General features: G+C 41.5%; 6 protein-coding genes across 14 annotated transcripts in view; 5 read left to right on the forward strand and 1 right to left on the reverse strand.

Annotated features, from left to right (window-relative positions):
* The first annotated feature begins 20,556 nt into the window (after window positions 1-20,556).
* Window positions 20,557-32,622, forward strand: LOC115204381 (uncharacterized). Of its 2 annotated transcripts, none has more exons than XM_029769907.1 (15): window positions 20,557-20,709; window positions 21,371-21,501; window positions 21,929-22,063; window positions 22,191-22,227; window positions 28,033-28,089; window positions 28,199-28,274; window positions 28,560-28,649; window positions 30,152-30,205; window positions 30,308-30,400; window positions 30,528-30,656; window positions 30,839-30,910; window positions 31,395-31,460; window positions 31,561-31,689; window positions 31,972-32,137; window positions 32,254-32,622. In XM_029769907.1, the coding sequence occupies exons 1-15, from the start codon at window positions 20,658-20,660 to the stop codon at window positions 32,293-32,295; spliced, it is 1,329 nt and encodes a 442-aa protein (XP_029625767.1). In that variant the 5' UTR covers window positions 20,557-20,657; the 3' UTR covers window positions 32,296-32,622. The 2 variants fall into 2 exon arrangements, with proteins under 2 accessions (XP_029625767.1, XP_029625776.1); XM_029769916.1 differs by having other exon boundaries at window positions 31,564-31,689.
* Window positions 32,623-38,810: 6,188 nt separating this feature from the next.
* On the forward strand, window positions 38,811-45,776 carry LOC115196376 (uncharacterized). The gene is made up of 16 exons (XM_029757192.1): window positions 38,811-39,533; window positions 39,825-39,937; window positions 40,430-40,567; window positions 40,700-40,772; window positions 40,902-40,955; window positions 41,166-41,222; window positions 41,450-41,468; window positions 41,756-41,845; window positions 43,073-43,126; window positions 43,229-43,321; window positions 43,449-43,577; window positions 43,759-43,830; window positions 44,327-44,392; window positions 44,493-44,621; window positions 44,892-45,057; window positions 45,174-45,776. Exons 1-16 carry the CDS (start codon window positions 39,407-39,409, stop codon window positions 45,213-45,215), a joined length of 1,422 nt encoding a protein of 473 aa, XP_029613052.1. The 5' UTR covers window positions 38,811-39,406; the 3' UTR covers window positions 45,216-45,776.
* Window positions 45,777-51,801: 6,025 nt separating this feature from the next.
* LOC115204400 (uncharacterized) lies at window positions 51,802-67,810 on the forward strand. The gene is made up of 13 exons (XM_029769939.1): window positions 51,802-51,881; window positions 52,009-52,045; window positions 63,510-63,566; window positions 63,676-63,751; window positions 64,037-64,126; window positions 65,324-65,377; window positions 65,480-65,572; window positions 65,700-65,828; window positions 66,010-66,081; window positions 66,589-66,654; window positions 66,755-66,883; window positions 67,160-67,325; window positions 67,442-67,810. The coding sequence occupies exons 5-13, from the start codon at window positions 64,101-64,103 to the stop codon at window positions 67,481-67,483; spliced, it is 777 nt and encodes a 258-aa protein (XP_029625799.1). The 5' UTR covers window positions 51,802-51,881; window positions 52,009-52,045; window positions 63,510-63,566; window positions 63,676-63,751; window positions 64,037-64,100; the 3' UTR covers window positions 67,484-67,810.
* A 6,276-nt stretch (window positions 67,811-74,086) lies between these two features.
* On the forward strand, window positions 74,087-82,056 carry LOC115204319 (uncharacterized). 5 transcript variants are annotated; one of them, XM_029769811.1, is made up of 16 exons: window positions 74,087-74,777; window positions 75,069-75,181; window positions 75,674-75,811; window positions 75,945-76,017; window positions 76,147-76,200; window positions 76,411-76,467; window positions 76,638-76,713; window positions 77,001-77,090; window positions 78,318-78,371; window positions 78,474-78,566; window positions 78,694-78,822; window positions 79,004-79,075; window positions 79,572-79,637; window positions 79,741-79,866; window positions 80,137-80,302; window positions 80,419-82,056. In XM_029769811.1, exons 1-16 carry the CDS (start codon window positions 74,651-74,653, stop codon window positions 80,458-80,460), a joined length of 1,476 nt encoding a protein of 491 aa, XP_029625671.1. In that variant the 5' UTR covers window positions 74,087-74,650; the 3' UTR covers window positions 80,461-82,056. The 5 variants fall into 5 exon arrangements, with proteins under 5 accessions (XP_029625671.1, XP_029625653.1, XP_029625680.1 ...); XM_029769793.1 differs by having other exon boundaries at window positions 74,091-74,777; window positions 79,738-79,866; XM_029769820.1 differs by having other exon boundaries at window positions 74,091-74,777; window positions 78,327-78,371; window positions 79,738-79,866.
* Window positions 82,057-103,045: 20,989 nt separating this feature from the next.
* LOC115204424 (uncharacterized) lies at window positions 103,046-113,709 on the forward strand. 2 transcript variants are annotated; one of them, XM_029769977.1, is made up of 13 exons: window positions 103,046-103,158; window positions 103,456-103,577; window positions 103,912-104,046; window positions 104,138-104,177; window positions 104,411-104,482; window positions 104,592-104,633; window positions 110,972-111,062; window positions 111,209-111,274; window positions 111,424-111,495; window positions 111,592-111,687; window positions 111,890-112,018; window positions 112,527-112,613; window positions 112,757-113,709. In XM_029769977.1, the coding sequence occupies exons 1-13, from the start codon at window positions 103,080-103,082 to the stop codon at window positions 112,839-112,841; spliced, it is 1,116 nt and encodes a 371-aa protein (XP_029625837.1). In that variant the 5' UTR covers window positions 103,046-103,079; the 3' UTR covers window positions 112,842-113,709. The 2 variants fall into 2 exon arrangements, with proteins under 2 accessions (XP_029625837.1, XP_029625846.1); XM_029769986.1 differs by having other exon boundaries at window positions 111,893-112,018.
* A 7,054-nt stretch (window positions 113,710-120,763) lies between these two features.
* Window positions 120,764-144,179, reverse strand: part of LOC115204433 (adhesion G protein-coupled receptor L1-like) — a 184,057-nt gene continuing 160,641 nt past the window's right edge. For all 3 annotated transcript variants that reach the window (XM_029770010.1, XM_029770018.1, XM_029769999.1), the window contains 11 exons: window positions 142,866-143,039; window positions 137,636-137,845; window positions 136,937-137,157; window positions 136,502-136,568; window positions 136,191-136,282; window positions 134,029-134,197; window positions 132,223-132,378; window positions 131,487-131,583; window positions 127,452-127,574; window positions 123,438-123,455; window positions 120,764-123,291 (listed from right to left, as the gene is read on the reverse strand). In XM_029770010.1, the coding sequence (XP_029625870.1) occupies window positions 122,366-123,291; window positions 123,438-123,455; window positions 127,452-127,574; window positions 131,487-131,583; window positions 132,223-132,378; window positions 134,029-134,197; window positions 136,191-136,282; window positions 136,502-136,568; window positions 136,937-137,157; window positions 137,636-137,845; window positions 142,866-143,039 (2,253 nt within the window). In that variant the 3' untranslated portion in view covers window positions 120,764-122,365. The remainder of the gene's footprint in view (window positions 123,292-123,437; window positions 123,456-127,451; window positions 127,575-131,486; window positions 131,584-132,222; window positions 132,379-134,028; window positions 134,198-136,190; window positions 136,283-136,501; window positions 136,569-136,936; window positions 137,158-137,635; window positions 137,846-142,865; window positions 143,040-144,179) is intronic.

The following is a 144,179-nucleotide window of genomic DNA, read 5'->3' on the forward strand; positions in this document are numbered from 1 at the left end:
GCATTTCATATCCAAATCATCCTAAAGCAGGGATCCTCAACTAGATTCAGCCGCAGGCCGTTTTTTTTCTTTTTTTCTTTGAGTGGATGGTCAGGGTGCTCGGAACCTAATTACAAATCATTTGTAGACTGCAAATTAACTGCAAGAAGCCCAAAAATATAATATTTTCACCAAAACATGATAATTTCAAACCCTGCTTACATTTGTTTATGATCACATAATCTATCTATTATGCGTGGGATTTCTTTCCAAAACTAAATCATTTGGAAGCCGATTTGCTGGTGTTTTATTTTATTTTTTAAATCTCCCCTCCAACCTGGACTCAGGGGTAGTAACATTGTAAAATACATCCGGGACTCTCCAGTTAGTATGATACTGTATTAATTAGTGGATGTCCATCCATTTCGGATGATATGTTACGAAATTGCAATTTTTTTATATGTTACGAATTTGCAAAATGTATGATATGTTACAAATTCAATTTCTTGTGGTTAACGTTAGCTAAGTGGCTAGGTGGCTAACTCTAGCTAGGTGGCTAGCGTTAGATAGGCTAGGGCTTAGGGTTACGGTTACATTTAAGGTTAGGTTAGGTTGAAGGATTAAGGTTAGGGGAAGGGTCGCTAACATGCAAAGTAGCCTAAAAAGTAGTAAGTAATTGCAAAGTTGCTAATTAGCGAAAATGCTAAAGTATCTCGTGATGATATTCAAACACGCAACCTTTGGGTTGTTAGACGTTCGCATTATAAGTCCCACCCATCCAAAACCAAAGCATGGATTGCTGTCTGAGCTTGTCCATAGACTGCTTACAGCTTAAAGAAAGCAAATTATATTTTGTAATTTGGGTGAAACTATCCCTTTAACAGGAGTGCGAACTCCTACGTGAAGTTGTTACAGTATAGGCCTCTGACACAATTTCCTAAAGAGCATTTCATGTAGGTCTTACACTTAGCTTCATAACCCATTGAGGCACACACTGGTTGAAGTAAACATTGTTTCCACATAATTTCAATGAAATTACATAAACCCAATGTGGAGTAGACATTGAATTGACGTCTGTGCCCAGTCGGAAGGCATTATGCTGCCAACTTATAATTCCATTTATTAGCAGCCATTAGAGCCTATGTCGTGCATTATATGCATATTGCGCAATAAGGTGTTATAAATGCACTTATAACACATTATGAAGAGGTTATTCATTGGAAGTGTTACCTGCAGTTCTTGCGGAAGGAACTGTACCCAAGTCCCCAGCTACTAGTGACATTGTGAAAAATATCACACCTTTTAGACAGGAATTTGTGTAGCTATGTTAACATTTGTGTTCACCGTTTCATTACAATGTTTTAGCACTTGAGAGTATCTGTCAGGTCAAATGACTTAGGCGAATGACATACCCACCTACTTTGAGACCTTATAACCTTAGTGTCAGAAAAGGTTCATTTTCTTCCTCTTTTGATTATGTAATTTGACTTACTTGTAATGTGTTGATGTCATGTTTGTGGGTTGGTCCCATACTTTCATGAATGGTTTTCACCTGATGCTTTTTGGTTAGTTACCTTACACATGTATTTTGTTTTATTTCCTTATTACATTTTATGACCAATTTACACTGAGTGTACAAAAACATTAAGAACATGACAGGACTGACCCGGTGAATCCAGGTGAAAGCTATTATCTCTAATTGATGTCCACTTGTTCAATCACTTCAATCAGTGCAGATGAAGGAAGGAGACAGGTTAAAGACGTTTTTTTTAAGCCTTGAGACATGGATTGTGTGTGGTGTGCCATTCAGAGGTGAATGGGCAAGACAAAAGCTTTAAGTGCCTTTGAACGGGCTGTGGTAGATGTGCCAGGCTCACTGGTTTGAGTGTGTCAAGAACTGCAACGCTGCTGGACTTTTTCACTGACAAACAGTTTCCCGTGTGTATCAAGAATGGTCCACCACCCAAAGGACATCCAGCCAACTTGACACAATTCTGGAAAAGCATAGTCGACATGGGCCAGCATCCCTGTGGAAAGCATTCGACACCTTGTAGAGTCCATCCCTTGATGATTGAGGCTGTTCTGAGGGCAAAAAAGGGGCGTGTAACTCAAATATTAGGAAGGTGGTGTTCCTAATGTTTGTACACTCAGTGTATAGCACTATGCATTTTGACTGTTGGATTGATATGATCTACTCGTACATTGCCAATACAAGTGAGTTAAGACTATTGTTGAATGAACGACTCAGGTCTGATGGATACAATTGTCCCTCATTACTCTCATGTATTCTTTGTAATAAACTTTTTGCATGTATTTGTATGAACAACCCCTCAGATTATTGTCATATCTACTTTTAGGAAGGCTATTCTGTAGAGTTTGTGTATGGTCACAACTGTTTTCATTTAATACGTTAACATTTAGTAATTTAGCAGATGCTTCTTATGCAGAGGACTTACAGGAGCAATTCAAGTTTAGTGCCTTGCTCAAAGGTACCTCGACAGACCTAGTCGGACTCGGAGATTCAAACCAGGGACTTTTCAGACTTTTCAGAGTTGCTTTCCTTTAAACATTAAAACATTCCTTTCCAGCTTGTGGTCGTGTTTTCTTCAATTAGACACTGGTGGAGAGGGAAAGATCAAATTCTGATTTTATTTAGTCTTGTGTCACTCGTTTCAGTTTTTCAAGTTTATGCAGACACACACACATACACCATGCAGGCACACACACACACACACACGTGCCACGCTAATGCTCTTGGTTTCTACAGTAGCTGCTCATGTGATCATGTACACAGACTGTATGTCTGTCTTTGTGGGATGTCTGATGTGTTCACCAGTAACATACAGGAGCCAATGATGGTATGGTACGGTATGTATGGTACAGTATGGTATGGATGATGAGTTTCTGATGTTTTCCTATTTCCTCCCACTCTGAAATGTACCACGTGATTGTAATAATGATATTCCCTTCACACCCTCCACTCACTGAGGGTCAGATGTCAGAGTCAACCTAGAGTGTTCATCCATCTTTATAAACATGTTAAAATACGCTAACTACTAGTGATCACTTCACCCGCTGAATCATTTGAAACAGTTATCTACCATGAGGTAAAGTGATCTAACATGCGTAAAGTGATCTAACATGAGGTAAAGTTATCTATCATTGGTAAAGTTATCTACCATGAGGTAAAGTTATCTAACATGAGGTAAATGGGACAGCAGGTAGCCTAGTGGAGCGTTGGGCCAGTAACCGAAGGGTTGCTGGATCAAATCCCTGAGCTGACAAGGTAAAAATCTGTCGTTCTGCCCCTGTGCAAGGCAGTTAACCCACTGTTCCCCGGGCGCGGAAGATGTGGATGTCGATTAAGGCAGCCCCCCCCGCAACTGTCTGATTCAGAGGGGTTGGGTTAAATGCGGAATACACATTTCAGTTGAAGGCATCAGTTGTTCAACTGACGAGGTATCCCCCTTTTCCCTTCAGTTCAACAAAACCATGTTCTTCACTCCTACAGTACAACAACAGCCCCTTCTAGTGGTCAGAAGTGTTGTGTGCAGGACCCTGAGTTTTTACTGATCTTGTGACCTTCTAGACAGGTCATGTGGGCAGGAGACAGGTAATATGGACCTAGTAATTAGTTCTGCACTTCAGACACATTGCAGTGCACCACCTACAGTGCAATAAAGCATAACACTATTATCAGACTGCCCCACCAGTAGGAATCAGGTCAAGTTGTCATCCTACTGGAGGCTTTACATGGCGGAAAGGAACACTTATTGAAAATATTATAACTTTTTAATATCAATGCATTAAGTTGTATACAAAATAATCTAGTTTAATTGTCACAAAACGTTAATATATTTATCCAAAAACCAGATGTGTTTATTGTTGCTCCTCCTTATGATGTAACTTCCGCTCAACAAGAGAAAGTGTCTCTTTCCCGCCTCGATTTGCTTTGCACCGACAGACTGGAACTCAACACGCAGCACACAGTTGTTTGTAATAAGGGCTCACCATGTCTATTTCTTATCTGTTTGGTTCATTATTGACAATCCTGTTAATTCAAGGTAAGAAGATTGTGTTTTAAATTTGTATTTTTTCTGGGTGAAGCTGACATTTCATGTCTTAGTCTCCCCAATTCCTGACACATATTTACAGTAGTGTAGTTGGTTTAGCTTTTTCGATGTCTTGAGTGTTTGCTTATCTCTCAGCTATTTGCCGTTCTCTTGAAAAAGTTACAATTCTCAGGAAAGAGAGATTGCAAAATATAAATTCTCCCTCAACTAGTTTTTCTCCAAAATGGCGTTGGCAGTAAAGCATGTTTTGGGCGTTGGCTACAGTACCAGCACTGTTACAATATTTCTTTGGTTGTGAGATGTCTCTCCTGCACTCCTATAAACTATATCACTACATGTTAATGTTATCAGGGTCTGTACATTTAAACTGTTTTTATCTATTCAAAACACATCTGGTTTGTGTCATACGTTTCAGATCTATTCCTAGCCCCCCCCCCCCCCCCATACACAGCAGGTGATACCTACAACCAGAGTCATATCTTAATATATGGCTACAAATAGTGATGCAAACATGATCATATGCTATTGTCTTTATAAAGCAGGCTGCTTCTTCTGGACATCACTTCAACAGCAGTAAGATATGTGCTGTAGAAGGCTGTGGTAATTGTTTTTCAACATACATTACCTCTTCCTCCTTTTTTCTGCAGGCTGTTGGGGTGGAGAAGAAACCAAGAATGTTAGTTGTGCAAGCCTCCGAACTGGAAATGCTTACAAATACTGTGTAAAGGACAAGGAAAATCCTAAATGTGTGGAGTGGCAATCAGTGGATTCCAATAAGGTAAGATATCTGTTTATTGTATCTCACAAACTCTTGTACTACAACTACAGATGATGTACAACTTTCAAACTGGGGATTCAATATGATTCACAGGCTTCACTATCAGACTACTGTAGAATCAGAAATATGACTGTCTTTCACACTTCAGGGGAGGCAGGTAGCCTAGTGGTTAGAGCGTTTTGCCAGTAACCTAAAGGTTGCTGGATTGAATCCCCAAGCTGACAAGATAAATATCTGTTGTTCTGCCCCTGAACAAGGCAGTTAACCACTGTTCCCCAGTAGGCTGTCATTGTAAAAAAGAATTTGTTCTTAACTGACTTGCATTGTTAAATAAATAAAAAATATAGACAGTAGATATAGTTTAATGACAAATGTATTCAAACATGTAGCATATTGTTTTTGAGTGGTAGATGTCTAACTTTTTGTATTTTGTATTTTTTCTTCCACAGACGTCTATGTGGCTTGCTGAACTTTGCCAACACAAAAACACTACACATGCACCCAATGTGATTGATGTCAGCTACTCCTGCATCACCCTCCTGGAGTGTGTCAACGTAGACCACACTGCCATAAGCAATGTGACTGTGAGTATGGCTGCAGTTATCACTGCAGTTTAGGCAATGTACAGTTAGTTACCTTGTAAACTACAATACCAGACCAAACATTCCAGTTGCATGTTAATAATTTGATATTGATGTTATCATATTTCAGGAGCATTTGACCCATTTCGTTGTGTTTGGTGCATCAGGTGAGATGTGTATATTGCTTTTCAAGTTTGAGGAGCCTCCTTGTTTAATAGTTTTTTTCTAGTATGTTTGGGGTCACTTAGAAATGTCCTTGTTTTTGAAAGAAAAGCAATTTTTTTTCCTCCATTAAAAAAACATCAAATTGATCAGAAATACAGTATAGACATTGTTAATGTTGTAAATTACTGTTGTAGCTGGAAACAGCTGGCCTTCTAGGCAGAGTTGCAAAGAAAAAGCCATATCTCAGACTGGCCAATAAAAGAAAAGATCAAGATGGGCAAAAGAACACAGATACTGGACAGAGGAAGCCTGCCTAGAAGGCCAGCATCCCGGAGTCGCCTCTTCGCTGTTGACGTTGGGACTGGTGTTTTGCGGGGTACTTTTGAAGCTGCCAGTTGAGGACTTGTGAGGCATCTGTTTCTCAAACTAGACACTAATGTACTTGTCCTCTTGCTCAGCACCGGGGCCTCCCACTCCTCTTTCTATTCTGGTTAGAGCCAGTTTGCGCTGTTCTGTGAAGGGAGTAGTACACAGCGTTGTACGAGATCTTCAGTTTCTTGGCAATTTCTCACATGGAATAGCCTTCATTTCTCAGATCAAGAATAGACTGACAAGTTTCAGAAGAAAGTTATTTGTTTCTGGCCATTTTGAGCCTGTAATCGTGCTGATGCTCCAGATACTCAACTAGACTAAAGAAGGCCAGTTTATTACTACCGTAATTTCCGGACTATTGAGCGCACCTGAATATAAGCCGCACCCACTGAATTAAAATATATATATTTTGAACATAAATAAGCCGCACATGTCTATAAGCCGCAGGTGCCTACCGGTACATTGAAACAAATGAACTTTACACAGGCTTTAACGAAACACGGCTTGTAACAAAAATAAATAGGCTTTAACGAAACACGGCTTGTAACAAATAAATAGGCTTTAACGAAACACAGCTTGTAACAAAATAAATAGGCTTTAACGAAACACGGCTTCTAACAAAAAATAAAACATTTGCAGTAAGCTTTAGTTGTCTTTTTGCACTGAGTCAATTCCTCACGCTGCTGTTTCCAACGTCTTATCATCGACTCATTAAGACCAAACTCCCGTGCAGCAGCTCTATTTCCTTTTCCAACAGCCAGATCAGTCGCCTTCAACTTGAAAGCTGCATCATATGCATTTCTCTGTGTCTTTGCCATGATGAGGGTGACAAAATGACTACCGTAATCAGAATGATGGGAAGTTTGAGCTCTCGATTTAATCTAAACAGTAAACAAAAAAGTTGTTTGACCTTAACCCGTTCGGCAATTTCATTGGTCTAATGAAAGCTTCATGCCGGCAAATAACTGAGCACGTCACAGAATGTGTTTTTTTGGGAAAAAAATGTGAAAGCGGGAAAAATCCATATATTAGCCGCGTCATTGTTTAAGCCGCGATGTTCAAAGCGTGGGAAAAAAGTTGTGGCTTATTGTCCGGAAATTACGGTACTTAATCAGCACAACACAACAGTTTTCAGCTGTGCTAAAAAATTGCAAAAGGTTTATCTAATGATCAATTAGCTTTTCAAAATGATAAACTTGGATTAGCTAACACAACGTGCCATTGGAACACAGGAGTGATGGTTGCTGATAATGGGCCTCTGTATGCCTATGTAGATATTCCATAAAAATGTGTCACTTCCAGCTACAATAGTCATTTACAACATTAGCAATGTCTACACTGTATTTCTGATCAATTTGATGTTATTTTAAATGGACAAAAATGTGCTTTTCTTTCAAAAACAAGGACATTTCTAAGTGACCCCAACAGTTTGAAAGAATACAACTGCAGGAGAGTGTTCCTCTGTAACAACAGAGCAGAGCATATTGAAGTAGAGCTGTTGTTTCCACTGGCACTCTGTTGGGTTGTCATCAAATGATTCTCTGTTATAAATGTCATTAACTAGGTCTTTCATTTTATTTTCTCTTTCCTCTTCCAGGTGAGTGAGTCCACGTGATCATTGTGTGGTACAGTACACCTCTTATTAAACTTAAAAACATGAAACAATATCATAGTCATTGTCAATGGGCAAAACTGTGTTCAAACCATTTAAAATATTATTGCATCTCTGACAAGTGATTGTTGCAGTCAAATTCCACTTGACTGTAGATTCACGGTAACTGACTTCTCCAAAACTGCCCTCTGATGCCACTGATGGTCATTAGTAGCCTACCAAACTTGCTAACGGACAGTTGCTAATGGTGTGTTCCCTCTAATCACTCTGACAGAACCCTGGCATTCAGAGTTTGAGTGGAATAGGATCACCCATTGCGCAGTGAGAGCCAGCTCCTCATACTGGTTGATGCAGCATCAACTCATAACTGGTTGATACATGGAATAAAACATGTGTTCCTATAAGCCCATGTTGCACAACATTTTTCTATAGGCTATGCTATGTATTTGCGTGAGAAAACAGTTTTGATGGCCTATATTAAAAAGAGGAGGATCCCATCAGCTTTCTACAGGCTAGGCCTACTATATTTATTTCTCAACTTTGGCTCATATTAAGTACATTGCTTCGCTTTACAACCGGAGTAACCTACCTGGCTGGGCTGAAATGAACCGCTGGAAAGGTGTCCTCCATTTGCTATTCAAGTGCATAGTCTTTTTTTCCCCTGCCCCTGTTCCGACAGAAGCATGATAATGGCCTATTCTAAATGAAAACTAATTTAACACATATATTATTTAGAGATATGTAAAGACAAGATTCAATTGAGAATAGTCTGATGGGTGAGAACATTATCCCTTGTGAATGATGCTCAGCGTGTGCAGTCTATAAGGCAAGAAACAGCGCATGCGTTGTTTTGTGACTTTTTAACATAGTAGTCACATGCATCATTAGCCTATAGCCCATAGGCCTGTTGTTTTGCTAAGATTTTATTTTCTGGATTTCTTTTATTTTCTGGATTTATGGGCTGTATGGTCCGGAAAGATATATCCATTTGTTTTGTTATGTTTTGACAACTCTTTTTGTCTAGCATTCAGCCCAAATAAAAATATAAAACTTCTTGAGAACACAGAATCCGGCAAATACAGTATATATACAAAAGTATGTGGACACCCCTTCAAATTACTGGATTGGGGCTATTTCAGTCCACACCCGTTTCTGACAGGTGTGTAAAATCGAGCACACAGCCATCCAATCTCCATAGACAAACATTGTCAGTACAATGGCCTTACTGAAGAGCTCAGTGAATTTCAATGCAGCACAGTCATAGGATGCCACCTTTCCAACAAGTCTGTCATCACATTCTGCCCTGCTAGAGCTGCCTCGGTCAACTGTGTCAGGAACCGGCTCAAAGCCCGTAACAAAAGAGAAACAACATGGAGATAAGGAATAACAAAAATAGATTTATTAACTGAGGTAACCTATATACAATTAACAATGGTGTATGTGTAGTCAGTAGTGTAAGTGAGTGGTTTGCGTGTATAGATGTGTTGAAAGATGCCAAAGCAAACAAACTGGCCACAAAAATGGCACAACCAAACTCAAAACAGTGTGTCTGCATGGAGAGAGTCTCCTCAATGAATGGGGAAAGGGTGTATTTATCCCGGGACACACCCGGGTCCAGGTGTGCCCCCATTTCACTGACGACCCTCCCGGCTCCGCCCACCGACATCCTAATTAGGAAAAAGAATTTGGCAGACAGAGTGGGAGGGTCGTCACAACTGTAAGTGCTGTTATTGTGAAGTGGAACATCTAGGAGAAACAACGGCTCAGCCGCGAAGTGGTAGGCCGCACAAGCTCACAGAACGGGACGCTGAAGCGCAAAGCGCCTAAAAATCGTCTGTCCTCGGTTGCGACACTCACTATTGAGCAGTGTAAAGCACTTAAGTAAAGATACTTTAACGTTTTTGGGGAATATGTACTTTACTTCACTATTTATATTTTTGCCAACTTTTACTTCCCTACATTCCTAAAGAAATTAATGTACTTTTTACTCCATACATTTTCCCTGACACCCAAAAGTACTTGTTACATTTTGACAGGAAAATGGTCCAATTCACACACTTATCAAGAGAACATCCCTGGTCATCCCTACTTGCCTCTGATCTGGCGGACTCACTAAACACAAATACTTCATTTGTGAATTATGTCTGAGTGTTGGAGTGTGCCCATGGCTATCCGTACATTTTTTTTAAATAATAATTGTACCATCTGGTTTGCTTAATATAAGGAATTTGAAATGGTTTATACTTGTACTTATACTTTTGTTACTTAAGGACGTTTCAAGCAATTCCATTTACTTTTGATACTTTTTAAAACCAAATATATCTATTTAAAACCAAATACTTTTAGACTTTTACTCAAGTAGTATTTTACTGGGTGACTTTCACTTTTACTTGAGTCATTTTCTAGTAAGGTATCTTTTACTTTTACTCAAGTATGACAATTGAGTACTTTTTCCACCACTGCTACTGAGTTCCAAACTTCCTCTGGAAGCAACGTCAGCACAAGAACTCTTCGTCGGAGCTTCATGACATTGGTTTCCAATGGCCGAGCCAAAGATCACCATGCACAATGTCAAGCGTTGGCTGGAATGGTGTAAAGTTCGCCGCCATTGGACTCTGAGGCAGTGGAAACGTGCTCTCTGGAGTGAAGAATCATGCTTCACCATCTTGCAGTCTGACGGACAAACTGGGTTTGGCGAATGCCAGGAGGAACGCCAGGAGAACGTCAGGAGAATGCCCCTGTAATAGGGTCAGATGCAGAGAATCCCAGTGTAGAGAGGGGAACTGGCCAGGCAGAGACAGCAATCGGAACCAAATAAAACAAAACGGAGGATAATAAGGGTCCCTGAAGACAGTGCAACTCTCTGGGGAATACAAAAGAACGGCAGCCAAACATCAATGTTGGCCTTCATTAAAACAATCCGGAACCAACAAACACCCAAGTGGCCCAGAGTACCAAGCTCCTCATCAGACTGGAGGTAGGACACCTGCAGAAAAGAAGGCTGATATGGAGGATGTAATTCAGGGAGAAGTGGAGAAAAGTCCCCCTAATGAGCCATCCAGGCAAAAATCATTGATGAAAGGTGAACATGAATGAATGAAATCATCTAGGTGTGAGTAGTTTATATTACCGGTTTCAGAGAAGGACATTCTGTGTATGTGAGTATAACCTCTGTCACTGACATGGCTTTTCAAGAGAATGGTGCAATCTGCAGATAATCTCACCTTAGTTCAAACTCTTGATACATGTCACAAACAAAACACGCCTTCAAGACAGAAACTCAGTTTCCCTTAACCCAGTGATTAGAAAACATCGTACCGTGAACCTTTGTCGAACCGTTAATCAATGTTTTGGGACCCTCGTGCCAAGCCTACAGAAAGACAGTATTAAGTCATCTGAATATTCCTAGCATTATTTCTAAGAGGAATAGATGGAACATTATTGACTGACTCTAATCTTGATTTAATATTTTTCTCTGAGACATGGCTAAAGAAATGTTCTCCTATTTCTGCCTTTAATCTCCCTGGATACCCCATGGTCAGGAGATACAGGGGAGAGGGCAGACGGGGTGCTTATTTACATGAAGATAACATAATAATGCAATCGTATTGAATGGAAACATGCCAATGACAAGCGCCTTGAGAGACCAATGTCAATCCCTTGAGAATTAGTTTTTAATGTTTATTTTCTGAACGCCTGCCTGGAAATTAAACTAAGGAAAAGACTGCATAACACATTATTCTGTGTTGCAGCAGTATTTCGATTGATTATGTCATGGAAATGACTTTATTCTCTCTAATCATCCATTATAGATGGAGACAATCCTGATTCAAACCGTGGTGACACTGATTTGAGCTGGAAAATCATTGGTGAGTGTTTAAGCAAATCTATCACCACAGCTTCCTCTATATGAGAAAATAACAAGTAAATCTGACCTCAAAATGATGCATCAATCTGATGACTACATTCTGTTTTTCAGTTGGTATTGTTGTTGCTGTCGTGCTGGTCATGCTGTTCTGTTCTGTGGTGTTTAAACCTTGGAGAGACAAACAGTGGTGGGTATCCTATATAACTGTTTTTTGTGTTTGTGAAGGGAGCTCTTTAAGTCAATTAGAATTGTTTCAGAGGGTATATGTTAGTTATGAGACTAGTTCTCTCTGTCTTACTACTATGGTTTAAAGTCAGACCAATGGGGTCCTAGCAGGTCACAAACAGGATGAGAACAGCCTGGAACTTGCAGGCCACTTACAACTATAGACTTGTCGGCCATTTTGTCAAGTTACTGTTGTTTATCAAACATTATCCTTAATTTCTTATTAATGTAATAATCTCATCTTTAGCCACCAAGGCCACAGAGATGTGGAAGAGGGTCAGGGCAATCCAGAACCAAACTCCAATCCTCTGATGCAGAATGATGCAACGTGATTCCAGGTAAACTTTTCCACATCACTTTATTGATCTGTAATCAACCACTGAATGATAGTCTCTCTTATCTTCAGCTGTTGCTATGGGTCATATTAGTTTCTGTCTCTATATAACAGGGCTCTCCAACCCTGTTCCTGGAGAACTACTGTCCTGTAGGATTTCAGTCCAACCTTAATCTAGCACACCTGATTCTAATAATTAGCTCAGGGATGGGCAACTGGCGGTCCACAGACCCCTTTTTACTGGTGCGATCTAGAATAGTGGAATACACAAGGTGCATTTTGAAATTTGGTTGTATATTAGCAGTTTTCCTCTTGTCATGTTAGTCCACTTACAATCACTCAATTAGCCTATGTCAGCTAACCATTTTTGAGATTGGTAAATTTAATTTAAACAGCTACCTAAACTTGTAGTAATCATCGTCAATTGCTGACTGGGGAAGGGGGGGGTCACTCTCGCTTAGATATCATACTGACACGCAAACATTTGTCTCCACCCCATGGCAAAATCAGTAGAATGCAGCTAACTTGCTTTAAAATCTGCAAAATGTTCTCTATTCCCCATGGCAAATGTTGCTTAGAGGCCGGCTCTGACTGCACGTGTGAGTGTAAATGTGGGTACGCAGACCGGCGAGCCACTGCAGACCCTGATAATGAGTTCATATTTTTGTGGCCCCCATCAAAGTTGCCCATCCCGGAAAGCTGAATCATGTTAGTTACAACTGGGATTAGAGACAGAACCTACAGGTGGGTAGCTCTCCAGGAACAGGGTTGGAGACAGAACCTACAGGAGGGAGCTCTCCAGGAACAGGGTTGGAGACAGAACCTACAGGGAGGGTAGCTCTCCATGAACAGGGTTGGAGACAGAACCTACAGGGGGTAGCTCTCCAGGAACAGGGTTGGAGACAGAACCTACAGGAGGGTAGCTCTCCAGGAACAGGGTTGGAAAGCCCTGCTATAGAAGGCGAAGGAAGAATTACTCAATAGATCCCATGGCATTTCTAAATACCAGTAATGTATATTGGCAAGCAACAACTTTCAGCAAAGACCCTGCCTTTTGAGCCCTGCCCAGGCAAGACATAACATATTCAAGCCAGAAGCGCAACTGGTGTATTTTTGGACTGTGGTGTAATGTACCGTAGATGATTCCAGGTGTACCTGTGGGTATCTGACTGAACCTTTGGTACATGTTTTATCACAGAGACATCAGAAAGCCTGATGACGGTGAGACTGTTGAGGCTGTGGTTGTTTCCAGGTTAGTTAAAATACCTCTATTACATCTTATACTCTACTTCTGTCCTGGATCAGTTTGCCTTGCTTATCCTTTCAGTCATGGTCATCATGATCTCACTTTTAGTGACCAAGGAGGTGAGCCAGGAGAGGAGAACAGGCAGCCCATGGACAATGAAGAGACAGGCGCTGACACCCCTCTGCTGAATGGAGATGCCAGGTAAACTGTACCACATGACTAATCACCTGGCAGTCCTCTGTAATGTAGGCTATGGATATGGAGAACATTTGTATCCTTCCCAATCGAGATCCTTAAATCCTAATCAATGTAATAATCTCCCCTTTAGCGACCAAGGAGAGGAAGGCGTTCTAGGAATGGAGGATGGAAAACCGTCAGACAATGACAGAGCAGACCACTGAAACCTGTCAGAAGACACATGCTGATTCCCCTCCACTGAATGTACCCAAGGTTGTCAGGTAAATTCTCCACATGAGGACTCCTTTGGTAAATCTTCATTATCTGTTGAATGAATTCTCATTTCTCCCTTCAAAATTGATCCCATGGACCATGTTAGTCTCTGCCTCTATGGAGGACAGTGTTGTTTGTGCTGGATCAAGAGTTTTAATCCTGATGATAGCCCTGTTATTGCTCCCACAGGGTTAACAGCCAGACTGATGACCCACAGCTTCTGGGTCAACCTCAGCGCATTGGACGCGTGTCATATAGAAGGTGAGAATGTGTATTTGTGTCACGGCTGTCAAAGGAGCAGACCAAAGTGCAGCGTGGTTGTTGTTCCACATTTTCTTAAATCCGTGAAACTTTGCAAAACATAAATAAATGAAATTTACAAAACAACAAACCGTGACGCAGAGAGAAACAAACACTACTCAAAATATAATAGCCCACAAAAACCAGGAAGAAAAACCCCTACTTAAATATGATCTCCAATCAGAGGTAATGAGGACCAGCTGCCTCCAATTGGAGATCAACCCAAACAACCCCAACATAGAAATAGAAAAACTGGAACTTAACATACAAATAGAAAACATAGAAAAACACAAAACACCCCCTGTCACGCCCTGACCTACTCTACTATCAAAAATGACATCTTACTTGGGTCAGGACATGACAATTTGTCTGTGTGTAGGAGGTTAAGTAACTGGTGGTAGTGGTAGAGGAGGTTAAGTAACTGGTTGAGGTCATGTTTCCTGATCCAGTCTGTATCTTACTCCACAGGGAATCACACCTGACTGATGGGGCTCCAGGTCAGGGTGCTGGTGAGACTTCACCCCTCCTCTGCAGGTGACTCACTCCTCTGTCATTTAGGTCATGAACATGTAGACCATGTGTACCCCTCTCCAACAGATCCTTCAATTCTTACCCATGTAATAATCACCCTTAGAAGCCCAGGAGAGGAAGGCGTGCTAGAAGGGCAGGACAGGAAGTCAGCAGACAGTGGGGGAACAGACCCTGAATCCTGTCAGAAGACACATGCTGAACCCCCTCTAGTGAATGGACACCCTGATGTCAGGTAAACTTGATTACATATTGATACATCCACAACTCATTGGGTATAATGTCACCAACCCCATTTTCCCAGGGTTCATGTTAGCCCAGTGTTTCCCAAACTCGGTCCTGGGGGCCCCAAGTTTTGTTTTTTACCCTAGCACTACACAGCTGATTCAAATAATTAAAGCTTAATTATGAGTTGATTATTTCAATCAGCTGTTGATTATTTCAATCTCTATAGGTGGCAGTATTATGGTGAATCATGAATGTTGATGTCTTATTTCTCCCACAGGGTTAACAATGAGACTAAGGAAGTGACTCCTAGTGCACAGAGTCCAGGACCTCCTCAGATGAATGGAGGACCTCCCATGTCTAACAGAGCTGCAGAGGAGACCACTGCTCTATTGGACAACAGGCCTTGGACAAGGACCAAGTCACCAAACCTCCTGAGTTAATAGTAAGTACTGTTTATGTCCTCTGACAACTGGTGAACTGTTTGGCTTGGTATCTAAAATGATGGGACTGGTTGACTTTTAGCTCCAACATATTTGTAACTCTTGTGTTTTTCCCAAGGACAAAGGACCTAATGACATGGAGTCAAGAGGAGAACTGTAACAAGCGGTGGACGTTTGTATAACAAAGAGAACCTAACACCATATGATAAGATACAGTAATACTGTATATAATATACATATTATAAGATACACATTTGTGACTTGCTTCATCATAATCAGTCATGTCAACCCCAAAACACATTCTGAAAAGTCTTTCAATGATTTTCTAAAATCTAAGCAGTTTATTAAGTTAATTCTCTATGCAACATCTGTAACTTGGATAAGTTAGGAAATGTGTTCTAGTGATATCAGTTGAAATTACAAAACAGCCCAAAACCTTTAGATAACTTATCTAAATTATTATTATCTAGATGTTTAATTACTATTATCTGAAAATGAGTGTGCGACATGACTGATTATGATACAACACGTCACATATTAGCTATACAACATTATATATCAAATTATATGAAAGTATGATAAGATCATACACTAGTATTGTATAGTATACATACAAGCAATTATATATATATAACATACACGTGAAAAGATGCTTAAAACATGAACCTCTCGAGTATAGACATATCCAAGATCATGAGGTTTCAATGTCTTGTGGACATGTTAAATAGCTAAACAGTGACTAGGCGTTATTTAGAGTAGGCATCATTATCACAGGGCCCAGTCTAAGAAGCTCTATTTTACTGAAGCAATTATTCATTATTTCTGAATTGAGAGTTAGCATGTCAGTTAAAATAACTTGCATAATTTGTCCCATTTAACACACACCTGTGATCTTACTTTCAGTAAAGAAAGTTAATGTTCCATTTTAGGCTCTAGATGATATTACATCAGACTTTATTTAAACCACTGTTTTCATAGGAAATCATGATTGGTCAGTTTAAACAGGTAACACTTCATATGGATGTTGTCTTTATAATGCATTATAGGAGCGTTAATAGCACCTTCTATGCATAATGCATCAGGATGCACAACATAGGTGCTAATAACTGCTCATGGACATCTATAACTGCATGAAGCATTATCACCAGGATGTGTAATGCCTTATGAAGCAAAGTATTACTATGCCAGATGCCATATTTGACAAGCACATTAGGATCGTTATATTATACATTATGTGCTCATTAAGTGATTGGCCATATTGTAATTTCACTGCACACCCTCTTACACCTATGTAACTCCACCCAAATTGCAAAATGACACAGTTGTTCTTACCCTGTAAGCAGTCTATGGACAAGATAAGAAAGCAATCCATGCTTTGGTTTTGTTTACTGTACTTGGTCACAGAAATGCTAATGTTTTAGCATTTGTGGCACATATCCAAGTCAATAACCCTGATATAAGCATTTTTGCATTTCATATCCAAATCATCCTAAAGCAGGGATCCTCAACTAGATTCAGCCGCAGGCCGTTTTTTTCTTTTTTTCTTTGAGTGGATGGTCAGGGTGCCGGAACCTAATTACAAATCATTTGTAGACTGCAAATTAACTGCAAGAAGCCCAAAAATATATAATATTTCACCAAAACATGATAATTTCAAACCCTGCTTACATTTGTTTATGATCACATATATCTATCTATTATGCGTGGGATTTCTTTCCAAAACTAAAATCATTTGGAGCCGATTTGCTGGTGTTTTATTTTTATTTTTTTAAATCTCCCCTCCAACCTGGACTCAGGGGTAGTAACATTGTAAAAATACATCCGGGACTCTCCAGTTAGTATGATACTGTATTAATTAGTGGATGTCCATCCATTTCGGATGATATGTTACGAATTGCAATTTTTTTATATGTTACGAATTTGCAAAATGTATGATATGTTACAAATTCAAATTTCTTGTGGTTAACGTTAGCTAAGTGGCTAGGTGGCTAACTCTAGCTAGGTGGCTAGCGTTAGATAGGCTAGGGCTTAGGGTTACGGTTACATTTAAGGTTAGGTTAGGTTGAAGGATTAAGGTTAGGGGAAGGGTTCGCTAACATGCAAAGTAGCTAAAAAGTAGTAAGTAATTGCAAAGTTGCTAATTAGCGAAAATGCTAAAGTATCTCGTGATGATATTCAAACACGCAACCTTTGGGTTGTTAGACGTTCGCATTATAAGTCCACCCATCCAAAACCAAAGCATGGATTGCTGTCTGAGCTTGTCCATAGACTGCTTACAGCTTAAAGAAAGCAAATTATATTTTGTAATTTGGGTGAACTATCCCTTTAACAGGAGTGCGGAACTCCTACGTGAAGTTGTTACAGTATAGGCCTCTGACACAATTTCCTAAAGAGCATTTCATGTAGGTCTTACCACTTAGCTTCATAACCCATTGAGGCACACACTGGTTGAAGTAACATTGTTTCCACATAATTTCAATGAAATTACATAACCAATGTGGAGTAGACATTGAATTGACGTCTGTGCCCAGTCGGAAGGCATTATGCTGCCAACTTATAATTCCATTTATTAGCAGCCATTAGAGCCTATGTCGTGCATTATAATGCATATTGCGCAGATAAGGTGTTATAAATGCACTTATAACACATTATGAAGAGGTTATTCATTGGAAGTGTTACCTGCAGTTCTTGCGGAAGGAACTGTACCCAAGTCCCCAGCTACTAGTGACATTGTGAAAAATATCACACCTTTAGACAGGAATTGTGTAGCTATGTTAACATTTGTGTTCACCGTTTCATTAAAATGTTTAGCACATTGAGAGTATCTGTCAGGTCAAATGACTTAGGCGAATGACATACCCACCTACTTTGAGACCTTATAACCTTAGTGTCAGAAAAGGTTCATTTTCTTCCTCTTTTGATTATGTTAATTTGACTTACTTGTAATGTGTTTGATGTCATGTTTGTGGGTTGGTCCCATACTTTCATGAATGGTTTTCACCTGATGCTTTTATGGTTAGTTACCTTACACATGTATTTTGTTTTATTTCCTTATTACATTTTTATGACCAATTTACACTGAGTGTACAAAACATTAAGAACATGACAGACTGACCAGGTGAATCCAGGTGAAAGCTATTATCTCTAATTGATGTCACTTGTTCAATCCACTTCAATCAGTGCAGATGAAGGGAAGGAGACAGGTTAAAGAAGTTTTTTAAGCCTTGAGACATGGATTGTGTGTGGGTGCCATTCAGAGGGTGAATGGGCAAGACAAAAGCTTTAAGTGCCTTTGAACGGGCTGTGGTAGTATGTGCCAGGCTCACTGGTTTGAGTGTGTCAAGAACTGCAACGCTGCTGGACTTTTCACTGACAAACAGTTTCCCGTGTGTATCAAGAATGGTCCACCACCCAAAGGACATCCAGCCAACTTGACACAACTCTGGAAAGCATAGTCGACATGGGCCAGCATCCCTGTGGAAAGCATTCGACACCTTGTAGAGTCCATCCCTTGATGAATTGAGGCTGTTCTGAGGGCAAAAAGCGGGTGTAACTCAATATTAGGAAGGTGTTCCTAATGTTTGTACACTCAGTGTATAGCACTATGCATTTTGACTGTTGGATTGATATGATCTACTCGTACATTGCCAATACAAGTGAGTTAAGACTATTGTTTAATGAACGACTCAGGTCTGATGGATACAATTGTCCCTCATACTCTCATGTATTATTTGTAATAAACTTTTTGCATGTATTTGTATGAACAAACCTCCAGATTATTGTCATATCTACTTTTTAGGAAGGCTATTCTGTAGAGTTTTGTGTATGGTCACAACTTGTTTCATTTAATACGTTAACATTTTAGTAATTTAGCAGATGCTCTTATGCAGAGTGACTTACAGGAGCAATTCAAGTTTAGTGCCTTGCTCAAAGGTACCTCGACAGACCTAGTCGGCTCGGAGATTCAAACCAGGGACTTTTCAGACTTTTCAGAGTTGCTTTCCTTTTAACATTAAAACATTCCTTTCCAGCTTGTGGTCGTGTTTTCTTCAAATTAGACACTGGTGGAGAGGGAAAGATCAAATTCTGATTTATTTAGTCTTGTGTCACTCGTTTTCAGTTTTTCAAGTTTATGCAGACACACACACACATACACATGCAGGCACACACACACACACACACGTGCCACGCTAATGCTCTTGGTTTCTACAGTAGCTGCTCATGTGATCATGTACACAGACTGTATGTCTGTCTTTGTGGGATGTCTGATGTGTTCACCAGTAACATACAGGAGCCAATGATGGTATGGTACGGTATGTATGGTACAGTATGGTATGGATGATGAGTTTCTGATGTTTTCCTATTTCCTCCCACTCTGAAATGAACCACGTGATTGTAATAATGATATTCCCTTCACACCCTCCACTCACTGAGGGTCAGATGTCACAGTCAACCAAGAGTGTTCATCATCTTTATAAACATGTTAAATACGCTAACTACTAGTGATCACTTCACCCGCTGAATCATTTGAACAGTTATCTACCATGAGGTAAAGTGATCTAACATGCGGTAAAGTGATCTAACATGAGGTAAAGTTATCTATCATTTGGTAAAGTTATCTACCATGAGGTAAAGTTATCTACCATGAGGTAAAGTTATCTAACATGAGGTAAATGGGGCAGCAGGTAGCCTAGTGGAGCGTTGGGCCAGTAACCGAAGGGTTGCTGGATCAAATCCCTGAGCTGACAAGGTAAAAATCTGTCGTTCTGCCCCTGTGCAAGGCAGTTAACCCACTGTTCCCCGGGCGCGGAAGATGTGGATGTCGATTAAGGCAGCCCCCCCCCCGCAACTGTATTATTCAGAGGGGTTGGGTTAAATGCGGAATACACATTTCAGTTGAAGGCATCAGTTGTTCAACTGACGAGGTATCCCCCTTTTCCCTTCAGTTCAACAAAACCATGTTCTTCACTCCTACAGTACAACAACAGCCCCTTCTAGTGGTCAGAAGTGTTGTGTGCAGGACCCTGAGTTTTTACTGATCTTGTGACCTTCTAGACAGGTCATGTGGGCAGGAGACAGGTAATATGGACCTAGTAATTAGTTCTGCACTTCAGACACATTGCAGTTCACCACCTACAGTGCAATAAAACATAACACTATTATCAGACTGCCCCACCAGTAGGAATCAGGTCAAGTTGTCATCCTACTGGAGGCTTTACATGGCGGAAAGGAACACTTATTGAAAATATTATAACTTTTTAATATCAATGCATTAAGTTGTATACAAAATAATCTAGTTTAATTGTCACAAAACGTTAATATATTTATCCAAAAACCAGATGTGTTTATTGTTGCTCCTCCTTATGATGTAACTTCCGCTCAACAAGAGAAAGTGTCTCTTTCCCGCCTCGATTTGCTTTGCACCGACAGACTGGAACTCAACACGCAGCACACAGTTGTTTGTAATAAGGGCTCACCATGTCTATTTCTTATCTGTTTGGTTCATTATTGACAATCCTGTTAATTCAAGGTAAGAAGATTGTGTTTTAAATTTGTATTTTTTCTGGGTGAAGCTGACATTTCATGTCTTAGTCTCCCCAATTCCTGACACATATTTACAGTAGTGTAGTTGGTTTAGCTTTTTCGATGTCTTGAGTGTTTGCTTATCTCTCAGCTATTTGCCGTTCTCTTGAAAAAGTTACAATTCTCAGGAAAGAGAGATTGCAAAATATAAATTCTCCCTCAACTAGTTTTTCTCCAAAATGGCGTTGGCAGTAAAGCATGTTTTGGGCGTTGGCTACAGTACCAGCACTGTTACAATATTTCTTTGGTTGTGAGATGTCTCTCCTGCACTCCTATAAACTATATCACTACATGTTAATGTTATCAGGGTCTGTACATTTAAACTGTTTTTATCTATTCAAAACACATCTGGTTTGTGTCATACGTTTCAGATCTATTCCTAGCCCCCCCCCCCCCCCCCCCCCATACACAGCAGGTGATACCTACAACCAGAGTCATATCTTAATATATGGCTACAAATAGTGATGCAAACATGATCATATGCTATTGTCTTTATAAAGCAGGCTGCTTCTTCTGGACATCACTTCAACAGCAGTAAGATATGTGCTGTAGAAGGCTGTGGTAATTGTTTTTCAACATACATTACCTCTTCCTCCTTTTTTCTGCAGGCTGTTGGGGTGGAGAAGAAACCAAGAATGTTAGTTGTGCAAGCCTCCGAACTGGAAATGCTTACAAATACTGTGTAAAGGACAAGGAAAATCCTAAATGTGTGGAGTGGCAATCAGTGGATTCCAATAAGGTAATAGGTCTTGTGACTACAACTACAGATGATGTACAACTTTCAAACTGGGGATTCAATATGATTCACAGGCTTCACTATCAGACTACTGTAGAATCAGAAATATGACTGTCTTTCACACTTCAGGGGAGGCAGGTAGCCTAGTGGTTAGTGCGTTTTGCCAGTAACCTAAAGGTTGCTGGATTGAATCCCCAAGCTGACAAGATAAATATCTGTTGTTCTGCCCCTGAACAAGGCAGTTAACCACTGTTCCCCAGTAGGCTGTCATTGTAAAAAAGAATTTGTTCTTAACTGACTTGCATTGTTAAATAAATAAAAAATATAGACAGTAGATATAGTTTAATGACAAATGTATTCAAACATGTAGCATATTGTTTTTGAGTGGTAGATGTCTAACTTTTTGTATTTTGTATTTTTTCTTCCACAGACGTCTATGTGGCTTGCTGAACTTTGCCAACACAAAAACACTACACATGCACCCAATGTGATTGATGTCAGCTACTCCTGCATCACCCTCCTGGAGTGTGTCAACGTAGACCACACTGCCATAAGCAATGTGACTGTGAGTATGGCTGCAGTTATCACTGCAGTTTAGGCAATGTACAGTTAGTTACCTTGTAAACTACAATACCAAACCAAACATTCCAGTTGCATGTTAATAATTTGATATTGATGTTATCATATTTCAGGAGCATTTGACCCATTTCGTTGTGTTTGGTGCATCAGGTGAGATGTGTATATTGCTTTTCAAGTTTGAGGAGCCTCCTTGTTTAATAGTTTTTTTCTAGTATGTTTGGGGTCACTTAGAAAGGTCCTTGTTTTTGAAAGAAAAGCAATTTTTTTTCTCCATTAAAAAAACATCAAATTGATCAGAAATACAGTATAGACATTGTTAATGTTGTAAATTACTGTTGTAGCTGGAAACAGCTGGCCTTCTAGGCAGAGTTGCAAAGAAAAAGCCATATCTCAGACTGGCCAATCAAAAGAAAAGATCAAGATGGGCAAAAGAACACAGATACTGGACAGAGGAAGCCTGCCTAGAAGGCCAGCATCCCGGAGTCGCCTCTTTGCTGTTGACGTTGGGACTGGTGTTTTGCGGGTACTATTTAATGAAGCTGCCAGTTGAGGACTTGTGAGGCATCTGTTTCTCAAACTAGACACTAATGTACTTGTCCTCTTGCTCAGCACCGGGGCCTCCCACTCCTCTTTCTATTCTGGTTAGAGCCAGTTTGCGCTGTTCTGTGAAGGGAGTAGTGCACAGCGTTGTACGAGATCTTCAGTTTCTTGGCAATTTCTCACATGGAATAGCCTTCATTTCTCAGATCAAGAATAGACTGACAAGTTTCAGAAGAAAGTTATTTGTTTCTGGCCATTTTGAGCCTGTAATCGTGCTGATGCTCCAGATACTCAACTAGACTAAAGAAGGCCAGTTTTATTACTACCGTAATTTCCGGACTATTGAGCGCACCTGAATATAAGCCGCACCCACTGAATTAAAATATATATATATTTTGAACATAAATAAGCCGCACATGTCTATAAGCCGCAGGTGCCTACCGGTACATTGAAACAAATGAACTTTACACAGGCTTTAACGAAACACGGCTTGTAACAAAAATAAATAGGCTTTAACGAAACACGGCTTGTAACAAAAATAAATAGGCTTTAACGAAACACAGCTTGTAACAAAAATAAATAGGCTTTAACGAAACACGGCTTCTAACAAAAAATAAAACATTTGCAGTAAGCTTTAGTTGTCTTTTTGCACTGAGTCAATTCCTCACGCTGCTGTTTCCAACGTCTTATCATCGACTCATTAAGACCAAACTCCAGTGCAGCAGCTCTATTTCCTTTTCCAACAGCCAGATCAGTCGCCTTCAACTTGAAAGCTGCATCATATGCATTTCTCTGTGTTTTTGCCATGATGAGGGTGACAAAATGACTACCGTAATCAGAATGATGGGAAGTTTGAGCTCTCGATTTAATCTAAACAGTAAACAAAAAAGTTGTTTGACCTTAACCCGTTCGGCAATTTCATTGGTCTAATGAAAGCTTCATGCCGGCAAATAACTGAGCACGTCACAGAATGTGTTTTTTTGGGAAAAAAAATGTGAAAGTGGGAAAAATCCATATATTAGCCGCGTCATTGTTTAAGCCGCGATGTTCAAAGCGTGGGAAAAAAGTTGCGGCTTATAGTCCGGAAATTACGGTACTTTAATCAGCACAACAGTTTTCAGCTGTGCTAAAAAAATTGCAAAAGGTTTATCTAATGATCAATTAGCTTTTCAAAATGATAAACTTGGATTAGCTAACACAACGTGCCATTGGAACACAGGTGTGATGGTTGCTGATAATGGGCCTCTGTATGCCTATGTAGATATTCCATAAAAATGTGTCACTTCCAGCTACAATAGTCATTTACAACATTAGCAATGTCTACACTGTATTTCTGATCAATTTGATGTTATTTTAAATGGACAAAAAATGTGCTTTTCTTTCAAAAACAAGGACATTTCTAAGTGACCCCAACATTTTGAAAGAATACAACTGCAGGAGATTGTTCCTCTGTAACAACAGAGCAGAGCATATTGAAGTAGAGCTGTTGTTTCCACTGGCACTCTGTTGGGTTGTCATCAAATGATTCTCTGTTATAAATGTCATTAACTAGGTCTTTCATTTTATTTTCTCTTTCTCTTCCCAGGTGAGTGAGTCCACGTGATCATTGTGTGGTACAGTAACACTCTCTTATTAAACTTAAAAACATGAAACAATATCATAGTCATTGTCAATGGGCAAAACTGTGTTCAACCATTTAAAATATTATTGCATCTCTGACAAGTGATTGTTGCAGTCAAATTCCACTTGACTGTAGATTCACGGTAACTGGACTTCTCCAAAACTGCCCTCTGATGCCGCTGATGGTCATTAGTAGCCTACCAAACTTGCTAACGGACAGTTGCTAATGGTGTGTTCCCTCTAATCACTCTGACAGAACCCTGGCATTCAGAGTTTGAGTGGAATAGGATCACCCATTGCGCAGTGAGAGCCAGCTCCTCATACTGGTTGATGCAGCATCAACTCATAACTGGTTGATACATGGAATAAAACATGTGTTCCTATAAGCCCATGTTGCACAACATTTTTCTATAGGCTATGCTATGTATTTGCGTGAGAAAACAGTTTTGATGGCCTATATTAAAAAGAGGAGGATCCCATCAGCTTTCTACAGGCTAGGCCTACTATATTTATTTCTCAACTTTGCTCATATTAAGCACATTGCTTCGCTTTACAACCGGAGTAACCTACCTGGCTGGGCTGAAAATGAACCGCTGGAAAGGTGTCCTCCATTTGCTATTCAAGTGCATAGTCTTTTTTTCCCCTGCCCCTGTTCCGACAGAAGCATGATAATTGCCTATTCTAAATGAAAACTAATTTAACACATATATTATTTAGTATATGTAAAGACAAGATTCAATTGAGAATAGTCTGATGGGTGAGAACATTATCCCTTGTGAATGATGCTCAGCGTGTGCAGTCTATAAGGCAAGAAACAGCGCATGCGTTGTTTTGTGACTTTTTAACATAGTAGTCACATGCATCATTTAGCCTATAGCCCATAGGCCTGTATGTTTTGCTAAGATTTTATTTTCTGGATTTCTTTTATTTTCTGGATTTATGGGCCTGTATGGTCCGGAAAGATATATCCATTTGTTTTGTTATGTTTTGACAACTATTTTTGTCTAGCATTCAGCCCAAATAAAAATATAAAACTTCTTGAGAACACAGAATCCGGCAAATACAGTATATATACAAAAGTATGTGGACACCCCTTCAAATTACTGGATTGGGCTATTTCAGTCACACCCATTTCTGACAGGTGTGTAAAATCGAGCACACAGCCATCCAATCTCCATAGACAAACATTGTCAGTACAATGGCCTTACTGAAGAGCTCAGTGAATTTCAATGCAGCACAGTCATAGGATGCCACCTTTCCAACAAGTCAGTTCATCACATTTCTGCCCTGCTAGAGCTGCCTCGGTCAACTGTGTCAGGAACCGGCTCAAAGCCCGTAACAAAAAGAGAAACAACATGGAGATAAGGAATAACAAAAATAGATTTATTAACTGAGGTAACCTATATACAATTAACAATGGTATATGTGTAGTCAGTAGTGTAAGTGAGTGGTTGCGTGTATAGATGTGTTGAAAGATGCCAAAGCAAACAAACTGGCCACAAAAATGGCACAACCAAACTCAAACAGTGTGTCTGCATGGAGAGAGTCTCCTCAATGAATGGGGAAAGGGTGTATTTATCCCGGGACACACCCGGGTCCAGGTGTGCCCCATTTCACTGACGACCCTCCCGGCTCCACCCACCGACATCCTAATTAGGAAAAAGAATTTGGCAGACAGAGTGGGAGGGTCGTCACAACTGTAAGTGCTGTTATTGTGAAGTGGAACATCTAGGAGAAACAACGGCTCAGCAGCGAAGTGGTAGGCCACACAAGCTCACAGAACGGGACGCTGAAGCGCAAAGCGCCTAAAAATTGTCTGTCCTCGGTTGCGACACTCACTATTGAGCAGTGTAAAGCACTTAAGTAAAGATACTTTAACGTTTTTGGGGAATATGTACTTTACTTCACTATTTATATTTTTGCCAACTTTTACTTCCCTACATTCCTAAAGAAATTAATGTACTTTTTACTCCATACATTTTCCCTGACACCCAAAAGTACTTGTTACATTTTGACAGGAAAATGGTCCAATTCACACACTTATCAAGAGAACATCCCTGGTCATCCCTACTGCCTCTGATCTGGCGGACTCACTAAACACAAATACTTCATTTGTGAATTATGTCTGAGTGTTGGAGTGTGCCCATGGCTATCCGTACATTTTTTTTAAATAATAATTGTACCATCTGGTTTGCTTAATATAAGGAATTTGAAATGGTTTATACTTGTACTTATACTTTTGTTACTTAAGGACGTTTCAGCAATTCCATTTACTTTTGATACTTTTTAAACCAAATATATCTATTTAAAACCAAATACTTTTAGACTTTTACTCAAGTAGTATTTTACTGGGTGACTTTCACTTTTACTTGAGTCATTTTCTAGTAAGGTATCTTTTACTTTTACTCAAGTATGACAATTGAGTACTTTTTCCACCACTGCTACTGAGTTCCAAACTTCCTCTGGAAGCAACGTCAGCACAAGAACTCTTCGTCGGGAGCTTCATGACATTGGTTTCCAATGGCCGAGCCAAAGATCACCATGCACAATGTCAAGCGTTGGCTGGAATGGTGTAAAGTTCGCCGCCATTGGACTCTGAGGCAGTGGAAACGTGCTCTCTGGAGTGAAGAATCATGCTTCACCATCTTGCAGTCTGACGGACAAAACTGGGTTTGGCGAATGCCAGGAGAACGCCAGGAGAACGTCAGGAGAATGCCCCTGTAATAGGGTCAGATGCAGAGAATCCCAGTGTAGAGAGGGGAACTGGCCAGGCAGAGACAGCAATCGGAACCAAATAAAACAAAACGGAGGATAATAAGGGTCCCTGAAGACAGTGCAACTCTCTGGGGAATACAAAAGAAGGCAGCCAAACATCAATGTTGGCCTTCATTAAAACAATCCGGAACCAACAAACACCCAAGTGGCCCAGAGTACCAAGCTCCTCATCAGACTGGAGGTAGGACACCTGCAGAAAAGAAGGCTGATATGGAGGATGTAATTCAGGGAGAAGTGGAGAAAAGTCCCCCTAATGAGCCATCCAGGCAAAAATCATTGATGAAAGGTGAAACATGAATGAATGAAATCATCTAGGTGGAGTAGTTTATATTACCGGTTTCAGAGAAGGACATTCATTCTGTGTATGTGAGTATAACCTCTGTCACTGACATGGCTTTTCAAGAGAATGTGCAATCTGCAGATAATCTCACCTTAGTTCAAACTCTTGATACATGTCACAAACAAAACACGCCTTCAAGACAGAAACTCAGTTCCCTTAACCCAGTGATTAGAAAACATCGTACCGTGAACCTTTGTCGAACCGTTAATCAATGTTTTGGGACCCTCGTGCCAAGCCTACAGAAAGACAGTATTAAGTCATCTGAATATTCCTAGCATTATTTCTAAGAGGGAATAGATGGAACATTTATTGACTGACTCTAATCTTGATTTAATATTTTTCTCTGAGACATGGCTAAAGAAATGTTCTCCTATTTCTGCCTTTAATCTCCCTGGATACCCCATGGTCAGGAGATACAGGGGAGAGGGCAGACGGGGTGCTTATTTACATGAAAGATAACATATAATGCAATCGTATTGAATGGAAACATGCCAATGACAAGCGCCTTGAGAGACCAATGTCAATCCCTTGAGAATTAGTTTTTAATGTTTTATTTTCTGAACGCCTGCCTGGAAATTAAACTAAGGATAAGACTGCATAACACATTATTCTGTGTTGCACAGTATTTCGATTGATTATGTCATGGAAATGACTTTATTCTCTCTAATCATCCATTACAGATGGAGACAATACTGATTCAAACCGTGGTGACACTGATTTGATCTGGAAAATCATTGGTGAGTGTTTAAGCAAATCTATCACCACAGCTTCCTCTATATGAGAAAATAACAAGTAAATCTGACCTCAAAATGATGCATCATCTGATGACTACATTCTGTTTTTCAGTTGGTATTGTTGTTGCTGTCGTGCTGGTCATTGCTGTTCTGTTCTGTGTGTTTAAACCTTGGAGAGACAAACAGTGGTGAGTATCCTATATAACTGTTTTTGTGTTTGTGAAGGGAGCTCTTTAAGTCAATTAGAATTGTTTCAGAGGGTATATGTTAGTTATGAGACTAGTTCTCTCTGTCTTACTACTAGGGTTTAAAGTCAGACCAATACGGTCCTAGCAGGTCACAAACAGGATGAGAACAGCCTGGAACTTGCAGGCCACTTACAAACTATAGACTTGTCGGCCATTTTGTCAAGTTACTGTTGTTTATCAAACAATATCCTTAATTTCTTATTAATGTAATAATCTCATCTTTAGCCACCAAGGCCACAGAGATGTGGAAGAGGGTCAGGGCAATCCAGAACCAAACTCCATTCCTCTGATGCAGAATGAGCAACGTGATTCCAGGTAAACTTTTCCACATTACTTTATTGATCTGTAATCAACCACTGAATGATAGTCTCTCTTGTCTTCAGCTGTTGCTATGGGTCATATTAGTTTCTGTCTCTATACAACAGTAGCTCTCCAACCCTGTTCCTGGAGAGCTACTGTCCTATAGGATTTCCCTTCAACATGAATCTACTGTAGCACATCTGATTCTAATAATTAGCTCAGGGATGGGCAACTGGCGGTCCACAGACCCTTTTTTACTGGTGAGATCTAGAACAGTGGAATACACAAGGTGCAATTTTGAAATTTGGTTGTATATTAGCAGTTTTCCTCTTGTCATGTTAGTCACTTACAATCACTCAATTAGCCTATGTCAGCTAACCATTTTTGAGATTGGTAAATTTATTTAACCAGCTACCTAAACTTGTAGTAATCATCGTCAAATTGCTGAATGGGGAAGGGGGGGGTCACTCTCGCTTAGATATCATACTGACACGCAAACATTTGTCTCCACCCCATGGCAAAATCAGTAGAATTGCAGCTAACTTGCTTTAAATCTGCAAAATGTTCTCTATTCCCCATGGCAAAATGTTGCTTAGGGCCGGCTCTGACTGCATGTGTGAGTGTAAATGTGGGTGCGCAGACCCACGAGCCACTGCAGTCCCTGATAATGAGTTCATATTTTTGTGGCCCCCATCAGAGTTGCCCATCCCTGAAAGCTGCATCAGGTTAGTTACAACTGGGATTGGAGACAGAACCTACAGGAGGGTAGCTCTCCAGGAACAGGGTTGGAGACAGAACCTACAGGAGGGTAGGTCTCCAGGAACAGGGTTGGAGACAGAACCTACAGGAGGGTAGCTCTCCAGGAACAGGGTTGGAGACAGAACCTACAGGAGGGTAGCTCTCCAGGAACAGGGTTGGAGACAGAACCTACAGGAGGGTAGCTCTCCAGGAACAGGGTTGGAGACAGAACCTACAGGAGGGTAGCTCTCCAGGAACAGGGTTGGAGACAGAACCTACAGGAGGGTAGCTCTCCAGGAACAGGGTTGGAGTAGGAACCTACAGGAGGGTAGCTCTCCAGGAACAGGGTTGGAGACAGAACCTACAGGAGGGTAGCTATCCAGGAACAGGGTTGGAGACAGAACCTACAGGAGGGTAGCTCTCCATGAACAGGGTTGGAGACAGAACCTACAGGAGGGTAGCTCTCCAGGAACAGGGTTGGAGACAGAACCTACAGGAGGGTAGCTCTCCAGGAACAGGGTTGGAAAGCCCTGCTATAGAAGGCGAAGGAAGAATTACTCAATAGATCCGCATGGCATTTCTAAATACCAGTAATGTCTATTGGCAAGCAACAACTTTCAGCAAAGACCCTGCCTTTTGAGCCCTGCCCAGGCAAGACATAACATATTCAAGCCAGAAGGGCAACTGGTGTATTTTTGACTGTGGTGTAATGTACCGTAGATGATTCCAGTTGTACCTGTGGGTATCTGACTGAACCTTTGGTACATGTTTTATCACAGAGACATCAGAAAGCCTGATGACGGTGAGACTGTTGAGGCTGTGGTTGTTCCCAGGTTAGTTAAAATACCTCTATTACATCTTTATACTCTACTCTGTCCTGGATCAGTTTGCCTTGCTTATCCTTTCAGTCATGGTCATCATGATCTCACTTTTAGTGACCAAGGAGGTGAGCCAGGAGAGGAGAACAGGCAGCCCATGGACAATGAAGAGACAGGCGCTGACACCCCTCTGCTGAATGGAGATGCCAGGTAAACTGTACCACATGACTAATCACCTGGCAGTCCTCTGTAATGTAGGCTATGGATATGGAGAACATTTGTATCCTTCCCAATCGAGATCCTTAAATCCTTATCAATGTAATAATCTCCCCTTTAGCGACCAAGGAGAGGAAGGCGTTCTAGGAATGGAGGATGGAAAGCCGTCAGACAATGACAGAGCAGACACTGAAACCTGTCAGAAGACACATGCTGATTCCCCTCCACTGAATATACCCAAGGTTGTCAGGTAAATTCTCCACATGAGGACTCCTTTAGTAAATCTTCATTTTCTGTTGAATGACAATGTCATTTCTCCCTTCAGAATTGATCCCATGTATCATGTTAGTCTCTGCCTCTATGGAGGACAGTGTTGTTTGTGCTGGATCAAGAGTTTTAATCCTGATGATAGCCCTGTTATTGCTCCCACAGGGTTAACAGCCAGACTGATGACCCACAGCTTCTGGGTCAACCTCAGAGCAATGGACGCGTGTTATATAGAAGGTGAGAATGTGTATTTGTGTCACGGCTGTCAAAGGAGCAGACCAAAGTGCAGCTTGGTTGTAGTTCCACATTTTATTAAATCCGTGAAACTTTGCAAAACGTAAATAACTGAATTTACAAAACAACAAACTGTGACGCAGAGAGAAACAAACACTACTCAAAATATAATAACCCACAAAAACCCAGGAAGAAAAACCCCTACTTAAATATGATCTCCAATCAGAGGTAACGAGGACCAGCTGCCTCCAATTGGAGATCAACCCAAACAACCCCAACATAGAAATAGAAAAACTAGAACTTAAACGTAGAAATAGGAAAACATAGAAAAATACAAAACACCCCCTGACCTACTCCACTATAGAAAATGACATCTTACTAGGGTCAGGATGTGAGAATTTGTCTGTGTGTAAAGTTGTATGGGATGGTAGAGGAGGTTAAATAACTGGTTGATGTTTCCTGATCCAGTCTGTATCTTACTCCACAGGGAATCACAGCTGACTGATGGGGCTCCAGGTCAGGGTGCTGGTGAGACTTCACCCCTCCTCTGCAGGTGACTCACTCCTCTGTCATTTAGGTCATGAACATGTAGACCATGTGTACCCCTCTCCAACAGATCCTTCAATTCTTACCCATGTAATAATCACCCTTAGAAGCCCAGGAGAGGAAGGCGTGCTAGAAGGGCAGGACAGGAAGTCAGCAGACAGTGGGGGAACAGACCCTGAATCCGGTCAGAAGACACATGCTGAACCCCCTCTAGTGAATGGACACCCTGATGTCAGGTAAACTTGATTACATATTGATACATCCACAACTCATTGGGTAATAATGTCACCCACCCCATTTTCCCAGGGTTCATGTTAGTCAAGTGTTTCCCAAACTCGGTCCTGGGGGCCCCAAATTGTGTTTTTTGCCCTAGCACTACACTGCTGATTCAAATAACCAAAGCTTAATTATGAGTTGATTATTTCAATCAGCTGTGTAGTGCTAGGGAAACCCTGTTATCTCTATAGGTGGCAGTATTATGGTGAATCATGAATGTTGATGTCTTATTTCTCCCACAGGGTTAACAATGAGACTAAGGAAGTGACTCCTGGTGCACAGAGTCCAGGACCTCCTCAGATGAATGGAGGACCTCCCATGTCTAACAGAGCTGCAGAGGAGACCACTGCTCTATTGGACAAACAGGCCTTGGACAAGGACCAAGTCACCAAACCTCCTGAGTTAATAGTAAGTACTGTTTATGTCCTCTGACAACTGGTGAACTGTTTGGCTTGGTATCTAAAATGATGGGACTGGTTGACTTTTAGCTCCAACATATTTGTAACTCTTGTGTTTTTCCCAAGGACAAAGGACCTAATGACATGGAGTCAAGAGGAGAACTGTAACAAGCGGTGGACGTTTGTATAACAAAAGAGAACCTAACACCATATAATAAGATACAGTAATATATGATATACAGTACTTATTATAAGATACACATATGAGACTAGCTTCATCATAATCAGTCATGTCAACACCAAGACACATTCTGAGCAGTGTGTTTTACTGCACAATGATTTTCAGAAAGCTCAACAGTTTATTAAGTTCATTCTCTATGTGACGGGTGTAATCTGGATAGGTTAGGAAACGTGTTTAAGTGAAATCAGTTGAAATTCCAAAACAGCCCATTACTTGTAGATAACTAAAATTACAATCTTATTGTTATCTGAAAATGGGTGTGACTGATGACTAATTATGATACAGCATGTCACATATTAGCTATACAACATTATAATGATATGAAAGGATGGCAAGATCATACTTACGCTAGTATTGTATACTATACATACAAGTAAATATAAATTACATACACATGAGAAGATGCATAAAACATAAACGTCTTTAGTATAGACATTTCCAAGATCATGAGGTCTCAATGTCTTGTGGACATGTCAAATAGCTAAACTAGGCGTTATTTACACTATGTATACACAAAAGTATGTGGACACCCCTTCAAATGAATGGTTTCGGCTATTTCAGCCACACCCGCTGCTGACAGGTGTATAAAAAAGAGTACACCTCCATGCAATCTCAATAGACAAACATTGGCAGTACAATGGCCTTACTGAAGAGCTTAGTGACTTTCAATGTGGTACCGTCATAGGATGCTACCTTTCCAACAAGTCAGTTCATAAAATTTCTGCCCTGCTAGAGCTGCCCCGGTCAACTGTAAGTGCTGTTATTGTGAAGCAACAATGGCTCAGCCGCGATGTGGTAGGCCACACAAGCTCACAGAACAGGGCCGCCCATGCGCTGAAAATTGTCTGTCCTCTAGGTTTGGCGGATGCCAGAAAAATGGTACCTGCCCCAATGCATAGTGCCAATTGTAAAGTTTTTTGGAGAAGCAATAATGGTATGGGGCTGTTTTTCATGGTTATGGCTAGGCCCCTTAGTTCCAGTGAAGGGAAATCTTAACGCTACAGCATGCAATGATATTCTAGATTATTCTGTGCTTCCAACTTTGTGGCAACAGTTTGGGGAGGCCCTTTCCTGTTTCAGCATGACAATGCCCCTGTGCACAAAGCGAGGTCCATACAGAAATGATTTGTCGAGATCGGTGTTGAAGAACTTGACTGGCCTGCACAGAGCCCTGACCTCAACCCCATCAAATACCTTTGGAACCCTGACTGCGAGCCTGGCCTAATCACCCAACATCAGTGCCCGACCTCTCTGATGCTCTTGTGGCTGAATGGAAGCAAGTCCCCGCAGCAATGTTCCAACATTTAGTGGAAAGCCTTCCCAGAAGAGTGGAGGCTGTTATAGCAGCAAAGGGGGGACCAACTCCATAATAATGCCCATGATTTTGGATTGAGACGTTCAACGAGCAGGTGTCCACATACTTTTGGTCATGTATTGTAGAAGAGACATCATTATCACAGGGCCCGGTCTAAAAAGCTCTATTTTACTGAAGAAATGATTCATTATTTCTGAATTGAGAGTTACAGCATGTTAGTGTTAAAATAACTTGCATAATTTGTCCCAACTTCAGCAAAAATGTTCACAGACATTTAACATAAACCGACACCTGTAATCCTACTTTCAGTAAAGAAAGTTCATGATCCATTTTCCTTTAGAGACTAGAGCCCTCAAACTCAACTCTGGACCTCAAAACAAGTACCACTGCATTTTGTCATTCTTCCCCTCTAATCAGGGACTGATTTAGAACTGTGACACCAGGTGTGTGCAATTAATTATGAGGTATTACAGAAAACCAGCAGGCTCCGGACCTTGTAGGGTAAGAGTTGAGTACCCCTGCTCTAGAAGATACTACATCAGACTTTATTTAAACCACCGTTTTCATGGGAAAGCATGATTGGTCAGTTTAAACAGGTAACACTTCATATGGATGTTCTCTTTATAATGCGTTATAGGAGCATTAATAACACCTTCTATTCATAATGCATCAGGATGCACAACATAGGTGCTAATAACTGCTCATGGACATCTATAACTGCATAAAGCATTATCACCAGATGCCATATTTGAAAAGCACATTAGGATCGTTATATTATACATTATGTGCTCATTAAATGATTGGCCATATTCTAATTTCACTGCACACCCTCTTACACCTATGTAACTCTGTCTTGCGGGCATAAAGGGATAGTTCACCCAAATTACAAAACTATATGTTGTTGTTGTTACCCTGTAAGCAATCTATGGACAAGATAAGAAAGCAATCCATGCTTTGGTTTTGTTTACCGTACTTGGTTAGGGAAATGCATTTTAGCATTTGTGGCACATATCCAACTCAATAACCCTGTTAAAAGCATTTTTCACAAATCATCCTAAAGTGTCAACATTTGATTGTGTACCACAACTCAGTTATTTTAAGAGATTTGGACATGAAGCATGAAAACAATGCAAGAAAGGGGATATTGGCTTAACATTACCTGACATTGGATTTGATCTAAAAAGTTAGCATTTGAAGACAGTGGTCAGGTAAACAAAACCAAAGCATGAATTGCTGTCTGAGCTTGTCCATAGACTGCTTACAGGGTAAAGAAACCAAATGTAATTTAGTAATTTGGGTGAACTATCCCTTTAACAGGAGTGCGGAACTCCTACGTGAAGTCGTTACAGTATAGCCCTCTGACTCAATTTTCTAAAGAGTATTTCATGTAGGTCATACCACTTAGCTTCATAATCAAAGGCATTATGCTGCCTGCTTAAAATGCTGTAGGAATATATAGACATGTATTAGCAGCCATTAGTGCCTATGTCATGCAATATGATGTATAATGAATAGATTAGAAGGTGTTCTGAAGGCACTTATAACACATTATGAAGAGGTTATTCATAGGAAGTGTTACCTGCAGTTCTTGCGGAAGGAACTTTACCCCACATTCCCCCCTACTAGTGATATTGTGAAAATACCACACCTTTAGACAGTAATTGTGTAGCTGTGTTGACATTTGTGTTCACCGTTTCATTAGAACGTTTAACACATTGAGAGTATCTTTCAGGTCAAATGACTTAGGCGAATGACATACCCACATACATTGAGACCTTATAACCTTAGTGTCAGAAAAGGTTTATTGTTTTCATATTTTGATGTTGGTAATATGACTTAGAATAATGTATTTGATATGTCATGTCTGTGGGTTGGTCCCATACATGTATGAATGGCTTTTGCTTGATGCTTTTTATAGTTAGTTACCTTACACATATATTTAGTTTGATTTCCTTATTTCATTTTCATTACCATTTTATAGTACTATGCATTTTGACTGTTGGATTGATATGATCTACTCATACATTGCCAATACAAGTGAGTTAAGACTATTGTTTAATGAACGACTCAGGTCTGATGGATACAATTGTCCCTCATACTCTCATGTGTTATTTATTACAATCTTTCCGCATGTATCTGTATGAGGAAAACTCCATTATTGTCATTGTCATATCTGTTTTTTAGCCTGCAAGTTTAGGAAGGCTATTCTGCAGAGTTTTGTGTATAGTCACAACTTGTTTTATTTAATACATTAACATTTTAGTAATTTAGCTGATTATTCAGAGCGACTTACAGGAGCAATTAGGGGTATGTGCCTTGCTCAAGTGTACATCGCCGTATTTTTCACCTAGTCGACTCAGGGATTCGACCCAGAGACCTTTCAGTTACTGGTCCAACGCTTCTTAGTATTTGTAATATGCGTTTAATTCCTTTCTGTCTCGTCCTTACCAGTATAGAGGATTATTTGTATTATTTGGTCAGGGCGTGGCAGAGGTATGTTTGTTTTATATGGTGGGGGTTTTTGTGTATAGCTTAGAGGGGTGTGTTATTTATGTGTTCCGGGGTTTTGTGGTGTATGTTTTTGTATGAGTAGGTTCTAGGTTAAGTTTTCTATGTGCAGGTTTGGTTGCTGGACTCTCAATTGGAGGCAGGTGTTGCCTCTGATTGGGAGTCCTATAAGTAGGTATGTGTTTTGTTTGTCACTTGTGGGTAGTTGTATGTTAGCATTGCTTTTGTTTAGCCTGCTACACTGTTCCTGTCGTGAGTTTTTGTTTATTGTTTTTTCCTCGTGGTCACATTTAAAATAAATGATGATGATGAGCACGCAATCCGCTGCATATTGGTCCACTTTGTCCGACAGCGATTTCAACATATCTTCTGACGAAGAGGAATGTGACAGAACTACCCACCACAACAGGACCAAGCAGCGGAGAAAGGAGCGGCATGAGTAATATATGAACTATACTGAGAGATGGACTTGGGAACAGATTCTGGCCGGAGAGGGCCCGTGGAAGAAGGCCGGGGTGGACCAGGAACGCTACCGGGGGACACGTCTGGCGAGGAAGCCGGAGAGGCACCCCTAAGAATTTTTTTGGGGGGGGCACACAGGTAGTTTTTCTAGGCCTAGGAAGAGCCATAAGCCAGCTACCCGTGAGAGTATGGAGGAGCGTATGAGGTGGAGAGCGCCGTGTTTTGCTGAGGTGCGAACTATCTCGCCCATACGCACGCACAGTCCGGTGCGCGCCATTCCAGCCCTCGCAGATGCCATGCTAGAGTGGGCATCCAGCCTGGTAGGAGGATGCCTGCGCAGCACGTCTGGTCGCCGGTACGCCTCCTAGGACCAGGCTACCCTACGCCTGCTCTACGTACGGCAACCTGCACAGCCCAGTTCGCCCTGTGCTAGCACCCCGCTCGTGCAGGGCTGCTAGTTCCATCCAGCCAGGACGGGTTGTGCAGGTGGTGCGGTCAAGGCCACCTGTGCGCCTCCATGGCCCAGTCTTTCCGGTTCCCGCCTCTCGTGCTAACCCGGAAGTGGGTACCTCCAGTCCGGCACGACCAGTACCAGCAACCCGGACCAAGCTTCCCATGAGCCAGCCTAGTCCTATTCGGCCTGTTCCCGCACCCCGCACTAGCCCTGAGGTGCGTATCTCCAGACTGGCACATCCAGTACCACACATCAGGCTTCCAGTGCGTCAGCCCAGCCTCAAGAGCCCGGCACCAGCGTGCAGTCCAGAGTATCCGGCACCAGTGTGCAGTCCAGAGTATCCGGCACCAGTGTGCAGTCCAGAGTATCCGGCACCAGTGTGCAGTCCAGAGTATCAGGCACCAGTGTGCAGTCCAGAGTATCCGGCACCAGTGTGCAGTCTAGAGTATCCGGCAACAGTGTCTAGTCCGGAACCGAGGGAGACTGCCTGCGACCCGGAACCGAGGGAGACTGCCTTCGACCAGGAACCGAGGGAGACTGCCTGCGACCCGGAACCGAGGGAGACTGCCTGCGACCCGGAACCGAGGGAGACTGCCTGCGACCCGGAACCGAGGGAGACTGCCTGCGACCCGGAACCGAGGGAGTCTGCCTGCGACCCGGAACCAAAGGGGTCTGCCTGTGACCCGGAACCGAGGGGGTCTGCCTGCGACCCGGAACTGAAGGGGTCTGCACTTTGTCCGACAGCGATTTCAACATATCTTCTGACGAAGAGGCATGTGACACTTTCATCATTAAAATATTCCTTTCCAGTTTGTGGTTGTGTTATAATACTGTATAATATGATAAAACATGACATGACAGGACAGGAAATATATGATATGATATATATATATGAATTGTGACTAGCTCCATCATAATGAGTCAAATCAACTTCAAGACACATTTTGAGCTTTAGTAACTGTTGAACAGAGGACCTCCTGCTCACTATACCAACTTTATTTCTCAACTCCCAATATCGAGTGATTAGCACTCATACAATTGGAGTATCACTTCACAGTGATGATTTTGGGGAAAAATCACAGAAAGTTTGTCTTATGTCTTCAAAGTTCAAACTTCAAGATACGACTTCTGTATTCTGACACGCAGACATGGCACGATTGCCACTGGTCAGCATTTTCTTGTTTCTTATGTAGCAAATTAGTACATTGATACATGGAAGAAAGAAGTTGATGTGTAACACTTGCGTCATAACATCTGTTTACAGTTTCATACTAACAACTAGCAGCATGCTTGGTTACAGTTGATGTTTTAGGGAAGTAGACCTCTTACTCATCATGACTGATTATGATAAAGGACACTCATTTAAAGAGGGCCCTGTGAAAACATATGTTATAATTGTGGTAACATATGTTATAATTGATTGTTAATTAGATTGTGAAAGTACGTGGTAGTCCCACCTTGATGATGTCATAGGTATGTGGTCAAGAATTTCTCAGAGCGCGAGTTATATATTATGTGAAATATCAAACTGCTGATTTATTTTGTTTTCTGTCACTCTTATTTTCAGTTTGTTTTCAGCAGCTTTTCAAGTTCATGCAGGCAGCACACACACGCACACACACACACACACACACACACACACACACACACACACACACACACACACACACACACACACACACACACACACACACACACACACACACACACACATACACATACACATACACATACACACACACACACAAGTCCAGGCTCATGATCTTTCAGGTAAAATGTGTATGATTTGTGTGATGTCTGTAACTCAACATGAATGTATTCTCTGAACTGCCTAAGTGTTCTATTGTCATGAAGCTTCAGGTAACATTTGATATAGATGTCTTGTCTATACATCCCAGTCACATGGCAAGGATGTCCTCTGGTTTTAGACTTACAGTATTATATTACAGTTCATAAGAGACAGGGGTTGGAGGTCGTTCTAATACCACACTGGTTGGAGTTCAAGCAGTTCATTAGGCTGTTGTTGCTTGTGGATGTATAAAGTCAACCATCAACATTTGAATGATATGACACAACTTTGAATCAAGTCATTTCAAACCTTTTCTATGTTTCCATTGCCAACTGAACAGAATGCATGTTCCTTGCTGTTAAACAGTGTCCATCTAGCTCCCTATCTTTATAAATTACAACTTTGAAGAATCAAAGGCCCCAAATAATACACATAATGTTTATTCTGTGCGCCATATTGTACGTACCATAGCTCCTCCTCTGCTTATATAAACAACCAGGAAATCAGGAAATGGCAATCCATTTCACTGAGCGTGGAGGTGGATGTGTCATCTCAGAACTGAAAATGTTTTTGTTTGAAGTGGGTTTTTTGGTTGCTGTTTTGCAAGTCTATCCAACCTACGCTGTCGACAATCAAGGTAAAATACCACATTATTGTAGAATTAATTTAAAAGTTTCCCTATTTCTCCCTAACGACGGATACTTCTGCTAAATAAACTGCGTCAGGGCTGGGCCCTCAGAGAAGTCAGAACTGTTTGAGTGCTAGTCCTCTTCTTACACAAACTTTATTGTTCTTATTTATTGTATTGAGATCTCAAACTTAGTCTCTTTCTATATTCCATTTTGTTTTTGTCTAAAGGAATTTGGAAGTGATTTTAGTAATAATACACAGAAAGTTGTCCTAAATTAAACTTCCTTGACATCCTTAGCATGTACTTCGGTGGAAATTGATTGTGGAAATTTGAAGACCAGGGATGGTAGATACATGTATCTATACGACATTCCAGGTGTATCTGAGATTGCGGGGCTCAACATGAACGGGGTAAGTTCAAATCTGTGTTTTAGTTAAGTTATACAGGAAGTAACAACTGCAGGAGAGCAGTGGATGCAATCCACACAGAATTACTTGAATTAAAATAATACCACTACATACAGTGCATTCAGAAAGTATTCAGACCCCTTGACTTTTTCCACATTTTGATACGTTACAGCCTCATTCTAAAATTAATGAAATTGTTTTTTACCCCTCATCAATCTACACACAATACCCCATAGTGACAAAGCAAAAAATAGTTTTTAGTTTTTAATATCACATTTACATAAGTATTCAGACCCCTTGACTTTTTAATTGTGTGTAGATTGATGAGGGGGGAAAAAAACAATTTAATCCATTTTAGAATAAGGCTGTAATGTAACAAAATGTGGAAAAAGTGAAGGGGTCTGAATACTTTTCGAACGCACTGTACATTCCGTACTGATCATTTGACTTGCCTTTTTCCAACTTGAAATAGTTTTTTGTCTTTCTTTCCCACAGACTGCCATTGCCAACAGTGGAGGGGACAAGGCAATGGAATTTGATAAGAATGAGGTGGTAACAATGAACAACAGTTCAATCACCCTCTATAAATGCCAAAATCTGACAATGAACTTCATTTACATTGATGCTACACAGGTGAGCCCAGTAATTTCACATTTTTTAGAGGTTGATTATAACAACTTACACATTTGTCTTTTATTTCTGGGTTTAATCCCGTATTATTAGGATGCAACTGATGAAACAATATCCCTCCTCATTCCCTCTTAGCAGAAGGCTGGAACTGAGTCTAATAGTAAACAACCCCCAGTTAAGGAGAGATGTTCCCATTACATTGTCACAGGTAGACAGTTGACATTCCTCTTTTCCATCAATTTCAAGTATCTTTCAAGGACACGTAGAGAAAAGCACTAAATCATATTCATTCATTTTGAATACTGTACACCTTTTAACCTCTGTCTGGCCTTTGTAGAGATGAGGAATGAGGTTGTGACAACTGCACCTTTGAATTCAACTATCATCAAAGGTGAGTACTGAGATGGCTAATATTCATGATGAACATTGAGAGACCAATGTCAATCCCTTGAGAATTTGTTTTTTTATGTTTTATTTTCTGGAAGCCTGTCTGGAAAATAAATTAGGGGAAAGACTACAAGACACATTACTCTGTGTTGTTCAGTATTTTGATTGATTATGTCATGGAAATGACTTTATTCTCTCTAATCATCCATTATAGATGGAGACAATCCTGATTCAAACCATAGTGACACTGATTTGATCTGGCAAATCATTGGTGAGTGTTTAAGCAAATCTATCACCACAGCTTCCTCTGTATGAGAAAATAACAAGTAAATCTGACCTCAAAATGGTGCTACCAAGATCAACTACTGTTAGAAGGTTATTTTAAAACCTTTTCATTTGTGTGAATATGTCATCATCTGATGACTACATTCTGTTTTTCAGTTGGTATTGTTGTTGCTGTCGTGCTGGTCATTGCTGTTCTGCTCTGTGTGTTTAAAGCTTGGAGAGACAAACAGTGGTGAGTATCCTATATAACGGTTTTTGTGTTTGTGAAGGGAGCTCTTTAAGTCAATTAGAATTGTTGCAGAGGGTATATGTTAGTTATGGGACTAGTTCTCGCTGTCTTACTACTAGGGTTTAAAGTCAGACCAATGGGGTCCTAGCAGGTCACAAACAGGATGAGAACAGCCTGGAACTTGCAGGCCACTTACAAACTATAGACTTGTCAGCCATTTTGTCAAGTTACTGTTGTTTATCAAATATAATATCCTTCATTTCTTATTAATGTAATAATCTAATCTTTAGCCACCAAGGCCACAGAGACGTGGAAGAGGGTCAGGGCATTCCAGAACCAAACTCCATTCCTCTGATGCAGAATGAGCGACGTGATGCCAGGTAAACCTTTCCACATCCCTTTATTGATCTGTAATCAACCACAGAATGATAGTCTCTCTTATCTTCAGCTGTTGCTATGGGTCATATTAGTTTCTGTCTCTATATAACAGTAGCTCTCCAACCCTGTTTCTGGAGAACTACTGTCCTGTAGGTTTTCAGTCCAACCCTAATCTAGCACACCTGATTCTAATAATTAGCTCAGGGATGGGAAACTGGCAGCCTGCAGACCCCCGTTGTACTGTTGACAGCTAGAATAGTAGAATACACAAGGTGCAATTTCTAAATTTGGTTGTTCATCAGCAATTGTCCTCTTGTTATGTCAGTCACTGACAGTCGCTCAATTAGCCCATGTCAGCTAACAATTTTTTAGATTGGTAAATTAATCTAGCCAGCTATCGAAACTTGTGGTAATCATCGTCAAATTGCTAACTGGGGGGGACCCATTGACTTTGTAAGTCACTCTCTTTTAGATATCATATTGACATGCTAGCATTTCTCCCCACCCTATGGCAAAATGTGTAGAATTGCAGTAAATTAGCTGTAAAACTGCTGTTTATTGACTCCGCGAATGGCAAAATGAACAGAATAGCATGAAATGACGGCTTTGGGCCGGCACCGACTGCATGTGTAGGTATGAATGTGGGTGCACAGACCCACGAGCCACTACAACCCCTCATAATGAGTTTGGACTTTTGTGGCCCCCATCAAAGTTGCCCATCCCTGAAAGCTGCATCAGGTTAGTTACAACTGGGATTGGAGACAGAACCTACAGGAGGGTAGCTCTCCAGGAACAGGGTTGGAGACAGAACCTACAGGAGGGTAGCTCTCCAGGAACAGGGTTGGAGACAGAACCTACAGGAGGGTAGCTCTCCAGGAACAGGGTTGGAGACAGAACCTACAGGAGGGTAGCTCTCCAGGAACAGGGTTGGAGACAGAACCTACAGGAGGGTAGCTCTCCAGGAACAGGGTTGGAAAGCCCTGCTATAGAAGGCGAAGGAAGAATTAATCAACAGATCTGCACGGCATTTCTTAATACCGGTCATGTCTATTGGCAAGCAACAACTTTCAGCAAAGACCCTGCCTTTTGAGCCCTGCCCAGGCAAGACATAACATATTCAAGCCAGAAGGGCAACTGGTGTATTTTTGACTGTGGTGTAATGTACCTTAGATGATTCCAGGTGTACCTGTGGGTATCTGACTGAACCTTTGGTACATGTTTTATCACAGAGACATCAGAAAGCCTGATGACGGTGAGACTGTTGAGGCTGTGGTTGTTTCCAGGTTAGTTAAAATACCTCTATTACATCTTTATACTCTACTCTGTCCTGGATCAGTTTGCCTTGCTTATCCTTTCAGTCATGGTCATCATGATCTCACTTTTAGTGACCAAGGAGGTGAGCCAGGAGAGGAGAACAGGCAGCCCATGGACAATGAAGAGACAGGCGCTGACACCCCTCTGCTGAATGGAGATGCCAGGTAAACTGTACCACATGACTAATCACCTGGCAGTCCTCTGTAATGTAGGCTATGGATATGGAGAACATTTGTATCCTTCCCAATCGAGATCCTTAAATCCTTATCAATGTAATAATCTCCCCTTTAGCGACCAAGGAGAGGAAGGCGTTCTAGGAATGGAGGATGGAAAACCGTCAGACAATGACAGAGCAGACACTGAAACCTGTCAGAAGACACATGCTGATTCCCCTCCACTGAATGTACCCAAGGTTGTCAGGTAAATTCTCCACATGAGGACTCCTTTGGTAAATCTTCATTATCTGTTGAATGAATTCTCATTTCTCTCTTCAAAATTGATCCCATGGACCATGTTAGTCTCTGCCTCTATGGAGGACAGTGTTGTTTGTGCTGGATCAAGAGTTTTAATCCTGATGATAGCCCTGTTATTGCTCCCACAGGGTTAACAGCCAGACTGATGACCCACAGCTTCTGGGTCAACCTCAGAGCAATGGACGCGTGTCATATAGAAGGTGAGAATGTGTATTTGTGTCACGGCAGACCAAAGTGCAGCGTGGTTGTTGTTCCACATTTTCTTAAATCCGTGAAACTTTGCAAAACATAAATAAATGAAATTTACAAAACAACAAACCGTGACGCAGAGAGAAACAAACACTACTCAAAATATAATAACCCACAAAAACCAGGAAGAAAAACCCCTACTTAAATATGATCTCCAATCAGAGGTAATGAGGACCAGCTGCCTCCAATTGGAGATCAACCCAAACAACCCCAACATAGAAATAGAAAAACTGGAACTTAACATACAAATAGAAAACATAGAAAAACACAAAACACCCCCTGTCACGCCCTGACCTACTCTACTATCAAAAATGACATCTTACTTGGGTCAGGACATGACAATTTGTCTGTGTGTAAGGAGGTTAAGTAACTGGTGGTAGTGGTAGAGGAGGTTAAGTAACTGGTTGAGGTCATGTTTCCTGATCCAGTCTGTATCTTACTCCACAGGGAATCACACCTGACTGATGGGGCTCCAGGTCAGGGTGCTGGTGAGACTTCACCCCTCCTCTGCAGGTGACTCACTCCTCTGTCATTTAGGTCATGAACATGTAGACCATGTGTACCCCTCTCCAACAGATCCTTCAATTCTTACCCATGTAATAATCACCCTTAGAAGCCCAGGAGAGGAAGGCGTGCTAGAAGGGCAGGACAGGAAGTCAGCAGACAGTGGGGGAACAGACCCTGAATCCTGTCAGAAGACACATGCTGAACCCCCTCTAGTGAATGGACACCCTGATGTCAGGTAAACTTGATTACATATTGATACATCCACAACTCATTGGGTATAATGTCACCAACCCCATTTTCCCAGGGTTCATGTTAGCCCAGTGTTTCCCAAACTCGGTCCTGGGGGCCCCAAGTTTTGTTTTTTACCCTAGCACTACACAGCTGATTCAAATAATTAAAGCTTAATTATGAGTTGATTATTTCAATCAGCTGTTGATTATTTCAATCTCTATAGGTGGCAGTATTATGGTGAATCATGAATGTTGATGTCTTATTTCTCCCACAGGGTTAACAATGAGACTAAGGAAGTGACTCCTAGTGCACAGAGTCCAGGACCTCCTCAGATGAATGGAGGACCTCCCATGTCTAACAGAGCTGCAGAGGAGACCACTGCTCTATTGGACAAACAGGCCTTGGACAAGGACCAAGTCACCAAACCTCCTGAGTTAATAGTAAGTACTGTTTATGTCCTCTGACAACTGGTGAACTGTTTGGCTTGGTATCTAAAATGATGGGACTGGTTGACTTTTAGCTCCAACATATTTGTAACTCTTGTGTTTTTCCCAAGGACAAAGGACCTAATGACATGGAGTCAAGAGGAGAACTGTAACAAGCGGTGGACGTTTGTATAACAAAAGAGAACCTAACACCATATGATAAGATACAGTAATACTGTATATAATATACATATTATAAGATACACATTTGTGACTTGCTTCATCATAATCAGTCATGTCAACCCCAAAACACATTCTGAAAAGTCTTTCAATGATTTTCTAAAATCTAAGCAGTTTATTAAGTTAATTCTCTATGCAACATCTGTAACTTGGATAAGTTAGGAAATGTGTTCTAGTGATATCAGTTGAAATTACAAAACAGCCCAAAACCTTTAGATAACTTATCTAAATTATTATTATCTAGATGTTTAATTACTATTATCTGAAAATGAGTGTGCGACATGACTGATTATGATACAACACGTCACATATTAGCTATACAACATTATATATCAAATTATATGAAAGTATGATAAGATCATACACTAGTATTGTATAGTATACATACAAGCAATTATATATATATAACATACACGTGAAAAGATGCTTAAAACATGAACCTCTCGAGTATAGACATATCCAAGATCATGAGGTCTCAATGTCTTGTGGACATGTTAAATAGCTAAACAGTGACTAGGCGTTATTTAGAGTAGGCATCATTATCACAGGGCCCAGTCTAAGAAGCTCTATTTTACTGAAGCAATTATTCATTATTTCTGAATTGAGAGTTAGCATGTCAGTTAAAATAACTTGCATAATTTGTCCCATTTAACACACACCTGTGATCTTACTTTCAGTAAAGAAAGTTAATGTTCCATTTTAGGCTCTAGATGATATTACATCAGACTTTATTTAAACCACTGTTTTCATAGGAAATCATGATTGGTCAGTTTAAACAGGTAACACTTCATATGGATGTTGTCTTTATAATGCATTATAGGAGCGTTAATAGCACCTTCTATGCATAATGCATCAGGATGCACAACATAGGTGCTAATAACTGCTCATGGACATCTATAACTGCATGAAGCATTATCACCAGGATGTGTAATGCCTTATGAAGCAAAGTATTACTATGCCAGATGCCATATTTGACAAGCACATTAGGATCGTTATATTATACATTATGTGCTCATTAAGTGATTGGCCATATTGTAATTTCACTGCACACCCTCTTACACCTATGTAACTCCACCCAAATTGCAAAATGACACAGTTGTTCTTACCCTGTAAGCAGTCTATGGACAAGATAAGAAAGCAATCCATGCTTTGGTTTTGTTTACTGTACTTGGTCACAGAAATGCTAATGTTTTAGCATTTGTGGCACATATCCAAGTCAATAACCCTGATATAAGCATTTTTGCATTTCATATCCAAATCATCCTAAAGCAGGGATCCTCAACTAGATTCAGCCGCAGGCCGTTTTTTTCTTTTTTTCTTTGAGTGGATGGTCAGGGTGCCGGAACCTAATTACAAATCATTTGTAGACTGCAAATTAACTGCAAGAAGCCCAAAAATATATAATATTTCACCAAAACATGATAATTTCAAACCCTGCTTACATTTGTTTATGATCACATATATCTATCTATTATGCGTGGGATTTCTTTCCAAAACTAAAATCATTTGGAGCCGATTTGCTGGTGTTTTATTTTTATTTTTTTAAATCTCCCCTCCAACCTGGACTCAGGGGTAGTAACATTGTAAAAATACATCCGGGACTCTCCAGTTAGTATGATACTGTATTAATTAGTGGATGTCCATCCATTTCGGATGATATGTTACGAATTGCAATTTTTTTATATGTTACGAATTTGCAAAATGTATGATATGTTACAAATTCAAATTTCTTGTGGTTAACGTTAGCTAAGTGGCTAGGTGGCTAACTCTAGCTAGGTGGCTAGCGTTAGATAGGCTAGGGCTTAGGGTTACGGTTACATTTAAGGTTAGGTTAGGTTGAAGGATTAAGGTTAGGGGAAGGGTTCGCTAACATGCAAAGTAGCTAAAAAGTAGTAAGTAATTGCAAAGTTGCTAATTAGCGAAAATGCTAAAGTATCTCGTGATGATATTCAAACACGCAACCTTTGGGTTGTTAGACGTTCGCATTATAAGTCCACCCATCCAAAACCAAAGCATGGATTGCTGTCTGAGCTTGTCCATAGACTGCTTACAGCTTAAAGAAAGCAAATTATATTTTGTAATTTGGGTGAACTATCCCTTTAACAGGAGTGCGGAACTCCTACGTGAAGTTGTTACAGTATAGGCCTCTGACACAATTTCCTAAAGAGCATTTCATGTAGGTCTTACCACTTAGCTTCATAACCCATTGAGGCACACACTGGTTGAAGTAACATTGTTTCCACATAATTTCAATGAAATTACATAAACCAATGTGGAGTAGACATTGAATTGACGTCTGTGCCCAGTCGGAAGGCATTATGCTGCCAACTTATAATTCCATTTATTAGCAGCCATTAGAGCCTATGTCGTGCATTATAATGCATATTGCGCAGATAAGGTGTTATAAATGCACTTATAACACATTATGAAGAGGTTATTCATTGGAAGTGTTACCTGCAGTTCTTGCGGAAGGAACTGTACCCAAGTCCCCAGCTACTAGTGACATTGTGAAAAATATCACACCTTTAGACAGGAATTGTGTAGCTATGTTAACATTTGTGTTCACCGTTTCATTAAAATGTTTAGCACATTGAGAGTATCTGTCAGGTCAAATGACTTAGGCGAATGACATACCCACCTACTTTGAGACCTTATAACCTTAGTGTCAGAAAAGGTTCATTTTCTTCCTCTTTTGATTATGTTAATTTGACTTACTTGTAATGTGTTTGATGTCATGTTTGTGGGTTGGTCCCATACTTTCATGAATGGTTTTCACCTGATGCTTTTATGGTTAGTTACCTTACACATGTATTTTGTTTTATTTCCTTATTACATTTTTATGACCAATTTACACTGAGTGTACAAAACATTAAGAACATGACAGACTGACCAGGTGAATCCAGGTGAAAGCTATTATCTCTAATTGATGTCACTTGTTCAATCCACTTCAATCAGTGCAGATGAAGGGAAGGAGACAGGTTAAAGAAGTTTTTTAAGCCTTGAGACATGGATTGTGTGTGGGTGCCATTCAGAGGGTGAATGGGCAAGACAAAAGCTTTAAGTGCCTTTGAACGGGCTGTGGTAGTATGTGCCAGGCTCACTGGTTTGAGTGTGTCAAGAACTGCAACGCTGCTGGACTTTTCACTGACAAACAGTTTCCCGTGTGTATCAAGAATGGTCCACCACCCAAAGGACATCCAGCCAACTTGACACAATTCTGGAAAGCATAGTCGACATGGGCCAGCATCCCTGTGGAAAGCATTCGACACCTTGTAGAGTCCATCCCTTGATGAATTGAGGCTGTTCTGAGGGCAAAAGCGGGTGTAACTCAATATTAGGAAGGTGTTCCTAATGTTTGTACACTCAGTGTATAGCACTATGCATTTTGACTGTTGGATTGATATGATCTACTCGTACATTGCCAATACAAGTGAGTTAAGACTATTGTTGAATGAACGACTCAGGTCTGATGGATACAATTGTCCCTCATACTCTCATGTATTATTTGTAATAAACTTTTTGCATGTATTTGTATGAACAAACCTCCAGATTATTGTCATATCTACTTTTTAGGAAGGCTATTCTGTAGAGTTTTGTGTATGGTCACAACTTGTTTCATTTAATACGTTAACATTTTAGTAATTTAGCAGATGCTCTTATGCAGAGTGACTTACAGGAGCAATTCAAGTTTAGTGCCTTGCTCAAAGGTACCTCGACAGACCTAGTCGGCTCGGAGATTCAAACCAGGGACTTTTCAGACTTTTCAGAGTTGCTTTCCTTTTAACATTAAAACATTCCTTTCCAGCTTGTGGTCGTGTTTTCTTCAAATTAGACACTGGTGGAGAGGGAAAGATCAAATTCTGATTTATTTAGTCTTGTGTCACTCGTTTTCAGTTTTTCAAGTTTATGCAGACACACACACATACACATGCAGGCACACACACACACACACACGTGCCACGCTAATGCTCTTGGTTTCTACAGTAGCTGCTCATGTGATCATGTACACAGACTGTATGTCTGTCTTTGTGGGATGTCTGATGTGTTCACCAGTAACATACAGGAGCCAATGATGGTATGGTACGGTATGTATGGTACAGTATGGTATGGATGATGAGTTTCTGATGTTTTCCTATTTCCTCCCACTCTGAAATGTACCACGTGATTGTAATAATGATATTCCCTTCACACCCTCCACTCACTGAGGGTCAGATGTCAGAGTCAACCAAGAGTGTTCATCATCTTTATAAACATGTTAAATACGCTAACTACTAGTGATCACTTCACCCGCTGAATCATTTGAACAGTTATCTACCATGAGGTAAAGTGATCTAACATGCTGTAAAGTGATCTAACATGAGGTAAAGTTATCTATCATTTGGTAAAGTTATCTACCATGAGGTAAAGTTATCTAACATGAGGTAAATGGGGCAGCAGGTAGCCTAGTGGAGCGTTGGGCCAGTAACCGAAGGGTTGCTGGATCAAATCCCTGAGCTGACAAGGTAAAAATCTGTCGTTCTGCCCCTGTGCAAGGCAGTTAACCCACTGTTCCCCGGGCGCGGAAGATGTGGATGTCGATTAAGGCAGCCCCCCCCGCAACTGTCTGATTCAGAGGGGTTGGGTTAAATGCGGAATACACATTTCAGTTGAAGGCATCAGTTGTTCAACTGACGAGGTATCCCCCTTTTCCCTTCAGTTCAACAAAACCATGTTCTTCACTCCTACAGTACAACAACAGCCCCTTCTAGTGGTCAGAAGTGTTGTGTGCAGGACCCTGAGTTTTTACTGATCTTGTGACCTTCTAGACAGGTCATGTGGGCAGGAGACAGGTAATATGGACCTAGTAATTAGTTCTGCACTTCAGACACATTGCAGTGCACCACCTACAGTGCAATAAAGCATAACACTATTATCAGACTGCCCCACCAGTAGGAATCAGGTCAAGTTGTCATCCTACTGGAGGCTTTACATGGCGGAAAGGAACACTTATTGAAAATATTATAACTTTTTAATATCAATGCATTAAGTTGTATACAAAATAATCTAGTTTAATTGTCACAAAACGTTAATATATTTATCCAAAAACCAGATGTGTTTATTGTTGCTCCTCCTTATGATGTAACTTCCGCTCAACAAGAGAAAGTGTCTCTTTCCCGCCTCGATTTGCTTTGCACCGACAGACTGGAACTCAACACGCAGCACACAGTTGTTTGTAATAAGGGCTCACCATGTCTATTTCTTATCTGTTTGGTTCATTATTGACAATCCTGTTAATTCAAGGTAAGAAGATTGTGTTTTAAATTTGTATTTTTTCTGGGTGAAGCTGACATTTCATGTCTTAGTCTCCCCAATTCCTGACACATATTTACAGTAGTGTAGTTGGTTTAGCTTTTTCGATGTCTTGAGTGTTTGCTTATCTCTCAGCTATTTGCCGTTCTCTTGAAAAAGTTACAATTCTCAGGAAAGAGAGATTGCAAAATATAAATTCTCCCTCAATTAGTTTTTCTCCAAAATGGCGTTGGCAGTAAAGCATGTTTTGGGCGTTGGCTACAGTACCAGCACTGTTACAACATGTTAATGTTATCAGGGTCTGTACATTTAAACTGTTTTTATCTATTCAAAACACATCTGGTTTGTGTCATACGTTTCAGATCTATTCCTAGCCCCCCCCCCCCCCCATACACAGCAGGTGATACCTACAACCAGAGTCATATCTTAATATATGGCTACAAATAGTGATGCAAACATGATCATATGCTATTGTCTTTATAAAGCAGGCTGCTTCTTCTGGACATCACTTCAACAGCAGTAAGATATGTGCTGTAGAAGGCTGTGGTAATTGTTTTTCAACATACATTACCTCTTCCTCCTTTTTTCTGCAGGCTGTTGGGGTGGAGAAGAAACCAAGAATGTTAGTTGTGCAAGCCTCCGAACTGGAAATGCTTACAAATACTGTGTAAAGGACAAGGAAAATCCTAAATGTGTGGAGTGGCAATCAGTGGATTCCAATAAGGTAAGATATCTGTTTATTGTATCTCACAAAACTCTTGTGACTACAACTACAGATGATGTACAACTTTCAAACTGGGGATTCAATATGATTCACAGGCTTCACTATCAGACTACTGTAGAATCAGAAATATGACTGTCTTTCACACTTCAGGGGAGGCAGGTAGCCTAGTGGTTAGAGCGTTTTGCAAGTAACCTAAAGGTTGCTGGATTGAATCCCCAAGCTGACAAGATAAATATCTGTTGTTCTGCCCCTGAACAAGGCAGTTAACCACTGTTCCCCAGTAGGCTGTCATTGTAAAAAAGAATTTGTTCTTAACTGACTTGCATTGTTAAATAAATAAAAAATATAGACAGTAGATATAGTTTAATGACAAATGTATTCAAACATGTAGCATATTGTTTTTGAGTGGTAGATGTCTAACTTTTTGTATTTTGTATTTTTTCTTCCACAGACGTCTATGTGGCTTGCTGAACTTTGCCAACACAAAAACACTATACATACACCCAATGTGATTGATGTCAGCTACTCCTGCATCACCCTCCTGGAGTGTGTCAACGTAGACCACACTGCCATAAGCAATGTGACTGTGAGTATGGCTGCAGTTATCACTGCAGTTTAGGCAATGTACAGTTAGTTACCTTGTAAACTACAATACCAGACCAAACATTCCAGTTGCATGTTAATAATTTGATATTGATGTTATCATATTTCAGGAGCATTTGACCCATTTCGTTGTGTTTGGTGCATCAGGTGAGATGTGTATATTGCTTTTCAAGTTTGAGGAGCCTCCTTGTTTAATAGTTTTTTTCTAGTATGTTTGGGGTCACTTAGAAATGTCCTTGTTTTTGAAAGAAAAGCTTTTTTTTTCCTCCATTAAAAAAACATCAAATTGATCAGAAATACAGTATAGACATTGTTAATGTTGTAAATTACTGTTGTAGCTGGAAACAGCTGGCCTTCTAGGCAGAGTTGCAAAGAAAAAGCCATATCTCAGACTGGCCAATAATAAGAAAAGATCAAGATGGGCAAAAGAACACAGATACTGGACAGAGGAAGCCTGCCTAGAAGGCCAGCATCCCGGAGTCGCCTCTTCGCTGTTGACGTTGGGACTGGTGTTTTGCGGGTACTATTTAATGAAGCTGCCAGTTGAGGACTTGTGAGGCATCTGTTTCTCAAACTAGACACTAATGTACTTGTCCTCTTGCTCAGCACCGGGGCCTCCCACTCCTCTTTCTATTCTGGTTAGAGCCAGTTTGCGCTGTTCTGTGAAGGGAGTAGTACACAGCGTTGTACGAGATCTTCAGTTTCTTGGCAATTTCTCACATGGAATAGCCTTCATTTCTCAGATCAAGAATAGACTGACAAGTTTCAGAAGAAAGTTATTTGTTTCTGGCCATTTTGAGCCTGTAATCGTGCTGATGCTCCAGATACTCAACTAGACTAAAGAAGGCCAGTTTTATTACTACCGTAATTTCCGGACTATTGAGCGCACCTGAATATAAGCCGCACCCACTGAATTAAAATATATATATATTTTGAACATAAATAAGCCGCACATGTCTATAAGCCGCAGGTGCCTACCGGTACATTGAAACAAATGAACTTTACACAGGCTTTAACGAAACACGGCTTGTAACAAAAATAAATAGGCTTTAACGAAACACGGCTTGTAACAAAAATAAATAGGCTTTAACGAAACACAGCTTGTAACAAAAATAAATAGGCTTTAACGAAACACGGCTTCTAACAAAAAATAAAACATTTGCAGTAAGCTTTAGTTGTCTTTTTGCACTGAGTCAATTCCTCACGCTGCTGTTTCCAACGTCTTATCATCGACTCATTAAGACCAAGCTCCCGTATAGCAGCTCTATTTCCTTTTCCAACAGCCAGATCAGTCGCCTTCAACTTGAAAGCTGCATCATATGCATTTCTCTGTGTCTTTGCCATGATGAGGGTGACAAAATGACTACCGTAATCAGAATGATGGGAAGTTTGAGCTCTCGATTTAATCTAAACAGTAAACAAAAAAGTTGTTTGACCTTAACCCGTTCGGCAATTTCATTGGTCTAATGAAAGCTTCATGCCGGCAAAAAACTGAGCACGTCACAGAATGTGTTTTTTTGTGAAAAAAAATTTGAAAGTGGGAAAAATCCATATATTAGCCGCGTCATTGTTTAAGCCGCGATGTTCAAAGCGTGGGAAAAAAGTTGCGGCTTATAGTCCGGAAATTACGGTACTTTAATCAGCACAACAGTTTTCAGCTGTGCTAAAAAAATTGCAAAAGGGTTTTCTAATGATCAATTAGCTTTTCAATATGATAAACTTGGATTAGCTAACACAATGTGCCATTGGAACACAGGAGTGATGGTTGCTGATAATGGGCCTCTGTATGCCTATGTAGATATTCCATAAAAATGTGTCACTTCCAGCTACAATAGTCATTTACAACATTAGCAATGTCTACACTGTATTTCTGATCAATTTGATGTTATTTTAAATGGACAAAAAAATGTGCTTTTCTTTCAAAAACAAGGACATTTCTAAGTGACCCCAACATTTTGAAAGAATACAACTGCAGGAGAGTGTTCCTCTGTAACAACAGAGCAGAGCATATTGAAGTAGAGCTGTTGTTTCCACTGGCACTCTGTTGGGTTGTCATCAAATGATTCTCTGTTATAAATGTCATTAACTAGGTCTTTCATTTTATTTTCTCTTTCTCTTCCCAGGTGAGTGAGTCCACGTGATCATTGTGTGGTACAGTAACACTCTCTTATTAAACTTAAAAACATGAAACAATATCATAGTCATTGTCAATGGGCAAAACTGTGTTCAACCATTTAAAATATTATTGCATCTCTGACAAGTGATTGTTGCAGTCAAATTCCACTTGACTGTAGATTCACGGTAACTGGACTTCTCCAAAACTGCCCTCTGATGCCGCTGATGGTCATTAGTAGCCTACCAAACTTGCTAACGGACAGTTGCTAATGGTGTGTTCCCTCTAATCACTCTGACAGAACCCTGGCATTCAGAGTTTGAGTGGAATAGGATCACCTGTTGCGCAGTGAGAGCCAGCTCCTCATAACTGGTTGATGCAGCATCAACTCATAACTGGTTGATACGTGTAATAAAACATGTGTTCCTATAAGCCCATGTTGCACAACATTTTTCTATAGGCTATGCTATGTATTTGCGTGAGAAAACAGTTTTGATGGCCTATATTAAAAAGAGGAGGATCGGGGAACAAAATGGCGCCGTAGAGAGAACACGGTGTTTCAGCGAGCTCACGCGGTATTCGTAAATTTATATCCTTACATTAATCTCCTAGCTTGAAAAAGTGGTAGAATTGGCTTAATAAGTTACCCTACAATGAGTCTTGGTGACTATTTCTCAAAAATCTCCGACAACATGCCCAACAGAGCTACTAAGAAGTCGACCAAAACCGTCATCCCTGTAGAGGTGCAGGAGGAGCTAGCTAACGTTAGCGAATCTAACAACATTGCGGACCCAGGCACAATGGACCTGGTGATTCAAAGGATGACAGATAACATTACTAAAGTGATCGATATTAAGATAAGAACGGTCCTGGAAGCAATAGCAGGCCATTCAGCTGAACTACAGAGGGTTGTCAAACGTGTTGATGAGGCGGAAGGAAGAATTGCTACTGTGGAAACTTCAACTACATCCATGGACACTAAGATAAAAGCACTTGAGAAGCAGGTGCGCGAAATGGCGGAGCACATTGACGACTTGGATAATCGAGGACGCAGATGCAATATCCGTGTTGTGGGACTCCCGGAAAATTCTGAAGGGACACGTTCAGTAAAAATTTTTGAGGAATGGATCCCTGGCTACCTACAAATGGACACTAAGGCTGGTCGTGTGAAGCTAGACAGAGCACATCGCTCTCAAGCACCGATACCCGGTCCCAATCAGCGCCCACGACCAGTGGTTATAAAGTTCCACAACTTTACCGACAAGCAGCGCGTCATGGATGCGGCTAGAAACATCGGTTCTGACGGTAGTCAACGTAAAGGTCCAAAGGTCTCATTCTTCAATGATTATTCCACAGCGGTTGTACGAAGGCGCAAAGCGTTTGATGAGGTGAAGGCTCGACTCAAGAGAATGAAGATCGACTACGCACTGCTGTACCCGGCCACATTGAAGATTATGGTCAACGGATCGCCTAAAAAACTCTACATATCTGAAGAGGCTGCTGCGTTTATTGACTCTCTCGGGTAAATAACCTTAAGCTGCACCTCCGCAGCATAGGATAACGTCTTATTTTATTTTGAATCTGATCATGAAACAGTGGTGTAAGTTCTCATGTGCTCCTGTTCAGTAATATTCGTATCGGTATTATTTTTCTTGCTAAAGTAACTGCCGCCGTAGCTCAGACTGAGATATGTGTGAACCTATATTGGTGCCCAGGCTTGGTTTTAGGTGGAAGAGCCTCAATCTTCTTCTATTGATTTTAATTTCCACATATATAAAGGATGAGGCTATTGAGTGGCAATGCGGACTTAAGAGTCTACATTGGAAAGTTGAAATCCCCTGCATGTTAGCTAGTGGGAAAACCCCCTTTTGGATTTTTACATGTTTATTTTTTGGGTTTTGTATAGTTCAAGTTCAGGGTTCATATCGTTTGTTTACGCTCAGTGAGATAGAGGAGAGTTCAACACATGGAAAAAGGTACCACCCCATTTTTACAGTAAGATTCAGTCTGGATATTGAATGGTCAAAGCGCAATGGCAGGTAACAGACTACGTGTATGTACATGGAACATTAGAGGGAGCCATAACCCCATTAAAAGGAAGAAGATACTATCCTTTTTGAAAAAAGAAAATATTGATATTGCCCTGTTACAAGAAACCCATTTGAATGATAAGGAGCATCTGAAATTACAACAAGGGGGGTTTGGTCAAGTGTATTTTTCATCATTTACATCCAGAAGTAGAGGTGTAGCAATTCTTGTGAAAAAGAACCTGCCACTTAAGGTCTTGAAGTGTGTGAAAGATAAATTGGGTCGCTTTGTTATAATTAATGGTACTTTACAAGGGCAGAGCATTTCCATAATGAATATTTACTTCCCCCCTGCCCACCCCCCTGACTTCCTCACTAAGGTATTTCTAGACTTTTCAGAATTAAACTCAGACACTGCAGTGGTCGGAGGGGATTTTAATTGTTTGTTGAACCCCCTTATTGATAAGCTTCCCAGTGGTATAGCCTCGCTCTCTCCTCAAGCTAAGTCACTTACAGCCATTTGTGATGATCTGGGGTATGCTGATGTTTGGAGAGCTTTTCATCCCTCCAACAGAGAGTTCACTTTTTTCTCTGCACCACATGGATGTCAGACTAGAATAGATTACTTTTTTATGCCCAGGACGTCGCTGCAGTCTGTTTTATCCGCTAGGATAGGAAGCATAGTCATATCTGATCATGCGGAGGTGATCCTGGAAATAAAACTCAACGGGGCATTCAATCAGTCAAGACATTGGAGGTTGAATACAACCATTCTTAAAGACCATACATTCACATCATATTTTATTACAGAGTTTAAAGCATTTTTCTCTATTAACTCTCAATCAACAGATAACCCCTCACTCCTTTGGGAAACCTGTAAGGCGTACGCCAGGGGTCTGATTATGTCATACACAGCCACTAAGAGGCGGAAAAAGCGTGAAAAGCAAAAAACACTAGAGGGTGAATTGGGAACTAAAGAGAAGGACTACATTAAAACTCCCACTCCTGCCCTATTAAAGGAAATAGCAGTCATTAGATCAACGCTGGACTCCCTCCTAACACAGGACGCTGAAAAGAAAATGAGATTTGTCAAGCAAAAGCTATATGAACATGGCGATAAGCCAGGAAAGTACTTGGCGTACCTAGCTAAAAAGAGAGCTGACTCACAGTCAATTGCGGCTATTACTGATTCTGATGGCAATCATTTATATGAAAATAAATTGATAAATGACTCATTTAAGACATTTTATGCAAATCTTTACGCCTCAGAACTGCCAAATGACGCACCCAAGTTAATGGAGAACTTCTTTTCTAAGATTGAGCTCCCTACTATCTCCGAAGAACAGAAGTCTCTCCTTAATGCCCCTATTACTGAGGAAGAGATAATGTCCGCAATTAAGAATCTGCAAAATGGTAAGGCCCCAGGACCGGACGGGTTTTGTAGTGAGTTCTATAAAGAGTTCCATGGCCTGATCCTTGAGCCATTGCGTGATATGTTTAACCACTCATTTTCAAATGACCAGCTCCCCCAAACGCTGCGAGAAGCCAACATATCACTTATTCTCAAAAAGGGAAAATGTCCGGAGTCTTGTTCCTCGTACAGACCAATTTCCCTTCTGAATGTGGATAGAAAATTGCTTTCTAAAATCCTAGCCACAAGATTAGAGGACTCACTGCCACTAATTGTGAAAGGAGACCAAACTGGCTTCATTAAGGGACGTAGGTCATGTAACAATGTCAGACGGCTCCTTAATGTAATTGAAGTCTACCAACAAAGTGCTATGGATGGTCTTGTGCTCTCCCTAGATGCTGAGAAAGCATTTGATCGTGTGGAGTGGTCTTACCTATTCTTTGCTCTAAATAAATTTGGTCTGGGGGACAACTTTATAAAATGGGTGAAAGTTTTATATGATGATCCTCAGGCTGCTGTCCTTACTAATGGACTACGGTCAAATAGCTTCTCTATACACAGAGGTACCAGACAGGGCTGTCCTCTGTCCCCCCTCCTATTTGCACTTGTTATGGAACCACTGGCCGAGGCCATCAGGGTAACGCCTGCTATACAGGGGCTGCTCATTGGTGATGTTCACCATAAAATAAGCTTGTATGCTGATGATGTCCTGATATTTATTTCTAATCCCGAGACTTCAATCACATCTCTGATTAACACTATTGAGTTATTCAGCGAATTCTCAGGCTACAAGATTAACCTAACTAAATCAGAGGCTATGCCACTTGGTAACCTTCACTCTGTACCTAACACTTCTCCCCCCTTCCCTTTTAAATGGTCTCCCTCAGGTTTTACGTATCTGGGTATATTTGTAACTCCTAAATTCCAACAAATGTACAAAGCCGTTGTTCCCTTGTTTGACACAATAAGACAGGATCTGGAGCGCTGGAACTCTCTTCCGATTTCATGGTTGGGTAGAATATCCCTCTTGAAAATGAACATTTTACCTAGGCTACTTTACCCAATCCAAATGATCCCAGTATTACTCTCCAATAAGGTAATAAAGGATGTAAATGGATGGCTAAGTTCCTTTATATGGAGTAAACGCAAGCCAAGACTTAAGATGGCAATATTGCAGCTGCCAAATTCTATGGGTGGCTTGGATCTACCCAATATCAGGCTCTATCAGTGGTGTGCCCACCTATGTTATATCTCAGACTGGATCACAAATGATGACTCCTCTATTTGGTTAGACATTGAGACTTCTCTTTCAAACTACCCTTTACAGGACCTTTTGTTTCTCACAAGTTTCAAGTCTGTAAAAGATCGCTGTAACAACCCCATTACACTTAACACACTCAAAGTATGGAGGTCAGTTCAACGTTTCCTGGGAAGGTCCAAACTAACCTCTGCTCTTACCCCAATTCTCAACAACCCAGATTTTGTCCCAGGATTGCTGGATGCTGGCTTTAACGTTTGGCTTAATAAGGGCATACGCAGACTAAATGACTTATTTGCGGATAAGATTTTATTGTCATTTGAGCAGATGGTCGAGAAATATCAACTCCCAAAGCAGGACTTTTTCCGTTTCCTACAAGTAAGACACTATATTCTGAAGAGCACCACCTTAATTGGTAACCCTGATATGTCTGTCATTGAAAGAATGCTTTTTTCCCCACAAAGGAAAATGTCTGTAAGTCTGTTTTATGATGCTTTAAGGTCCTTTTCCGCTGTCGACACACAGAGAGTGAAACAAGTGTGGGAGAAAGAACTGTCTGTTACCATTGACGAAGAGATGTGGGAGGACATTTGGAAATATGCAAAAACAATATCTATATGTAATCGTACTAGAGCAATTCAATTAAGAATAATACACAGATTGCATATATCCCCAAATCGCAGACATGCATTTAGCCCCGCTTCCTCCTCTCCTCAGTGTCTCAAATGTAAAACTGATACAGGCACCCTAACACATTGTTTATGGTCATGTCCCAAAATACAAAGATACTGGTCTGGTGTTCTGCAAGAGATTGAAAAGATCCTAGGGGTCGATCTAGAATTGGACCCAGTTTCTCTACTGTTAGGTCTCCCTAGTAGGCATGTAACTTCTGTGGGTAAGAGGAGGCTTTACAACATCCTCACCTTCGCAGCGAGAAAAAACATACTTTTACAGTGGATTAGTGATAAGGTTCCCTCTATTAAAGATTGGCATAAGATACTATTTGAATGTGTCCCGCTGGAATATCTGACATGTACATTGCACTCTAAGACAGATCAGTTCTACAAAGTATGGGAACCTTACCTAAATTACCTAGAACCTGAAGTATCAGCTATTATGCTGCAAGGATTCTCTTAGAATGGTGATCGATGTATTCCAGAATTACACTGTACGGTCCGTGTGAGGAACTCAACTTCTTGGTTTAAACTGAGCATTTTATTTTATTTATTTATTATGTCTTTATTGTTATTTTTTTCTGTTTATGTTTGTTTAAAATGTATGTATTGAGGGATGCAATGGGGGGGATGGGGTGAGAGAAGCGGGGAGAGGGAAACGGTGGGTGTGTGTGTACGTGCGTGCATACATACGGATATGTGTAAGCGAGTGCTGTTTCTTTTGCCTTGTCTTTGTTGTTGTATCTCTTAATATGGGTGAAAATTGTGAAACTCCAATAAAAAATACTGTTACAAAAAGAGGAGGATCCCATCAGCTTTCTACAGGCGAGGCCTACTATATTTATTTCTCAACTTTGCTCATATTAAGCACATTGCTTCGCTTTACAACCGGAGTAACCTACCTGGCTGGGCTGAAAATGAACAGCTGGAAAGGTGTCCTCCATTTGCTATTCAAGTGCATAGTCTTTTTTTCCCCTGCCCCTGTTCTGACAGAAGCATGATAATGGCCTATTCTAAATGAAAACTAATTTAACACATATATTATTTAGTATATGTAATGACAAGATTAAATTGAGAGTAGTCTGATGGGTGAGAATATTATCACTTGTGAATGATGCTCAGCGTGTGCAGTCTATAAGGCAAGAAACAGCGCATGCGTTCTTTTGTGACTTTTTAACATAGTAGTCACATGCATCATTTAGCCTATAGCCCATAGGCCTGTATGTTTTGCTAAGATTTATTTTCTGGATTTCTTTTATTTTCTGGATTTATGGGCCTGTATGGTCCGGAAAGATATATCCATTTGTTTTGTTATGTTTTGACAACTCTTTTTGTCTAGCATTCAGCCCAAATAAAAATATAAAACTTCTGGAGAACACAGAATCCAGCAAATACAGTATATATACAAAAGTATGTGGACACCCCTTCAAATTTCTGGATTGGGCTATTTCAGTCACACCCATTTCTGACAGGTGTGTAAAATCGAGCACACAACCATCCAATCTCCATAGACAAACATTGTCAGTACAATGGCCTTACTGAAGAGCTCACTGAATTTCAATGCAGCACAGTCATAGGATGCCACCTTTCCAACAAGTCAGTTCATCACATTTCTGCCCTGCTAGAGCTGCCTCGGTCAACTGTGTCAGGAACCGGCTCAAAGCCCGTAACAAAAAGAGAAACAACATGGAGATAAGGAATAACAAAAATAGATTTATTAACTGAGGTAACCTATATACAATTAACAATGGTGTATGTGTAGTCAGTAGTGTAAGTGAGTGGTTGTTTGTATAGATGTGTTGAAAGATGCCAAAGCAAACAAACTGGCCACAAAAATGGCACAACCAAACTCAAACAGTGTATCTGCATGGAGAGAGTCTCCTCAATGAATGGGGAAAGGGTGTATTTATCCCGGGACACACCCGGGTCCAGGTGTGTCCCATTTCACTGACGACCCTCCCGGCTCTGCCCACCGACATCCTAATTAGGAAAAATAATTTGGCAGACAGAGTGGGAGGGTCGTCATAACTGTAAGTGCTGTTATTGTGAAGTGGAACATCTAGGAGAAACAACGGCTCAGCCGCGAAGTGGTAGGCCGCACAAGCTCACAGAATGGGACGGCCGAGTGCTGAAGCGCAAGCGCCTAAAAATCGTCTGTCCTCGGTTGCAACACTCACTACTGAGCAGTGTAAAGCACTTAAGTAAAGAAACTTTAACATTTTTGGGGAATCTGTACTTTACTTCACTATTTATATTTTTGCCAACTTTTACTTCACTACATTCCTAAAGAAATTAATGTACTTTTTACTCCATACATTTTCCCTGACACCCAAAAGTACTTGTTACATTTTGACAGGAAAATGGTCCAATTCACACACTATCAAGAGAACATGCCTGGTCATCCCTACTGCCTCTGATCTGGCGGACTCACTAAACACAAATACTTCATTTGTGAATTATGTCTGAGTGTTGGAGTGTGCCCATGGCTATCCGTAAATTTTTTTTAAATAATAATTGTACCATCTGGTTTGCTTAATATAAGGAATTTGAAATGGTTTATACTTGTACTTATACTTTTGATACTTAAGGACGTTTCAGCAATTCCATTTACTTTTGATACTTTTTAAACCAAATATATCTATTTAAAACCAAATACTTTTAGACTTTTACTCAAGTAGTATTTTACTGGGTGACTTTCACTTTTACTTGAGTCATTTTCTAGTAAGGTATCTTTTACTTTTACTCAAGTATGACAATTGAGTACTTTTTCCACCACTGCTACTGAGTTCCAAACTTCCTCTGGAAGCAACGTCAGCACAAGAACTCTTCGTCGGGAGCTTCATGAAATTGGTTTCCAATGGCCGAGCCAAAGATCACCATGCACAATGTCAAGCGTTGGCTGGAATGGTGTAAAGTTCGCCGCCATTGGACTCTGAGGCAGTGGAAACGTGCTCTCTGGAGTGAAGAATCATGCTTCACCATCTTGCAGTCTGACGGACAAAACTGGGTTTGGCGAATGCCAGGAGAACGCCAGGAGAACGTCAGGAGAATGCCCCTGTAATAGGGTCAGATGCAGAGAATCCCAGTGTAGAGAGGGGAACTGGCCAGGCAGAGACAGCAATCAGAACCAAATAAAACAAAACGGAGGATAATAAGGGTCCCTGAAGACAGTGCAACTCTCTGGGGAATACAAAAGAAGGCAGCCAAACATCAATGTTGGCCTTCATTAAAACAATCCGGAACCAACAAACACCCAAGTGGCCCAGAGTACCAAGCTCCTCATCAGACTGGAGGTAGGACACCTGCAGAAAAGAAGGCTGATATGGAGGATGTAATTCAGGGAGAAGTGGAGAAAAGTCCCCCTAATGAGCCATCCAGGCAAAAATCATTGATGAAAGGTGAAACATGAATGAATGAAATCATCTAGGTGGAGTAGTTTATATTACCGGTTTCAGAGAAGGACATTCTGTGTATGTGAGTATAACCTCTGTCACTGACATGGCTTTTCAAGAGAATGTGCAATCTGCAGATAATCTCACCTTAGTTCAAACTCTTGATACATGTCACAAACAAAACACGCCTTCAAGACAGAAACTCAGTTCCCTTAACCCAGTGATTAGAAAACATCGTACCGTGAACCTTTGTCGAACCGTTAATCAATGTTTTGGGACCCTCGTGCCAAGCCTACAGAAAGACAGTATTAAGTCATCTGAATATTCCTAGCATTATTTCTAAGAGGGAATAGATGGAACATTTATTGACTGACTCTAATCTTGATTTAATAATTTTCTCTGAGACATGGCTAAAGAAATGTTCTCCTATTTCTGCCTTTAATCTCCCTGGATACCCCATAGTCAGGAGATACAGGGGAGAGGGCAGACGGGGTGCTTATTTACATGAAAGATAACATATAATGCAATCGTATTGAATGGAAACATGCCAATGACAAGCGCCTTGAGAGACCAATGTCAATCCCTTGAGAATTAGTTTTTAATGTTTTATTTTCTGAACGCCTGCCTGGAAATTAAACTAAGGAAAAGACTGCATAACACATTATTCTGTGTTGCACAGTATTTCGATTGATTATGTCATGGAAATGACTTTATTCTCTCTAATCATCCATTATAGATGGAGACAATCCTGATTCAAACCGTGGTGACACTGATTTGATCTGGAAAATCATTGGTGAGTGTTTAAGCAAATCTATCACCACAGCTTCCTCTATATGAGAAAATAACAAGTAAATCTGACCTCAAAATGATGCATCATCTGATGACTACATTCTGTTTTTCAGTTGGTATTGTTGTTGCTGTCGTGCTGGTCATTGCTGTTCTGTTCTGTGTGTTTAAACCTTGGAGAGACAAACAGTGGCGAGTATCCTATATAACTGTTTTTGTGTTTGTGAAGGGAGCTCTTTAAGTCAATTAGAATTGTTTCAGAGGGTATATGTTAGTTATGAGACTAGTTCTCTCTGTCTTACTACTATGGTTTAAAGTCAGACCAATGGGGTCCTAGCAGGTCACAAACAGGATGAGAACAGCCTGGAACTTGCAGGCCACTTACAAACTATAGACTTGTCGGCCATTTTGTCAAGTTACTGTTGTTTATCAAACATTATCCTTAATTTCTTATTAATGTAATAATCTCATCTTTAGCCACCAAGGCCACAGAGATGTGGAAGAGGGTCAGGGCAATCCAGAACCAAACTCCAATCCTCTGATGCAGAATGAGCAACGTGATTCCAGGTAAACTTTTCCACATCACTTTATTGATCTGTAATCAACCACTGAATGATAGTCTCTCTTATCTTCAGCTGTTGCTATGGGTCATATTAGTTTCTGTCTCTATATAACAGGGCTCTCCAACCCTGTTCCTGGAGAACTACTGTCCTGTAGGATTTCAGTCCAACCTTAATCTAGCACACCTGATTCTAATAATTAGCTCAGGGATGGGCAACTGGCGGTCCACAGACCCCTTTTTTACTGGTGAGATCTAGAATAGTGGAATACACAAGGTGCAATTTTGAAATTTGGTTGTATATTAGCAGTTTTCCTCTTGTCATGTTAGTCACTTACAATCACTCAATTAGCCTATGTCAGCTAACCATTTTTGAGATTGGTAAATTTATTTAACCAGCTACCTAAACTTGTAGTAATCATCGTCAAATTGCTGAATGGGGAAGGGGGGGGGTCACTCTCGCTTAGATATCATACTGACACGCAAACATTTGTCTCCACCCCATGGCAAAATCAGTAGAATTGCAGCTAACTTGCTTTAAATCTGCAAAATGTTCTCTATTCCCCATGGCAAAATGTTGCTTAGGGCCGGCTCTGACTGCATGTGTGAGTGTAAATGTGGGTACGCAGACCCGCGAGCCACTGCAGACCCTGATAATGAGTTCATATTTTTGTGGCCCCCATCAAAGTTGCCCATCCCTGAAAGCTGAATCAGGTTAGTTACAACTGGGATTAGAGACAGAACCTACAGGAGGGTAGCTCTCCAGGAACAGGGTTGGAGACAGAACCTACAGGAGGGTAGCTCTCCAGGAACAGGGTTGGAGACAGAACCTACAGGAGGGTAGCTCTCCAGGAACAGGGTTGGAGACAGAACCTACAGGAGGGTAGCTCTCCAGGAACAGGGTTGGAGACAGAACCTACAGGAGGGTAGCTCTCCAGGAACAGGGTTGGAAAGCCCTGCTATAGAAGGCGAAGGAAGAATTACTCAATAGATCCGCATGGCATTTCTAAATACCAGTAATGTCTATTGGCAAGCAACAACTTTCAGCAAAGACCCTGCCTTTTGAGCCCTGCCCAGGCAAGACATAACATATTCAAGCCAGAAGGGCAACTGGTGTATTTTTGACTGTGGTGTAATGTACCGTAGATGATTCCAGGTGTACCTGTGGGTATCTGACTGAACCTTTGGTACATGTTTTATCACAGAGACATCAGAAAGCCTGATGACGGTGAGACTGTTGAGGCTGTGGTTGTTTCCAGGTTAGTTAAAATACCTCTATTACATCTTTATACTCTACTCTGTCCTGGATCAGTTTGCCTTGCTTATCCTTTCAGTCATGGTCATCATGATCTCACTTTTAGTGACCAAGGAGGTGAGCCAGGAGAGGAGAACAGGCAGCCCATGGACAATGAAGAGACAGGCGCTGACACCCCTCTGCTGAATGGAGATGCCAGGTAAACTGTACCACATGACTAATCACCTGGCAGTCCTCTGTAATGTAGGCTATGGATATGGAGAACATTTGTATCCTTCCCAATCGAGATCCTTAAATCCTTATCAATGTAATAATCTCCCCTTTAGCGACCAAGGAGAGGAAGGCGTTCTAGGAATGGAGGATGGAAAACCGTCAGACAATGACAGAGCAGACACTGAAACCTGCCAGAAGACACATGCTGATTCCCCTCCACTGAATGTACCCAAGGTTGTCAGGTAAATTCTCCACATGAGGACTCCTTTGGTAAATCTTCATTATCTGTTGAATGAATTCTCATTTCTCCCTTCAAAATTGATCCCATGGACCATGTTAGTCTCTGCCTCTATGGAGGACAGTGTTGTTTGTGCTGGATCAAGAGTTTTAATCCTGATGATAGCCCTGTTATTGCTCCCACAGGGTTAACAGCCAGACTGATGACCCACAGCTTCTGGGTCAACCTCAGAGCAATGGACGCGTGTCATATAGAAGGTGAGAATGTGTATTTGTGTCACGGCTGTCAAAGGAGCAGACCAAAGTGCAGCGTGGTTGTTGTTCCACATTTTCTTAAATCCGTGAAACTTTGCAAAACATAAATAAATGAAATTTACAAAACAACAAACCGTGACGCAGAGAGAAACAAACACTACCCAAAATATAATAACCCACAAAAACCAGGAAGAAAAACCCTTCTTAAATATGATCTCCAATCAGAGGTAACGAGGACCAGCTGCCTCCAATTGGAGATCAACCCAAACAACCCCAACATAGAAATAGAAAAACTGGAACTTAACATACAAATAGAAAACATAGAAAAACACAAAACACCCCCTGTCACGCCCTGACCTACTCTACTATCGAAAATGACATCTTACTTGGGTCAGGACATGACAATTTGTCTGTGTGTAAGGAGGTTATGTAACTGGTGGTAGTGGTAGAGGAGGTTAAGTAACTGGTTGAGGTCATGTTTCCTGATCCAGTCTGTATCTTACTCCACAGGGAATCACAGCTGACTGATGGGGCTCCAGGTCAGGGTGCTGGTGAGACTTCACCCCTCCTCTGCAGGTGACTCACTCCTCTGTCATTTAGGTCATGAACATGTAGACCATGTGTACCCCTCTCCAACAGATCCTTCAATTCTTACCCATGTAATAATCACCCTTAGAAGCCCAGGAGAGGAAGGCGTGCTAGAAGGGCAGGACAGGAAGTCAGCAGACAGTGGGGGAACAGACCCTGAATCCGGTCAGAAGACACATGCTGAACCCCCTCTAGTGAATGGACACCATGATGTCAGGTAAACTTCATTACATATTGATACATCCACAACTCATTGTGTAATAATGTCACCCACCCCATTTTCCCAGGGTTCATGTTAGCCAAGTGTTTCCCAAACTCGGTCCTGGGGGCCCCAAATTTTGTTTTTTGCCCTAGCACTACACAGCTGATTCAAATAACCAAAGCTTAATTATGAGTTGATTATTTCAATCAGCTGTGTAGTGAAACCCTGTTATCTCTATAGGTGGCAGTATTATGGTGAATCATGAATGTTGATGTCTTATTTCTCCCACAGGGTTAACAATGAGACTAAGGAAGTGACTCCTGGTGCACAGAGTACAGGACCTCCTCAGATGAATGGAGGACCTCCCATGTCTAACAGAGCTGCAGAGGAGACCACTGCTCTATTGGACAAACAGGCCTTGGACAAGGACCAAGTCACCAAACCTCCTGAGTTAATAGTAAGTACTGTTTATGTCCTCTGACAACTGGTGAACTGTTTGGCTTGGTATCTAAAATGATGGGACTGGTTGACTTTTAGCTCCAACATATTTGTAACTCTTGTGTTTTTCCCAAGGACAAAGGACCTAATGACATGGAGTCAAGAGGAGAACTGTAACAAGCGGTGGACGTTTGTATAACAAAAGAAAACCTAATAAGATATTATAAGATACAGTAATATATGATATACAGTACTTATTATAAGATACACATATGAGACTAGCTTCATCATAATCAGTCATGTCAACACCAAGACACATTCTGAGCAGTGTGTTTTACTGCACAATGATTTTCAGAAAGCTCAACCGTTTATTAAGTTCATTCTCTATGTGACGGGTGTAATCTGGATAGGTTAGGAAACGTGTTTAAGTGAAATCAGTTGAAATTCCAAAACAGCCCATTACTTGTAGATAACTAAAATTACAATCTTATTGTTATCTGAAAATGGGTGTGACTGATGACTAATTATGATACAGCATGTCACATATTAGCTATACAACATTATAATGATATGAAAGGATGGCAAGATCATACTTACGCTAGTATTGTATACTATACATACAAGTAAATATAAATTACATACACATGAGAAGATGCATAAAACATAAACGTCTTTAGTATAGACATTTCCAAGATCATGAGGTCTCAATGTCTTGTGGACATGTCAAATAGCTAAACTAGGCGTTATTTACACTATGTATACACAAAAGTATGTGGACACCCCTTCAAATGAATGGTTTCGGCTATTTCAGCCACACCCGCTGCTGACAGGTGTATAAAAAAGAGTACACCTCCATGCAATCTCAATAGACAAACATTGGCAGTACAATGGCCTTACTGAAGAGCTTAGTGACTTTCAATGTGGTACCATCATAGGATGCTACCTTTCCAACAAGTCAGTTCATAAAATTTCTGCCCTGCTAGAGCTGCCCCGGTCAACTGTAAGTGCTGTTATTGTGAAGCAACAATGGCTCAGCCGCGATGTGGTAGGCCACACAAGCTCACAGAACAGGGCCACCCATGCGCTGAAAATTGTCTGTCCTCTAGGTTTGGCGGATGCCAGAAAAATGGTACCTGCCACAATGCATAGTGCCAATTGTAAAGTTTTTTGGAGAAGCAATAATGGTATGGGGCTGTTTTTCATGGTTCTGGCTAGGCCCCTTAGTTCCAGTGAAGGGAAATCTTAACGCTACAGCATGCAATGATATTCTAGATTATTCTGTGCTTCCAACTTTGTGGCAACAGTTTGGGGAGGCCCTTTCCTGTTTCAGCATGACAATGCCCCTGTGCACAAAGCGAGGTCCATACAGAAATTATTTGTCGAGATCGGTGTGGAAGAACTTGACTGGCCTGCACAGAGCCCTGACCTCAACCCCATCAAATACCTTTGGAACGCTGACTGCGAGCCTGGCCTAATCACCCAACATCAGTGCCCGACCTCTCTGATGCTCTTGTGGCTGAATGGAAGCAAGTCCCCGCAGCAATGTTCCAACATTTAGTGGAAAGCCTTCCCAGAAGAGTGGAGGCTGTTATAGCAGCAAAGGGGGGACCAACTCCATAATAATGCCCATGATTTTGGATTGAGACGTTCAACGAGCAGGTGTCCACATACTTTTGGTCATGTAGTGTAGAAGAGACATCATTATCACAGGGCCCGGTCTAAAAAGCTCTATTTTACTGAAGAAATGATTCATTATTTCTGAATTGAGAGTTACAGCATGTTAGTGTTAAAATAACTTGCATAATTTGTCCCAACTTCAGCAAAAATGTTCACAGACATTTAACATAAACCGACACCTGTAATCTTACTTTCAGTAAAGAAAGTTCATGTTCCATTTTCCTTTAGAGACTAGAGCCCTCAAACTCAACTCTGGACCTCAAAACAAGTTCCACTGCATTTTGTCATTCTTCCCCTCTAATCAGGGACTGATTTAGACCTGTGACACCAGGTGTGTGCAATTAATTATGAGGTATTACAGAAAACCAGCAGGCTCCGGACCTCGTAGGGTAAGAGTTAAGTACCCCTGCTCTAGAAGATACTACATCAGACTTTATTTAAACCACCGTTTTCATGGGAAAGCATGATTGGTCAGTTTAAACAGGTAACACTTCATATGGATGTTCTCTTTATAATGCCTTATAGGAGCATTAATAACACCTTCTATTCATAATGCATCAGGATGCACAACATAGGTGCTAATAACTGCTCATGGACATCTATAACTGCATAAAGCATTATCACCAGATGCCATATTTGAAAAGCACATTAGGATCGTTATATTATACATTATGTGCTCATTAAATGATTGGCCATATTGTAATTTCACTGCACACCCTCTTACACCTATGTAACTCTGTCTTGCGGGCATAAAGGGATAGTTCACCCAAATTACAAAACTATATGTTGTTGTTGTTACCCTGTAAGCAATCTATGGACAAGATAAGAAAGCAATCCATGCTTTGGTTTTGTTTACCGTACTTGGTTAGGGAAATGCATTTTAGCATTTGTGGCACATATCCAACTCAATAACCCTGTTAAAAGCATTTTTCACAAATCATCCTAAAGTGTCAACATTTGATTGTGTACCACAACTCAGTTATTTTAAGAGATTTGGACATGAAGCATGAAAACAATGCAAGAAAGGGGATATTGGCTTAACATTACCTGACATTGGATTTGATCTAAAAAGTTAGCATTTGAAGACAGTGGTCAGGTAAACAAAACCAAAGCATGGATTGCTGTCTGAGCTTGTCCATAGACTGCTTACAGGGTAAAGAAACCAAATGTAATTTAGTAATTTGGGTGAACTATCCCTTTAACAGGAGTGCGGAACTCCTACGTGAAGTCGTTACAGTATAGCCCTCTGACTCAATTTTCTAAAGAGCATTTCATGTAGGTCATACCACTTAGCTTCATAATCAAAGGCATTATGCTGCCTGCTTAAAATGCTGTAGGAATATATAGACATGTATTAGCAGCCATTAGTGCCTATGTCATGCAATATGATGTATAATGCATAGATTATAAGGTGTTATAAATACACTTATAACACGTTATGAAGAGGGTATTCATAGGAAGTGTTACCTGCAGTTCTTGCGGAAGGAACTGTACCCAAGTCCCCAGCTACTAGTGACATTGTGAAAAAATATCACACCTTTAGACAGGAATTGTGTAGCTATGTTGATATTTGTGTTCACCGTTTCATTAGAATGTTTATTTCAATCAGAGTGTCTGTCAGGTCAAATGACTTAGGCGAATGACATACCCACATACATTGAGACCTTATAACCTTAGTGTCAGAAAAGGTTTATTGTTTTCATATTTTGATGTTGGTAATATGACTTAGAATAATGTATTTGATATGTCATGTCTGTGGGTTGGTCCCATACATGTATGAATGGCTTTTGCTTGATGCTTTTTATAGTTAGATACCTTACACATATATTTAGTTTGATTTCCTTATTACATTTTCATTACCATTTTATAGTACTATGCATTTTGACTGTTGGATTGATATGATCTACTCGTACATTGCCAATACAAGTGAGTGAGTTAAGACTATTGTTTAATGAACGACTCAGGTCTGATGGATACAATTGTCCCTCATACTCTCATGTGTTATTTATTACAATCTTTCCGCATGTATCTGTATGAGGAAAACGCCATTATTGTCATTGTCATATCTGTTTTTTAGCCTGCAAGTTTAGGAAGGCTATTCTGCAGAGTTTTGTGTATAGTCACAACTTGTTTTATTTAATACATTAACATTTTAGTAATTTAGCTGATTATTCAGAGCGACTTACAGGAGCAATTAGGGGTATGTGCCTTGCTCAAGTATACATCGCCGTATTTTTCACCTAGTCGACTCAGGGATTCGAACCAGAGACCTTTCAGTTACTGGTCCAACGCTTCTTAGTATTTGTAATATGCGTTTAATTCCTTTCTGTCACGTCCTTACCAGTATAGAGGATTATTTGTATTATTTGGTCAGGGCGTGGCAGAGGTATGTTTGTTTTATATGGTGGGGGTTTTTGTGTATGGCTTAGAGGGGTGTGTTATTTATGTGTTCCGGGGTTTTGTGGTGTATGTTTTTGTATGAGTAGGTTCTAGGTTAAGTTTTCTATGTGCAGGTTTGGTTGCTGGACTCTCAATTGGAGGCAGGTGTTTATAGTTGCCTCTGATTGGGAGTCCTATAAGTAGGTATGTGTTTTGTTTGTCACTTGTGGGTAGTTGTATGTTAGCATTGCTTTTGTTTAGCCTGCTACACTGTTCCTGTCGTGAGTTTTTGTTTATTGTTTTTTCCTCGTGGTCACATTTAAAATAAATGATGATGATGAGCACGCAATCCGCTGCATATTGGTCCACTTTGTCCGACAGCGATTTCAACATATCTTCTGACGAAGAGGAATGTGACAGAACTACCCACCACAACAGGACCAAGCAGCGGAGAAAGGAGCGGCATGAGTAATATATGAACTATACTGAGAGATGGACTTGGGAACAGATTCTGGCCGGAGAGGGCCCGTGGAAGAAGGCCGGGGTGGACCAGGAACGCTACCGGGGGACACGTCTGGCGAGGAAGCCGGAGAGGCACCCCTAAGAATTTTTTTGGGGGGGGCACACAGGTAGTTTTTCTAGGCCTAGGAAGAGCCATAAGCCAGCTACCCGTGAGAGTATGGAGGAGCGTATGAGGTGGAGAGCGCCGTGTTTTGCTGAGGTGCGAACTATCTCGCCCATACGCACGCACAGTCCGGTGCGCGCCATTCCAGCCCTCGCAGATGCCATGCTAGAGTGGGCATCCAGCCTGGTAGGAGGATGCCTGCGCAGCACGTCTGGTCGCCGGTACGCCTCCTAGGACCAGGCTACCCTACGCCTGCTCTACGTACGGCAACCTGCACAGCCCAGTTCGCCCTGTGCTAGCACCCCGCTCGTGCAGGGCTGCTAGTTCCATCCAGCCAGGACGGGTTGTGCAGGTGGTGCGGTCAAGGCCACCTGTGCGCCTCCATGGCCCAGTCTTTCCGGTTCCCGCCTCTCGTGCTAACCCGGAAGTGGGTACCTCCAGTCCGGCACGACCAGTACCAGCAACCCGGACCAAGCTTCCCATGAGCCAGCCTAGTCCTATTCGGCCTGTTCCCGCACCCCGCACTAGCCCTGAGGTGCGTATCTCCAGACTGGCACATCCAGTACCACACATCAGGCTTCCAGTGCGTCAGCCCAGCCTCAAGAGCCCGGCACCAGCGTGCAGTCCAGAGTATCCGGCACCAGTGTGCAGTCCAGAGTATCCGGCACCAGTGTGCAGTCCAGAGTATCCGGCACCAGTGTGCAGTCCAGAGTATCCGGCACCAGTGTGCAGTCCAGAGTATCCGGCACCAGTGTGCAGTCTAGAGTATCCGGCAACAGTGTCTAGTCCGGAACCGAGGGAGACTGCCTGCGACCCGGAACCGAGGGAGACTGCCTTCGACCAGGAACCGAGGGAGACTGCCTGCGACCCGGAACCGAGGGAGACTGCCTGCGACCCGGAACCGAGGGAGACTGCCTGCGACCCGGAACCGAGGGAGACTGCCTGCGACCCGGAACCGAGGGAGTCTGCCTGCGACCCGGAACCAAAGGGGTCTGCCTGTGACCCGGAACCGAGGGGGTCTGCCTGCGACCCGGAACTGAAGGGGTCTGCACTTTGTCCGACAGCGATTTCAACATATCTTCTGACGAAGAGGCATGTGACACTTTCATCATTAAAATATTCCTTTCCAGTTTGTGGTTGTGTTATAATACTGTATAATATGATAAAACATGACATGACAGGACAGGAAATATATGATATGATATATATATATGAATTGTGACTAGCTCCATCATAATGAGTCAAATCAACTTCAAGACACATTTTGAGCTTTAGTAACTGTTGAACAGAGGACCTCCTGCTCACTATACCAACTTTATTTCTCAACTCCCAATATCGAGTGATTAGCACTCATACAATTGGAGTATCACTTCACAGTGATGATTTTGGGGAAAAATCACAGAAAGTTTGTCTTATGTCTTCAAAGTTCAAACTTCAAGATACGACTTCTGTATTCTGACACGCAGACATGGCACGATTGCCACTGGTCAGCATTTTCTTGTTTCTTATGTAGCAAATTAGTACATTGATACATGGAAGAAAGAAGTTGATGTGTAACACTTGCGTCATAACATCTGTTTACAGTTTCATACTAACAACTAGCAGCATGCTTGGTTACAGTTGATGTTTTAGGGAAGTAGACCTCTTACTCATCATGACTGATTATGATAAAGGACACTCATTTAAAGAGGGCCCTGTGAAAACATATGTTATAATTGTGGTAACATATGTTATAATTGATTGTTAATTAGATTGTGAAAGTACGTGGTAGTCCCACCTTGATGATGTCATAGGTATGTGGTCAAGAATTTCTCAGAGCGCGAGTTATATATTATGTGAAATATCAAACTGCTGATTTATTTTGTTTTCTGTCACTCTTATTTTCAGTTTGTTTTCAGCAGCTTTTCAAGTTCATGCAGGCAGCACACACACGCGCACACACACACACACACACACACACACACACACACACACACACACACACACACACACACACACACACACACACACACACACACACACACACACACACACACACACACACACACACACACACACACACACACACACACACACATACACATACACATACACATACACACACACACACAAGTCCAGGCTCATGATCTTTCAGGTAAAATGTGTATGATTTGTGTGATGTCTGTAACTCAACATGAATGTATTCTCTGAACTGCCTAAGTGTTCTATTGTCATGAAGCTTCAGGTAACATTTGATATAGATGTCTTGTCTATACATCCCAGTCACATGGCAAGGATGTCCTCTGGTTTTAGACTTACAGTATTATATTACAGTTCATAAGAGACAGGGGTTGGAGGTCGTTCTAATACCACACTGGTTGGAGTTCAAGCAGTTCATTAGGCTGTTGTTGCTTGTGGATGTATAAAGTCAACCATCAACATTTGAATGATATGACACAACTTTGAATCAAGTCATTTCAAACCTTTTCTATGTTTCCATTGCCAACTGAACAGAATGCATGTTCCTTGCTGTTAAACAGTGTCCATCTAGCTCCCTATCTTTATAAATTACAACTTTGAAGAATCAAAGGCCCCAAATAATACACATAATGTTTATTCTGTGCGCCATATTGTACGTACCATAGCTCCTCCTCTGCTTATATAAACAACCAGGAAATCAGGAAATGGCAATCCATTTCACTGAGCGTGGAGGTGGATGTGTCATCTCAGAACTGAAAATGTTTTTGTTTGAAGTGGGTTTTTTGGTTGCTGTTTTGCAAGTCTATCCAACCTACGCTGTCGACAATCAAGGTAAAATACCACATTATTGTAGAATTAATTTAAAAGTTTCCCTATTTCTCCCTAACGACGGATACTTCTGCTAAATAAACTGCGTCAGGGCTGGGCCCTCAGAGAAGTCAGAACTGTTTGAGTGCTAGTCCTCTTCTTACACAAACTTTATTGTTCTTATTTATTGTATTGAGATCTCAAACTTAGTCTCTTTCTATATTCCATTTTGTTTTTGTCTAAAGGAATTTGGAAGTGATTTTAGTAATAATACACAGAAAGTTGTCCTAAATTAAACTTCCTTGACATCCTTAGCATGTACTTCGGTGGAAATTGATTGTGGAAATTTGAAGACCAGGGATGGTAGATACATGTATCTATACGACATTCCAGGTGTATCTGAGATTGCGGGGCTCAACATGAACGGGGTAAGTTCAAATCTGTGTTTTAGTTAAGTTAAACAGGAAGTAACAACTGCAGGAGAGCAGTGGATGCAATCCACACAGAATTACTTGAATTAAAATAATACCACTACATACAGTGCATTCAGAAAGTATTCAGACCCCTTGACTTTTTCCACATTTTGATACGTTACAGCCTCATTCTAAAATTAATGAAATTGTTTTTTACCCCTCATCAATCTACACACAATACCCCATAGTGACAAAGCAAAAAATAGTTTTTAGTTTTTAATATCACATTTACATAAGTATTCAGACCCCTTGACTTTTTAATTGTGTGTAGATTGATGAGGGGGGAAAAAAACAATTTAATCCATTTTAGAATAAGGCTGTAATGTAACAAAATGTGGAAAAAGGGAAGGGGTCTGAATACTTTTCGAACGCACTGTACATTCCGTACTGATCATTTGACTTGCCTTTTTCCAACTTGAAATAGTTTTTTGTCTTTCTTTCCCACAGACTGCCATTGCCAACAGTGGAGGGGACAAGGCAATGGAATTTGATAAGAATGAGGTGGTAACAATGAACAACAGTTCAATCACCCTCTATAAATGCCAAAATCTGACAATGAACTTCATTTACATTGATGCTACACAGGTGAGCCCAGTAATTTCACATTTTTTAGAGGTTGATTATAACAACTTACACATTTGTCTTTTTATTTCTGGGTTTAATCCCGTATTATTAGGATGCAACTGATGAAACAATATCCCTCCTCATTCCCTCTTAGCAGAAGGCTGGAACTGAGTCTAATGGTAAACAACCCCCAGTTAAGGAGAGATGTTCCCATTACATTGTCACAGGTAGACAGTTGACATTCCTCTTTTCCATCAATTTCAAGTATCTTTCAAGGACACGTAGAGAAAAGCACTAAATCATATTCATTCATTTTGAATACTGTACACCTTTTAACCTCTGTCTGGCCTTTGTAGAGATGAGGAATGAGGTTGTGACAACTGCACCTTTGAATTCAACTATCATCAAAGGTGAGTACTGAGATGGCTAATATTCATGATGAACATTGAGAGACCAATGTCAATCCCTTGAGAATTTGTTTTTTTATGTTTTATTTTCTGGAAGCCTGTCTGGAAAATAAATTAGGGGAAAGACTACAAGACACATTACTCTGTGTTGTTCAGTATTTTGATTGATTATGTCATGGAAATGACTTTATTCTCTCTAATCATCCATTATAGATGGAGACAATCCTGATTCAAACCATAGTGACACTGATTTGATCTGGCAAATCATTGGTGAGTGTTTAAGCAAATCTATCACCACAGCTTCCTCTGTATGAGAAAATAACAAGTAAATCTGACCTCAAAATGGTGCTACCAAGATCAACTACTGTTAGAAGGTTATTTTAAAACCTTTTCATTTGTGTGAATATGTCATCATCTGATGACTACATTCTGTTTTTCAGTTGGTATTGTTGTTGCTGTCGTGCTGGTCATTGCTGTTCTGCTCTGTGTGTTTAAAGCTTGGAGAGACAAACAGTGGTGAGTATCCTATATAACGGTTTTTGTGTTTGTGAAGGGAGCTCTTTAAGTCAATTAGAATTGTTGCAGAGGGTATATGTTAGTTATGGGACTAGTTCTCGCTGTCTTACTACTAGGGTTTAAAGTCAGACCAATGGGGTCCTAGCAGGTCACAAACAGGATGAGAACAGCCTGGAACTTGCAGGCCACTTACAAACTATAGACTTGTCAGCCATTTTGTCAAGTTACTGTTGTTTATCAAATATAATATCCTTCATTTCTTATTAATGTAATAATCTAATCTTTAGCCACCAAGGCCACAGAGACGTGGAAGAGGGTCAGGGCATTCCAGAACCAAACTCCATTCCTCTGATGCAGAATGAGCGACGTGATGCCAGGTAAACCTTTCCACATCCCTTTATTGATCTGTAATCAACCACAGAATGATAGTCTCTCTTATCTTCAGCTGTTGCTATGGGTCATATTAGTTTCTGTCTCTATATAACAGTAGCTCTCCAACCCTGTTTCTGGAGAACTACTGTCCTGTAGGTTTTCAGTCCAACCCTAATCTAGCACACCTGATTCTAATAATTAGCTCAGGGATGGGAAACTGGCAGCCTGCAGACCCCCGTTGTACTGTTGACAGCTAGAATAGTAGAATACACAAGGTGCAATTTCTAAATTTGGTTGTTCATCAGCAATTGTCCTCTTGTTATGTCAGTCACTGACAGTCGCTCAATTAGCCCATGTCAGCTAACAATTTTTTAGATTGGTAAATTAATCTAGCCAGCTATCGAAACTTGTGGTAATCATCGTCAAATTGCTAACTGGGGGGGACCCATTGACTTTGTAAGTCACTCTCTTTTAGATATCATATTGACATGCTAGCATTTCTCCCCACCCTATGGCAAAATGTGTAGAATTGCAGTAAATTAGCTGTAAAACTGCTGTTTATTGACTCCGCGAATGGCAAAATGAACAGAATAGCATGAAATGACGGCTTTGGGCCGGCACCGACTGCATGTGTAGGTATGAATGTGGGTGCACAGACCCACGAGCCACTACAACCCCTCATAATGAGTTTGGATTTTTGTGGCCCCCATCAAAGTTGCCCATCCCTGAAAGCTGCATCAGGTTAGTTACAACTGGGATTGGAGACAGAACCTACAGGAGGGTAGCTCTCCAGGAACAGGGTTGGAGACAGAACCTACAGGAGGGTAGCTCTCCAGGAACAGGGTTGGAGACAGAACCTACAGGAGGGTAGCTCTCCAGGAACAGGGTTGGAGACAGAACCTACAGGAGGGTAGCTCTCCAGGAACAGGGTTGGAGACAGAACCTACAGGAGGGTAGCTCTCCAGGAACAGGGTTGGAAAGCCCTGCTATAGAAGGCGAAGGAAGAATTAATCAACAGATCTGCACGGCATTTCTTAATACCGGTCATGTCTATTGGCAAGCAACAACTTTCAGCAAAGACCCTGCCTTTTGAGCCCTGCCCAGGCAAGACATAACATATTCAAGCCAGAAGGGCAACTGGTGTATTTTTGACTGTGGTGTAATGTACCTTAGATGATTCCAGGTGTACCTGTGGGTATCTGACTGAACCTTTGGTACATGTTTTATCACAGAGACATCAGAAAGCCTGATGACGGTGAGACTGTTGAGGCTGTGGTTGTTTCCAGGTTAGTTAAAATACCTCTATTACATCTTTATACTCTACTCTGTCCTGGATCAGTTTGCCTTGCTTATCCTTTCAGTCATGGTCATCATGATCTCACTTTTAGTGACCAAGGAGGTGAGCCAGGAGAGGAGAACAGGCAGCCCATGGACAATGAAGAGACAGGCGCTGACACCCCTCTGCTGAATGGAGATGCCAGGTAAACTGTACCACATGACTAATCACCTGGCAGTCCTCTGTAATGTAGGCTATGGATATGGAGAACATTTGTATCCTTCCCAATCGAGATCCTTAAATCCTTATCAATGTAATAATCTCCCCTTTAGCGACCAAGGAGAGGAAGGCGTTCTAGGAATGGAGGATGGAAAACCGTCAGACAATGACAGAGCAGACACTGAAACCTGTCAGAAGACACATGCTGATTCCCCTCCACTGAATGTACCCAAGGTTGTCAGGTAAATTCTCCACATGAGGACTCCTTTGGTAAATCTTCATTATCTGTTGAATGAATTCTCATTTCTCTCTTCAAAATTGATCCCATGGACCATGTTAGTCTCTGCCTCTATGGAGGACAGTGTTGTTTGTGCTGGATCAAGAGTTTTAATCCTGATGATAGCCCTGTTATTGCTCCCACAGGGTTAACAGCCAGACTGATGACCCACAGCTTCTGGGTCAACCTCAGAGCAATGGACGCGTGTCATATAGAAGGTGAGAATGTGTATTTGTGTCACGGCAGACCAAAGTGCAGCGTGGTTGTTGTTCCACATTTTCTTAAATCCGTGAAACTTTGCAAAACATAAATAAATGAAATTTACAAAACAACAAACCGTGACGCAGAGAGAAACAAACACTACTCAAAATATAATAACCCACAAAAACCAGGAAGAAAAACCCCTACTTAAATATGATCTCCAATCAGAGGTAATGAGGACCAGCTGCCTCCAATTGGAGATCAACCCAAACAACCCCAACATAGAAATAGAAAAACTGGAACTTAACATACAAATAGAAAACATAGAAAAACACAAAACACCCCCTGTCACGCCCTGACCTACTCTACTATCAAAAATGACATCTTACTTGGGTCAGGACATGACAATTTGTCTGTGTGTAAGGAGGTTAAGTAACTGGTGGTAGTGGTAGAGGAGGTTAAGTAACTGGTTGAGGTCATGTTTCCTGATCCAGTCTGTATCTTACTCCACAGGGAATCACACCTGACTGATGGGGCTCCAGGTCAGGGTGCTGGTGAGACTTCACCCCTCCTCTGCAGGTGACTCACTCCTCTGTCATTTAGGTCATGAACATGTAGACCATGTGTACCCCTCTCCAACAGATCCTTCAATTCTTACCCATGTAATAATCACCCTTAGAAGCCCAGGAGAGGAAGGCGTGCTAGAAGGGCAGGACAGGAAGTCAGCAGACAGTGGGGGAACAGACCCTGAATCCTGTCAGAAGACACATGCTGAACCCCCTCTAGTGAATGGACACCCTGATGTCAGGTAAACTTGATTACATATTGATACATCCACAACTCATTGGGTATAATGTCACCAACCCCATTTTCCCAGGGTTCATGTTAGCCCAGTGTTTCCCAAACTCGGTCCTGGGGGCCCCAAGTTTTGTTTTTTACCCTAGCACTACACAGCTGATTCAAATAATTAAAGCTTAATTATGAGTTGATTATTTCAATCAGCTGTTGATTATTTCAATCTCTATAGGTGGCAGTATTATGGTGAATCATGAATGTTGATGTCTTATTTCTCCCACAGGGTTAACAATGAGACTAAGGAAGTGACTCCTAGTGCACAGAGTCCAGGACCTCCTCAGATGAATGGAGGACCTCCCATGTCTAACAGAGCTGCAGAGGAGACCACTGCTCTATTGGACAAACAGGCCTTGGACAAGGACCAAGTCACCAAACCTCCTGAGTTAATAGTAAGTACTGTTTATGTCCTCTGACAACTGGTGAACTGTTTGGCTTGGTATCTAAAATGATGGGACTGGTTGACTTTTAGCTCCAACATATTTGTAACTCTTGTGTTTTTCCCAAGGACAAAGGACCTAATGACATGGAGTCAAGAGGAGAACTGTAACAAGCGGTGGACGTTTGTATAACAAAAGAGAACCTAACACCATATGATAAGATACAGTAATACTGTATATAATATACATATTATAAGATACACATTTGTGACTTGCTTCATCATAATCAGTCATGTCAACCCCAAAACACATTCTGAAAAGTCTTTCAATGATTTTCTAAAATCTAAGCAGTTTATTAAGTTAATTCTCTATGCAACATCTGTAACTTGGATAAGTTAGGAAATGTGTTCTAGTGATATCAGTTGAAATTACAAAACAGCCCAAAACCTTTAGATAACTTATCTAAATTATTATTATCTAGATGTTTAATTACTATTATCTGAAAATGAGTGTGCGACATGACTGATTATGATACAACACGTCACATATTAGCTATACAACATTATATATCAAATTATATGAAAGTATGATAAGATCATACACTAGTATTGTATAGTATACATACAAGCAATTATATATATATAACATACACGTGAAAAGATGCTTAAAACATGAACCTCTCGAGTATAGACATATCCAAGATCATGAGGTCTCAATGTCTTGTGGACATGTTAAATAGCTAAACAGTGACTAGGCGTTATTTAGAGTAGGCATCATTATCACAGGGCCCAGTCTAAGAAGCTCTATTTTACTGAAGCAATTATTCATTATTTCTGAATTGAGAGTTAGCATGTCAGTTAAAATAACTTGCATAATTTGTCCCATTTAACACACACCTGTGATCTTACTTTCAGTAAAGAAAGTTAATGTTCCATTTTAGGCTCTAGATGATATTACATCAGACTTTATTTAAACCACTGTTTTCATAGGAAATCATGATTGGTCAGTTTAAACAGGTAACACTTCATATGGATGTTGTCTTTATAATGCATTATAGGAGCGTTAATAGCACCTTCTATGCATAATGCATCAGGATGCACAACATAGGTGCTAATAACTGCTCATGGACATCTATAACTGCATGAAGCATTATCACCAGGATGTGTAATGCCTTATGAAGCAAAGTATTACTATGCCAGATGCCATATTTGACAAGCACATTAGGATCGTTATATTATACATTATGTGCTCATTAAGTGATTGGCCATATTGTAATTTCACTGCACACCCTCTTACACCTATGTAACTCCACCCAAATTGCAAAATGACACAGTTGTTCTTACCCTGTAAGCAGTCTATGGACAAGATAAGAAAGCAATCCATGCTTTGGTTTTGTTTACTGTACTTGGTCACAGAAATGCTAATGTTTTAGCATTTGTGGCACATATCCAAGTCAATAACCCTGATATAAGCATTTTTGCATTTCATATCCAAATCATCCTAAAGCAGGGATCCTCAACTAGATTCAGCCGCAGGCCGTTTTTTTCTTTTTTTCTTTGAGTGGATGGTCAGGGTGCCGGAACCTAATTACAAATCATTTGTAGACTGCAAATTAACTGCAAGAAGCCCAAAAATATATAATATTTCACCAAAACATGATAATTTCAAACCCTGCTTACATTTGTTTATGATCACATATATCTATCTATTATGCGTGGGATTTCTTTCCAAAACTAAAATCATTTGGAGCCGATTTGCTGGTGTTTTATTTTTATTTTTTTAAATCTCCCCTCCAACCTGGACTCAGGGGTAGTAACATTGTAAAAATACATCCGGGACTCTCCAGTTAGTATGATACTGTATTAATTAGTGGATGTCCATCCATTTCGGATGATATGTTACGAATTGCAATTTTTTTATATGTTACGAATTTGCAAAATGTATGATATGTTACAAATTCAAATTTCTTGTGGTTAACGTTAGCTAAGTGGCTAGGTGGCTAACTCTAGCTAGGTGGCTAGCGTTAGATAGGCTAGGGCTTAGGGTTACGGTTACATTTAAGGTTAGGTTAGGTTGAAGGATTAAGGTTAGGGGAAGGGTTCGCTAACATGCAAAGTAGCTAAAAAGTAGTAAGTAATTGCAAAGTTGCTAATTAGCGAAAATGCTAAAGTATCTCGTGATGATATTCAAACACGCAACCTTTGGGTTGTTAGACGTTCGCATTATAAGTCCACCCATCCAAAACCAAAGCATGGATTGCTGTCTGAGCTTGTCCATAGACTGCTTACAGCTTAAAGAAAGCAAATTATATTTTGTAATTTGGGTGAACTATCCCTTTAACAGGAGTGCGGAACTCCTACGTGAAGTTGTTACAGTATAGGCCTCTGACACAATTTCCTAAAGAGCATTTCATGTAGGTCTTACCACTTAGCTTCATAACCCATTGAGGCACACACTGGTTGAAGTAACATTGTTTCCACATAATTTCAATGAAATTACATAAACCAATGTGGAGTAGACATTGAATTGACGTCTGTGCCCAGTCGGAAGGCATTATGCTGCCAACTTATAATTCCATTTATTAGCAGCCATTAGAGCCTATGTCGTGCATTATAATGCATATTGCGCAGATAAGGTGTTATAAATGCACTTATAACACATTATGAAGAGGTTATTCATTGGAAGTGTTACCTGCAGTTCTTGCGGAAGGAACTGTACCCAAGTCCCCAGCTACTAGTGACATTGTGAAAAATATCACACCTTTAGACAGGAATTGTGTAGCTATGTTAACATTTGTGTTCACCGTTTCATTAAAATGTTTAGCACATTGAGAGTATCTGTCAGGTCAAATGACTTAGGCGAATGACATACCCACCTACTTTGAGACCTTATAACCTTAGTGTCAGAAAAGGTTCATTTTCTTCCTCTTTTGATTATGTTAATTTGACTTACTTGTAATGTGTTTGATGTCATGTTTGTGGGTTGGTCCCATACTTTCATGAATGGTTTTCACCTGATGCTTTTATGGTTAGTTACCTTACACATGTATTTTGTTTTATTTCCTTATTACATTTTTATGACCAATTTACACTGAGTGTACAAAACATTAAGAACATGACAGACTGACCAGGTGAATCCAGGTGAAAGCTATTATCTCTAATTGATGTCACTTGTTCAATCCACTTCAATCAGTGCAGATGAAGGGAAGGAGACAGGTTAAAGAAGTTTTTTAAGCCTTGAGACATGGATTGTGTGTGGGTGCCATTCAGAGGGTGAATGGGCAAGACAAAAGCTTTAAGTGCCTTTGAACGGGCTGTGGTAGTATGTGCCAGGCTCACTGGTTTGAGTGTGTCAAGAACTGCAACGCTGCTGGACTTTTCACTGACAAACAGTTTCCCGTGTGTATCAAGAATGGTCCACCACCCAAAGGACATCCAGCCAACTTGACACAATTCTGGAAAGCATAGTCGACATGGGCCAGCATCCCTGTGGAAAGCATTCGACACCTTGTAGAGTCCATCCCTTGATGAATTGAGGCTGTTCTGAGGGCAAAAGCGGGTGTAACTCAATATTAGGAAGGTGTTCCTAATGTTTGTACACTCAGTGTATAGCACTATGCATTTTGACTGTTGGATTGATATGATCTGCTCATACATTGCCAATACAAGTGAGTGAGTTAAGACTAAGACTATTGTTTAATGAACGACTCAGGTCTGATGGATACAATTGTCCCTCATACTCTCATGTATTATTTGTAATAAACTTTTTGCATGTATTTGTATGAACAAACCTCCACATTATTGTCATATCTACTTTTTAGGAAGGCTATTCTACAGAGTTTTGTGTATGGTCACAACTTGTTTTATTTAATACGTTAACATTTTAGTAATTTAGCAGATGCTCTTATGCAGAGTGACTTACAGGAGCAATTCAAGTTTAGTGCCCTGCTCAAAGGTACCTCAACAGACCTAGTCGGCTCGGAGATTAAAACCAGTGACTTTTCAGACTTTTCAGAGTTGCTTTCCTTTTAACATTAAAACATTCCTTTCCAGCTTGTGGTCGTGTTTTCTTCAAATTAGACACTGGTGGAGAGGGAAAGATCAAATTCTGATTTATTTAGTCTTGTGTTTCTCGTTTTCAGTTTTTCAAGTTTATGCAGAGACACACACACACACACACACACACACACACACACACACACACACACACACACACACACACACACACACACACACACACACACACACACACACACACACACACACACACACACGTGCCACGCTAATGCTCCTGGTTTCTACAGTAGCTGCTCATGTGATCATGTACACAGACTGTATGTCTGTCTTTGTGGGATGTCTGATGTGTTCACCAGTAACATACAGGAGCCAATGATGGTATGGTACGGTATGTATGGTACAGTATGGTATGGATGATGAGTTTCTGATGTTTTCCTATTTCCTCCCACTCTGAAATGAACCACGTGATTGTAATAATGATATTCCCTTCACACCCTCCACTCACTGAGGGTCAGATGTCACAGTCAACCAAGAGTGTTCATCATCTTTATGAACATGTTAAAAACGCTAACTACTAGTGATCACTTTACCCGCTGAATCATTCGAACAGTTATCTACCATGAGGTAAAGTGATCTAACATGCGGTAAAGTGATCTAACATGAGGTAAAGTTATCTATCATTTAGTAAAGTTATCTACCATGAGGTAAAGTTATCTAACATGAGGTAAATGGGGCAGCAGGTAGCCTAGTGGAGCGTTGGGCCAGTAACCGAAAGGTTGCTGGATCAAATCCCTGAGCTGACAAGGTAAAAATCTGTCGTTCTGTCCCTGAGCAAGGCAGTTAACCCACTGTTCCCCGGGCGCGGAAGATGTGGATGTCGATTAAGGCAGCCCCCCCCCGCACCTCTCTGATTCAGAGGGGTTGGGTTAAACTGACGAGGTATCCCCCTTTTCCCTTCAGTTCAACAAAACCACGTTCTTCAGTCCTACAGTACAACAACAGCCCCTTCTAGTGGTCAGAAGTGTTGTGTGCAGGACCCTGAGTTTTTACTGATCTTGTGACCTTCAAGACAGGTCATGTGGGCAGGAGACAGGTAATATGGACCTAGTAATTAGTTCTGCACTTCAGACACATTGCAGTGCACCACCTACAGTGCAATAAAACATAACACTATTATCAGACTGCCCCACCAGTAGGAATCAGGTCAAGTTGTCATCCTACTGGAGGCTTTACATGGCGGAAAGGAACACTTATTGAAAATATTATAACTTTTTAATATCAATGCATTAAGTTGTATACAAAATAATCTAGTTTAATTGTCACAAAACGTTAATATATTTATCCAAAAACCAGATGTGTTTATTGTTGCTCCTCCTTATGATGTAACTTCCGCTCAACAAGAGAAAGTGTCTCTTTCCCGCCTCGATTTGCTTTGCACCGACAGACTGGAACTCAACACGCAGCACACAGTTGTTTGTAATAAGGGCTCACCATGTCTATTTCTTATCTGTTTGGTTCATTATTGACAATCCTGTTAATTCAAGGTAAGAAGATTGTGTTTTAAATTTGTATTTTTTCTGGGTGAAGCTGACATTTCATGTCTTAGTCTCCCCAATTCCTGACACATATTTACAGTAGTGTAGTTGGTTTAGCTTTTTCGATGTCTTGAGTGTTTGCTTATCTCTCAGCTATTTGCCGTTCTCTTGAAAAAGTTACAATTCTCAGGAAAGAGAGATTGCAAAATATAAATTCTCCCTCAATTAGTTTTTCTCCAAAATGGCGTTGGCAGTAAAGCATGTTTTGGGCGTTGGCTACAGTACCAGCACTGTTACAACATGTTAATGTTATCAGGGTCTGTAAATTTCAACTGTTTTTATCTATTCAAAACACATCTGGTTTGTGTCATACGTTTCAGATCTACTCCGAGCCCCCCCCCCCCACACCCTTCCTCCCACAGTATTAAGCCCAACTAAAAAGCTTAAACTTCTGGAGAACACAGAATCCAGCAAAAGTATGTGGACACCTCTTCAAATTACTTGATTCGGCTGTTTCAACCACACCCATTTCTAACAGGTGTGTAAAATCAAGCACACAGTCATGCGAACTACAATGGCCTTACTGAAGAGCTCAGTGACTTTCAATGTGGCACAGTCATAGGATGCCACCTTTCCTACAAGTCAGTTCATCACATTTCTGGCCTGCTAGAGCTCAACTGAAAGCGGTCAACTGTAAGTACTGTTATTGTGAAGTGGAAACGTCTAGGAGCAACAACGGCTCAGCCGTGAAGTGGTAGGCCACACAAGCTCACAGAACTGGACGGCCGAGTGCTGAAGCGCGCAGCGCCTAAAAATCACCTGTCCTCGGTTGCAACACTCACTACTGGGCAGTGTAAAGCACTTAAGTAAAAATACTTTAATGTACTTCTTAAGTAGTTTTTTGGGGTATCTGTACTTTACTTCACTATTTATATTTTTGTCAACTTTTACTTTTACTTCACTACATTCCTAAAGAAAATAATGTACCTTTTACTCCATACATTTTCCCTGACAACCAAAAGTACTCGTTACATGTTGACAGGAAAATGGTCAAATTCACACACTTATCAAGAGAACATACCTGGTCATCCCTATTGCCTCTGATCAGGGGCACTCGCTAAACACAAATGCTTTGTTTGTAAATTTTGTCTGAGTGTTGGAGTGTGCCCCTGGCTATCTGTAAAAAAATATATCTATAATAATTGTGCCATCTGGTTTGCTTAATATAAACAATTTGAAATGGTTTGTACTTTTATTTGTACTTTGATACTTAAGTACTGTCACGTCCTGACCAGCAGAGGGAGTAGTGGTGTAGTATTTTGGTCAGGACGTGGCAGAAGAAGTCTGTATGTGTTGTCTAGTATGTCTGTTTCTGTGTTAGTTTTGTGACTCCTGATCAGGAACAGCTGGGGATCGTTGTTCCTGATTGGGAGTCATATATTTAGGAGTATGTTTGTCACTTGGGTTTGTGGGTGGTTGTGCTAACACTGCTAGTCTTTTGTTTGTACGTTGCCTGTTAGCCTGTCGTTAGTAATTATTGTTTTTCCTGTGGATGCTTTGCTCGTATATATTAAAAAGATGAGTATCCACATTCCGTCTGCAGTTTGGTCCATTCAACACTACAACTATTGTGACAAGTACATTTCAGCAATTCCACTTTTGATGCTTAAGTATATTTAAAACCAAATACTTTTCGACTTTAACTGAAGTAGTATTTTACTGGGTGACTTTCACTTTTACTTGAGTCATTTTCTATTAAGGTATCTTTACTTTTACTCAAGTATGACGATTGAGTACTTTTTCCAACACCTCTACTGAGTTCCAAACGACCTCTGGAAGCAAGGTCAGCACAAGAAGTGTTTGTCGGGTGCTTCATGAAATTGGTTTCCAAAGGCCGAGCAGCCCCACACATGCCAAAGATCACCATGTGCCGCCATGGTGTAAAGCTCGCCGCCATTGGCCTCTGAAGCAGTGGAAACGCGTTCTCTGGAGTGAAGAATCATGCTTCACCATCTGGCAGTCCGACAGACAAATCTGGGTTTGCCGGATGCCAGCAGAACACTACCTGCCCCAATGTATAGTGCCAACTGTAAAGTTTGGTGGAGGAGGAATAATGGTCTGGGGCTATTTTACATGGTTCGGGCTAGGCCCCTTAGTTCCAGTGAAGGGAAATCTTAACGCTACAGCATACAATGACATTCTAGACGATTCTGTGCTTCCAACAGTTTGTGGCAACAGTTTCAACTTTGTGGCAACAGTTTCCTGTTTCAGCATGACAATATTCCCATGGACAAAGCGAGGTCCATACAGAAAAGGTGTGGTTGAGTACAGTCCCACTGTAGAGGGGATCAGGAGATGGTTGAGTACAGTCCTACTACACAGAAAAACATAAGGTGCATAGAGGAAACTTTCTCACACTATGTGCAGGACAACAAACTTGTCCCCATGAGAAGGGCAGACGTACCATATAGCTCAGCTGAAATGACAGAACGTGAGGTTGAACAGGATAATTCCTCAGCTCCAAAGGACAAAGGTGGTGTGAATGAAGCATTGGAGTTTTTACCTGGTGAGCCAGAATCTACAACAATGACCTCTCAATCTAAGAAAAAGAAGAATAGGAAAAATGCTAAAAAGGAAGCTAGGAAAGTGGCTATTAAGCCGAGTGACAATCAGAACCAAATAAAAGGGTCCCCAAAGGCAGTGCAACTCTCTGGGGAATACAATTGAAGACAGCCAAACATCGATGTTGGCCTTCATTCAAACAATCCGGAACCAACAAACACCCAAGTGGCCCAGAGTACCAAGCTCCCCATCAGACTGGAGGTAGGACACCTGCAGAAAAGAAGACTGATATGGAGGATGCAATTCAGGGAGAAGTGGAGAAAAGTCCCCCTAATGAGCCATCCAGACCAAAATCATTGATGAATGGTGAAACATGAATGAACAAAATCATCTAGGTGTGAGCAGTTTAAATTAACGGTTTCAGAGAAGGACATTCTGTGTATGTGAGTATAACCTCTGTCACTGACATGGCTTTTCAAGAGAATGTGCAATTTCCAGATAATCTCACCTTAATGCAAACTCTTGATACATGTCACAAAGAAAACCTGCCTTCAAGATAGAAACTCAGTTCCCATAACCCAATGATTAGAAAACATCGTACCGTGAACCTTTTTCAAACCGTTCATCAGGTTAAAGTGCTCTGGGACCCATCGTTCCAAGCCTATAGAAAGTCAGTTGTAACGTGTACACTTAGATTCGGGAAGCAAGTACAGAGCAAATCAATAGAACAAAGTACAAAACAACAAACACGAATAGTGTACTGACATGAAACAGAACACGAGTCAAGGAAAGAACCAAGGGGAGTGACAGATATTGGGGAGGTAATCAGGAAGGTGATTGCGTCTAGATGAGTTTCATGTAGCGCAGGTGCGTGTAACGATGGTGGCAGGTGTGCGTATTGATGAGACAACTGGTGACGTCGAGCGCCGGGGAGGGGGAGCGGGAGTAAATGTGACAGTACCCCTTCCCTAACGTGCAGCTCCAGCCGCCGGACGACACCAACCAGAGGGATGGTCCCGAGGACCAGGAGCGGGCCGGTCGCTTCTGCTTAGACAGAAGAGCCAGCTTTGGTGCGGGAACCTGTAAAACGTACAGTCGTGGCCAAAGGTTTTGAGAATGACACAAATATTAATTTTCACAAAGTCTGCTGCCTCAGTTTGTATGATGGCAATTTCAATATACTCCAGAATGTTATGAAAAGTGATCAGATGAATTGCAATTAATTGCCAAGTCCCTCTTTGCCATGCAAATGAACTGAATCCCCTCAAAATATTTCCACTGCATTTCAGCCCTGCCACAAAAGGACCAGCTGATATCATGTCAGTGAATCTCTCATTAACGCAGGTGTGATTGTTGTCGAGGACAAGGCTGGAGATCACTCTGTCATGCTGATTGAGTTCTAATAACAGACTGGAAGCTTCAAAAGGAGGGTGGTGCTTGGAATCATTGTTCTTCCTCTGTCAATCATGGTTACCTACAAGGAAACACGTGCCGTCATCATTGCTTTGCACAAAAAGGGCTCCACAGGCAAGGATATTGCTGCCAGTAAGATTGCACCTAAATCAACCATTTATCGGATCATCAAGAACTTCAAGGGGAGCGTTTCAATTGCTGTGAAGAAGGCTTCAGGGCACCCAAGAAAGTCCAGCAAGCGCCAGGACCGTCTCCTAAAGTTGATTCAGCTGCGGGATCGTGGCACCACCAGTGCAGAGCTTGCTCAGTAATGGCAGCAGGCAGGTGTGAGTGCATCTGCACGCACAGTGAGGCAAAGACTTTTGGAGGATGGCCTGGTGTCAAGAAGGGCAGCAAAGAAGCCACTTCTCTCCAGGAAAAACATCAGGGTCAGACTGATATTCTGCAAAAGGTACAGGGATTGGACTGCTGAGGACTGGGGTAAAGTCATTTTCTCTTATATATCCCCTTTCTGATTGCTTGGGGCATCTGGAAAAAGCTTGTAAGGAGAAGACAAGGTGAGCGCTACCATCAGTCCTGTGTCATGGCAACAGTAAAGCATCCTGAGACCATTCATGTTGCTTCTCAGCCAAGGGAGTGGGCCCACTCACAATTTTGCCTAAGAACACAGCCACGAATAAAGAATGGTACCAACACATCCTCCGAGAGGAACTTCTCCCAACCATCCAGGAACAGTTTGGTGATGAACAATGCCTTTTCCAGCATGATGGAGCACCTTGCCATAAGGCAAAAGTGATAACTAAGTGACTCGGGGAACAAAACATCGATATTTTGGGTCCATGGCCAGGAAACTCCCCAGACCTTAATCCCATTGAGAACTTGTGGTCAATCCTCAAGAGGTGGGTGGACAAACAAAACCCCACAAATTCTGACGAACTCCAAGCATTGATTATGCAAGAATGGGCTGCCATCAGTCAGCATGTGGCCCAGAAGTTAATTGACAGCATACAAGGGCGGATTGCAGAGGTCTTGAAAAAGAAGGGTCAACACTGCAAATATTGACTCTTTGCATCTACTTCATGTAATTGTCAATAAAAGCCTTTGACACTTATGAAATGCTTGTAATTATACTTCAGTATTCCATAGTAACATCTGACAAAAATATCTAAAGACACTGAAGCAGCAAACTTTGTGAAAATTAATATTTGTGTCATGACTGTACATAATTTTCTTTAGGAATGTAGTGAAGTAAAAGTAATGTAAATTACAGATACCCCAAAAAACAACTTAAGTAATACTTTCAAATATTTTTACTTAAGTACTTTACACCACTGGTCCTATATGAGTGCTAGTCCTCTTACACAATCTTTATCTATTGTTATTGTTCAATGTATCTAGAACTCAAACCTCTGAATACAGTGTATTTTATTTTGTTTCTGTCTAAAGGAATTTTTAAGGGGTTTTCGTAATAATGCACATAACGTTGTCCTACATAAAACTTTCTTGACATCCTTAGCATGTACTTTGGTGAAAATGTCCTGAGGACAATTGAAGAGCAGGGATGGTAGATACGTGTATCCACACATTCCAGGGGTATTTGACATTGCAGTGTTCAACATGAATGGGGTAAGTTAAAATCTGTGTTTTAGTTAAGCTATACAGGAAGAAACAACTGCAGGAGAGCAATGGATGCAATCCACACAGAATTACTTCAATTAAAATAATACCACTACATACAGTGCATTCGGAAAGTATTCAGACCCCTTGACTATTTCCACATTTTGATACGTTATAGCCTCATTCTAAAATTAATTGAATTGTTTTTTACACCTCATCAATCTACACACAATACCCCATAGTGACAAAGCAAAAAAACGTTTTTAGAAATAAAAAATGGAAATATCACATTTACATAAGTATTCAGACCCTTTACTCAGTACTTTGTTGAAGCACCTTTAGCAGCGATTACAGTCACGAGTCTTCTTAGGTATGACACCTGTATTTGGGGGGTTTCTCCCATCCTTTCAAGCTCAGTCAGGTTGGATGGGGAGTATCGCTACACAGTTATTTTCAGGTCTCTCTAGGAATGTTCGATTGAGTTCAAGTCCAGGCTCTGGCTGGGCAACTCAAGGGCATTCAGAGACTTGTCCCAAATCCACTCCTGCGTTGTCTTGGCTGTGTGCTTAAGGTCGTTATCCTGTTGGAAGGTGAACCTTCGCCCATGTCTGAGGTCCTGAGCGCTCTGGAGCAGGTTTACATCAAGGATCTGGCTGTACTTTGCTCCATTCATCTTTCCCTCAATCCATACGAGTCTCCCAGTCCCTTCCGCTGAAAGACATTCCCACAGCATGATGCTGCCATCACCATGCTTCACCGTAGGGATGGTGCCAGGTTTCCTCCAGACATGACGCTTGGCATTCAGGCCAAAGAGTTCAATCTTGGTTTTATCAGACCAGAGAATCCTGTTTCTCTGAGAGTCCTTTAGATGCCTTTTGGCAAACTCCAAGCGGGCTGTCATGTTCCTTTTACTGAGGAGTGGCTTCCATCTGGCCACTGTACCATAAATGCCTGATTGGTGGAGTGCTTAAGCAAACCAGATGACACAATTATTATATATATAAAAAAACTACTTAAGAAGTACATTAATGTATCTGTACTTAAGTGCTTTACACTGCTCAGTAGTGACCAATGTCAATCTCTTGATAATTTGTTTTTTGATGTTTTTATATTCTAGGTGCCTGCCTGGCAATTAAATTAGGGGAAAGACTATATAACACATTTTTCTGTGTTGTTCAGCATTTTGATTGATTATGTCATGGAAATAACTTTATTCTCTCTAATCATCCATTATAGATGGAGACAATCCATTATTTGAGAGTTACAGCATGTTAGTTTTTAACACACACCTGCAATTTAACACACACCTGTAATCCTACTTTCAGTAAAGAAAGTTCATGTTCCATTTTCCTTTAGAGACTAGAGCCCTCAAACTCAACTCTGGACCTCAAAACAAGTTCCACTGCATTTTGTCATTCTTCCCCTCTAATCAGGGACTGATTTAGAACTGTGACACCAGGTGTGTGCAATTAATTATGAGGTATTACAGAAAACCAGCAGGCTCCGGACCTCGTAGGGTAAGAGTTAAGTACCCCTGCTCTAGAAGATACTACATCAGACTTTATTTAAACCACCGTTTTCATGGGAAAGCATGATTGGTCAGTTTAAACAGGTAACACTTCATATGGATGTTGTCTTTATAATGCATTATAGGAGCATTAATAACACCTTCTATTCATAATGCATCAGGATGCACAACATAGCTAACAACTGCTCATGAACATCTATAACTGCATGAAGCATTATCACCAGGATGTGTAATGCCTTATGAAGCAAAGTATTACTATGCCAGATGCCATATTTGAAAAGCACATTAGGATCGTTATATTATACATTCTGTGCTCATTAAATGATTGGCCATATTCTAATTTCACTGCACACCCTCTTACACCTATGTAACTCTGTCTTGCGGGCATAAAGGGATAGTTCACCCAAATTACAAAACTACATGTTGTTGTTGTTAACCTGTAAGCAATCTATAGACAAGATCAGAAAGCAATCCATGCTTTGGTTTTGCTTACCGTACTTGGTTAGGGAAATGCAAACGTTTTAGCATTTCTGGCACAAAAAAGTCAATAACCCTGTTAAAAGCATTTTTTTGCAAATCATCCTAAAGTGTCAACATTTGATTGTGTAGCTCAATTTAGTCATTTTAAGATGATTTGGAAATGAAGCTCGAAAACAATGCAAGAAAGGGGATATTGGCTTAACATTACCTGACATTGGATTTGATCTAAAAAGTTAGCATTTGAAGACAGTGGTCAGGTAAACAAAACCAAAGCATGGATTTCTGTCTGAGCTTGTCCATAGACTGCTTACAGCTTAAAGAAAGCAAATTATATTTTGTAATTTGGGTGAACTATCCCTTTAACAGGAGTGCGGAACTCCTACGTGAAGTCGTTACAGTATAGCCCTCTGACTCAATTTTCTAAAGAGCATTTCATGTAGGTCATACCACTTAGCTTCATAATCAAAGGCATTATGCTGCCTGCTTAAAATGCTGTAGGAATATATAGACATGTATTAGCAGCCATTAGTGCCTATGTCATGCAATATGATGTATAATGCATATATTAGAAGGTGTTCTGAAGGCACTTATAACACATTATGAAGAGGTTATTCATAGGAAGTGTTACCTGCAGTTCTTGCGGAAGGAACTGTACCCCACATTCCCCCCTACTAGTGACATTGTGAAAAATACCACACCTTTAGACAGTAATTGTGTAGCTGTGTTGACATTTGTGTTCACCGTTTCATTAGAACGTTTAACACATTGAGAGTATCTTTCAGGTCAAATGACTTAGGCGAATGACATACCCACATACATTGAGACCTTATAACCTTAGTGTCAGAAAAGGTTTATTGTTTTCATATTTTGATGTTGGTAATATGACTTACTTGTAATGTATTTGATATGTCATGTCTGTGGGTTGGTCCCATACATGTATGAATGGCTTTTGCTTGATGCTTTTTATAGTTAGTTACCTTACACATATATTTAGTTTGATTTCCTTATTTCATTTTCATTACCATTTTATAGTACTATGCATTTTGACTGTTGGATTGATATGATCTACTCATACATTGCCATACAAGTGAGTTAAGACTATTGTTTAATGAACGACTCAGGTCTGATGGATACAATTGTCCCTCATAATCTCATGTATTATTTGTAACAAACTTTCTGCATGCATTTGAATGAGGAAACCTCCATTATTGTCATATCTACTTTTTAGCCTGCAAGTTTAGGAAGACTATTCTGCAGGGTTTTGTGTTTTATATAATAGAAATGTAGAGCCTAAGATGACTTCTTAATATTAAAATATGTGCTTCATTCATTTCATCATTAAAACATTCCTTTCTAGCTTGTGGTCGTGTTTTCTTCAAATGAGACACTGGAGGAGAGTGTCAGCGGTCGTGAAATGGAGACCAAGGCGCAGTGTGTATGGTGCTCATAATTACTTTTAATGAAGACACTTACAAAAAACAACAAAACGACCGAGAACAGTTCCGTCAGGTGCAATACACTAAACAATAAATAACTACCCACAACCCCAAAGGAAAAAACAGGCTGCCTAAGTATGGCTTCCAATCAGAGACAACGAAAGACACCTGCCTCTGATTGGAAACCATACCCGGCCGAACATGAAAACCAACACATAGAAATAGACAACTAGAACAAACCCACATAGAAACAGAAAACTCCAAATACATACAAAACAAACCGCCCTGCCACGCCCTGACCATTCTACTATGGCAAATTACCTCTTTCACTGGTCAGGACGTGACAGAGAGGGAAAGATCAAACTCTGATTTATCTAGTCTCCTGTCACTCCTGTTTTTAGTTTTTCAAGTTCTTGCAGATACACACAGTGAGGGAAAAAAGTATTTGATCCCCTGCTGATTTTGTACGTTTGCCCACTGACAAAGAAATGACCAGTCTATAATTTTAATGGTAGGTTTATTTGAACAAAAAAATCCAGAAAAACGCATGTCAAAAATGTTATAAATTGATTTGCATTTTAATGAGGGAAATAAGTATTTGACCCCCTCTCAATCAGAAAGAGTTCTGGCTCCCAGGTGTCTTTTATACAGTTAACGAGCTGAGATTAGGAGCACACTCTTAAAGGGAGTGCTCCTAATCTCAGTTTGTTACCTGTATAAAAGACCCCTGTCCACAGAAGCAATCACTCAAGATTCCAAACTCTCCACCATGGCCAAGACCAAAGAGCTCTCAACGATGTCAGGGACAAGATTGTAGACCTACACAAGGTTGGAATGGGCTACAAGACCATCGCCAAGTAGCTTTTCACAAATGGAAGAAACACAAAAGAACTGTCAATCTCCCTCGGCCTGGGGCTCCATGCAAGATCTCACCTCGTGGAGTTGCAACAATCTTGAGAACGGTGAGGAATCAGCCCAGAACTACACGGGAGGATCTTGTCAATGATCTCAAGGCAGCTGGGACCATAGTCACCAAGAAAACAATTGGTAGCACACTATTCCGTGAAGGACTGAAATCCTACAGCGCCCGCAAGGTCCCCCTGCTCAAGAAAGCCCATGTACAGTGGGGAGAACATGTCACGGCTGTCGTAGTGATGAGACCAAGGCGCAGCGGGTTGCGTGTTCATCATTATACACTGCTCAAAAAAATAAAGGGAACACTTAAACAACACAATGTAACTCCAAGTCAATCACACTTCTGTGAAATCAAACTGTCCACTTAGGAAGCAACACTGATTGACAATAAATGTCACATGCTGTTGTGCAAATGGAATAGACAACAGGTGGAAATTATAGGCAATTAGCAAGACACCCCCAATAAAGGAGTGGTTCTGCAGGTGGGGACCACAGACCACTTCTCAGTTCCTATGCTTCCTGGCTGATGTTTTGGTCCCTTTTGAATGCTGGCGGTGCTTTCACTCTAGTGGTAGCATGAGACGGAGTCTACAACCCACACAAGTGGCTCAGGCAGTGCAGCTCATCCAGGATGGCACATCAATGCGAGCTGTGGCAAGAAGGTTTGCTGTGTCTGTCAGCGTAGTGTCCAGAGCATGGAGGCGCTACCAGGAGACAGGCCAGTACATCAGGAGACGTGGAGGAGGCCGTAGGAGGGCAACAATCCAGCAGCAGGACCGCTACCTCCGCCTTTGTGCAAGGAGGAGCAGGAGAAGCACTGCCAGAGCCCTGCAAAATGACCTCCAGCAGGCCACAAATGTGCATGTGTCTGCTCAAACAGTCAGAAACAGAATCCATGAGGGTGGTATGAGGGCTCGACGTCCACAGGTGGGGGTTGTGCTAACTGCCCAACACCGTGCAGGACGTTTGGCATTTGCCAGAGAACACCAAGATTGGCAAATTCACCACTGGCGCCCTGTGCTCTTCACAGATGAAAGGAGGTTCACACTGAGCACGTGACAGATTTGACAGAGTCTGGAGACGCCGTGGAGAACGTTCTGCTGCCTGCAACATCCTCCAGCATGACCGGTTTGGCGGTGGGTCAGTCATGGTGTGGGGTGGCATTTCTTTGGGGGGCTGCACAGCCCTCCATGTGCTCGCCAGAGGTAGCCTGGCTGCCATTAGGTACCGAGATGAGATCCTCAGACCCCTTGTGAGACCATATGATGGTGCGGTTGGCCCTGGGTTCCTCCTAATGCAAGACAATGCTAGACCTCATGTGGCTGGAGTGTGTCAGCAGTTCCTGCAAGAGGAAGGCATTGATGCTATGGACTGGCCCGCCCATTCCCCAGACCTGAATCCAATTGAGCACATCTGGGACATCATGTCTCGCTCCATCCACCAACGCCACGTTGCACCACAGACTGTCCAGGAGTTGGCGGATGCTTTAGTCCAGGTCTGGGAGGAGATCCCTCAGGAGACCATCCGCCACCTCATCAGGAGCATGCCCAGGCGTTGTAGGGAGGTCATACAGGCACGTGGAGGCCACACACACTACTGAGCCTCATTTTGACTTGTTTTAAGGACATTACATCAAAGTTGGATCAGCCTGTAGTGTAGTTTTCCACTTTAATTTTGAGTGTGACTCCAAATCCAGACCTCCATGGGTTCATAAATTGGATTTCCATTGATTATTTTTGTGTGATTTTGTTGTCAGCACATTCAACTATGTAAAGAAAAAAGTATTTAATAAGATTATGTCTTTCATTCAGATCTAGGATGTGTTGTTTAAGTGTTCCCTTTATTTTTTTGAGCAGTATATTTATTTAATTAGTGAACACGAAAAAAAAAAAAGAAAAAAAAAGAACGACAGACGACAGTTTTACAGGCTATACGCAGCAGTGCAAAATACAACTACCCACAACTAAACAGGTGAAAACAAGCACTTTAAATATGACTCCCAATCAGGAACAATGATGAACAGCTGTTCCTGATCGAGAGCCACACAGACCACAAAGAAATATACAAACTAGAAACCTAGAACACAAAAACCCAGAACATACACCAAAACCCCGGAACACATAAATACAACACCCCTCTACATACACAGAACTCCCCGAACCACATAAAACAAATACCCTCTGCCACGTCCTGACCAAACTACAATAACAAATACTCCCTCTACTGGTCAGGACGTGACATTATCCCCCCCCCCCAAAGGTGCATACCCCGAATGCACCTAAAAATAAAAAAATAAAAAATAAAATAAACCCCTAACTAAAGGGAGGGAAGGGAGGGTGGCTGCCGTCAACGACGGCTCCTGTGCTACACCCCCCCTCCCCAACCCACCTATACTGGAGGTGGCTCAGGTTCCGGTCTACAACCCCCACCCAACCTGTCCACCCCTACAGAATACTCAGGGCTGTAGAGCGTCTCTGGGGGCTCCGGACTGTAGGCCGACTCTGGATGCTCCAGACTGTAGGCAGACTCACTCTGTTCTGGACCGTAGGCAGACTCGCTCGGTTCCGGACCGTAGGCAGACTCGCTCGGTTCCGGACCGTAGGCATACTCGCTCGGTTCCGGACCATAGGCAGACTCACTCGGTTCCGGACTGTAGGCAGACTCACTCGGTTCCGGACTGTAGACCCTCTCACTCCGTTCCGAACTGTGTGCCGTCTCACTCGGCTCTGAACAGTGGGCCGTCTCACTCGGCTCTGAACAGTGGGCCGTCTCACTCGGCTCTGAACAGTGGGCCGTCTCTCTTGGTTCCGAACTGTAGGCCGTCTCACTCGGTTCCGGGCTATACGCTATTACCGGATACTCTGGAAGGGGCACTGTCGTCGGACACTCTGGACGGGGTACTGTCTCCGGACACTCTGGACGGGGTACTGTCTCCGGACACTCTGGACGGGGTACTGTCTCCGGACACTCTGGACGGGGTACTGTCTCTGGACACTCTGGACGGGGTACTGTTGCCGGACACTCTGGACGGGGCGCTGTCGTCGGGAGCTCGGGACTGGGCTGACGCACTGGAAGCCTGATGCGTGGTGCTGGTACTGGAAGTGCCAGTTTGGGGACACGCACCTCAGGGCTAGTGCAGGGAGCGGGAACAGGCTGAGTTGGACTGGGCTGACGCACTGGAGGCCTGGTGCGTGATGCTGGCTGTGGATATACCAGGCCGTGGAGGCGCACAGGTGTTCTCGATCGCACCTCCTGCACAACCCATCCTGGCTGGATGGAACTAGTAGCCCTGTACAAGCGGAGTGCTAGTACAGGGCGAACCGGGCTGTGCAGGGGCCTGATGGTTGCCATGCGTAGAGCGGGCGTAGGGTAGCCTGGACCTAGGAGGCATACCGGCGACCAGATGCGCTGCGCAGGCATCCTCCTACCAGGCTGCATGCCCACTCTAGCACAGCACTTGCGAGGGGCTGGGATCACTCGCACTGGACTGTGCGTGCGTATGGGCGAGATCGTGCGCACTTCTGCATATCTCGGCGCCCTCCACTCCATACGATCCTCACAATAAGCACCGGGAGCTGGCTTAGGGCTCACCTTTGGCCCAGCCAAACTACCCGTGTGCCCCCCCAAAAAAATGTATTGGGGGTACCTCTCCGGCTTCCTAACCAGCCGTGTTCCCTGGTAGCGCTCCCGGTCCTCACCAGACTTCCTCCATGGGCCCTCTCCGGCCAGAATCTGTTCCCACGTCCAAAACTCCCAACAGTCCATATAATTTTCCCTTTGCTCCCTTCTCCGCTGCTTGGTCCTTGTTTGGTGGGTAGTTCTGTCACGGCTGTCGTAGTGATGAGACCAAGGCGCAGCGGGTTGCGTGTTCATCATTATATTTATTTAATTAGTGAACACGAAAAAACAAGAAAACAAAAAGAACGACAGACGACAGTTTTACAGGCTATACGCAGCAGTGCAAAATACAACTACCCACAACTAAACAGGTGAAAACAAGCACTTTAAATATGACTCCCAATCAGGAACAATGATGAACAGCTGTTCCTGATCGAGAGCCACACAGACCACAAAGAAATATACAAACTGGAGGTGGAGGTGGAAACATCATTCTTTGGGGATGCTTTTCTGCAAAGGGGACAGGACGACTGCACCGTATTGAGGGGAGGATGAATGGGGCCATGTATCGCGAGATCTTGGCCAACAACCTCCTTCCTTCAGTAAGAGCATTGAAGATGGGTCGTGGCTGGGTCTTCCAGCATGACAACGACCCGAAGTGTACCTATGATTTGAAGTGTACCTATGATAAAAATTACAGACCTCTACATGCTTTGTAAGTAGGAAAACCTGCAAAATCAGCAGTGTATCAAATACTTGTTCTCCCCACTGTACATGCCCGTCTGAAGTTTGCCAATGAACATCTGAATGATTCAGAGGACTACTGGGTGAAAGTGTTGTGGTCAGAGGAGACCAAAATGGAGCTCTTTGGCATCATCTCAACTTGCCGTGTTTGGAGGAGGAGGAATGCTGCCTATGACCCCAAGAACAGCATCCCCACCGTCAAACATGGAGGTGGAAACATTATGCTTTGGGGGTGTTTTTCTGCTAAAGGGACAGGACAACTTCACCGCATCAAAGGGACGATGGACGGGGCTATGTACTGTCAAATCTTGGGTGAGAACCTCCTTCCCTCAGCCAGGGCATTGAAAATGGGTCGTGGATGGGTATTCCAGCATAACAATGACCCAAAACACACGGCCAAGGCAACAAAGGAGTGGCTCAAGAAGAAGCACATTAAGGTCCTGGAGTGGCCTAGCCAGTCTCCAGACCTTAATCCCATAGAAAATCTGTGGAGGGAGCTGAAGGTTAGAGTTGCCAAACGTCAGCCTCGAAACCTTAATGACTTGGAGAAGATCTGCAAAGAGGAGTGGGACAAAATCCCTCCTGAGATGTGTGCAAACCTGGTGGCCAACTACAAGAAACATCTGACCTCTGTGATTGCCAACAAGGGTTTTGCCACCAAGTACTAAGTCAAGTTTTGCAGAGGGGTCAAATACTTATTTCCCTCATTAAAATGCAAATCATTTTATAACATTTTTGACATGCGTTTTTCTGGATTCTTTTGTTGTTATTCTGTCTCTCACTGTTCAAATAAACCTACCATTAAAATTATAGACTGATTATTTCTTTGTCAGTGGGCAAACGTACAAAATCAGCAGGTGATCAAATACTTTTTTCCCTCACTGTACACACACGCACACACACACACACACACACACACACACACACACACACACACACACACACACACACACACACACACACACACACACACACACACACACACACACACACACACACGTCACACTAAGGCGCCTGGTTTCTACAGTAGCTACTGTAGACCCTCACAGATGTGATCAAGTACACAACTGTACTGAGTCCAAAGTACTGTACAGTATATCTGTCTTTATTGGATGTCTGATGTGTTCACCAGTAACACACAGTAGACAATGATGGTATGGTACAGTATCTGGAGGATAATGAGTTTAATGATATGGACATTTCCCATACCTTTTGTCTGTGGTAGTGATACATATTATGTACTCCTCTTCTTCATACAGATGGATGGAAGGACAGACAGACACGTGGGCTGAGTTTACCTGTGCAGACGGTTGATAGATTGGTACATGATGCCTCTCCCCCAGTAGTTTGCCTGTGCAGACGGTTCATAGATTGGTACATAATGCCTCTCCCTCAGTAGTTTGCCTGTGCAGACGGTTGATAGATTGGTAAATGATGCCTCTCCCTCAGTAGTTTCCCTGTGCAGACGGTTGATAGATTGGTACATGATGCCTCTCCCTCAGTAGTTTGCCTGTGTAGACGGTTGATAGATTGGTACATGATGCCTCTCCCTCAGTAGTTTGCCTGTGTAGACAGTTGATAGATTGGTAAATGATGCCTCTCCCTCAGTAGTTTCCCTGTGTAGACGGTTGATAGATTGGTACATGATGCCTCTCCCTCAGTAGTTTCCCTGTGTAGATGGATACCCCAAAAAACTACTTAAGTAGTATTTTTTTATATATTTTTTAAATACTTTACACCACTTTTAAACAGCATGATCATTACAAAGGTGCACCTTGTGCTGGGGAAAATAAAAGGCCACTCTAAAATGTGCAGTTCTGTAACACAACACAATGCCACAGATGTTTCAAGTTTTGAGGGAGCGTGCAATTGGCATGCTGACTGCAGGATTGTCCACCAGAGCTGTTGCCAGAGAATTTAATGTTAATTTCTCTATCCATAAGCCGACTCCAACATCATTTTATAGAATTTGGCAGTCCATCCAACCGGCCTCACAACCACAGACCATGTGTATGGCGTCATGTGGGCGAACAGTTTTCTGATGTCAATGTTGTGAACAGAGTGCCCCATGGTGGCGGTGGGGTTATGGTATGGGCAGGCATAAGCTACGGACAATGAACACAATTGCATTTTATTGATGGCAATTTGAATGCACAGAGATACCGTGATGAGATCCTGAGGCCCATTGTTGTGCCATTCATCTGCTGCCATCACCTAATTTTTCAGCATAATAATGCACAGCCCCATGTCGCAAGAATCTGTACACAAATCCTGGAAGCTGAAAATGTGCATACTCACCAGACATGTCACCCATTGAGCATGTTTGGGATGCCATGGATCAACGTGTACAACAGTGTGTTCCAGTTCTAACTCCATGTCTTTATAAATCACAACTTTGAACACTTTGAGCAACGAGGCACAATAAAAGGTACAGCCCATATCAGTTACCTATTGAGAAAGTTAAACCAAAGACAGTACAGTATGAAGATAGGCTAAAATTGCTTCTTCAACAGAAATCCCTGATCACACTTGAAGGTGATGTCATAGCAATGTTGGCAAGCTAAGCTCATGCACAGACACACGTCATCGGGTCTAACAGTTGTCTCGAGTCAATTTGCCATGTGCAGGCCGCCAAATCAAAGGCACTCTTTCGATATAAAGTCATTTTTTATGAAAATAGTTGGAGTAATAACATGTTCAAATACTTAAGATATTGGCTCAAATCTAGGTTGTGCCTTTGAATTTCGAGAAAATTAACAGCTAAGGAAGAATTAGTCTGCTTAGCAAGCGTTCCCGCGATGTTGCGTATCAAGGTTTAGAAACTGTGGTGATACAGTCACTTATAACTCCTCCTGTTTTCTACATGGAACTTCCTGAAGCAGGAAGAAGAAAAGTAAAACATTTTCTACAGAACCAGCAAGCAAGATGGCAGCTCTAAACAGACCACAGACTAAAATGTATCCATTCAGCCTGTTGTTTGTTTTTTTGGTGCTCCCGTATCAAGGTAAAGACTAAGTTGTAACAGTATTTGCACTTTAACATTGCTACATTGCTATAAAACTCCCTGAAGGCAGAAAGTTATCTTACTGTATTGTGTCATCTGGGCGAAGTCGGCTAGCAACCCGTTAGCCTCATGCACAACCTGTTTGTACCTGTGATTTGTTTAACTGTATTAGGAGCTCAAACATTGGTAGCTGCAGTCTATCTCTATTTCATTGTGTTTGTGTTTAAGGAAGTTTGTTAGTAACATTAAACTAATGTTACATAGAAAGTTGTACTAACTGAATGTCTTCTTCCGTAGCTTGGTTAGCATGCCCTCCCATCAAGAAAATGGTCAGGTGTGAAGATTTGAGGACAGCAAATGGATATGTGTACCTATATGAAACTCCGGCTGGATCTGGAATTGAGGTGTACTCAAACAATGTTAGTGGAGATCTTATGGTTTTATGCAGGATATGTACTACAGACTTTGTCTTGATTCTCCACCCTTCCCCCAAGTGCAGACTTGCACACTTCCCGACATGGATTTCACAATGTTGGAAAGTCCCTGCAGCTAATGTTTACACCAATCCAATGCTTTTAACCATGGCGGGAAGTGTGCAAGTGTAAACTTTGGGGAAAAGGGTGTAGAATCAGGACACAGACTGTATATGTTGGTATTTTTTTAGACAATAAGTACTATGTTGTATGACAAATCAGGGCTCTTTGATTCAAACCTGAATTCAATTCTTTCTTTTCTTATGTGCTTTCCCCACAGACTCCAATAGCCTACCGTGGCATGAACAAGCCTTTTGATGCAAATGTTTCTGATAAGGTGATAAGAGTGAACAACAGTGCTGTCATCCTCTCTGAATGCCTGAATCTGACATTCACATTCTTTCATGTTCTCCAGGTGAGTCCTGTTATTATTTCACACAATTGAGATGATTTGATTGTTGAAAATGATTTTAGAGATTCTTACTTCCCCTGTGTCTTCTCTTAAGGGCATGGTTGAGGAGTGCCATTTGCATTACATTGTTGCAGGTAAAGAATGATTTTCCTATTTTCTTTCATTTTAAACTTCTTGCACTTTCATATTGGTACACATATCCAAGGCAGTTAACGCTAATATCTCTGGATAAGAGCGTCTTTAAAATGTAAAAAATGTACACTGACAATTCAACTGACATTTCAATTTACAATCCGACTGACACCCCGGGTGAGTACTCTAATATTAGCAAACTAATATCACCTCTTTGTCTGATCTTTGTCTGTAGAGAGGGAGCATGAGGCTGTGACAACTATCACTCTGACTGACGATCTGACTGACACCTCGGACGACATGTCAGGTAAGTACTCGTAACTAACATAAAGACAGCTCATTACTGTCTATAGCATCTCCATCTGTAATAAAGTATATATTCATTTGAAATGACTTTACGCTCTGATTAAACTCAGGAAATGGAGACAAAGCCACTAGCCACACAAAGGAAATCACTGGTGAGTGTTTCCATATTGTTTCTTTTGTTTGACATTCTACTGTCACCACAGCTTCTTCTTCTTTTTCTTCTGAACCCAATTATGGACAAATGCGATAAGACAACAAAAAAAACTAACTAAATCAGCAAGAGTTTTGAACACTTTGGGTTCAGAATGTGGACTAGTTGATGTCTGGCGTGAGATCAAACCTCAAGCCAAAGATTATACTTTTCTAATGTACCCAACTCATATTCCAGAATAGACTACTTATTTTTTCCCAAAAGCTATCTGCTGTGAACAGTTGCTCTATTGGTACGTTTGATTTATCCAATCATGTCAAAATATATTTATCTGTGAACCTGAGCAGCTTTGTTCCTCTATCCAGAAATTAGAAACTTAATACATCTCTAATGGCAGATAAAAATTTCAAAGCAGAAATGCATTGTGGGATTGTGAATTACATACAAGATAATAGTGACCCTACTGTACATTTGATGCTTCCACTGTATGGGAGGCGGCAAAACCCACCCGAAGTGGTAAAATTATTTCATATACATAATTTAAGTAAAAGAACAGTGAGAAGTTGTGTGACATTAAAACCTCTTACATCCAGATGTTCCGCTAGCGGAACACCGCTCCAATATCCAATGATAGAGCGTGGCGCGAATTACAAACTCCTCAAAAATCCCAAAACTTCAATTTTTCAAACATATGACTATTTTACACCATTTTAAAGACAAGACTCTCCTTTATCTAACCACATTGTCCGATTTTCAAAAAGGCTTTACAACGAAAGCAAAACATTAGATTATGTCAGGAGAGTACCCAGCCAGAAATAATCAGACACCCATTTTTCAAGCTAGCATATAATGTCACAAAAACCAAAACCACAGCTAAATGCAGCACTAACCTTTGATGATCTTCATCAGATGACACTCCTAGGACATTATGTTATACAATACATGCATGTTTTGTTCAATCAAGTTCATATTTATATCAAAAACCAGCTTTTTACATTAGCATGTGACGTTCAGAACTAGCATACCCACCGAAACTTCCAGTGAATTTACTAAATTACTCACGATAAACGTTCACAAAAAACATAACAATTATTTTAAGAATTATAGATACAGAATTCCTTTATGCAATCGCTATGTCCGATTTTAAAATAGCTTTTCGGTGAAAGCACATTTTGCAATATTCTGAGTAGATAGCCCGGCCATCATGGCTAGTTATTTTGACACCCACCAAGTTTGGCCCTCACCAAACTCAGATTTACTATAAGAAAAATTGGATTACCTTTGCTGTTCTTCATCAGAATGCACTCCCAGGACTTCTACTTCAACAACAAATGTTGGTTTGGTTCCAAATAATCCATAGTTATATCCAAATAGCTGCGTTTGTTCTTGCGTTCAAGACACTATCCGAAGGGTGACGCGCCGGCGCGTATCGTTACAAAAAAATTCAAAATATTCCATTACCGTACTTCGAAGCATGTCAAACGCTGTTTAAAATCTATTTTTATGCGATTTTTCTCGTAAAATAGCAATAATATTCCGACCGGGCGACGTTGTTTTCGTTCAAAGACTGAAAATGTAAAATGGACTCTTCACGTGCACGCACGCACCCGTTTCATTGTTCTCAGATCGACCACTATCCAAATGTGCTACTGTTTTTCAGCCAGGGACTGCAGTCATCATTGAACGTTCTGGCGCCTTCTGAGAGCCTATGGGAGTCTTAGAAAATGTCACGTTACAGCAGAGATCCTCTGTTTTCGATAAAGAGGCTATAGAAGGCCAAGAAATAGTCAGAGAGGGCACTTCCTGTTTAGAATCTTCTCAGGTTTTGGCCTGCCATATGAGTTCTGTTATACTCACAGACACCATTCAAACAGTTTTAGAAACTTTAGGGTGTTTTCTATCCAAATCAAACAATTATATGCATATTCTAGTTTCTGGGCAGGAGTAATAACCAGATTAAATCGGGTTCGTTTTTTATCCGGCCGTGAAAATACTGCCCCCTATCCTAAACAGGTTAAGAAAGATGCGAACAATTGCACAAAAGGTTTTCTACTGAGAATTGGAGGCACGTAAATCTTGAAGCAAACTAAATCTTTAACAAACTCGCCATATCAATGATAACATGTTCCATGTTGACAAGAACATATGAATATGATAACCAAGTTAGCTCCTTGCCTATCAATTAAAAAAGGAGCAACCAGAATGCACATTACACGTCCCCTCTTTAGCAAAATGAAAGACCTCATCCGTTGGTCCACTCTCCCATAACAATGATTGGAGGATAAACATAATACTGGTCAAACCTGAGTCTATGGGGTCTGAGTCTGCCCAATTTCCAACTTTACTATTGGTCAGCCCAAACTCGTAAATTGTTGTCTGGGACTTTGGGCAGATATGACTCCCTATGGGTTCAGATTGAATATCAATCTAGCCATCCTTTACCTCTGAATCAGTTTCATCATATTTGTGATAACAGTAAGTACACATTAATGGCATGGGCAGACTGTAGAAAGCACTTGGGTATTTCAAACACGTTTTTTTTATATGCTCCTATTTCTTGTTGCCCAATGTTTTCTTAAAAGTCGGCCTTCATAATTGGTGCCAGCTGGGTCGTAGGAGGATCGCAGACTTGTTCCATAGTGGATTAAATACAATGAAGGGATTTATCCAAATCCATACTGAATATAACATCCCTGGTACACATTTGTTTTAAGTGCCTTCAAATCAGAAATGTTAACTTTATATTTATCAAAGAATTAAAGCTGAGATCTCAGTTATCAGAAGTTAAGAATTAATAACCACATCTATATTAGCAAGCAATACTTGCTAAGATGTATTGTACATTATCCAAACATTATGAATCCTCCTTTGTTTCACTTCAAAGGATGTGGGAAAATGACTTAGGCACAGAATTTGATGAGGAGGTATGACTTGAGATCTGTAATAAGATCCACTTCCCATTTACTAGTCGCAATATTAAGGAGACTAACTACAAATTAATGTTCAAGTTTTAGCTTACCCCTGTTGAATTAAACTATGTTCCCAGACACCAAATTGCCTGAATTGTAAGACAGAGAAAGTACCTTTTTTTCATCTATTCTGGCATTGCAATAAGCTAATGGATTTCTGGCACTCTATTCATACAGCCTCTCAGATCATTTAGATATGGTATTGGTACAATCCAGCAGCGGTTGGTGCTGTTTATGATGAGGGAGGACGATAAACATTTTTATGGGCCTTATTTCTATTACAGCATATTGGATGACTGTCATTCATATTCCATTCACCCAGCTCAATGTAACATTGATAGATTTAGGCTCCTACATGATACTCTATTTTTCCCTATAGCCTTTATGAATTTGCTACAACCTAGCCTATGAAGGAAAGTTTACAATGTAGGTGCACAGGTCGAGATACATTTTAGTAATCAAGATGACAGTCACACATTCAATACCGCCTTGCACACTCTGGCTTGCATCTAGCTGATCTAGGGTGTAATCATTAGGCCAACAGTTGCAAACGAGTTACTATTGGAGAAATTCAGGTATGTTTATCCCAGTTTCGTTCCATTTGCTTCCGTTTAAGAAATATTTTTCAACAGAATCGGCTGAATGAATACACCCCGATCAAACGCAAAAACAGTTCACTTTCATAGGAGCCAGATCGTTGTATAATTCCTTCTCGCATCTATGCCCTCTCCTCCTCTCACCTTTTCTTTCTCTCTCTTTGAGTCAACTACTCACCACATTTTATGCACTGCAGTGCTAGCTAGCTGTAGCTTTTTCTTCAGTACTAGATTCATTTGCTGATCCTTTGATTGGGTGGGCAACATGTCAGTTCATGCTGCAAGAGCTCTAATAGGTTGGAGGATGTCTTCCGGAAGTTGTCATAGTTTCTGTGTATGTCTATGGAAGTGGATGAGAACCACGAGCGTCCTAGGTTTTGTATTGAAGTCAGTGTTCCCAGAGGAGGAAGGAAACTAGCTGTCCTCTGGCTACAGCATGGTGCTACCCTACAGAGTGCTGTTGAGGCTACTGTAGACCTTCATTGCAAAACAGTGAATATATTTAGTATAATTTTATCTAAAAACGATCACTTTTTGAATGTTACAATATTTTTATTAATATGAAATTATATGAGGAGGATGGTTCTACCCTTCCTCCTCTGAGGAGCTTCCACTAGTACAGTACCCAAGCCTTTACCTCCTTAAGCAAACGCTGAATACTGCACTTGATTCATACAAGATAAGGTTGCTGACAAATGACTTTGCAAATAAATGTATTCTTGTGTGTTGGAAAAATGACAACCCACCCACTTTTCATCTGTGGCTAAAACAAGTTGAAAACTTCTTGCCATTAGAAAAATGAACAATGGACTTCCAGAACTGCAGATCTACATTCTTGAAAGTATAGTTTTTATTGAAAAAAGCTCTTAAAATAGTACTTCTATTTCTTATTTTATCTACATTTATTGCACTAGTTGTTTGAAAATCTCTGAAAATGTGTCTGCATTAACACTAACAGTATTGTGATATAACAGTATATCTGCTGCTATCAATAGCTAAGTTGTAATACTAACAGCTTTATTTAGTTTTGTATAGAATGTATTTTCTGTTAGTCTTTATAATTGTTTATTTATTATACAGTTTTAGTCGGAAGTTTACATACACCATAGCCAAATATATTTAAACTCAGTTTTTCACAATTCCTGACATTTAATCCTAGTAAAAAATTCCCTGTCTTTTAAGAATGTGAAATGTCAGAATAATAGTAGAGATAATTATTTATTTCAGCTTTTATTTATTTCATCACATTCTCAGTGGGTCAGAAGTTTACATACACTCAATTAGTATTTGGTAGCATTGCCTTTAAATTGTTTAGCTTGGGTCAAACGTTTCGGGTAGCCTTCCATAAGCTTCCCACAATAAGTTGGGTGAATTTTGGCCCATTCCTCCTGACAGAGCTGGTGTAACTGAGTCAGGTTTGTAGGCTTCCTTGCTCGCACACAATATTTCAGTCTGCCCACAAATATTCTATAGGATTGAAGTCAGGGCTTTGTGATGGCCACTCCAATACCTTGACTTTGTTGTCCTTAAGCCATTTTGCCTCAACTTGTGAAGTATGCTTGGGGTCATTGTCCATTTGGAAGACCCATTTGCGACCAAGCTTTAACTTCCTGACTGATGTCTTGAGATGTTGCTTCAATATATCCACATAATTTTCCTACCTCATGATGCCATCTATTTAGTGAAGTGCACCAGTCCCTCCTGCAGCAAAGCACCCCCACAACATGATGCTGCCACCCCCGTGCTTCACGGTTGGGATGGTGTTCTTCAGCTTGCAAGCATCCCCCTTTTTCCTCCAAACATAAGGATGGTCATTATGGCCAAACAGTTATATTTTTGTTTCATCAGACCAGAGGACATTTCTCCAAAAAGTACCATCTTTGTTTCCATGTGCAGTTGCAAACCATAGTCTGGCTTTTTTATGGCGGTTTTGGAGCAGTTGCTTCTTCCTTGCTGAGCGGTCTTTCAGGTTATGTCGATATAGGACTCGTTTTACTGTGGATATAGATACTTTCGTACCTGTTTTCTCCAGCATCTTCACAAGGTCCTTTGCTGTTGTTCTGGGATTGATTTGCACTTTTCGCACCAAAGTACGTTCATCTCTAGGAGACAGAATGCGTCTCCTTCCTGAGCGGTATGACGGCTGCGTGGTCCCATGGTGTTCATACTTGCGTACTATTGTTTGTACAGATGAACGTGGTACCTTCAGGTGTTTGGAAATTGCTCCCAAGGATGAACCAGACAATTTGTTTTCTGAGGTCTTGGTTGATTTCTTTTGATTTTCCCATGATGTCAAGCAAAGAGGCACTAAGTTTGAAGGTAGGCCTTGACATACATCCACAGGTACACCTCCAATTGTCAATTAGCATATCAGAAGCTTCTAAAGCCATGACATAATTTTCTGGAATTTTCCAAGCTGTTTAAAGGCACAGTCAACTTAGTGTATGTAAACTTCTGACCCACTGGAATTGTGATACAATGAATTATAAGTGAAATAATCTGTCTGTAAACAATTGTTGGAAAAATTACTTGTGTCATGCACAAAGTAGATGTCCTAACCGACTTGCCAAAACTATAGTTTGTTAACAAGAAATTTGGGGAGTGGTTGAAAAATGAGTTTTATTGACCCCAACCTAAGTGTATGTAAACTTCCGACTTCAACTGTATATATTATATACACAGTATGTGTCATGTTTTGTTCCTTTACATGATACTTCTATAGCACAGTTTAACAGGATCTCAACAACTGACGTAGACAGCTTTTTGTTTTTCAGCTGGTGTTCTGGTTATCTTGGTTCTGCTGCTGGGAATTGCTGGTTTGTTAATGTACAGATATGGCTGCATTCCTTGGAGAGACAAACATCGGTGAGTACCTTTTATGATCTGCAGCAACAATAGTGCTCAGAGTGTACAGCCAGTCAGCTTTGCTGTCCAAAATGAATTCAGAGAGGATAAACTTAGGACTTAGGACTGAACGCAACCTTTCCTTTGTTCATCACACACCACATCAGATTTGCTCTTGCACAGCCAGCTTGGCTGGGTCGGGACTACCTTAACACCAACAGGGAAAATCAGAGGTGAGTCAGACTCAGTCAACCTGAGGACATTTTTAGTAGCTACGTGGTTTAATGTGCTTCATGATACATTACTAAATATCAGTAATCATGCCAGACAACAGCTTAGAGCAGCAAGAAGTAACACGTGTTGTTGTTTTAACTTCTCTAAGGGACAACGGAGATCCTGATGATCCAGCTGCTGAGGACGCTGAGTCTCTCCGATCTGTGCTTGTCGTTGGCAGGTTAGACAGCCTATCTGTTGAATGTAATATTTATGCTCCTACTATACTTCATGTCTTCCTCAATCTATAACTGCATTTGTCCCTTTGAACCATCAGGGACCAGGGGGATGGGGTGGAAGAGGAGAGGGAGCCACCACACAGTCAGGAGACACATGTTGAGTCCTCTCTGCTGAATGGACATCTTGTGAACAGGTTAACCTTTCTCTGAGAAAGTTTCTCATTACTTCATTTCCGGTTGAGTCTCACTATCCTCAGTCAGAGCTGATCCCATGAGTCATTGATCCCACAGGTTTAATAGAAAGACCAGTTTGTTTAACACATTATCCTTATATTGTAATACCTATAATACCTAATAAGCATGGTAAATGCTCATGCGTGTTAAAAAAATGTTTAGCAGTCAAGGAGAGAGAGGTGAGCCAAGCGAGAGGTTCGTTCAGCCAATGGGCAGTGAGGGAACAGATACTGAATTCTCTCAGAAGAGACATGCTGGATTTCCTCTGGTGAATGGAAACCATAAGGCCAGGTAAACTTTACCACATGATGAATACCTTGATAGATCTTCATTGAATGATACAGATGTAGGATCTTAATTTGAGCCGGTTTGCTACAGCAGGAAAATAATCCTGCAGCAACAGGAAATGTGAATTGTTATGTGTGTTGATACATTTTTCATTAGGGCAAATCAAATCGGTCATTTTAAAGTGGAAATTACCAACTTTAGAAGCCTTTTTAAACTTTGAACACCCTACAAGTTTGCATTTCCTGCTGTGCAGGAAAATGCTCAGCAACAAAAGAATGATCAAATTAAGATCGTACCTCTGTAATCTCACAATGGGTCATGTAATAACGTTTGTCTTGTGGTGGATCAATGATGATGTCAGGTAAACTTGACTACATATTGATACATCCACAACTCATTGGGTAATAATGTCACCAACCCCATTTTCCCAGGGTTCATTTTAGCCTCTCTTTAGGGAACAGCATTATGGTGGATGATGAATGTAATTGTTGATGTCTTATTTCTCCAACAGGGTTAACGATGAGACTAAGGAACCGACTACTGGTGCACAGAGTCCAGGACCTCCTCAGATGAATGGAGGACCTCCCATGTCTGACAGGTGATATTGTAACTATTGCTAAAGTAACACTGTTCTGAGCTTTTTCTCCACTGTATTTTAATTGTAGGTACAGGATTGTACAATAACCATGTTTTTTTCCATGTTTCCTGATCCAGCCTGTCTTACTCTGTTCTGTGTCTAAGGTTGGAGAACAACCCTGTTGGTCAGCGGATGAAGAAAACTGCTCTGGTGAACAAGCAGGACCAGGACTGGTCAACAATGGCATGAAGCCAGTTGAAAATATATAGCATATAAGATGAAACTAAGTGTAAATATAATAATATATAACATGATATACACTGTAATATAAAACAGTATAATATAATATGATATGATATAATATAATATCGTAACACTTACTTGAAGCTGCTTCTTGTATAGTGTTATATATTCTAATGAATGCATTCTTAACAACATGAATGATGCATTAATGCATTCATAGGACATAACTGTATAGTAAAATGCTAGTATAATACTGTGCTGGTAAGCTGCTAGCTGTGGGGTTGCCCCCAGCTGTGGTTTCTATTATTCAGAGTATCTACGCTCAACTGTGGTTCAAATCCAAAGTTTTTAGCTTAGTTGTTACCGCCAACTAGCCCTTCTTAGAGACAAAGTTATGGAAAATGCCGTATAACTACTTACCATTCTGAAGTGTAACAGTCAGGTTTTTATGTAACAACTGTTAATCCCTTTTTTAAATGTTTATTTATATATTTGTTTGCTTTGATTTGATTGAATTAGTATGACTAATGCTTCAATGACCATGCATTATTTTACCCTCCCGTATAGAAGGATATTATTTTACCCTCCCGTATAGAAGGATATTATTTTACCCTCCCATATAGAGGGATATTATTTTACCCTCCCGTATAGAGGGATATTATTTTACCCTCCCGTATAGAGGGATATTATTTTACCCTCCCGTATAGAGGGATATTATTTTACCCTCCTGTATAGAGGGATATTATTTTACCCTCCCGTATAGAGGGATATTATTTTACCCTCCCGTATAGAAGGATATTCTTTTAGTGACTAAAACATTTTCCATTATTTGTATCCAAAATATGTTTAATTAAAACATATATATTTCTTCTCATACCGCATGCTGTATTTTCTTCAAATATAATTGGAGCACAGAGACACCCTTTAGGAGCGGAAGACAATCTGCTCATCTCTAATATCCTACTTGGCTTAGATGAGAAAGGGAATGCAGAGAGGTGTGAAAGGGAGGACACTACTCTGTAGCAAACACTAACAGAGAGAAGGAGAGAACACTGTGGTGCATAGATAGAGGGGGGGGGGATAAAGGAGAATCATAGCCTACTATCACTACCTTGACACATACTGTATAATAGAGGAACATAGCTAATTCCAAACACTTGAGGGCAGTAAAGAACCAGGAAGAACCCAGTGACATCACCAGTGCTGGTTCAGTCTTAGTTTAATAGCTGACTGTCTATTATTACAGCGATGTTAGGTTCTGTGGGTGATGTGTACGACTCATGCCATCTCAGAGTGCCCAAAATGGCCACTAACCTTGGCAAGGGCTATTTTGACCTTTCTGCTGAGATGGCCTCACCTCTGTGGCTGTGTGAGTGCTGGGGAGTGGAGGAGTGTATCTGGGGTGACACGGAGGCTGTGTGAATGATGCAGATTGCCCCTCTATCTGTCTGCCTAGTAGGCCCTAGGCGTGTGTTCACGTGTGTCTTTTATTGTAACAGTGCTGAAGTGTGGGGTGACTGGGTGGTCAAGGCTGGAGAGCTCCCCCCACAGGGACTACCACTGAGGGGGCACAGTAGGGGCCAGGAGAGGGAGGAGTGTGTGTATCATACATGTACTACAATGTACGAAACACACACATTATATTTTGTATGAAACACACACACACACACACACCAAGCAGACAGAGCAAAGGAGCAGAGGGACAGGATTGATGATGATGGTAGTAGGAAGCCATAAAATTATGAATTAAGACGCTCTGATGCACATAATAATTAGCTAAGAGCTAATTAGCTAACGATCAGATTCTACAATGGCCAGGATTATGAGCCATCAAGGAAACGAACCCCTCCAGGAGAAACTTATCAAACACTGATGACACACTATCAGTAACAAGGAGCTTTCAAGGGAGGCTGGATACTGTACTACAAACCCCTTCACTTCAATGTAGGGCCCTCACATCACAAACTATAAGTTAAGGGGAAGTGAACACTACAGAAACATTCATGCTTGTAGTTTGTTGTTGCCATGGCAAACTCACTAATGTAGTTTCACTTCCTGTGAATGGCCGGCTTTCTGCTATGAAACATCCAAAATGGTGGTGTACAGTACTGCACCATACTGCTATCCATGTTTGCATTATCATACGGCTCACTAAGTCTACTGTATACCTAAGCAACTCTTCACATTTTTTAAGTAATCTGCCCAGCCCTGACTGAAACCACCCACCTCTGTTCTCAATGTCTGCCACTGGTGCTCAGGACCATTTGTTATGAACAACCGTTGATTTCTTAGCATGAACCCACCCTCCTCACCCTCCTCAACATAGAATAACCTTGTTGGTCGTCTTCCAATCATGGTGGGCGTACAGGACCAGTCGCTAACCAACCAACCCTGAGTGGGCGTGAGAGCATGACTCGTATAGAAACAACGTCTCCTTTCTCTCGCCTTTCTTTAGCTTTTCTTTGATTGTTTTGTTTGTTTGAAGGCCTTGGATAGAAGACAAGAAAAATAATCAACCCACCCACAGTTACATCTGCATGTGGTTGAGAAGAGAGCTTACTCAGAGCAAGGCAGAGGCAGGGAGTGTTGAGTCTTGTACTCCTGTTGGTACGAGGCTGAGGTTTAATACACCACCATACTCAGATCCCATCACCCTGCAGGCCAAACCATGAATAAATCATTAGCACTTAAAGACACCTTTTCATTTTCAGCTTGAAAGACACCCACACAGCATTAGAATGAATGCACATGGAAAGATTGTAGGGAAACTCTAGTCCATTATTGACACAAGGTAGTTCGATTTTAAATAGTTTTTTATTAATATGTGCTGATACAGGGTCGCGCTGACCTGCGATGACGCAAACGCTCACAGAAAACCACCACCCCCTTTGGCCCAGATAGACAGACAGCTGTCAAAGCAATGACGTGAGAAAAGAATCACACATCAGTCCTCAAATAAAAAAAGAACAAAACTGAATCAAGGTTTTACATCAACCTCTCTTAAGAAAGGATTCAGCAGTACAGAATAAATGAATGGAGAAAAACCCATCATAGTAAAATCTAAGAGAAGTACTCTAAATGGAGATGTACACATTATCATCACCCCAATGGCACACGATCAGTACTCAGTCCTCAAAGTTCCTACTGATGATGAACCTCCCAAACTGAGCCCTTCCATCCATACGCCCAGCAACAGTTCTACCAGTTGTCACTCATCTCTTACCAACACTTCTCTGCCTTAGACTGTCTACCTGTCTGGTCATTCCTAATGTCTAATACTGTCTGGCTGGGTCTGACCAATGAACATACTGACCTGCTACAAACAGCATCACAGCCCCTCCTACAGTATAGAGCCCAGAACACCTCATGCATATTTCCCAGACCCTGCCCATGTACACTTACAGCCATGCAGAACACTCACCAATAGACCTTGATAGGTGGCTGGCCACTTAGACCAGCATCTCTAGCCTTCAGTGACCAGTCAGCCTCGTGGGGAGTATGTGTGTCCCATGGAGCTGCTCACTATAGAGATGGTTCATCAGTGTCCCATAGCGTTAGTCATCCACACATGCAGAGTTTCAGACACAGTTCAGATCAGAGTCACACAGTCAGAGGAGCCAGAGTACTGGGATGTGTGTTCAGAAATAGAAAAACATGCCTATAAAAATGAATAGGTCAACGTCAGCCTGCTCCTAGCTCCTACAGTTACGTGGATCGACTTTGAACATGTAAACGGTAAATCCCTTATGATCTTTTATGATCTCTAGCGCCACTTCACTGTACACAGTAGTTTAAACTACCTAACCTGACTGGACATGTATGTGTGTTACTATGCGTGTAGTATGTGTGTGTGTGTGTTGTCTTTTGATTTTGGACCAGAGGTTCTGGGTGTAGAGTACCCAGCCTACCCTACCCAGAAATCCATCTGTTGTAGTCCCACCCTGTGTATAAAAGATGGCCGCCGCTTTGAGCCATAACTCAGCTCCATGGACGGACAGTTACCCAACACAAAAATAAACAGCACAATCCTTGTCACTGCATTTGTGTAATCATACTCCTACATATTCTTAAAACTATGATATAGGTACTGTATATAGTCATGTGGACACGTAACAAGAGACCAATAACAAAATAGTACTAATTTATTATTCTCTATAGGAAAGCCTGTTGCATTCTTTATCACTCTGAAAATCTCCCTTGTCCAGTTGATGTGGCAGTTGATTCCTATTATATCTCAATAATTTCACTACACCGACAGAGTCCTCTGTGTTACCGTTACAATGGGTTTGTAAGGTCAGTGGAGTTGATCTAATGCGCCTGGTTAGTTGAACAATTGGAACAATTGATCAACTGGAACTTCCTGACTCCTCACCACTGCAACAGTAAGGCATCTAGAACAATAAATCACATCCTTATCTCTGCTTCCTGTATAACCTTGCACAAACACACAGGCACACTGACACTCATCCCCCCACACACACTCTGTCCCTGGCCAACTGTGACATCACATGTCCTGACACCGCTCCCTTTATGGCAGTTCCCTGGGGATAGACTACATGACCCAGTGCTCCTCCTCTCCTCTCCTCCGCTCCGCTGCAGAGGAACCACTGACATGTTTTCACACTAACGCAGAGGTCACAGGATATGGGCATCACAAATCTGGGAGAGAAACAGTCCATCTGAGAAGGTCAGCAGCAGGGCAACGTTACTGTCAGATCACAGGGTCCTCCGCTGTCTACTGGTACACTAAGAGATGACTGTTATACTGGGGTAGAGCTGCAGGGGGCGCAGACTGAAGGGACAGACTGACTCCAACTCTAACCTATAAGAACCTTCAATCCACCTGCCTGCACACATGGAGGTAGGGGCTAGATGCACGTACAGGGAGTAGTGGGCTGGAAGAGGGTGAGAGAGTGAGGGGGAGGGAGAGAGAGAGAGTGTGTTTGTGTGTGTATAGAGGTCTCTCCCTCTGTGGTCTCAGCCCAGTAAATGATTAGCCAGTGTTATTATCCTAATCAGAGGTAACATAGGGATTTAGATGGGGGTGAAACTCCCATTGAGCAGGACTCTGGGTCCTACAGTGCTTTCTGCTGTATAATCACTAGCATTACCACAATACAGTACGGCTCCACTGTTTATTGAGATATCAATCTGGTGTAAACAAAGCTTTAGACAAACAAATTAACTCCAAACAAAACTCTGGGATTAATGCTGGGCTAAAAGAGAGCCCATTGGCGGAATAAGATGGGATGGAGTGAGAGAGGTGAAGGAAGAGAGAGAGAGAGAGAGAGAGAGAGAGCGAGCGAGAGAGAGCGAGAGAGAGAGAGGGAGAGGGAGAGAGAGAGAGAGAGAGGGAGAGGGAGAGAGAGAGAGAGGGAGAGAGAGAGAGGGAGAGAGAGAGAGCGAGAGAGAGAGGGAGAGAGAGAGAGGGAGAGAGAGAGAGAGAGGGAGAGAGCCTACACAGGAGATGGTGATGCAGGTTGTTCCCCTCCTGGTGAGTCTGTCCGTACACAGTGTCTGTCCCTGTGAGGTCACCAGCTAAAGGTAAACTTTATAGATCACATCAATAAAGGTGTAGGAGGTGATGATGATAATGATGACGGTCAGTGTAGGGCATTCATTCACTTTTCGTTATTCCTTCTAATCAAAATACATTCAATTGTCCATTGTTGACCGGTCAATGCTCCTATTGAATTAACTATGAGCTGCAAGGCCAATGTTTAATTAATATTTCCAGTAACAAGCAAAAGAAAATGTGCATAATTATCGGATCCTTCTGTAAACACAGACATACACAGCGGTCCAGTGGTAGGCATATAGTAACACTACCCAACCAGGCCGTTTCCAATGTTAAACCAAGTCAGACACACCAGCACAGTATTGCACACATGCCTCCGGTAGAATACCTGGGATGCTGATGACAGGGCCTCCTATCTGAGTCTGAACTAAGAGAGATTCCTCAACCAAGAAGAAATGGAGGAAAAAACGAATATATTCTTAATTCTATCCTGGCTCTCAATCCTTCTCTTTCTCCCCCAAGAGCCACAACTAAACTCAATGTGCCCTTTAGGACTCTTTAGGAAGAAGTGGGACACCCAGGCCCTAACCAAATGTCACCCTGAAGTGGACGCTGGAGAATCCATCTACTTGCCTAAATGTACTGCACATTTAAATGGGCTTACTTCAGCATTCGCATTGCACAGCTCAGCTATGTACAGACAGAGATCTTGAAAAATAAAAAATAAAGCATGAATAAATGAACATAGAAATAAATATTCCAAATACATAAATAAATATAGAGATAAATAAAGCATTAGAAAAATACATAAATAAAGAGAATGGCAAAACTCTCAGCTTTTCAAGGTTGGGACAGACTTTAGGAGGAAGGAACCTCAGGAATATGTCTCTGGTTAGATGGATGGTTTCTCTCTGGAATCGCTTTCATACGGCAACGCAACATTCTGACATTCTGGTCCCATCGGTCAACTCTGCCTGTCATTCTGACTGGATGGTCCCATTGGTCAACTCTGCCTGTCATTCTGACTGGATGGTCCCATTGGTCAACTCTGCCTGTCATTCTGACTGGATGGTCCCATTGGTCAACTCTGCCTGTCATTCTGACTGGATGGTCCCATAGGTCAACTCTGCCTGTCATTCTGACTGGATGGTCCTATCGGTCAAGTCTGCCCGTCATTCTGGTACCCTATTCCCTACATAGTGGACAACTTTTGCCCTGGTGAAAAGTTGTGCACTATGGTTCCATTTTGAACACAGCATGCGTCTTTGTTCTAAGTTCTGTCATTGTTCGCATAGGGCTCTGGTCAATAACAGTTCACTACATAGGGCTCTGGTCAATAGTAGTTCACTACATAGGGCTCTGGTCAATAGTAGTTCACTACATAGGGCTCTGGTCAATAGTAGTTCACTACATAGGGCTCTGGTCAATAGTAGATTCACTACATAGGGAGGCCCTGATCAGTACTGCACTACATATGAAATAGGGTGCCATTTTGGACAAACCCTGTCATTGTTCCTTGCTCAAGGTCCTGTGAGGCAGCCTGAAGTGTCCCAGTTTTACGTTGGTACCTGAACCCTCAGGAACAGCAACACAGAAGCAGCTGGCTACCCGCGTCTTTGAGATGGAAGCTAATAGAATAAAAGGCTTTCTCCTAGATATAGAATTACTGTCCCCTTCCTCTGATGTGCATTCAATTCACCCAACAAAAATATCTTTTTGAATGTACACACTTACAAAATTCCCATGAATATGGTACATATGCTTGAGCATATCACACACCCACATGTACACATATACTCTCCTGCACATGTACACACACAAACTCTCTCGCACACACACGCTCTCTCTCTCTCTCTCTCTCTCTCTCTCTCTCTCACACACACACACAGACACGCACACACACACACACACACACACACACACACAGACACACACACACACACACACACACACACACACACACACACACACACACACACACACACACACACACACACACACACACAAACACACACAAACACACACACAGGGAAGTCATTGACACATTAGGCTCTGGAATAATACTAAAACTATCTGTTAGAAACAGCAAAATGAAAGACGTTTTGATAGAAAACAAATGCTATCTGACATGCTAAAACCCATCATATTAAAATGATATCATTTAGTTATATCTAGGATATAACCTTTCAAACAATACATTACTGACCAAAATCCCATTATGGCTGCTGTCCTTGAACCACAATGCATTGGAACGCCCGTGATGAGGCACAGTATGACATGTTATTATGACATCTATCCCCCCTCCCCCCGCCCACACTGAGCACTTCCTGTCTGGGAATGTCAAAGGTCAAACATTAACAACATGTAATGGATTATATTACATAAAATTGTGCCAGGACTTTTTTAAAAACGTTTTTATTTGTACGCAAAATCTACCACCCATCATACTCTTTCTCTCTCTCTGTTTTTCTGTTCGAGAGATTTTCACTGAATGGCACAGCACTAGTTATGACTCAAGAGAACGACAGTGAGAGAGCAAGATAAAGAATGACGGGCAGAGAGATAGAGTGCATCATTCAGGTCACAAACTCCAAAACATTTTCTTTTTTTCTTTTGTTGTTTTGTTGCAGTACAAGAAGTCAGTTTTTAGTATTTCTTACTTTTTTGTTGCTTTTCTTCATCTGGTTTCTCTATTTACACGGTAGGAGTAGAGTAAGTACTGCAGTTTGTGTGGTTCATATGTACAGGGTTAGACTTGCGTAACGGCTGAAGTGGTTCCAACATTTAGAGTCCATTCTGTCACAACCACACACAGGTGACGTGTACACATCCATTGAAGAGGGCATCCATTCTTAAAGGGTGCACAATCTGTCCCTTAATAACCCTCCGGGTGATGCAACAGAATGTCACCAAGATAACATATTCTTCTCCAAAGTTAGTAAAGCAGTCTTTTACTTTTCAAATGTCTGAAGAAAATAACAAAAAAGGCCAAATTAAAAAAAAAGTCCTTGTCCGTTCCTCGAGTCCTAAAGATCTACCTCTTGATCCCTGACCCTTGACCCCTCAAACAGCCTTCCTGTCCTGTGGTGTACTTCCTACTTCCTCAGTCTCTCCTCTAGTTCTGTACATAAGAGTCAGTTCATAGCAAGATAAAATAAAGGCAACTACTCTTAGGCAGCTCCAACTGCCTTGTCTGAATAATTGTTCTGGCTTCTTTTTACTCAGATGGAGGGTTGTGTCTGATGTTCAGAAACAAGCACTTCTGTGAGTGAGTGAGCGTGTGTGTGTGTGTGTGTATGTCTGTGTGTGTGCAAATGTTCCAGTTTCTGTTCTGGCTGGGAAAATGTATTTTTGGCAACACTGAAGTAGCTTTCAGAGATTTTTTCCTATGGTATAATAGGCTACTACAGTATATCCCCTGTCTCCACAGCTAACTACGCCGAGCAAATGATGAGTGAACAAAAAGAGAGATGGAACATGAAAAAGGGAAAGAGAAAAGGGAACTAGAAAATGAGAACCATTTCTCTAGAGGAATGTTTGTAGAAATTCAGTGAAATTAAATAAATTGACTTTGAACAAAGTTAAGTTGAGAAATATCTGTAGCTCTGTATGCGTAAGGTATAAGGGGTTTGTTGGATTGGTACATTCAGAGTGCTGGACTTGGCATCTGTCTGCTGCGTGCCAAGAGAAAGGGGGATGTTGAAGAGAGAGAAGGAGAGAGCAGGTGAATGTTCCAGAGAAGAACAACTCAGCCATCATTCATCTCCACCAGACAGCGGAGGTTCTCTAGGATAAGACTGTTGCCGTGGAGACAGCTAAAACTGTCCTTAAAAGTAAATTTGTTCGCTCATCTTTCAATACAAATAAAGAGGGGAAAAACGGCAACCAATCAAGCAGGAAGTGGAGAGGAGCGAGAGAAAGAGAGAGAGAGGCGGGTTCTGAGGAGGCAACCAGCCAGCCTTCATCCTCATGCTCATCATCTTGGTCCCCGTCGGCATCCTCCCGGTTCCAGTCACAGGCTGGTGACCAGCTGCATCTGTCCGTCTCCCTCACTGTGGGTGGGCTCCTGGACGGGGTGCCCCTCCCCCTCCCTACTGGGCCTCCTGGGGGGCGGGGCCTGGTAGAAGGTCTGCATGGGTGCTCCTCGAGACCCCAGGGCGGGCCTTCCAGAGCTGTAATAGAGCTCCTCAGGGGGCTGGGCCGAGCGGGGCACCACCTCCAGGGGCTCAGGGCTACTGTCCGGGTAGGGCGAGTCTCGCAGGTTGGTGATGCTGGTGTACAGGGAGTCCCTGGCGGGAGAGTCAGGCCCCTGTCCCCCAGACCCCTGGCCTCCGGCGCTGTGCCCACTGTGGCCGCTGTGGCCCAGGCTCTCTGTGAGGTCGGCCGTGTAGCTCTCTGACTCCTCGGGGTCAGACTGGTAAAGGACAGACTGGGCTCTCTGCAGCAGCAGCGGCTCCTCCAGGGCTTTGTAGAGCAGCTCGACGTCCTGCGGCGTCCTCTGGCGCCCGCCTTCTCTGGACAGGAAGTCCTCGTCGTCGTCCAGGCTGATGCTCGGCTCTGGCACAGCTACTCCCGTGCCTCGGCCTACTCCGCCATGAGGAGGGCCCCTCGCCAGACTACCACAGACCCTATCCCCGCCCCCAGCTCCTCCCCCACGCAGGTTGTTGTGCACCAGCTCAGAGATGATCATCTTCTCGAAGGCAGCTGCGTCAGACAGATTGCGCCGTATTCCGTCCCCGCCCAGGGTCTCAGACCCGCGGGGGTTGAGGAGGGGAGGGGGGGTGTCTGCACACCCCATGCCCCCGCCCAGGAAGTCACAGCTGCCCCCGCCGCCGCCCACCGGCCCCACGCTGCGGAGGGAGTAGCTGTTGTTGAAGTTACCATTGAGGGGCAGGGTGTCCATACCACATGGTTCACGGGCCTTACACAGAGTGTTCTCTGCACAAACACACAGCACACACAACACATAGGGGTTATTCAATAGAATTATGACTTAAACATTATTATTTTTAGAAAATATAAATTTGTGTAAACACTATAATACACACTGATAGTAACATAAAGGTTTATAGACGTGGACATACTTGGGTCACGGAAGGTTCCTGTAGATCCATGGAGAAGCCACAAAGAAAGGAATGAAAAATACTGGTGAGTGAGTCACTTTTACTCCTCCTCTCTCTTTCATCACTCTCTCTCTGTCACTCTATTTTGCTCTCCCTCTCTCACCCCCTCTCTCTACAATCAATAGCTTTTATTGCTATGATAAAGACTAACAAGAGAACACATCAGCCAATAATACCCACAACAAAAGTCAAACCACTCAAACAAATATACAAGCCAATGTATTAGCCAGTAAGAGGCTTTGAAGCCAACGGTCAGCCATTTTGGCACTCCTCAGAAGAAGCAGTCCTTCATAGGAATTAATGGAATTATACAGTATGTTAATTCAATGTTTCAAGGACACAATGACATGTATTTTTAAGTATTTTGATGTTGTAGTGGGGACAGTAATGTTAGAACCACAAATGATATGTATTTTGTATTTTATGTTTAGCTCTATAATATAATAAACGTGGCAAAAACAAATGTAGACATTAATAAATGCTTTTCCATAGCTTCCCCCCAAAAAATGTACAACGGTGAGGGTGTGCCAAGATGGAGGAGTGGTGGCTTCAAAACAGAGCCTCCTGTTAGTCATCTAGTGTAAATCATCTATAAATCATTGATAAAACACAGGTACACAAATGGCCTCATAAACAAACACACTTTGTTTATGAGGCCACCATCATTTACACCACACACACACACACACACACACACACACACACACACACACACACACACACACACACAGAGAAACCACTAGGGTATATTCTGCTGTCTGCGAGCCTGTGATTCAGTGCATCCATAATGCATGCACCACCATCTCATAAAGTAGCAGTAATGCTTATTCTACAACGCGCCTTCAACACACCAAAATATGTTGTGATTTTCCTCCCAAATTGCCATCACAGAGTGATCGTATCGAAATGAGAGGCATGGCGAGGAATGGCTTCCCTAAGCAATTCCGCGTTAGACTGCGGTTTGGTGTGGATTTAATTTTTAATGCGTGGTATGATTTTAATCAAGACTCGTCGGCGGTTGCTATGGTGGTGGTGGAAGGGCTAATTAGACATTCTAATGAAGTACACTTCCTACTTCCTCTCCTCTCAGGGTTCTAAAAATGTCCCTGCCGCTGCTGAGCCGGACCCCGTGGCCGTCAGGCTGCCTGACGCAATGTGCAGAGAGTGTTTAAAATATTAAACAGAGATGCTGTCTACAATTTCAGGCCTCTACGACGACACAACGGGCTGCTGCTATAGTAACTCTCTACTGGCTGGCACACTCCCTCTCAGTCAGGCAGGGAGCACACAGATAGAGAAGAGATAGAGAGGAGGGAGCACAGAGCAAGTACTCTGGATAGCGCCTCTACTTAAGACCTACAGTACTATGAGAGTACTCTGGATAGCGCCTCTACTTAAGACCTACAGTACTATGAGAGTACTCTGGATAGCTTTACTGTAAGAATAGGGAATACAAAGTAGGACTACTACCCAAAGGCCACTGCCAGAGGATCTATCTAGTATACTATAATTGAAGTCGGAAGTTTACATACACCTTAGCCAAATACATTTAAACTCAGTTTTTCACAATTCCTGACATTTAATCATAGTAAAAATTCCCTGTATTAGGTCAGTTAGGATCACCACATTATTTTAAGAATGTGAAATGTCAGAATAATAGTAGAGAGAATGATTTATTTCAAGTTCTATTTCTTTCATCACATTCCCAGTGGGTCAGAAGTTTACATACACTCAATTAGTATTTGGTAGAATTGCCTTTAAATTGTTTAACTTGGGTGAAACGTTTCGGGTAGCCTTCCTCAACCTTCCCACAATAAGTTGGGTGAATTTTGCTGGTGTAACTGAGTCAGGTTTGTAGGCCTACTTGCTCGCACATGCTTTTTCAGGTCTGCCCACACATTTTCTATAGGATTGAGGTCAGGGCTTTGTGATGGCCACTCCAATACCTTGACTTTGCTGTCCTTAAGCCATTTAGCCACAACTTTGAAAGTATGCTTGAGGTCATTGTCCATTTGGAAGACCCATTTGCGACCAAGCTTTAACTTCCTGACTGATGTCTTGAGATGTTGCTTCAATATATCCACATAATTTTCCTACCTCATGATGCCATCTATTTTGTGAAGTGCACCAGTCCCTCCTGCAGCAAAGCACCCCCACAACATGATGTTGCCACCCCCGTGCTTCACGGTTGGGATGGTGTTCTGTGGCTTGTAAGCATCCCCCTTTTTCCTCCAAACATAACGATGGTCATTATGACCAAACAGTTCTATTTTTGTTTCATTAGACCAGAGGACATTTCTCCAAAAAGTACAATCTTTGTCCCCATGTGCAGTTGCAAACCGTAATCTGGCTTTTTTATGGCGGTTTTGGAGCAGTGGCTTCTTTCTTGCTGAGCGGCCTTTCAGGTTATGTTGATATAGGACTCGTTTTACTGTAGATATAGATACTTTTGTACATGTTTCCTCCAACATCTTCACAAGGTCCTTTGCTGTTGTTCTGGGATTGCGTACATGGTGTTTATACTTCCGTACTATTGTTTGTACAGATGAACGTGGTACCTTCAGGCATTTGGAAATTGCTCCCAAGGATGAACCAGACTTGTGGAGGTCTACAATTTATTTTTTGAGGTCTTGGCTGATTTCTTTTGATTTTCCCATGATGTCAAGTAAAGAGGCAGTGAGTTTGAAGGTAAGCTTTGAAATACATCCACAGGTACACCTCCAATTGACTCAAATGATGTCAATTAGCCTACCAGAAGCTTCTAAAGCCATGACATAATTTTCTGGAATTTTCCAAGCTGTTTAAAGGCACAGTCAACTTAGTGTATGTAAACTTCTGACCCACTGGAATTGTGATACAGTGAATTATAAGTTAAATAATTTGTCTGTAAACAATTGTTGGAAAAATGACTTGTGTCATGCACATTTCCAAAACTATAGTTTGTTAAGAAGAAATTTGTGGAGTGGTTGAAAAATGAGTTTTTATGACTCCAACCTAAGTGTATGTAGACTTCCGACTTCAACAGTATATACACCGAGTGTACAAAACATTAAGGACACATTCCTAATATTGAGTTCCAAACCGATACGCCTGGCACCTACTACCATACCCTGTTCAAAGGCACTTAAATAATTTGTCTTGTCCATTCACCCTCTGAATGACACACATACACAATCCATGTCTCAATTGTCTCAAGGCTTAAAAATCCTTCTTTAACCTGTCTCCTCCCCTTCATCTACACTGATTGAAGTGGATTTAACAGGTGACATCAATAAGGGATCATAGCTTTCACCTGGATTCACCTGGTCAGTCTATGTCATGGAAAGAGCAGGTGTTCTTAATGTTTTGTACACTCAGTGTATTTATAGTATCTAAATCCTACAATCAAAACGCTCCATAAACCCGAACAAATCAGATACATTAATCTGAATGGAGTCCACTGTCCCAATCACTCTAGCCACCGCTGTCTGCTGCTGTTCTCAGTGAATTATCACAGCATTACAACTGTATGTGACACATTTACTCTGGGGAGAGTCTGAGAAGGGAAGCTGTCCCCAAGATTTCTCCTTCAGTCACAGATGAAGCTTTACTTCTAATCAATTTCTGTTTCTTCATATCAACAAGGCAGGATTAGAGACCTGGCCAGATGGCTAGGCAGTTGGCACGGCTCTCTCTCTCTCTCCTGCTGAATCCGTCTGACAGATACACTTTTTCCATCCTCCACACACAATGAGGCATAAAAAGACTAACAGACAGAAAAATATTTAGACACAAAAAAAACAAGAAAATATATTTGCATAATATGCAGAACCACACGCACTATGGACGTACACACACACACACACACACACACACACACACACACACACACACACACAGACACAGACACAGACACACACACACACACACACACACACACACACACACACACACACACACACACACACACACATATACACACTAAGGTTTACTTACCGGTGGAGTTGAAGACCCCAGGAGAAGGGGGAGTGAAGCTCTCAGCCAGTAGGGTGTTGTAGGGAGAGGTGCCGGTACGGGTCTGTAACACTGGGTTGGTCAGGAGGTGGTTTCCCATGGTGGCTAAGAGAAAGAGACATAACATCATAAAACATAAACATCTACCTTACCATAAACATCTACTTTACCATAAACATCTACTTTACCATAAACATCTACTTTACCATAAACATCAACTTTACCATAAACATCTACTTTACCATAAACATCTACTTTACCATAAACATCTACTTTACCATAAACATCTATTTTACCATAAACATCTACTTTACCATAAACATCTACTTTACCATAAACATCTACTTTACCATAAACATCTACTTTACCATTAACATCTACTTTACCATAAACATCTACTTTACCATAAACATCGACTTTACCATAAACATCTACTTTACCATAAACATCTATTTTACCATAAATATCTACTTTACCATAAACATCTACTTTACCATAAACATCGACTTTACCATAAACATCGACTTTACCATAAACATCTACTTTACCATAAACATCTACTTTACCATAAACATCGACTTTACCATAAACATCTACTTTACCATAAACATCTACTTTACCATAAACATCTACTTTACCATAAACATCGACTTTACCATAAATATCTACTTTACCATAAACATCGACTTTACCATAAACATCTACTTTACCATAAACATCTATTTTACCATAAACATCTACTTTACCATAAACATCTACTTTACCATAAACATCGACTTTACCATAAACATCTACTTTACCATAAACATCTACTTTACCATAAACATCTACTTTACCATAAACATCTACTTTACCATAAACATCGACTTTACCATAAACATCTACTTTACCATAAACATCTACTTTACCATAAACATCTACTTTACCATAAACATCTACTTTACCATAAACATCGACTTTACCATAAATATCTACTTTACCATAAACATCGACTTTACCATAAACATCTATTTTACCATAAAGATCTACTTTACCATAAACATCTACTTTACCATAAACATCTACTTTACCATAAACATCTACTTTACCATAAACATCTACTTTACCATAAACATCTATTTTACCATAAACATCTACTTTACCATAAACATCTGCTTTACCATAAACATCTACTTTACCATTAACATCTACTTTACCATAAACATCTACTTTACCATAAACATCGACTTTACCATAAACATCTACTTTACCATTAACATCTACTTTACCATAAACATCTACTTTACCATAAACATCTATTTTACCATAAACATCTACTTTACCATAAACATCTGCTTTACCATAAACATCTACTTTACCATAAACATCTACTTTACCATAAACATCTACTTTACCATAAACATCTACTTTACCATAAACATCGACTTTACCATAAACATCTACTTTACCATAAACATCGACTTTACCATAAACATCTATTTTACCATAAACATCTACTTTACCATAAACATCGACTTTACCATAAACATCTTTTTAGGTTTGTTTTGGTATATTAACAACATTTGATATGATAATACGAAAATATAACAGACACTATAATTACGAAAAAAAAAAAGAAAAAAAGAAATGTATGAAATGAAAATGAAATGAAATGTAAGTCGCTCTGGATAAGAGCGTCTGCTAAATGACTAAAATGTAATAATTAGAGGCACTGTATAAATGTGATAACAATGCCTCAAAATATAATACATAATGATTATTATACATAATACATAATTAACATTATACATAGTAATACAGGCCATTGACAGGTTATTCAAAAATATGTTATATTCATATTCAAATAGATAGGAATATGTATGTCACAGTAATGTTCTACAGGGTAATGCATTTAACAGTACACCCCTGAATGTTTTTACCTTGCTATTGTAACCTTTGAGTAAAATACATTTCCAGCGGAAAGGTGCTGTTTGCAGGCAGCGTTGCCATTTGGAATATTGTTCTGTATCTTACAACGTAGTCGAAGGGGGAATACTAATGCATATCATTACGTAGTCAGAGAGTGCAGTCATTGAAACACAGTTCATTTCACAGTGAAATGCGAATGCCACCTTTAGACAAATATAATTCAAAGAAATGGAACATTGAGAATGTTCTGTAATGCCCATGTATGGCTTCAGCCCCAGGCGGTAGAATAGAAATGCCATGAAATTAAAAATAGGACAGCATGACGGAGAGTGGTCTAAGGCGAAGTGCAACCATCAGGTCTCAACCAAACCATTCATCACAGAGACAATGAGAAAGACAGAAATTCACAGAGAGAATTTAACACTAAAACACTCACATTCTTTCATTTCTTTGTTAGTTCGTTCACCCATCAACTCCCTCATTCACTCACTCTCCAATTCTTTCTCTTGCTCTCTACCTCACGCACACAGTCACTCTTTTATCCCCTCTCTCATTCTCTCTCTCTCTCTCTCTCGCTCTCTCGTCCCTGTCTCTCTCTCTCTCTCTCGCTCTCTCGTCCCTGTCTCTCTCCACACCAGAAACACCTCGGAAGAATATCCTGTCGACAATTTAAAAACAATAACTTTTAAGTGTTGGAGAGAGAAAGTAGGCCAGGCACTGGGAAGCTGGGGAGCTTCATTCAGAGAGGAGGAAGCCTCATCATGCCTTGTCTCCTGGACAGATCACTATTGTCTGAAGAGAAACAAGTTGATAAAGAAGTTAAGTGGGGAAATCAAAGAGATAAGAGATGCCAGCGATAACAACGAAGACAGCGGCTCTCGTCAAGATTCGTCCCATTTAATTATTCTCCATGATAGCGTCTCTCCTCTTTATTTCTCGCTCTCTCGTTCTTTCTCTCTGTCTCTCGAATGGAGCGGCCATCTTTCGCTTTCTGCCAACAATGACAAACTTTTTTCAAACGCTCGGGAAAAGAAAGGACTTCGCACTTGGCAGCACCTTTGTTTAGCGTTTCTCCCTCTAGCTCTATCCCTCCTCTATCCATCCTTCACCTATCCCTCCTCTCTTTATCCCAGCTCCCTCTATCCCTCAATTCCTCAATTCCTCCTCCCTCTTTCCCTATAAACTGAGTATACAAAACATTAAGAACACCTGCTCTTTCCATGACAGACTGACCAGGTGAATCCAGGTGAAAGCTTATTGACGTCACTTGTTAAATCCACTTCAATCAGTGTAGATGAAGGAGAGGAGACAGGTTAAAGAAGGAATTTTAAGCCTTGAGACATGGATTGTGTATGGGGTACGGTAGCATGTGCCAGGCGCACCGGTTTGTGTCAAGAACTGCAACGCTGCTGGGTTTTTCACGCTCAACAGTTTGCTGTGTTTATCAAGAATGGTCCACTACCCAATGGACATTCAGCAAACTTGACACAACGGTGGGAAGCATTGGAGTCAACATGGGCCATCATCCCTGTGGAACCCTTTCAACACCTTGTAGAGTGGATATTAGGAAGGTGTTTCTAATGTTTGGTATACTCAGTGTATACTTTTTCCTCCATGATGTTAGTTCCAGGAAAGCGAATCTCCTTCCCCTCCCCTCCTCTCTTCTTACTCTCTCCTCTTCTCCTCGCACCCCCTCCCTCACTTGTTCCTGTCACTCTCTTCAATAAGACTAATTACCCCCAGCCAGCTCATACGCTAATCAGTTCATTAAAAAGAAAATGGATGAAATTAACATAAAGAGTGACGGTTGATTTAGCGACTACCTCTTTGTCATCATCAACTCTTCCCTCCCTCCCAGATAATTCTGATCCCCATGACGATGGCTGCCACGGCGATGGTATGCCACCGGCTGCTCAGGCTATTGCTCGTGTCAATGTACACTGGCTCCTCTTCCACGCTCTCTGTCTCTGACAGTAGACTCAGCAGTGCTCCTACTTCGTTGTGCCTGTCTGTCTGTCAGTTCTGATGAGCCTGCCATAGAGGTGTGCGTGATTGGAGAGGGGGACAGCAGGGGGGTTAGAGGGGGGTTAAGGGGGTGGGGAGTCTCACCACGGTTGAGTGAAGGAGTACTGTTGATGTCTCCCGCCATGAAGGAAGATTCCGTCTGCTTCCGAACCGTGTCGTTCCACATCCTGCGGATCCGGCTCTGGAACACCGGAGAAGAGAAGCACACAGTGAAGCAAAACAAGACAGACAGACAGGAATTAACAAGACAGACAGACAGATAGATAGACAGACAGGAATAAACAATATGATATGATATTGTAACTATGTGAGGCTGGAACATTGCCAAGCTTGCATGGATCTGTCTAAAACTACTAAGCAAATACATACATGCTACCAGAGATATATGAAGTAAATAAGCTCACGCAACAGGCATACTAACATAAACAAGTTAATGCACGCAGATAAACAACATCAGATTGAGACGTGGTAGATCCAAATAGAGATGAAGGTTTCTGATTAGATTTGTGAAGCGTGTGATAGCCGGTATGTCAACTGTAGACTGAGAGTGTATTGTGTGTGTGTGTGTGTGTGTGTTTGGAGTGTTGTCAAAGAGAATTAGGTATGGGACAGGCCTACACTTTGTAGATTGGTGCATGTACCCGTAATCTGTGGGTTTGTGTATGGCATGATGTGGCCTGTGTGTGCACCCATGTAGTCCCTTAGAGTCTGTGTGTGTATGCATGCATGCGTGCACGTGTGTGTGTGTGTGTGTGGTGTGTATGTGTTTGTGGTGTGTGTGCGGTTGTGTCTGTACGTGTGTGTATGTCCATTCACTGACCTGTCTATGTGCGGCAGCGTGGCGAGCCTGGTTGCCAGTGTAGTAGCGGTTGTTGGCACGCAGGGCAGAGTTCTTCAGGGAGCCGTGGGAGCTGGTGGTGGAGGTACGGCTGCAGCAGTACGAGTGACGCAGACACTTACTGTACTCCTTATGGACCTGCATGGAGAGAGGGCAAACATAGCTTAGACACACGCATGTAAGCAGTAGACTCGCATACATACACACTAGTGGTGCGTGAGTCGGCTGTTTATTCACCAGCACCTGCCCATAATTGCTAATAACCCATCCTCAACCGCCCAACTATATGTGATAAAGTGAAAATCTGCACCGGACCCTAACCCGTTAATATAGAAAATATGCTGTAGGCTACAGTCAAAGATGGCGGAACGATTTTTTGACAGGGGGTGCAAGACTTTTTGTTGTTGCGTGATTTAGATATGTTTCTGCTTATAATTTTTGACATTTTGGTAGGCTATTAGTTAGTCATTTTGTCTACAACTAGATACATGCACCTTCTCTTCTGTCATTATATGTTGACTTAGAAGACTAAATAAACCATTGCTCACCAGAATAAGATCATAAATTGATAGAATGAATCCTTCAATCTAGTTAATATCGGTAGCCTAAAGTTTTCTCTGTCATCGCTGCTTCTTTCGTGGAGGAAAGATGTTTAGGGACCGGGGAGAAAATACAATAACAAAAAAAAAAGTACATTTCCAAATTACATCAGTTTGACCGGTTGTAAGCTGTGAAAACGACCCAATATATTTCTGTTAAGATTTCAGTTCGGCTTGGATGCATATTTTATGTGGTTGAAATACTATCAGCTTTTATGATGTTGATAAAGAGAGCACCTTTACAGACAGTGTCTAACTGCTCATTCGCATTCTCTCAAGATGCTGAAAGAAATCATATTTCTCCACTCCTGTTCCAGAATCCAAATGTAGCCTACATTTGTTGTATCATTTTACTACAAGAAATGCTTAATTCTGCAGGAGTTAATATTAAGACTATGTGAGAGGTTATAGACCTAGAGTCAGTGTCCAGATTTCCGTTTCCATTTAACCCATCTGAACAGTAGGCTACAGTTCCCTTGATGTGCCATAGGCCTATTTGAAGTCCTCGTCTTGTGACTGTCAAATTTGTATAGTGCCTCACAATCATCACACATCACGCACTGCTATCATCCTCTTTTACCACTTCAAATCTTTCACAAACATAACTTTTCTGGCCCTCCCTTCTTTTTATTTTCAACTCTCCATTTTGCAGCTTTTCTCTTGAATTAAACTCTGACATTGCTATTTTTGCCTCCGTGGGTCAAAGTTAACTTTTTCTACCCGTTCCCAAAATAATTATCCGATTGGCATGTAGGCTATTGGTGCATGTACAGTTAGGCCCTAAGGCTAATGCCAGATAGCCTAAAACAGCTAAAGAAAAACCTCAATGTAGCCTTGAAATATAAATTACACAAGAATTATACATTTATGGATTTTTCATTCTGAACATATGGACTCAGACCTTTTAGGGCAAGATTTTCATCACGCAAAGACATACATGCTTTGAGCAAATTAACATTTCAAATAGACAGAGCTCTGAATAGTGCACCTAGTGATGTACCGTGCATAATTACCCTGTTTAATTAAAATTTGGTTAAATAATCACCTCCTCACAGGAATTATTAAGGGAAAGTAACAACATAAATCAGGCTGCAGATTGTAATTATATTCCATCATGTCTATTTAAAAGGCTATGCTTAGTTTACTCAATAGAAAAGGTCACTTTTAGATATGTGAGTGTTTGAGTTACCTTTTTCTGCAGGGCGCAGTGGAAGATGAAGATGAACATGCCCTGGAAGGCGTTGAAGGTGGTGAAGAGGTAGGCCATGATGACCGTGTTCTCGTTGATGAAGAGGAGGCCGAAGGACCAGGTCAGACCTAGCAGGAACAGCAGGGCGATGGCCCCAATAGCCCATGACCTGGGGAGGAGAGGGCATGCTAACATTAGCTTAGCATCACAACGAAACCACTCACACAGACCAAAGTCAACCCGCTATCCAGCCTGGCTATTTTGCCTTAAGATGCATGTATCTCAACTGTACCGGCTTTGAACCTACTATCTTAAATATCTGCTTTGAAAATGACTCATTGTTATTTTTATTTATTTTATTTATTTATTTCACCTTTATTTAACCAGGTAGGCAAGTTGAGAACAAGTTCTCATTTACAATTGCGACCTGGCCAAGATAAAGCAAAGCAGTTCGACAACATACAACAACAGAGTTACACATGGAGTAAAACAACATACAATCAATGATGCAGTAGAAAAAAATAAGACTATATACAATGTGAGCAAATGATGTGAGATAAGGGATGTAAAGGCAAAAAAAAAATGCCATGGTGGCAAAGTAAATAAAGTATAGCAAGAAAAACACTGGAATGGTAGATTTGTAGTTTGAAGAAAGTTCAAAGTTAAAATATAAATAATATGGTGCAAAGGAGCAAAATAAATAAAATAAATAAATACAGTAGGGGAAGAGGTAGTAGTTTGGGCTAAATTATAGATGGGCTATGTACAGGTGCAGTGATCTGTGAGCTGCTCTGACAGCTGGTGCTTAAAGCTAGTGAGGGAGATAAGTGTTTCCAGTTTCAGAGATTTTTGTAGTTCGTTCCAGTCATTGGCAGCAGAGAACTGGAAGGAGAGACGACCAAAGGAGGAGTTGGCTTTAGGGGTGACCAGAGAGATATACCTGCTGGAGCGCGTGCTACAGGTGGGTGCTGCTATGGTGACCAGTGAGCGGAGATAAGGGGGGACTTTACCTAGCAGGGTCTTGTAGATGACCTGGAGCCAATGTGTTTGGCGACGATTATGAAGCGAAGGCCAGCCAACGAATGAGTAGGGTATTGGAGGCTATTTTGTAAATGACATCGCCGAAGTCGAGGATTGGTAGGATGGTCAGTTTTACGAGGGTATGTTTGGCAGCATGAGTGAAGGATGCTTTGTTGCGAAATAGGAAGCCAATTCTAGATTTCACTTTGGATTGGAGATGATTGATGTGAGTCTGGAAGGAGAGTTTACAGTCTAACCAGACACCTAGGTATTTGTAGTTGTCCACAAATTCTAAGTTAGAACCGTCCAGAGAAGTTATGCTGGACGGGCGGGCAGGTGCAGGCAGCGATCGGTTGAAGAGCATGCATTTAGTTTTACTTGTGTTTAGGAGCAGTTGGAGACCACGGAAGGAGAGTTGAATGTTATGACAATACAACGTGGTCTCAGAGCATTTCGTATTATACTGTATGTAAATCTGAGATACTAAATTTAGTATGATATGTTACGTCTCGTATGGTATGTTTTCATTTGTGGATCTCCATCCTTTCAAAACGTATGATATGTTATGAATTCCAATTTGTTGTTGCTAACGTTAGCTAGGAGGCTAATGCTAACATTAGCTAGCTCTTGAAGTTAGCATTTAAGGTTAAGGATTTAGGGTTAAGGATAGGAGTTAGGTTAACGGGTTAAGGTTAGGGTTAGTTAAAAGGGTTAAGGTTAGGGGAAGGGGAAGGGTTAGCTAACATGCTAAGTAGTTGCAATGCAGCTAAAAAGTAGTAACTAGTTGTAAAGTTGTTAATTAGCTAAAGTTGTCCGTGATGAGATTCAAACACTCAACCTTTGGGTTGCTAGACGTTTATGTTATTTGCCCACCCATCAACCCCGACCAACCACCCTACTTTTATTTTTGCCTTAAGTAACCTTCTGTCTTATGTAACCATACCAAACATACCATATTATACTAATTTAAGTGTCCTGGATTTACATTTACTATGTAACCAGTCTGGACAATATGACAAACATTATTCTGCTTTTCCCATTTTTTCAGATTTCCAACCCATGTCTCATTGATACAGCCAATGCCCTGATCACATGACCTGGGAGGCTTCACTGACCCCTAACCTCTGCTGAGAGGGACTCACTTGATGTTGTCGAGGCGACTGGAGTCAGGTTTTAGGGCGGAGGAGTTGCGGGTCATCTTGTGCACGGTGATCATGAGGAACACCAGGTTCAGCTATCGGAAAGGTCAAAGGTTACACACCTCTACAACACATTAGGTGGAATCCTAGAACACACTCTGGTCTTAAATTGTTGTAATATTTGTGAAGTTAGCCTTTAGTACAGGCTCTATGTTCCTCCAGGAACTAAGAGGATTAAGTAAATAAGTAAGTAGCCTGAATGAACAAGAATTTTATACAGTGGGTCATAATAGCATCATAGTGAATGACTGTACCATAATAACAAAAGAAACAGGGCCAATGAAGCTCCAGATGAAGTAGTTATCCACCCGCAACCAGCACCTAGACATGGGACATAGGAAAAGATTCAAATATCACAGTCACACTCGCACACATGCACCCATGCGCACACACACACACACGCACACGCACACGCACACACACACACACACACATCACACATCACACACACAAATCACACAGACACACTCATCCCCTGTCTCGGAGGATATCTTATAGAAGCTAATCAGCAGGCTTCGGCTAACTCTGTTCAAAACCCTTGTCCATGGGGGGAAGACAAAGAAAGAGAACAATCCTCTTCACACTACACTCCATATTACATTCCCTGTTAGGGGAATAGTCTAGGCACTCTAAACTAGCATAATCCTGTCTCTCAATCTACAGGTGAAAAGGGACTGCTTCACACGTACGCTTTCTTGGTCCCATAGCTCCGGTAGTCTATGGCTGCCGAGATGCCCACCACCAGAGCTGGGAAGCAGTAGCCACACAGGTAGTAGTACTTCTTGCGGGAGTACTCGCTCTCAAACACCTCCACCAGCAACAGATAGAGCTGCACCCCCTCCAGACACATCCAGGAGAATGCAGCCAGGAAGAAGAAGTGAAGCAGCCCAGCAAAGATCGGACAGGCAATCTGAGAGACAGAGAGAGAAGGAGAAAGAGACAGAGGGAGACAGAGGGAGGTCAGGGAGTGAGAGAGAGAAAGAATGAGAAGGAGAGTAAAATAAAATAAAATAAAAAGAGAGATTTAAAAAACAGAGGGGTGAAAAGGAGTGAAAGAGAAAGGGAAAATAGCAAAGGAAGGTGCGTAAGATCCAGAAAAGGACAGCATAGGATCATTCAAGCCCTATAATGGAGGACCTTTTCATTCTCATGGTCCATAATGAAAAGCACTTCCCCTTTACTCTGTCTGATGGTGTTCCAAGTGCGAGACAGACGTCTCTCTGTCCTGTATTAGGTGTTTCATGTACGAGGCACTTGTCCCCTAGCCTGGCCCCAGATCAGTTATTTCACATGCCACATGACAATGTCTTTATGACTTAACAAGAGAGCATAAACAGATCTGGAACCAGGCTACATGTCCCTCTCTCCCTCTCCCCTCCCCTACTCACGTGGTATTGGGTCTTGTCGATGCCGATAAGGAAGAGGAGCTCTGCGATGAAGAGGTTGATGCAGAGGTTCTTGTGGATGGTGTTGCGGTCGGTCTGCAGGCCCCGCAGGAAGCAAAAGGTAGAGATGCAGATAGCCAGGCACACCAGGCTGATCACTATACCCACCCAGGTGATCACAAACAGGATCAACTCGTGCATCCTCCCAGGGTACTGTGGAGAGAGGGATGGTGGGGATGGAGAGGGAGGAATAGGGGTGGGGGAGAGAAATGGGGGAGAAGAGGAAGAAGAGAGGTGAGGTGAGGGGAGACAGATATAGGGAGGAAAGGGATGGGAGGTAGGAATGATGGGAGACAAGGAGAAAGACAAGGAGGGACAGGGTGAGAGTGAGAGAGAGAGTTTATATTTGTAAATGTATTCACATTCAGCTAAAATGTAGAGACAAGGAGACGAGACATCCTGAAAAATTACATGACATTCACATTCAACTGAATGTCAGTCAGAGTTGCAGGACATGAATTTGTAAGTGTGAGTGCGTGGGAGGGAGAAATAAAGAGAGAGGGAGAGAGATTGAAGGAGAAAGAGAGAGTAGTTTGAGTAAGTGTGTGTGTGTGTGTGTGTGTGTTTACATGCATGTGTGTGTTTGTGTGTACGTGTGTGTGCATGTATGTGTGTGTGTGTGTGCCAAGGTTATTGTAGTTTAGTGTTTTATATTTGTTTTTATATCTATTAGTTTGAAGAATATCGTTTCAAATTCAGTTTAGTTTCAGTTAGTTTCACATTCACTTTACTAGTTTTTATTTAGTTTAAAGGGGCAATCAGCAGTTGCTACATACATTTTTTGCCTTGAAAATGAATGACATGCACCCATTGATTCTTGAAGAATATAACTTATAAATTAGCTTAGTTCAACTGTCGTAGCCCATCAAGACTTCAAAAACAAGCTTGTTTATTCTGTTTGTAAACAAAGTAAATGTAAACAAACAATGTATAGCATAAAAAACATGGTTAAAACTATAATTTGGATATCATGCATGGTCAGTCCTTGCATGCACAGGTATGTCTATGAATTTACTTCCTGCTTTTACTTCCTGTTTTGAGAAGTTGTAGAAATGGGTGGGGATATTGTAGGAATGGGTGGAGTTTAGTCATAATTATGACTGTGGGTGTGTTATCTAGTAGATGCCATCAATATGTGCTATGTCATAGAGATCCTGTTAAATTACTAGAGGGGCTATTTAATAAACCCTCAACGTTCCATCAGCAACTAATTTCAGCAAGTTTATGGATGTGGATTGACTGCATTGTTTGAATAGAATGTTGGAATATTGGCAGTTACTTTGAAAAATTAATGGAATAATTCCTCTACAATTGGATGGCTAGCTGGCTAACAAACATACAGTGCAGATAAATTCTTACAATTCATTATTTTACACAATATCTTATCGCACTTGACCAACTCCCTTACCAAAATGGCTGATCTTTATCCCATCATAAGAAGGTTCATGTCCATTCTAGTATTCAAATTCCTAATTATGTGTGCTGTGATTTGTTGATTCAGCTCTAATGAGATTACATAAACATATATTCCATTGTATTAGCCACATCAGTTAACATAATTTGATTGAACATTCTACATTACCACGGAAATTATTGCGTCACAATACCAGGCAGCCATTGCGAGTGTACCCATGAGTTTACCAGTCAAATTGCCAGGGTGAGCGGTTCCAAGCCCATTGTCATGACTGTCCTGATCAGGTCAGGGTACAGGAGACCACCACCCTACAGATTATCTCCCAAACCCCCAACAGAGGAGGAGAGATCTAGGGGTCTGAAGATGTGGGGGTTTTATGACACCTCACGCCCATAATAAAACTTAGGCCACAGAGAAATTCCTTTGTCCTAACAATGGAGAACTGGCCTCAGAACATTAAACATGCAATAAAGGGACTTTGGAACAATGGTTTCCGTCAGCCACAATGGTGGTCATGACGAGAGGTGGAATATTAAAATGTATGTAACTTTTGTATCGTTTTTAAAGGTTAAGAGATGACGTTATTATGAAAACATTGTACCTTTAAGAGTTTTCCCAGTATATGCCTGATGTTTATACATTGTACGTTGTGTAGAAAATATCCAAATCAAACAGAATGTTTTGGTAAAGATGAAATGTGAAGTTAGTGTCTAAAATTGGATATTTTCTAGAGCCAAAGCCTTGCCCCCTTTACTTGGTCCGCCCAGAGAATTGCCCTAAAGGCGGTTACACCCACTTCTGACCCGAGGGTATAAGACAGGAGAGTGAAGAATTAACATAGGAGACTAATTGACCCCAAGCTGCAGCTAAGGTCTAACAAAGTCGACGAACCCCAAAACGAAACACAAGGTTGAAGACAAAGAAATCTTTTTCTACACGAGCTACGGACGAGTAGCTGTGTCTAAGCGGGTGAATTCAAGCCGAACCACCCAGCCTCCACTCTCCATTGAATCGTGGTATCTACCCCGTTCGGGCCGAAGCTGTGAGCTCTGAGCTACAGAGCTGTCTGTCCTCAGAAGACCCCTTTCAGATCAAGGGTGAGGATCAGACCACTTAGCCAAGAAGGACACTGACATCGTGAGGACAACCAGAGAGTTGCGCCGGAGAAGTGCGTCATTTAGAAGCCTAAACGACCCACGCGGAGCTTCCCACCTGAGACCTCCAACACGTAATTACATCATTATATTCTGACCCATAAGAGCGGCAGTTCGGGGCGAGGCTAGTTAAATAAGCATGGCTGACAAATGAACCCAAATGTATATTTCTCTCGTGTACTTCCTTTATTTCTCTCTCTTTAAAATCCCCATTTTGGGTAACAAGCGCCATAGTGTGTTGGCCCGTTATACTAAGTCCTAATCAATAGCTAGACTGTGTTTTGTGTATGTGTATTTTTATCATCATTTTAGCTTGCTAGTAAATAAATAATCAACTAAGATTGGTGTGGTAAATTCAGTGGTAAAGCCCGGGTCCGTGCAGATTCCCGGATTATACGACGTTCAGATTATGAGACTGTAGAGGAAATTGATTAATTTAGCGACTGTTGTAATCGATATTCTGATATCTTTTGAGTTAATTTGGGAAATAGAAACTCAATCAAAACAATGTTCCCATGGTGCCCCAGGTTAATGAGTTAATAATTGCTTGATTCATTGCTTAATTCATTTAATCACGCAATTATAAACCGTTAATTATTCGATGAGCAACAGTCGTCACATTAACTAATACCACGTCACAACACCATTTTATTCATTGTTTGCTACAATACCTTGCTTGATTCAGTAAGGTGTAATAATATTTTATCATGTTGTCAAGAGTGCAAGAGTTATCGCAGAAACAGGGCACATTTGATCACTTTTGTCAAGTCGTTGACCATTTTTGGTCACAGCCTTCCAAAGTGTGTTGCATTATGGGGATAAAAACTGTCTGACTTGTGCCTATATGACAACTGCATGAACTTTACAAAAACCATGTGGTCAAAGATAATGAAGTTTTGACTGCAGTCAACTTCAAGTTTCTGCATTTGCTCTTCATCAACTTCATCCTGTAGCCATTGCCTGCATTGTAGGAGGCTCTATTGTCAACCAATCATTATGGTGTTTTTGTTTGACCCACGGGAAGTAACCAAAGACATGACTGACACAGGAACACACTTTGCCGTGATTCACATACTGTATATGTAAATTCAGCCCCAAAAAATAAATGTCCTCTCACTGTCAACTGCGTTTATTTTCAGCAAACTTAAGATGTGTAAATATTTGTATGAACATAACAAGATTCAACAACTGAGATATAAACTGAACAAGTTCCACAGACATGTGACTAACAGAAATTGAATAATGTGTCCCTGAACAAAGGGGGGGGGTCAAAATCAAAAGTAACAGTCAGCATCTGGTGTGGCCACCAGCTGCAATAAGTACTGCAGTGCATCTTCTCCTCATGGACTGCACCATATTTGCCAGTTCTTGCTGTGAGATGTTACCCCACTCTTCCACCAAGGCACCTTCAAGTTCCCGGACATTTCTGGAGGGGAATGTCCCTAGCCCTCACCCTCCGATCCAACAGGTCCCAGACTTGCTCAATGGGATTGAGATCCGGGCTCTTCGCTCGCCATGGCAGAACACATCCTTTTCCCTCATGTAGTACCCTTCCTGCAGGCTCATCCTGACATGACCCTCCAGCATGACAATGCCACCAGCCATACTGCTCGTTCTGTGCGTGATTTCCTGCAAAACAGGAATGTCAGTCTTCCCTGTAACGCATAGCGTTGAGATTGCTTGCAATGACAACAAGCTCAGTCCGATGATGCTGTGACACACCGCCCCAGACCATGACGGACCCTCCACCTCCAAATCGGTCCCTCTCCAGAGTACAGGCCTCGGTGTAACGCTCATTCCTTCGATGATAAACGCGATTCCGACCATCACCCCTGGTGAGACAAAACCGCGACTCATCAGTGAAGAGCACTTTTTGCCAGTCCTCTTTGGTCCAGCGACAGTGGGTTTGTGCCCATAGGCAACGTTGTTGCCGGTGATGTCTGGTGAGGACCTGCCTTACAACAGGCCAACAAGCCCTCAGTCCAGCCTCTCTCAGCCTATTGCGGACAGTCTGAGCACTGATGGAGGTATTGTGTGTTCCTGGTGGAACTCGGGCAGTTGGTGTTGCCATCCTGTACCTGTCCCGCAGATGTGATGTTTGGATGTACCAATCCTGTGCAGGTGTTGTTACACGTGGTCTGCCACAAATTATAAAGTCAATCTCAACGTGACTCGCCAGATTCCGAAGCTTGATAACTTTATAAAAAAAGCTTGAAAACACCATTCTATCCCCCCCCCCCCCCCCTACAAATTACTAAAACTGAACATAATTCTTGATGGTTTTTATTATTGTAGTTAGATTTGGAGTCAAAGATAACAGTTTAAGTATAGCCGGATGTGGAGGTCCTGGGCTGGCGTGACAACACGTGGTCTGCGGTTGTGAGGCCCGTAGGACGTACTGCCAAATTCTCTAAAACAACATTGAGGCGGCTGATGGTTTTCGGGTTTTCATTTACTATAATAACCTTGGTGTGTGCCTGTCTGTCTGTCTGTCTGTCTGTCTGTCTGTCTGTCTGTCTGTCTGTCTGTCTGTCTGTCTGTCTGTCTGTCTGTCTGTCTGTCTGTCTGTCTGTGTGTGTGTGTGTGTAATATCCACTAGACCTACATCAGGCTGGTGGTGGGCCATGAGCACAGCAAAGTTGGTGAGGTGGGAACAGGAGCAGGTGGTGTGTGTGCTGTTGGTGTCCAGCAGTCTACAGCCCTGAGACGACCACTGGCCTGTCATCGACCGCTCAGAGTAATTCCAGAACGAACAGTTGGGACTGTAGTGGTTCTCCAACTGGAGGGAGAGAGTGGGGGGGGGGATTTCAAATGAAAATTAATTAACTTTATTGATACCCAAGGTAAATGGTTCTGTCGCAGGCTAAATAACAACACACAAACATAAATAACAAACATAAAGTGCTGCAATCCATTTAAACATGTTTATATACAGTACAAGCAGATGACAGGGAAAGAAAATACAGCCTATTTAAACAGTTGGCAAATATGTGGGAGAGAGAGAGAAAGGGTGAGAGGTGAAATATATTGTAATGCATGTGTACAGTAACAGAACAGGGTGTACAGCGTGGAGGACGTAGTGTTTGTCTTCGTAGTGGTCTGTCTTCCCTGTGGCTCAGTTGGTAGAGCATGGTGTTTGCAATGCCAGCATGGTGTGTGCAACGCCAGGGTTGTGGGTTTGATTCCCACCGGGGGGCCAGTACAAAAAAAAAATGCATGAAATGAAATGTATACATTCACTACTGTAAGTAGCTCTGGATAAGAGTGTCTGCTAAACGACTAAAATGTAATGTAAATGTGTTTGATGCTCTGTATACAGTATGTGTATGGGCTTGTTTGTCTACTACAGTATTGTATGGGCTTGTTTGTCTACTACAGTATTGTATGGGCTTGTTTGTCTACTACAGTATGTGTATGGGCTTGTTTGTCTACTACAGTATGTGGTGTAGTGTTTAACCTCCAGTATGTGTAAATGTATGTTTATTTATTTTACCTTAATTTAACTAGACAAGTCAGTTAAGAACAAATTCTTATTTTCAATGATGGCCTAGGAACAGTGGGTTAACTGCCTTGTTCGGGGGCAGAACGGCAGATTTTGAAATTGTCAGCTCGGGGATTCGATCTTGCAACCTTTCGGTTTATGCAAGTGTATGTGAGTGTAATTTTTATGTGAGTGTAGTGTGTATATTGGAGTGTATTGTGCGTATGTGAGTGAAGTGTGTATACTGGAGTGTATTGTGTGTATGGGAGTGTATTGTGTGTATGAGAGTGTATTGTGTATGGGAATGTATTGTGTGCATGGGAGTGTATTGTGTATGGGAATGTGTTGCGTATGGGTGTGTATTGTGTGTATGGGTGTGTATTGTGTGCATAGGAGTGTATTGTATGTATGGGAGTGTATTGCGTGTATGGGAGTGTA

Source organism: Salmo trutta, chromosome 1 (assembly GCF_901001165.1).
Source record: "Salmo trutta chromosome 1, fSalTru1.1, whole genome shotgun sequence".
NCBI lineage: Eukaryota > Metazoa > Chordata > Actinopteri > Salmoniformes > Salmonidae > Salmo > Salmo trutta.

What these genes read in the sequence shown, in the direction of transcription:
- LOC115204381 (XM_029769907.1), top strand. Translation starts at nt 20,658, where the DNA reads ATGTCTATTTCTTATCTGTTTGGTTCATTATTGACAATCCTGTTAATT. An exon ending in TTTGATCTGGAAAATCATTG is followed by an intron (nt 28,090 to 28,198) that starts GTGAGTGTTTAA and finishes TCTGTTTTTCAG; the next exon opens with TTGGTATTGTTGTTGCTGTC. An exon ending in AATATACCCAAGGTTGTCAG is followed by an intron (nt 30,657 to 30,838) that starts GTAAATTCTCCA and finishes TTGCTCCCACAG; the next exon opens with GGTTAACAGCCAGACTGATG.
- LOC115196376 (XM_029757192.1), top strand. Translation starts at nt 39,407, where the DNA reads ATGGCAATCCATTTCACTGAGCGTGGAGGTGGATGTGTCATCTCAGAA. An exon ending in CGGGGCTCAACATGAACGGG is followed by an intron (nt 39,938 to 40,429) that starts GTAAGTTCAAAT and finishes TCTTTCCCACAG; the next exon opens with ACTGCCATTGCCAACAGTGG. An exon ending in ACTTCACCCCTCCTCTGCAG is followed by an intron (nt 44,393 to 44,492) that starts GTGACTCACTCC and finishes AATCACCCTTAG; the next exon opens with AAGCCCAGGAGAGGAAGGCG.
- LOC115204400 (XM_029769939.1), top strand. Translation starts at nt 64,101, where the DNA reads ATGCAGAATGAGCAACGTGATTCCAG. An exon ending in AATGAGCAACGTGATTCCAG is followed by an intron (nt 64,127 to 65,323) that starts GTAAACTTTTCC and finishes GTTTTATCACAG; the next exon opens with AGACATCAGAAAGCCTGATG. An exon ending in GAGGCTGTGGTTGTTTCCAG is followed by an intron (nt 65,378 to 65,479) that starts GTTAGTTAAAAT and finishes TCTCACTTTTAG; the next exon opens with TGACCAAGGAGGTGAGCCAG.
- LOC115204319 (XM_029769793.1), top strand. Translation starts at nt 74,651, where the DNA reads ATGGCAATCCATTTCACTGAGCGTGGAGGTGGATGTGTCATCTCAGAA. An exon ending in GAATTCAACTATCATCAAAG is followed by an intron (nt 76,201 to 76,410) that starts GTGAGTACTGAG and finishes CATCCATTATAG; the next exon opens with ATGGAGACAATCCTGATTCA. An exon ending in GGACGCGTGTCATATAGAAG is followed by an intron (nt 79,076 to 79,571) that starts GTGAGAATGTGT and finishes CTTACTCCACAG; the next exon opens with GGAATCACACCTGACTGATG.
- LOC115204424 (XM_029769977.1), top strand. Translation starts at nt 103,080, where the DNA reads ATGGCAGCTCTAAACAGACCACAGACTAAAATGTATCCATTCAGCCTG. An exon ending in TTGAGGTGTACTCAAACAAT is followed by an intron (nt 103,578 to 103,911) that starts GTTAGTGGAGAT and finishes CTTTCCCCACAG; the next exon opens with ACTCCAATAGCCTACCGTGG. An exon ending in CACCTCGGACGACATGTCAG is followed by an intron (nt 104,483 to 104,591) that starts GTAAGTACTCGT and finishes GATTAAACTCAG; the next exon opens with GAAATGGAGACAAAGCCACT.